The sequence below is a fragment of the Rhinolophus hipposideros genome (assembly GCF_964194185.1).
Source record: "Rhinolophus hipposideros genome assembly, contig: HAP1_SCAFFOLD_73, whole genome shotgun sequence".
Classification (NCBI taxonomy): domain Eukaryota; kingdom Metazoa; phylum Chordata; class Mammalia; order Chiroptera; family Rhinolophidae; genus Rhinolophus; species Rhinolophus hipposideros.
The window spans coordinates 22,084-166,262 of record NW_027669463.1 but is presented as its reverse complement, the minus strand read 5'-3'; the positions used below and the strand labels follow the sequence as shown (position 1 = coordinate 166,262).

General features: G+C 42.5%; 2 protein-coding genes across 2 annotated transcripts; both read right to left on the bottom strand.

Annotated features, from left to right (window-relative positions):
- Positions 1–24,585: 24,585 nt before the first annotated feature.
- On the bottom strand, positions 24,586–63,818 carry LOC308495583 (ankyrin repeat domain-containing protein 26-like; the record flags this gene model as incomplete). The annotated part of the gene is made up of 12 exons (XM_081080552.1): positions 62,610–63,818; positions 60,772–60,948; positions 60,075–60,108; positions 57,471–57,543; positions 52,652–52,736; positions 52,263–52,324; positions 36,001–36,073; positions 32,928–32,998; positions 31,618–31,755; positions 29,268–30,197; positions 27,779–27,928; positions 24,586–24,684 (listed from the first exon to the last, which is right to left on the bottom strand). The coding sequence occupies exons 1-12, from the start codon at positions 62,635–62,637 to the stop codon at positions 24,586–24,588; spliced, it is 1,920 nt and encodes a 639-aa protein (XP_080936678.1). The 5' UTR covers positions 62,638–63,818.
- On the bottom strand, positions 62,975–108,279 carry LOC308495584 (uncharacterized protein). The gene is made up of 9 exons (XM_081080553.1): positions 107,884–108,279; positions 104,335–104,449; positions 104,000–104,173; positions 98,787–98,893; positions 97,335–97,472; positions 94,921–94,991; positions 86,514–86,547; positions 83,995–84,067; positions 62,975–65,193 (listed from the first exon to the last, which is right to left on the bottom strand). The coding sequence occupies exons 1-9, from the start codon at positions 108,132–108,134 to the stop codon at positions 65,026–65,028; spliced, it is 1,131 nt and encodes a 376-aa protein (XP_080936679.1). The 5' UTR covers positions 108,135–108,279; the 3' UTR covers positions 62,975–65,025.
- Positions 108,280–144,179: the final 35,900 nt, after the last annotated feature.

Genomic DNA, 144,179 nt, shown 5'->3' with positions numbered 1-144,179 from the left:
TGTAAACCAAAAATGGAGAGAGATGCAAATGTCCTGAACTAACTAACATTTTAAAAGTAATTTATTCACTAACATCATTTTCCAAAATTATACTATTTAGTAAGCTTTCATTTCCTATCAATCTCGGGAATCTGCCTGGATAAAAATTATACTTCGATAGATGAATGGATAAAGAAGTTGTGGTACATATACACAATGGAATACTATTCGGCGTTAAGGAAAGATGATATAGGAGCATTTGTGACAACATGGATGGATCTCGAGAGAATAATGCTAAGTGAAATAAGTCAGACAGAAAAAGCAGAGAACCCTATGATTTCACAGATATGTGGTATATAAACCAAAAAGAACAAGACAAACAAATGAGAAACAAAAACTCATAGACACAGACAATAATTTAGTGGTTACCAGAGGGTAAGGGGGTGGGGGGTGGGTGATGAGGGTAAAGGGGATCAAATATATGGTGATGGAAGGAGAACTGACTCTGGGTGGTGAACACACAATGGGATTTATAGACGATGTAATACAGAATTGTACACCTGAAATCTATGTAAATTTACTAACAATTGTCACCCCAATAAAATTAGTAAAAAAAAAAACCATTTATTATCAAAGAAATTATCAATAAATTGGACTATATTATAAAAAAAAATTATACTTTAGAGGCAAATTAATGAGCTCGATTGATTTTCTCTGACTTTGTTTACACTTACTTGTTTAGTTTGTTTTCCGCTGCTGTTCTAAGTTTTAATTCCTCTAGGTAGAGGTGTTTACATTCTTCGAATTCTATTTTACGAGAAGTTTCCACTTTGGAGAGTTCAGATTCCAGACGTTTAATTCTGAGTTCCATGTCACTTACGGAAGCGCCATCATGGACATTTAACGGGTGTAGGTTTTTTTGAGATGCTGCTGGTTCCTAAAGCCAACAGAAAGGATACATTTTAAAAATAATTATAAACTGAATAATTACAGTCTATTTGTATTCTTTAGTATAAGTCAATGATTTGGAGGGCAATTTAAATGTAAAAAAAGCTGATGTTTAAAATATTTGTCATCAATACAGAATGAAATAAATCTGAATCATGAAAATACTTTGAATCATCTCATTTGACTATTCCAATAAGAGAATCAATATTAAATTTTAAAAATTGAACAATATGACTTAATAATCTAAGAATATGGTGCATTTTATTTTCCTTATTTCCTAATAGTCTTGTTTTATATCAATTGGTCTTACAAATCAAATGATTTTGCAGAAAGAACAAATCTCAAAGATCAACTGAGTGACAATAATGATGGGAACTGAAATATTTAAAAGGAGAAGCAAATACCACCTTAGTTCCAGAAATGTAAAAAAAATAAAATAAAAACAACTGCCATGAAGGGGAGTAGAAGAATCACATACACTATGCATATCGAAAACGTAATTTGCAGCAAAATGAATTAAGGCGTGTTAAAAATCAATGAATTAACCTGCAAAAATAGATTTGAAAAAATTTTTCTACTACATCCTGTCTTGCTCAATCTTCAATATCCCAGAATTTACTGTGGTCTGCTTCACTCTTTTCTACCACATTCGTGACTATATGAATTTTGAGGTTTAATAATTTTTATCTCCACTCTTTTTATTCTCTACTTTTTCACATGACTTTTGTACTCCTTTCATAGATAATAACTCCTGTTTAAGATTGATTTTCTTCAACAAAACATAAATATCTTTTTATAAAAAAACTTTTTAAAACAAATTTTTTTTTTATAATTGGGGAACAGTGTTTTTTCCAGGACCCATCAGCTCCCTGTCAAGTAACAGTTTCCAATCTAGTTGTGGGATGCGCAGCTCAGCTCCAAGTCAAATTGTTCTCTTCAATCTACTAGTTATGGAGGGTACAGTTCACAGACCCATGCAGGAATCGAACAGGCAACCTTGGTGTTATGAGCACTGCGCTCTAACCACTGAACCAACTGGCCGGCCGCTCACTGGGGGCTCAGCTCCAAGCTCCAGCCATTGTTTTCAACCTAGTTGTGGAGGGTGTAGCTAACTGGACCATGTGGGAATCGAACCAGCAACCTTGGTTAGCAAGGATTGGAACCAGCACGATGCTCTAACCATGGAGCCAACTGGCCACCCCACAGATGGAGACATTCTGAAGATGCAGTTTCCAGTTTTGCTTTGAGAGCATCATTGTGAATGAGTAAGATAGTATGATTTGGTTACGAAGGAAGTTGACTGAGAATAGTCTAACCCCAAACCAGTATCAATTTGTGAAATAAACTCAGTTGCCATAAAACGTCATCGATACTGTAGTAGATCCTTAGAATGTGGAAACTTGAATTACTCAGAATGAAGAACAAAGAGAAAAGCACCAGGAGACTCAAAAATGTATCCTTTATTGTCATCGACTTTGCCACACAACATCTGTACTTGATTTTCTACGATTTCCTGAATGATTGGTTCATGTTTTTCTTCTATAAAATGACTGTAAGTCACCTCTGAGTTGATAGTCTCTCACCTGTTCCCCATTTTAACTCTCGATAATTTCTTACGAAGTTGTAGGGAGTTACAAGTAACTCATCTTGAGATAGTTAGGCCTCCGTCAGCTACAAATGTTTCATGGTAATTTGAATTGCTTTCAAGAAGAAATGATTCCCAAGGTTAAGGAGAAATCACATCTCACACTGTGAATGTTTAGTGAGATGATCGCTACATTTTTTTCAACAACAAAAATGTGTCTTAATTCGATAATGCTATCTTGTAATCCTCTCTTTCCACAATATACAAGAACATCCTAAACAGCAATAATAACAACAACAAATCTGCTGGGATTTCAGTGATACTGAGTTGGGTAGAACTACTTTCCTGTAGATACAATGCTTATTTGGTAAGATGAGGAGAGTGGATGGATGTAGTGTTTTTAAAACATGGCTACAAATTCTTGACATTTCTCCATGAAATTCCCTCCCTTTTAATATGTGCTTGCCTTAAAAAGTAACTGGATTCTAGTGCATGGAATAGGGCAGAACTGCTGTGAGAATGCTATGCCTGCGGCAGAAAATGTGATACAGCTTCCATCTGACTTTCTCTCGGGAAGCTCGCCCTGAGAACCCAGCCAGCATGTTGTGCAGATGAAGAAGCCCAGGACACACAGTGAGGCCTCCTACAGATGTTCGCGCTGAGACAGCCCCAGTGGGCGTCCCGGCCAAAACCCCGCTTCAACTGCTACACGTGTGTGTAACAGCCTTTAGATGATTCTCATTCGCAGCTTCATGGCAACGCAGCTGATGCCAAGTGGAACAGAAATGAGCTAGTCTCACTGAGCTTCACTCAACTGCATCACTGGTGAACAAAACAGATGCTGTTTTGAGCCACTAGCTTTTGAGTTGGTTTCTTGAGCAGCAATGAACAACTGGCATTGATACTGATATTCAAAATGGTGTGAGGCCACAAAGAAAAGCAATCTAAAACCTGTAGGAGTGCCTTTCCACCAGGAGGTAGATGGAACCCGAAAGGATGTGGAGAAGAATGAGAACGACACCCACAAGAGCCTCCAAGAGACGGTTATTGGGGGCTTGCGGGCCCCTAAAGGGGCTGGCCACAAAGACTTCTCAGCTAGTGAAGAAAATGAGTCTGAAATCCGGATAAAAGGGGACTCTTGCTGTGAAGTAACCAAGTAAAATCCATGAGATACATGAGCTAACGAAAGACTGTGAACTGTAAAGGAACCAGGACTTATTGTGTTCAAATGTGTTTCCCATTTACAGCCTCTCCCACATGCCCTGTTGTCAAATCATGCTAAAATGAAGAAATGGCTTCTGAGTGAAGATCAAATTCGCTGTGCTCCCAGGAAGACATGATCTACGGATGAGGACAAGACTGTAAAGCCTTCCTCAAGACTTCGAAAGTGTTAAGGTGGGGCCTTAAATTCCTGGAAGGCTCTTCAGAGGAAAAGAATTTTAAAGGCATGGTCCTACAACAGCTACAGGAAGCCCAAGAGCTTATCTCAAAACGATGTATGACGGTGGCTTTTCTGATGGCACGAACCCCAATAAACTCTCACGCAACTCCAAGTTTTTAGGATAATCAAGTAGCAAAAAACCACCTTGTTACCTTGGACTAATAAAAACCAAGAGAGTGAAAAATAAGAGGAGGCCTGTGGGTCTTAGACATTTGGGTGGAGGAATGACGCTGAGGGAAGAGCTGCAAGCACAGGTCATTTCTTATGAAAAGGACAGAACAAAGAGCTCACAGGGGACAGCAAAGGGCCATGGAGAAGCATTGGCATGATTAGGACTAAGTCCTAATCAAAGAATGGACAGCACACATCAGGCTGTATTTCAGAATTGCTATGGACTAACGTGCCTTCCAGTTTCTATTTCTGCAGGGGAAACTTCAGCAGTCGAGCAGAATGTTGGGTGTGTGGGTGGTAGATAACTTGTCTTCCTTTCTCATGTTTTCATATTGAAAGGAATTGTCCTCAAGGGGCTTTATCCTAGAAACCAAAACCCAGGCCCTTCATCCCCATTTGCACCAGACTAAGATGGTAAAATCTTAGTTTCGAACCTGAGCCTGATGCCATTAAATTGAGACTTGTGGCGAGTATTGTGTAGGGATGAGTGTATTTTCCATGTGGGGAGAATATAAAAAATTGTGGCCAGTGGACAGATCAAGGTGGTTTTTAAATGTGTCCGTAAATTTTGAAATATTCATTGCATAAAACCACTAGAATATGGGTCAACATTAGTGACTGGCTCCTAATGAACAGAATATGTTGAAAGACATTCCGTGTGAATTCCAAGACTCCTTCACAAAGGGCAACACAACTCCTGTTGGTTATGTCTCTGAGGATCTGAACCTTGGAATCCAGCCCCGTGTTGTGGGGAGGCTCGGGCCACAATGCGAGCCGGGTGTTCAGGTGTAGGTGTTCCTGCTGTCTGCCGCAAACAAATCTTTTACTTGTTTCTGATTGATTAATTACTTCCTGAATTTAACAGCTGTACTCTTGAAATGTTTTCTTTGGATGGGATGAAATATTTATTCCATTAATTATATGTGAAGCTAAAGATACAACTATGCATCTCAATGTGTTTCTGAGAATGTAGGATCTATGCCAAGAACAAGATTGGCACCAGTGTTTCAGAAAAGAACCGGGTCAAACAGAATCTACTTTTCAATTGCAAGATGATGGATTAGAGAGATTTCTAAAGAGGAAAGCAGATGGTCCAGGTTTCATCTTCTCCTTCCTAGACAGTGAAATCTATGGAAGAGGCTATGGATTAGGAGATAGACAAAATGAAGAAAGTTGTCCACCAAGTATCAGATCCTATTACCGACATTTGATGGAAATGGGAGTGAAAGGGAGGCACTGGGTTAAAGATTAATGTTTTGAATGAAGAAAACAAAAGAAATGAGTCGACTTTGTAAGCCTAATATCCCATCATGTCATAAGGTCACCAAGGTCTGCGGGCCGCAGGCTCCATCTAGAAGCAAAACATCTCCACAGAAGTGGAATTAAAGATATTCCCCTACATTGACATTTCATTATTCCATAAGGCATCTGGTAATATGCAAGATGACTGGGGAAGCGTTCTCATAACATTTGATTTGGTAATGGCGTAAGGACAGATCTATAGATCAATAAATTGGAAAAGATGATCCAAAAATTAACCCTCATATATACAGTCAAGTGATTTTTGACAAGGGTGCCGAAAAATCCAGTTGGGCATGAACAGTCTTTTGAACTAACGATACTGGGTCAACTGGATATCCACATGCAAAAGAAAAATTAAACCTCTACATCATACCATATATAAAATTATTTCAAAAGGTAAAACCAAAACTATAAAAGCTTTGAAGAAGCTTCATGTCTTCATGACTGGAGTTGGCAATTGTGTCTTAGATATGACAGTACCAAACAAAAGTAGATAACTGGACTTCATTAAAATAAAAAATAAAAAACTTTATGCTTTAAAGGACACCATTGAAAAACTGAAAAGGCAAGCTAATGAAAGGGAGAAATATTTGAAAATCCTATATCTGATAAGCGATTTGTATCTAGAATATATAAAGAATTCTTACAATTCAACAAGAAAAAGACGAACCCATTTTAATGGGCAATGGAATTGAATCATCAGTTCTTCAAAGAAGTTATACAAATGGACAATAAGTATGTGAAAAGATAGCTCAGCATCATTAGTCATCAGAAAATACATCAAAACCACAATATGGAGCAGAGAGTTCACTAGTGGTTCCCTAGGGCTAGGAAGAGTGGGAAGGGCAGACTGGCACACAGTGAAGGCTAACAGTACACAGATACTTTCCAGCGTGATGAAAATGTTGTAAAACTGATTGTGATGATGACTGCGTAAAGCTTTGAATACACTAAAAGCCACTGCACTGCATACTTTAAATGAGTGAACTGTATGCTATGTTCATTACATCTCATTGAAGCTGTTACGAAAGAAAGGAAGGAAGGAAGGAAGGAAGGAAGAACGGAAGGAAGGAAGGAAGGAAGGAAGGAAGGAAGGAAGGAAGGAAGGAAGGAAGAGCAGTGCTGGAACCACCAGAGACCAGTAGCAGCAGCAGAAATACTTCTCCAGCCTCCACCCACAGCACAGTGCTACCAGGGCCACAGGGAACCAGGTGGGCTCAGTGGACTCAAGACAGGCTCTCCCTGACCACCCCCTTCCCCTGTTCCCTCCCACGGTGCTGGTGCCCAGAGTCCCTGGTGATCTGGATACAGCAGCAACACCCATCACCCTGGTCACCCAGGCCAGCACTCCCACACTCACAGCTAAGCCCCCACACCTGGACCCCCCAGGCTCAGGTAGCACCAGTGAGAGACAACAGAAACTGTGCTATTGCATCAGCTACTGAAAAGCAAAACAGAGACGTCTAATTATCTAGCTGCTGAATTGCTCGAATCAAAATGTACATAAATTAGAAAGTGTTCACTATTTCAAATGAGCCTGCAGAAGAACAAGCTATCCAGCAGCATGAACAACCAAGGTGACATGGTAACACTGAGAGAAGATGACACTTCTCCAGAAACCAAGTCAAAGTCATGAAGATTGTGATCTCTGTGACCGAGATTTCAAAACAGCAGTCATGAAGAATCTCAATGAGATACAAGAAAACTCACAAGGCAGTTCAACGAGTTCAGGAGTAAAATTAACGAACAGAAGGAGTACTTTATCTAAGATATGAAAACTATAAAAAAGGTCCAAACAGAAATCCTGGAGCTGAATGAAGAACTTAAGAAATGAGATCAAAAATGGACATTTTAATAACAATATTACACAAAGAAAACAAGTTGCTATTAAAGATGCCATATCATTGCCACCTCAGTCATCAATTATTCAAGTGATGCCAAAATGTAGATATTGGAGTATTACGCAGCCATAAAGAAAAAAGAAATCTTACCATCTGCAACAACATGGATGGATCTAGAGAACATTATGTTAAGCGAAATAAGTCAGAAAGAGAAAGACAAGTACCATATGATCTCACTTATATGCGGAATGTAAAGAAAAGAATAAGTGAATGAACTAATCAGAAACAGTTCTGGGGACAAAGAGGAAAAAGCTGAAGGTTGTTAGATGGGTGGGGGGGGTGGGGATAAGGGGGAAGGTGAGGAGATTAGAAAACAGTCGGTAACCACAAAATGGCCTCAGGGTTTTTGAAAAATAATTTCGGGAACGTAATCAATAATGTTGTAAAGATTTTGTAGGGTATCTGATGGACACAGGTCCCATCTGGGAGACCACCTCAGGGAAGATGTAGATGCTTGATCAATGTACTACTGTACACCCAAAGCGGAACAATAATGAATGCCAACTATAATTTTATATATATAATGTGAAGGCTCAGTGCAAGGTCGGAGGGATAGTGAAAGGGGAAATGGGGGAGGGGGGGTTCACAGTGTGAGGGATATAAATGATGAACGTCTAAGTATTACCTTGTCTTGTGCACCTGAAACTAATTAAATTAAATTCTAGAGCTACAACTTCCATTTCTTTTTAATCTCCTTAAATCTCCATTTAAAAGAAAAGATGTACAGATATAAGTGAACTTCATTTTAAAAATTCAAATATTTGCTCAATTTACCTCTTTAGAAAATGTACTGTTGCTTAGCAAGATATTTTATTTTATTATTACTTTTTAAGCAAAACAGTTTAACTCATCAAAATAAAAAATGCTATAAGTAAAATAGAAATTAAGGATGTACTATTATGTACAAAGAGAACAACTTTTAACTTAGAAAGAACAAATTAATCTTTTCAGTGTTACAAGTTTGCAGAATTCATAACAAGGATTTACCTCGGTTTCATGGAAATAAGAAACATCAACATATAGTGAGTGAATGTCAATCATTCACTTACGCTTAGGGGTGGCAAAACTGGGCTGTAGGACAACTAAAATTGTTATAAACCATCGCCAAATTAAAACCAATGCAGAAGTAAGCCAAAGCATCTCAAAGCATACCATTCGTTGTTAGGCAATAACATTTCATTTGTAAAATCTAATTGAAAAGCAGCTTTTCCAGAAATTTAAAATGTGTCAGTCAATTACATTTATTGAATACAGTTAATGACAGTTAGCTCTTAAAACATGGGAGATGCAGGGACTTACAAAAGATTGTAAAATTTCTGTCTCCTTCCTACATTAGCACACATAATTATGCCTTTCACATTGTGTGCATTAGTCAATGAAACAACTCAGAATCTCACCAAGTTAAGAACAAGAATTATATCGGACAACTGAAACCCAAAGGAAAGAAGATAACTAACCTTCATGAAGTAGGTGAACGTGTCATTATTATTAGAAGTCTGTGGGGTTGACCTAGGAATCACTGACTGTTCTCTTGGAGCGAGATTTCCTCGAGGTAGGAACCCATCACTTATCCTTCCAATACAAGGTGGCAGCAGGACAGGCCTCCCAGGAGCGCGGCTGAGTAAAGTGTTCCGTGGTGTCTTCATGAGAAGCTGGGTTCTCATCTCTGCCAGCGTATCATTAGCACTGTGAAGATTGTAAGAACAAAGGCTTAGTATTTTATTTTTCCTGAATGACTTGCATTTTTTTCAAGTTGCCATAATAAATAGTAAATAAATTTCCCATTAAACAGCATTTTAACATTGAAAATGCGTCAGGGCAGACCTACCATGCACAAGGATAGCTTTCAAATTATCCTAAACAAGCACATGTGTTTCTATGGGGATGCCAGACTAAGAAGAAATTCAAAGTAGGGAGGGGAGGACACGGGCTATCAGTGACATCCACGGCTTCACAGATAATACTTGCTGCCTTCTGCAATGGCTGAACCAATAAGATTCTTGAGGATTGCCATGAGACATACATAGCAAACGAGTTTAGAATTTTTTAAAAATCCCACCAAGATATTTTCAAGCCTTTGCAGTCACCGCCCTTGTGTAATGCGCTCATTACCCTGAGGACTGAGGTGTCATGTAGAACAACAGCCTCTGGGGGAGAAGGAGGGAGCCTGGTTGGTGATCCTACTGAATGAAACCTCTCCGCAGGCATGTAGCTTAGAATATAACACTGTGACCAAGGCGCTGGGCGTGGGCTCTGCCCTTTCTGTCTTCCACACACCCCCTCAGGCTCACCACATTATCTTTTTAGCCACTTCTTGGGTTATACTACCCTCACCCCTACGTTGTTAACCCTCTGCTATATTTCACAAATATGCCTTTGTGGACATCAGAAAGACTAGAAAGAAGAGCTTGTCTGAAAGCGACCTCTAGAGATAATAACACAGAGCACAATGGAGACAGTACATGTACCAAGTGCCAGAATATGCAGAGTACTTAACCCTTTGGGTTTAAGTTGTTATCTTATAATAAATAGTTACCTCATTAAAAACTATTTAGGGGAATTCTGACAAGCAATTTTATAATAAATAGCGTTGTCTAAATCATAAAGCTTCAAAAACACTTTGCTTAAAGACTGGTAGATCAGATTAACTCTATGAAAACCGCGAGAAGGAAAAATACAATCATGTAAAACCAAAAATGGAGAGAGATGCAAATGTCCTGAACTAACTAACATTTTAAAAGTAATTTATTCACTAACATCATTTTCCAAAATTATACTATTTAGTAAGCTTTCATTTCCTATCAATCTCAGGAATCTGCCTGGACAAAAATTATACTTTAGAGGCAAATTAATGAGCTCGATTGATTTTCTCTGACTCTGGACTTACTTGTTTAGTTTGTTTTCCAATGATGTTATAAGTTTTAATTCTTCTAGGTAGAGGTGTTTACATTCTTCCAATTCTATTTTACAAGAAGTTTTCACTTTGAAGAGTTCAGATTCCAGACGTTTAATTCTGAGTTCCATGTCACTTATGGAAGCGCCAACATGGTCATTTAACGGGTGTAGGTTTTTTTGAGATGCTGCTGGTTCCTAAAGCCAACGGAAAGGATACATTTTAAAAATAATTATAAACTGAATAATTACAGTCTATTTGTATTCTTTAGTTTTAAGTCAATGATTTGGACGGCAATTTAAATGTGAAAAAAGCTGAAGTTTAAAATATTTATCATCAATACGGAATAAAATAAATCTGAATCATGAAAATATTTTGAATCATCTCATCTAACTATTCCAATAAGAGAATCAATATTAAATTTTAAAAATTGAACAATATGACTGAATATGACCAGCACGATGCTCTAACCATGGAGCCAACTGGCCACCCCACAGATGGAGACATTCTGAAGATGCAGTTTCCAGTTTTGCTTTGAGAGCATCATTCTGAATGAGTAAGATAGTATGATTTCGTTACGAAGGAAGTTGACTGAGAATAGTCTAACCCCAAACCAGTATCAACTTGTGAAATAAACTCAGTTGCCATAAAATGTCATCGATACTGTAGTAGATCCTTAGATTGTGGAAACTTGAATTACTCAGAATGAAGAACAAAGAGAAAAGCACCAGGAGACTCAAAAATGTATCCTTTATTGTCATCGACTTTGCCACACAACATCTGTACTTGATTTTCTACGATTTCCTGAATGATTGGTTCATGTTTTTCTTCTATAAAATGACTGTAAGTCACCTCTGAGTTGATAGTCTCTCACCTGTTCCCCATTTTAACTCTCCATAATTTCTTACGAAGTTGTAGGGAGTTACAAGTAACTCATCTTGAGATAGTTAGGCCTCCGTCAGCTACAAAAGTTTCATGGTAATTTGAATTGCTTTCAAGAAGAAATGATTCCCAAGGTTAAGGAGAAATCACATCTCACACTGTGAATGTTTAGTGAGATGATCGCTACATTTTTTTCAACAACAAAAAAGTGTCTTAATTCGATAATGCTATCTTGTAATCCTCTCTTTCCACAATATACAAGAACATCCTAAACAGCAATAATAACAACAAATCTGCTGGGATTGCAGTGATACTGAGTTGGGTAGAACTACTTTCCTGTAGATACAATGCTTATTTGGTAAGATGAGGAGAGTGGATGGATGTAGTGTTTTTAAAACATGGCTACAAATTCTTGACATTTCTCCATGAAATTTCCTCCCTTTTAATATGTGCTGGCCTTAGGAAGTAACTGGATTCTAGTGCATGGAATAGGGCAGAACTGCTGTGAGAATGCTATGCCTGCGGCAGAAAATGTGATACAGCTTCCATCTGACTTTCTCTCGGGAAGCTCGCCCTGAGAACCCAGCCAGCATGTTGTGCAGATGAAGAAGCCCAGGACACACAGTGAGGCCTCCTACAGATGTTCGCGCTGAGACGGCCCCAGTGGGCGTCCCGGCCAAAACCCCGCTTCAACTGCTACACGTGTGTGTAACAGCCTTTAGATGATTCTCATTCGCAGCTTCATGGCAACGCAGCTGATGCCAAGTGGAACAGAAATAAGCTAGTCTCACTGAGCTTCACTCAACTGCATTACTGATGAACAAAACAGATGCTGTTTTGAGCCACTAGCTTTTGAGTTGGTTTCTTGAGCAGCAATGAACAATTGGCATTGATACTGATATTCAAAATGCTGTGAGGCCACAAAGAAAAGCAATCTAAAACCTGTAGGAGTGCCTTTCCACCAGGAGGTAGGTGGAACCCGAAAGGATGTGGAGAAGAATGAGAACGACACCCACAAGAGCCTCCAAGAGACGGTTATTGGGGGCTTGCGGGCCCCTAAAGAGGCTGGCCACAAAGACTTCTCAGCTAGTGAAGAAAATGGGTCTGACATCCGGATGAAAGGGGACTCTTGCTGTGAAGTAACCAAGTAAAATCCATGAGATACATGAGCTAACGAAAGACTTTGAACTGTAAAGGAACCAGGACTTATTGTGTTCAAATGTGTTTCCCATTTACAGCCTCTCCCACATGCCCTGTTGTCAAATCATGCTAAAATAAAGAAATGGCTTCTGAGTGAAGATCAAATTCGCTGTGCTCCCAGGAAGACATGATCTACGGATGAGGACAAGACTGTAAAGCCTTCCTCAAGACTTCGAAAGTGTTAAGGTGGGGCCTTAAATTCCTGGAAGGCTCTTCAGAGGAAAAGAATTTTAAAGGCATGGTCCTACAACAGCTACAGGAAGCCCAAGAGCTTATCTCAAAACAATGTATGACGGTGGCTTTTCTAATGGCACGAACCCCAATAAACTCTCACGCAACTCCAAGTTTTTAGGATAATCAAGTAGCAAAAAACCACCTTGTTACCTTGGACTAATAAAAACCAAGAGAGTGAAAAATAAGAGGAGGCCTGTGGGTCTTAGGCATTTGGGTGGAGGAATGACGCTGAGGGAAGAGCTGCAAGCACAGGTCATTTCTTATGAAAAGGACAGAACAAAGAGCTCACAGGGGACAGCAAAGGGCCATGGAGAAGCATTGGCATGATTAGGACTAAGTCCTAATCAAAGAACGGACAGCACACATCAGGCTGTATTTCAGAATTGCTATGGACCAACGTGCCTTCCACTTTCTATTTCTGCAGGGGAAACTTCAGCAGTCGAGCAGAATGTTGGGTGTGTGGGTGGTAGATAACTTGTCTCTTCCTTTCTCATGTTTTCATATTGAAAGGAATTGTCCTCAAGGGGCTTTATCCTAGAAACGAAAACCCAGGCCCTTCATCCCCATTTGCACCAGACTAAGATGGTAAAATCTTAGATTCGGACCTGAGCCTGACGCCATTAAATTGAGACTTGTGGCGAGTATTGTGTAGGGATGAGTGTATTTTCCATGTGGGGGGAATATAAAAAATTGTGGCCAGTGGAAAGATCAAGGTGGTTTTTAAATGTGTCAGTAAATTTTGAAATATTCATTGCATAAAACCACTAGAATATGGGTCAACATTAGTGACTTGCTCCTAATGAACAGAATATGTTGAAAGACATTCCGTGTGAATTCCAAGACTCCTTCACAAAGGGCAACACAGCTCCTGTTGGTTATGTCTCTGAGGATCTGAACCTTGGAATCCAGCCCCGTGTTGTGGGGAGGCTCGGGCCACAATGCGAGCCGGGTGTTCAGGTGTAGGTGTTCCTGCCGTCTGCTCCAGCTAGAGAGCCGACCAACAGTAGGCACCAACTACCGGATACATTGCTGTACAAACTTTCAAATGATTCCAGCCTCCAGCCATCGAGCTGCCCCAATTGGAGCTGAGGGGAACGGAGACAGATGGCCCTGGCCACACTCTTCTTAAGTATGGATCTGTGAGTCAAATAACTGTTGTTTATTTCAACCACTCCATTGGAGAGTTAAGGAAAAAATAGGCACACCTTCTGGATTAAAAAAAGAGATAATAGTAAAAGTAACTTTTAAGTTATTAATTACAGATATCTTCTTTTATTGCACTTTGCTGTATTGTATTTTGCAACTATGTTTTACAAATTGAAAGCTTTGGACAATCATGCATTTAGCAAGTGTATGAATACCACTTTTCCGACAAAGTAGGATTACGTTTGGCAGTTTAGCAATGAAGTACTTTTTAATTAAGGTATGTACACTGTTTATTTAGACATAATGTTACCACACACTTAATAGACTACAGACTAGTGTAAAATAAATTTATATGCACAATTCTTGTGATTCACTTTATTGGGTTACTAGTGTATTGCTGTGGTTGGAACCAAATCTGCAATATCTCCGAGGTATGCCTTTAGTCTCCTTTATAGTGGAATCTAAGTAATGTGGAGATTGACTTATTAATGACACACAATGCTAAAGAGAAGAAGCAGTGAATACAAGAAAGGCATAAGAAGTTTCTCAAGGGTTCCCTTCAATGACAGCTAGGCAGGTAGGCATCTTTAGAAGCTTCCCTCAACGTACAGGATTAGGAAGACTGGCAAGGAGACATATGATTTCTAGTATGATAGTTGTAAAACTAGAAATAGCCAGTTAATAACCAAAATCAAACCTTTTTCCTGATTTCCATTCCCTAAAATTCTAAAAGAGATAGGCAGCTTTCAATATTTATTCATCAATCTAGTACTCAATCTTCACTTCCTTTTCCTCGCTGAGGAAATGGAGTGCAGTATGGAATCATTTTTAATCTCAGTAGTAAAACAATCATAGTGTCCTCTGGCACTATTTAAATACAATCTCTCCTTTACCGTACTTCAAGCTTGTTTGTATGGGAAGGGAAGACCATGTCTTCTGTATCTTATACCGAAATGCTTCTCCGTATCACACAAAAAGGCTTTGACATTTCATAATTCACATCACGAATCTATTATTTGTTTCTGATTAATTACTTCCTGAATTTTAACAGCTGTACTCTTGAAATGTTTTCTTTGGATGGGATGAAATATTTATTCCATTAATTATATATGAAGCTAAAGGTACAACTATGCATCTCAATGTGTTTCTGAGAATGTAGGATCTATGCCAAGAACAAGATTGGCACCAGTGTTTCAGAAAAGAACCGGGTCAAACAGAATCTACTTTTCAATTGCAAGATGATGGATTAGAGAGATTTCTAAGAAGGAAAGCAGATGGTCCAGGTTTCATCTTCTCCTTCCTAGACAGTGAAATCTATGGAAGAGGCTATGGATTAGGAGATAGACAAAATGAAGAAAGTTGTCCACCAAGTATCAGATCCTATTACCGACATTTGATGGAAATGGGAGTGAAAGGGAGGCACTGGGTTAAAGATTAATGTTTTGAATGAAGAAAACAAAAGAAATGAGTCGACTTTGTAAGCCTAATATCCCATCATGTCATAAGGTCACCAAGGTCTGCGGGCCACAGGCTCCATCCAGAAGCAAAACATCTCCACAGAAGTGGAATTAAAGGTAGTCCCCTACATTGACATTTTATTATTCCATAAGGCATCTGGTAATATGCAAGATGACTGGGGAAGTGTTCTCATAACATTTGATTTGGTAATGGCGTAAGGACAGATCTATAGATCAATGAATCAAAATTAAGGATCCGAAAATTAACCTCATATGTAGAGCCGAGTGATTTTTGACAAGGGTGCTAAAAAATCCAATTGGATGTGAATAGTCTTTTGAGCAAATGATACTGGGTCAACTGGATATCCACATGCAAAAGAAAAAATTAGAGCTCTACATCATACCAGATATAAAAATTATCTCAAAATGTAAAAGCTAAAATTATAAAAGCTTAGAAGAAAGCATAGGTATATGTCTTCATGAAAGAGTTCGTAATTGAGTGTTTAAAAAAATAGATTAACTGGACTCCATTAAAATAAAATGTTTCTGTGCTTTAAAGGATACCATTGAAAGACTAAAAAGGCAAGCTAATGAAAGGGAGAAATATTTGAAAATCCTATATCTCATAAGCGATTTGTATCCAGGATATATAAAGAACTCTTACAATTCAACAAGAAAGAGACAGTGCAATTTTAAAAGGGCAAAGGAATCGAAACAACAGTTTTTCAAAGAAGTTATACAAATGGATAATAAGCATGGGAAAAGATTGCTCAGCATCATTAGTCATCAGAAAAAACTACATCAAAACCACAATATGGAGCAGCGAGTTCACTAGTGGTTCCCTAGGGCTAAGAAGAGTGGGAAGGGCAGACTGGCACACGGTGAAGGCTAACAGCACACAGATACTTTCCAGGGTGATGAAAATGTTGTAAAACTGATTGTGATGATGACTGCATAAAGCTTTGAATACACTAAAAGTCACTGCACTGCATACTTTAAATGATGGAACTGCATGCTATGTTCATTATATCTCAATGAAGATTGGAGCCAGTGCTTTGGGGTCATGCAACGGTGTCCTTCTTGGCTTTAGATCACTAGCCAGGGTTGAGACATAGGAGTGGTAACAGTATGCCCTTTTATAGAAAAATGATATAGAAAATAAGCTATATTTTTCACTGCTTGAGTCTGTACAATTAAGAGAGAAATCAATATTGTACTGCTCAAAGCATTGAGTGGTTTATATTTCCCCAAATTAAGTGATTTCTGGGTCCCAAACGGATTACAAATTACCTTCTGTTTTAACCTAGTCATCTGAATAGCCATTTCAGATTGATTGGGTTCTAAATCTCCAAGGAAACTAACCTGTCCATTTTGACTGTCATGTAGCATCCTTGTATTCTGAAAGAGGGTCTTCAGTCTGCAGAATTGTAGAAAACGAGTAAGTCAAATTCTTTAAGAGTAAATGTTTAGTAATTATTTAAAGAGATGATATGTCTATCATACAAAATAAACAAATCTATAAATTATGATCCTCTCCTATTTGTTCCAGTATAAGAGTTTGAAAGCATACTAATTAAATTATAATCTTAGGTAAGTAACATAAAACAATTGTGATACATATGATACAGACTTCATATTGTAAAAATGTAAGGCTCTTATAATTAAAGTATTATTAATATCCACTTAAGATTGTTAGTATCAAACATATTAAATATCAGCTATAAACCAGAGATTAGTATCCAAGGTGAAGAAGAAAAGTATAATATATGTGGATGTTTTGAAAAGACACCAAAATACCATTCGGTGCCTACTGACCACAGTCTACCAGAAGAAAAGAAAGTACGTACCAACAAGAGATCATTCAAAATAGAAAGAGAAATCGGAAAGAAAAATCTGAAGTCTGAGTGGAGGGGAAAGGAAAGGGGCAGGGCTTTAGAAGAAAGGAAATTGGAGAGATAATGTGTCACAGTCTCTTCGAGTCTGTTTTACGAAGAGATCTTTGCTAGCACAAAGTTAACAAAATGAGAAGAATACAAAACAATGCAGAGAAAGACAGTGACATGGGAGAAAAAACACTGAGGAGAATCAGAGAAAAAACTTCATTCAGTAAGCAGCAAGTAAACAGAAAGCAAGCCACGTGCGGGCTTCCCAGACGTTGGGAAAGATTCCATTATTATCTGAGTGAGATGATTACTCATCTCATTCTTTTTTAAGTCATACATATGGTTTGGTATGTATGACATATTTTATAACTGAAAAAAAAGTAGAAAGAACATAGAAGCCAAATCAATAACAATTCTGATGTTGTTAAACAATACCACAGATAGGTTTTTAGACATTAAACTGTTAGAATGCTGAAGGGAAGAACACTACCAAAAGAAGGAAAGATCACCAAAGAGAGCACAGACATCCTGCAGAAATAAAGATTCAAGGGAGACCAGGAAGAGTGCAGTTGACAGTATATGCAAAAGACACGGTCATTATAGTTTTAGGAATCATTCAAGAGTAGGTATAATATTTTGGCATTCACACAAGTTTGTGCTGTGAGTTTCTGATGTAAATTCGTAAGTAGGATAACTTGTTTAATTATGAAAATTACAGGTATGAAATACATTTGTACTTAGGTTTTCATAAAGTAAGAATTATAATGAAATAGTAATTAATGGTTGACATGATCTGAAATATTAAAACCTTACCTGGTAACCTCTGTCTCTAATTCATCATTTTTCTTCTTTTGTTGATTCATATTATATTGCAGAGATTCTAACTTCTCATAGTACTTTAATTGTTCCTTTTCATCCTCAGACTTTGAAAAACATTTTTAAAGAAAGTTAATTTTAAAAATCTAGAGACTCACTCTTCTTTCTTTAAAATATGATTCCTCATGAGCTCATGAGTAATATGTGTACACAGGTGTATAAAATGTAGTTGTAGACCTGATGCCAATAAGGACAGAGTTCAAAAACAATGACATTTCTTAAAGCAGCTGAAATGGATTTTACAGTGTCATCATTGGTTTCCTGGAATTTAAATTGCCAAACTTTCTTAAAAACAGAGGCTTTTACATGTAAAAATACTAAGTGTTAAAGAATAGATTTAAATAGTGGTTCTCTTTACATTTTAGTTTCAAGAAATGCTCCCAGAGACATTTTCATCAACATTTCAAGATTTTACAGGGTTTATGGAATCACATTTTCGTATGATAATCTTTGAAAACTTCCTGTGCAGTCCCCCTTACATTGTGATAATCTGACATGAGCATCAGATGAAGACTCTCATTCTCTGTAAGCGTTCTTCCATAGGTTTCAATTTCTCCTTTTCTAGTAAATATTTTTCTCTTTAAAGTTTATCTTCTCTATATTATGTAAAAACATAACTTTTTCTTGATTCCTGTAACTTTTTCTGTCATCCTGTTTTTCTCCTTAGACTCTAACCCTCTTTAATATGTGGTCTCATCCCCAGGTCCATATTTTCGCCACTTAATCTCTTCTTTTACATGAGAGCCTGACTTTCTGTCCTTATAATTGCGCGAAAACATTTTTCAGGGTCATCTCTTTTAGTCCTTGTCCTGCTTTACTTCTCAGCAGCAACTGATAAGGATGCCCACACCCTTTCTATAGTCTTCTCAGCCCAACTCATCTCTAAACAGCAGTCCTGGTGGTCAGGCCTTGACCCTTTTCTCTTCCTCTTTTTAAATGCTCTCAGTTCCTTACATCCCAGTGCTTCAAACCACATTCCCTCATCTACAGTGGCAGCCTTGACCCCTTTACTGAGGTCATCTGTACTTTCCTTTTTCCCCTGGAGCTCCTCATAGACAGTGTCCCTCAACCACACACTCATACACCATGACTTGCTGTGGATCAGCTCATCTGGTACATTTCATGGGGATTCTTATCACTGTGACTGTGAACATAGCGTTATTTTCAGATCTTGGCAGCTCCTCACCCTTAGGATGTTGACCAGCATACTTTGTCCTGTTTTTCTCTCAGAATGCATACGTTTTTCATAAGGTTCACATTATCTACTATTCGCCTTTCCATTTTTGTTTGCTCTATTGAATAACTTCCTATTCCTTGGGACCTGACCTGACCTATGGAAGTGTTCTGAAATTCCTTTCGCAAGTACACTCCACCATCTTGTTTGAAGGCTTAAGTCAGTTGGAGCTATCCTTTCTTCCCAGTCCAGATGCTTCCTCTCACATTGTGTGAATCAAATATCTTAACCCAGGTACTATCTCACCTGGGGGGCTATTGATCGAATTCGTTGAAACCTGTCGTAATTAAACTTTTGATTTACAGGGTAGACCTTATGGTGGCTGATAATTCTGTCGAGATCCTAATTACTTCCCCTAGGAACCTATCGTCCCTCATTATTTTGGTATAAGCTTCATCAGTTTTGGGTGTGCTTACAAATTTTTCAATTTTTTGACATTCAATATTATTTTATATTAATTTTAGGTGTACAGCATAGTGGTTAGAATTTAAGTAATTTAACAAATTGATTCCCCTGACTCATCCAGTACCCACCTGGCACTATACATAGTTATTGTCATAGTATTAACTATATTCCCTATGCTTTACATTACATCCCCGTGACTATTTAGTAACTACCAATTTGTACTTTTTAACCCCTTCACCTTTTCCACCCTGCTCCTAACTCCTCTCCCACCTATCACCCTAAATTACCTAGTACTCATCTGATGCCATGTGTTGTTATTGCAATATCATTAATACATTCCTTGTACTATACCCTGGATCCCCATGACTACTTTGTAACAACCAATTTGTACTTTTTAATCTCTCCCCTTTTAACCCACTTCACAAACCCCCTTCCAGCTGGCAACCAACAAAATGTTCTTTGTATGTATGAACTTTTTTCTGTTTGTTTGTTCTGTTCTTCAATTCCACTTAGAAGCACAGTCACAGTGCATCTTTCTCGGTCTGACACACTCCACTCAGCACTGTACCCTCCAGGTCCATCCACACCGCCACAGATGGCCAGAGCCCATTTCCTTCTGTGGCCAAGCAATATTCCATTGCATACATGTATCATCTCTTCTTTATCCATTCATCCATTGATAGGCTGCATGCCCATCTTGGCCATTGTAAAGAATCCTGCAGTGAACATATTGATGTACACATCGCCTCGAATTGGCATTTTTCGGTTTCTTTGGATAAATTCTCTGAAGTGGGATATCTGGGTCATTCTTCAACTCTTGTGATAGCCTTTGTTTAAAAGTCTATATTGTGTGATACAAGTATTGCTCCCTCGGCTTTTTAAATTTTATTTTGTTTTCATGAAATATCCCTTTATTTTCAGTCTCTGTGTCTTTTGATCTGAAGCAAGTCTGTTGTAGGGAGCATATGTAAGGATCTTATTTTCTTATCCTTTCAGCCACCCTGTGTTTTGATTGGAGAATTTAATCTATTTACACATAAAGTAATTGTGCATAGATATGTAGTTACTGCTATTTTATGATTGATATTTTTGTTCTTCCTTTTTTGTTACTTTTAAAGAAGTCCCTCTAATATTCCTTGTAATACTGGTTTGGTACTGATGAACTCCTTCAGTTTTTTTTTTTTTTTCCTCCAGAAAGCTCTTGATCTGTCCTATGATACTAAATTATAGCTTTGCTGGGTAAAGAAATCTTAGTTGTAGGCATGTCTTTCATCACTTTGAATATTTTGTGCCAATCCCTTCTGGCCTACAAAGTTGCTCTTGAGAAATCACCTGCTAGTCTTATGGGTGCTCCTTTACAGGTTACTAACCGCTTTTTTCTTGCTGTTTTAAAAAGTCTTTATTTGCCTATAAACTTTGGCATTTAATTATGACGTATCTTGGTATGGGCCTGTTTGGGCTCATCTTCTTTGAAATTCTGGGCTTATATGTCCATTTCCTTTACCAAGTTAGGGAAGTTCTCAGTCATTATCAAGTACATTTCGAATTCCTTCATTTCTTCTTCTCGTAGTACCCCATATGATAATGTTGGTATGCTTGACATTCTCAGAGGTCCCTTAAACTGTCCTCATATTTTGGATTCTTTTTGCTGTTCTGACTGGGTATTCTCTGCTACCGTATCTTCTAAATCACTCATTCGATTCTCTGCTTCATCTAGTCAGTTTTCATTCCCTCTAAGACATTCGCTTTTTCAGTTATTTTATTCTTTACTTATGACTGGTTCATTTTTATGTTTTCTATCTTCATTTTTATGTTTCCTATGTCTTAGTGGAAGTTCTTCTTGAGGTCCCTGAGCATCCTAATAACCAGTGTTTTGAACTCTGCATCTGATAGATTGCTTGTCTCTATCTTGCTCAGTATTTTTCTGGCGGTTTCTTCTGTTCTTTTAGTTGGCATGTTTCTTTGACTCCCCATGTTGGCTCCCTCCTTCTGAATGTTTCTGTGTATGAGGTAGGACTGCTGTGTCTCCCAGGCCTATCTGAGTGGCCTTATATAGTAGGTGTCCTGTGGGGCCGTGCGGCACAGCCTCCTTGTTACCCAGAGCCGGGGGCGGCAGCTCTGCCCCTTGTGTGAGTTCTCTGTGCTCTCCTGTTGTAGTGCAGCCTTGGCTGCTGTTTGCATGTCAATGGGAGGGATTGATGCTCAGACTGTGTGGTTGTGAGGACTGACCACGACTACAGTGGAGGAGCTGTTTTTGCAGGGGCTGCCCCTATAGAGCAGGATTTGCTTTAGCAGGGCACTGGTGTCTGCCCTGTGTACACTTTGGTTGTGTCTTTCTGGGAGGCACCAGAGCGGTGATGCTCCTGCTCTGTCCAAAGATGGCCACCAGGTATGTCAGCCCTAGGGACTCCTAGAAGTGGCCCACCCCCAGGCCTAGTTCAGCCGCAGCCTATGTCCTGCAGAGGGCCACCTAGCTTGACCACAAAGCAGGATGCAGATGGCGCCACCTGCACCGGCTTTGGAGGTGCCTCAAGAGTTCCAGTTATGAACCATAGCCAGCTTCCATTAGTGCCATCTTGGGTCTACACAGCAAGAAGTAAAGGACAGCTGAGGCCACATAACGCTTGTTTAGGTTTTGTGAACCTTTGAGAGATTTTAGGCAAGTCTGCAGCATGAGCCAAGACAGGATGTTTTTTTTTTTGGAAAAGTCACTGGAAGAAGCTTGGGTTGGCTCTCAAGTTAGGTGGGGCAGGTTCTCAGGGAATCACCAGGGTGGGTGGACAGTGTTAGCCAGGTTGATGTAGACTCAAGAGATGGAGGCCGTCTATGTCTCACACTGCAACAGGTGATGGATCAGTACAGAAACAATGGATTCCACAAGCACCTCTGTGTGGGAAGAAGCTCCCCTCCAGCCATCACCCTAAAGGCAAAAAACTTAGTTCCTCCCCTTATATCCCTGAACTACTGCCCAGTGTTAGAGTTCAGGGCAAATGAATCTGTCAGTTAGTAAGCCCATTCCAAGCCCTATAAAAGAATCAACTGGGACTCTAGCCACCCTTTTCATCTCACCCAACCAGAATGACCAGTGGTTTCCACAGCCAGAAGCTATGGGGACATCTCTCTCTAGCATTGGAATCCTGGGCTAGGATGCCTGGTGTGGAGCTGGGACGTCTCACACCCCTAGTGGACCTCGACAAGCAAGATATCCCTCTAGACTTCTGACAGTCGCACAAGGGTCTGGCATCAGCTCGTTCTGTTTTTCTGCTCCTCCTACCAGTCTCGAGGTGACTTCTTCTGTATGTCCCTAGAGGTAGGACGACTTTGGTTGAGCTAGACTTCAGGTGATGCTCAGTGATGATTGTTCTGTAGTTTAGTTGTAATTTTGATGTGGTCGTGAGAGGAGGCAAGCATGGCATTTACCTACTCTGCTATCTTGACCACAAATCCCCAATTTTTCAATTTTTGATGCCTTAATATAATAGATTTCTCTATAAAGCTGTGATGTGACAACTCATGGAACTCACATTCATGTAAGACTCCTTATCAACACATTATCATGTCACTCATATGAAAAGTATGTTAGCAACATAATGTGACTTAATTGACAAGAAGTCTAGACAAAAATTTTTTTTCAAAGTTTCTTTGGCCACAAGAAGGACCATCAGAACAATCTTCTGTTTCCCTTGATGGGCATGACTGTCTAATGAAATTGCTTAGACCTGGCTACTGTGACTGAAAGACACCAGCTGGAAGGTACATCTATGTCATTGGTCCACCTCAGGGGTCACAATGCGATCTTATGATGAGAAATCCTAGGGAGCCTCTCCTACAGAGGACAGGAGGATGGCAGAGGAATGTTGCTCTGCTTAGGAAAGATAGTGACACGTTTTTCACTGTCCATCAGGAAATTGTCATCCTGGATGACACATCAATCTTTTCTGACATCGAACTGTTCAATCTTTAAAAGCGTATGATTAACTCAAGTGAGTGGAAAAAGATTAGTTTCTAAACTTGCAAAGCTAGAAGCACTATGTTACTATGTAAGGACTTGATTGGGCATTCATTTCTACTTTTACACTGGCATCTCTTTTCTTTTTCAAAATCCAACAAGGAGAAAAGTATATTCTTTTCAGGAAACATTTGCCTAATGACCCAGTATTCGTTAATGATGAAGAAAACAAATTAGAACATTAAAAGTAATTCATTCTCCAAATCTCACTAAAGGGTTTAGATTTCAAGGGAAATTTAGAATTCTGGATCAAATCATTACTCAAATGCCTGGACTCAAACAGATATTTGTAGTCCGATGTTTGTGGCAGCATAAATAGCAATAGCCAACAGTTGGAAAAACCCAAATGTTGGACAAACGAAAGGATAATTGAAACATGGTGTATGTCAAATGTTGCCTTTAGACTATCACAATCTTTTTCTATAAAAATCTTACTACAAAAATCATTAATTTTATGAACTGAGATTTCTTTCTCTGTGGAGAGGAATTACGTTACTCCCAGCAAGTAGTATCAACATGAATACAGTACTTTTATTAATGAGACTGTTCTTATTGTCTAAAATATCCTTATATGGTACTATGACAGACATAGAAATTCCTTTGCAGTATGACAGAAATGAAGAGATTCACTTACCAAACTTGTACCTGACAGGTGCCTGTGAAGTTGTTCGATTATGCCCATTAGCTTTTGAATTATCAGTATTAGGTCAGTATTTTCAGCTTCAAGCCTAAAGTGAATATTTTGACATAATTATTCTCACACATTGACTTTAAAGCATACCACATAATCACTGAACAAATATCTATGGTGCAACTACATAAAATCTTACAATTTGAAAAGCGCATGATTTGGCAATTGTGCTATTTTTCTAGTTGTGAATTTTGCATAATGTGCAAAATTAGAGATAATGTACACAAATTATTCTTTTCAAGGTAGCTCAAAGCTGACATTTTGACCCAGCTTCACACTCATGTGTTTATTGTTATAACTGATCTAATGGTCATACTACACTACACATCTGCTTTATAAATACTCAAGTTATTTTCTGTGCTGCTTTAACTTATACTTTTGCACGTGATCTTGCATCTTCTCAGTGCATCGTGCATCCTCTGGATGTCGAGCTCCTGCTTCTTGCAGCTAAAATAAAGAAAAAGTTATGTTTACTGATGATCTATGACATCTGACAATTAAGTTCGCAAACCTGTTGCAATGATGTTGCTCCCCTTTTTTTATATATATGTGAGGGACTGTTCATTATGAATTTCTACCAACTGGACACACAGTTAACCAAGTTTACTCTTTGGAATTGCTTAAAAGATTGTGTGAAAAAGTTAAGACGACCTGAACTTTTAGCCAACGACTCATTGCTCTTGCATCACGACAATGCACCAGCTCACAGGGCACTGTGTCTGAGGGAGTTTTTAGCCTGTAAACAAATAACTGTATTGCAATACCCTCCCTACTCACCTGATCTGGTCCCCAGTGACTAAATATGTCATTATCCAAAGATAAAGAAAATATGGAAAGGAAGACTATTTGATGACATTCAGGACATCAAGGGTAATATGATGACAGCAATGATGGCCATTCCAGAAAAAGAGTTCCAGAAATGCTTTGAACTGTGAACTAGGCGGTGGCATTGGTGCAGAGCTTCCCAAAGGGAGCTTTGTGACCGCAGTGATAGTCAGCAACGAGGTATGGAGCACTTTTTCTTGAATGAGTTCTCACAATTATCATACCTTGTGGTACAAATACCCAAGAAATCAAACATACTGTATTCCAAGCATCCCATCAACTCTAATTTTAAATATTCACATAAGTGAATTACCAGGCTAGTCCAGTGATTATGAAAGTTAACAGGCTACTCTTGGGGGCAGTCAGATAGTCATGGAATAGTTTGAGGGGCAGTAACTAAATAAGAGCCCAAATGCCTGGGTTTTTATCCCAAGTCCACCAGTTATTAGCTGGGTGACCTTGAGCAAAATACTTAAATTTTTTGGGTCTCAGTTTCTTCATGTATAAAATGAGACAATAGTGGCATCTACCTCACTGGGATATTGGGAAGATTAAATTAGGGAACATATGTAATAGAAAAGGACATGGCACACAGTAAAATCAAAGGGTTTGCAGTTAGCATTATTGTTGCTGTATTTTAGGTTCTAATAAAATTTGATATTTTACACAGATGGGATGCGAATGGAAGTGGTCTCTTACACCAGTTACACTGAAATCATTCATCAAACTATCAGCAATGTCAAAAAATGGGGAGCATTAAGCCCAGAATATAACCCCAGTACTAAAATCCTTTTACCAATTCCAAGAGCCAACAGTACATTTTCTCTGCTTGTAATAATGTATACGTTCCTATGTACACTCAGTGTAGTCCATAATGAGTATGGACTACAATGCAAATACCACCTCCTGGATTGAGCATACAATTTATATGACCGTGAGAGGCAGGGTAAAGCCACTGATATGGAAATAACGGACTCTAGTGCTAAAGCCAACTTTCCAAATCAATTCCTTCCCAGCAACTGGTTCTGTGGGGATGTGTCAGAACTCAGAGGAGCAGATGGAAGCAGCACGCTCTGGCAGATCAGAAAAGCCGTCCTCCGAGCTGTAGTTAGAATGTGCTATCGACCTGTACACCCTGGCTGGCTGCAGACAGGAAGGGCTGGCTCCCTTTTATTTTAGTTTTTTATTTTTATGGACAGGGGGAACATGAGCATTTCACTGAACAATTTTCTATTGGAGATGTGCTTTCAGTTTTATATATAATTGTGAGAAATATTTTCAGAATAAAAGTTTAATTATATCAATGTCTCCAAGGGGAAGTATTGGTTTGGTATAAAATATTTAATTTTATCCTAACAACTGTTGAAGAAAACATTTTCAATTTATGCAAGGATAGGTGCCATCACATCAAATACTATTTCCCCTTAGACAAACTTATACTTAGAAAGACAGAATTCTCTCTCATGAAAAATTGAAACTATGTCAAATTTAGGGCTTGATTGCTCTGCACAGACTATCCGACAAGTGCTGAGGAACACGGGTTCAATGAGAGTTCAAACAGTCAGAGAAAGCTTCATGGAGAGGCCAGATTGGGAGCCAGAAATCCGGGGGCAGGGAAATCAAAACACTGGCTCCCACCATAACTTGTAAACTCGTGTTCATAGCAGAATTATTAACAGCCAAAAAGTGGAAACAACACAAAGTTCCATCAGCTGATGAATGGGTAAGTATTTTGTCCACAAGGTGAAGCAACATTGGGCAATAGGAAGAAATAGCTCACAACTGATGTGTGCTACAACACGGTGGAACCCTGGAAACGTGATGTTACGTGAAAGAAGCGAGTCACAAGGGACCTCACATCGTGTGATTCCATTTACATGAAATATCCAAAGTAGGCAAATCTACAGAGACAGAAAGTAGATTGGTGGTTGCCTGAGGCTGGGAGAGACAGGAAGATAGGGTGACAGCTAAGGGATGTGGGGTTTCTTTTGGGGGTAATGGAAATGTTCTATAATTGTGGTGATAGTTCCACATCTCTCTGAATGTAACAAGAGATATTGAATTGTATATTTTAAATGGTGAAATATGATATGGGGATTGCATCCCAATGAAGATTAAAAAACACACAAATATAGTGAATCTGGATTATTTTCTTAATTCTCTATTGTGGGTGTGCATACTATAATGATCAACATATTTCTACACTTTTACAATATTTCAAAAATGAAAACAAAATGAAGGAAATGCCTACTTCAACTGGTTTGTATACTGAACTTTCTGTACAAGTTAGTTTGAAGTCCATGAAATATATACCAATGCTGTAACCATTTACAAAAGTGATGATAAGAAATAAGACAAATTTCTGAATCGTTCTAGTAAGCATTATCTTCTGATTTTAAATGGCTGCTTCATCCTGGTAATGGAGATATCACTACAAAATATTGTTTAGTAGGAAGAAAGTCTCTCGATTTCTATGAGGAATGCTGCCTATTTCTCAACGTTACCAAGGGTATAGATATAAGAAAAAACATACGTTGCAAATAGCAGGATGGAAGCCAGAGTTTAAGGAAGAAGTGCATTATAAAGATAATAAAATTATAATAAATTAATTACACCGAAAACACAAAAGAAAGCTGCCCTTGAAAATCAGGGTCTTAAAACACTTTATATTAATCAACTATAGATGAACTGTTGACAGGTTACATTTCACACATACCTGACTCCTGATATGCTCTAATGTCTTGAAATCCTGTGTCTCAGCTTCTGAATTCATACGGTAACGTGATCTATCCTCCAGTGAAGCCTCTGACATAGACAGTTTTTTTGTGGAGTCAGGTAGCTCTTGTTGAAATCGTCTCCCAAGCATCTAGAAAGATGATTCTGTTAGTGATCTTATAATCACATCTATTAAATTATGTTAAAATTTGCTAACTCTAACATATTAATATAATATGTAACTCGAAAAAGATCACCCCATGCATCAGTTCACCTTGTTTTCTTCTTTTGGACACAATTCTGTCTACTGAATCTGGGTAAGACACAGAAGGTGTTATCCTGCTGCCCACTCACTATTACGAAGGTTACTTGAACAACAGATTCAGCCCCACTCTCCACTTCCCCTGATGAAGCCGCAGAGCTTAACAATCTACTGACATCTCAAGGGGAAATTGGTATGTCGGTGGGACTAGCGGTCGTCAAGTATACATTGTGGAATGTTTTCCCCCTTTTTTTATCACAGGCTTAAATTGACTTCACAGGTCCTCACATATGCAGTCCACTGCTCACAACCTTCCAACAGATTCCTGTATCTTAGAAGAAAAGCAAACTCATTCCAGTGGTCTTCATGGCCTGGACCTCCCTTCCTGCTACACATGAATCCTGCCTCCCCTCACTCGTCTGAAAATGGAGACCCAGTGCCAAATTAATAAATCAGAGACTGCTAAATTCTCTTTGAAATGGACAAACTTATGTCCAAATGATAGTAAATGGGCCTTGCGATGAGAAAAATGAATTTGTAAAAATATTCAAGGACAATTATAGATAGCAATGGGAAGATTAAATCAAGTAGAGTTTTGATAAAACTCCTCACATTTGTCCCAAATTATGATTTAATGAAAAATTAGCTGCCTTTAAAGAGGTCACAGGTCCTAAGAATACATTATTTGAGACTGAAATAGTTCCAATTTATATCAAATTGACATGAATAAAAACAAAATTATACCAACTAAAATGTGGAAGAAACTACTGAGGGAAAGGGACAGCATCTACACTTCAGTTCATGTGGGAAATCTAGAATTAACTCTCTAGGTAATCCACTTAATTGAACCTCTATCTCTAAAAACTCAGTTTGCATAGGAGCATTTCCATTTATCTGCTTCATAATGGTATTACAATGTGGTAACAGAAAGATGAAAATTATTATTGTAGCAGTATAAGACTAAATCATTCATATCAATATGTATCTAATAACAATTTATACCTTAAAATTTCATAGTCAACACAATGCCTTTACTCAAAGTAAAGCACCTCACAGGTCTAAGTTTTGTTTGCTGGATACAATGTATGCTTTTAAGCTGTTAGAGCAAATACATTTGTAATCTATATATTTTTAATATTCTGCTAGATTCAACATTTAGCCATCATCAAATATTTGAACATTGAATTTTCTTTCAGGAAATGTGAAAACTATCTTTCTGGATACTTACCTCTCTTTCTGATTTATCGTTTTCATACTGGCACATTCTTCCTTTCAAGTGATTCAATTTGCTGACTAACTCCTTAGGGCTCTCTTTCACCACTGGATCTTGTTTTTCACATTCAGCTTGACGCACTGTTCTAAGCCCCTGAAGCTGCTCTTCAATATTCATTCCTGACTTTTCATTATTGTCACTTTTGTGGAATGCATCATCCAGTTGCCTTCGAAGAAGCATGTTTCCACTCTGTAGGTCAGATCTTTCCTCCTTTAGGGATTCCAGCTTTCCAGTATACGGGTTCAATTTTTCTGGTTCCCTTTGATTCATGTGTTCAATTTCCTCCTCTTGACACTGAGTTTGGTTTAGGTCTTTCAGTACAGGTTCAGAAACCAATGTCCTTTCTCTGACATCATATCTTGCGTGAGGGAGCTCAGTGTCTAAGCTATTGGATTTACTTCCAGCTTTAGGAAGTTGCTGAGAATGAATCTCACTGTTTTCTTTTAGGTTACACATAGCAAACCCGATGTTGTCCACGAAATGCAAGCATTTATCTCTTAATTCCTGGAAAGAATTTTGTAGGGGTCTTAATTGCTTACTAAACTCATGATGATGGTCGGATTCCGCTTCTGTTTTCAATCTTTCTTTGCTTTGTCTTTCATTCTCCAGTTGAGAGTTCAGCATTGTATTCTCAGCTGTTGGGACATTAAGCTGTCTGTTATATTCAAATACTGTTTCTGTTAGCGTTTCGTCATTCTGTTTTATTGTCTTTTGAAGACGGTCCTTCTTTTCTTTTACATTTGCAGTGTCCTCAAAGTATTTTTTTTCCATTTCCTGCTTCTGAGTTATGAGTGTGTCCCTTTGTAGTCTTAGTATGGCGATTTCATCCTGCAACACGTGATTTTCATGCAACATGTCTTTTGCTTTTTCGTAACTCTCAGAATCCTAAGTAAAACAAAGGAGACTTGTAGCTAGCACTCAATGAAATGACATATCATGATATCCTCTGAAATTAAAGAAGAACCTAAGTGTTTATATAATGAAAAGGTTGCAGTACGTGGATATCCCACTGTAAAAATACAATGCTGAATCCAAACCTCCAACTTTATACGAGCATAAATTCCCCAAAGTTAAAAAAATAATAATATAAGATGCTGAATCCATGAAAGTGAAAAAGAGAATTTTAAAATCATCAGAGAATTTTAAGAGTCTCAGAACTGGAAAGGCAGCAAACCCAGAAGGCATCAAATAGAAGATTAAGAAGTCTGACTACATTTTAAAATAGAGGTCACCGTGTGAATATACACCTATCCCACAGTAAGAGTATTCACTCTGCATACATTTGGACTGATTACATTTCCTAGAATTTTTTTTCCCAAGAATACTCAAAAGATATTCTACTTTTCTAATATTTTCAGAGTCAGTTGTAAGATGAAATCTACTAATCACTGATAAATCTAGGCATTACGCTAAGCACTTCTTTATACATCAATGAACTCTTCGTTATCACAATTTCAAATAGAATGATTACAAAGATGAGCAAGTTCAGGATTTTTTCCCAGGACTTTGGACTCTACAATAGGGTGCTTGCTGCTCTTCTAGTGTAAATATATAAATTCAAAAGAAGCCTTAGATTTCAAAAAAAACTCAGGGTAAATAGGCTAAAAATTATAGAGCTCTTCTTAGAAAATAGAAAATTATTGTTAGAAAATATTTGCTGCTGCTTAAGTGTTGTTTCCTTTTCATAATGTTTAAAGGAGAAATAAATGAGAAATAGGGGAAAACACACTGACTTCTTTGAATAAAACACTCACCAATAAATTATCACTAAGTATGCATCATGGCATACAATTTTCTTCAAAAGTTCCTAGCACTGAAATAGGACTCTACTTGGAACAAATTGTTCCTTTTCTCAAAAGTAGGAGAATGAGATCTAAAAGATGGTCTCTGCACTGGCTATACTTCTACTCCTTAAAAACAGCGGAAGTGAAAACTGACCTCTCTACTAATACAGCAAGGGGATGAAATCACTGCCTCAAATTGAAACTTCTGTTATTAGTAACAATAGTTTTGAGATTGTAGAAAGCTCATCGATCCCTGTAAAAAGTATTGAAAACCTCCCCTTTAGATGACACATTGGGAACGTCACTACTTGACTGTTGGACATAAAAGGATTTCAATCAAGAATATCATTTATTGCAATGGACCAAAAATGTCACTCTCCCTAAAATACACACACACACACACACACACACACACACACACACACACACACTTTTAAAATCCTCTACAATTCCCATATGTACAACATTGGTTTTTAAAATATGTACATACACACATATTTGAAAATGACTAAACAAAATACCTCAGAATTCATTTTCTTAAGATTTATTTCTGTCTCCTTTTGTTGTTGAAGGCAATTGGTCAGAACTGTGTCATGTAATATTTTGTTGTCCTGTTCTCGGGAAAGTGGCCTCTGAGTGTTGTTTTCCTCTTGTACAACCTAGAGAATCGAATATGAACAAAGAAAAATTAGAATATAACTAAAATTTAACTGTTAAAAATCTTAATCTACGTTTACTTACTCCCAAATTATCGGACTTTAATTAGAAAGTGAAAAATAACTTGCCTTAGTCTAAATTAGAAGAAAAACATGAATCCGCAAAACTAATTTTGTCACTGTTTGAACTAAACAATTGGTTATATGTTAAATCCACCCAAAAAATGAAACAGTAGATGATTTTTAATGTCACAGAGGCTTTCTCATTTAAAATAGTTCACCTCACCATGTCTTAAATAGTGAGCCCCTACAGTGAATTTAAGAATATCTTTTAAAGATTAATAACTGGAGAATAGGCAAACTTTAATTAGAAGCCCACATCATTAACATCAATCAGTAAGAGAAGTAAATTCCTAAATATTAATTCACATTATACACTATGAGTGTTACACATCGTGTTATACATTGATATAATTATCTGTTGCATCCAATTCTAACTTATTCAATACCCACTAGTAAGAGCAGACAAAAAATTAAATCATATTTACTGATTTCCTACACTGAAAGAAAAGATATTAGAAAGTTACTGTTTGTGTCCTAACAACCAAAGGTCCCATCCTGAGAAGATGTGATTCTCTTAAAAAGCAGTTGAGTTGAGTGCATGACCCCATTCTCTCCCTGAATGTAGACGCAGAGTCCATTACACAGAGGTCACAAGGAAGAATCCATCTCTAACCTTGGCCTTAGTGACCAGCCATACGGAACTGCACATTTTGAACCCCTGAAAATCATGACTCCTTTCACGTGAGCCTGAATCAGTGGCCATCATTTTTACATGGTTCATAATTTCAACTGTCTCATCATGTGATTCAGTATTTGATGTTACTTTCTTTTTTATTTAAGGGAGTTATAAAAATTAAAGGAGCAAACAACATTCAGGACTTTATTATTATTTTTTTTGCCTCAATCCAAAGATAAAGTTGAGCTATGAATATCTATAGATTCTAACAACATTTTAAGTTTTGTAACTAGTTCAAATGTTATAAATATCATTCAGTTATGACCTTTTGACTCTAAAAGGCTAGCATGGAAGGTAATTTCAATTGGACTCTATTATATTATTAAAGCACAGAAAACCATATTATACTAGAAATTTAAAATTAAATTTCACATACATGTGTGTAGTTCTTTTCGTTTCCATCAAGCCTCGCTTGTCCTTCCTCTGATGTCATTCCTAGGTGTTGTCCTGCTGACAAATCTATGTATTAGTTAAAACGAACTACTTAGAACAATTAGATAAAAGCTATAATCTTTATAAATACAGAAAATAACATCTTATCAACTGAGACTTCAAATTAAGCGTCATCTTTTCCTGAATATTTACTTTACTTAAGAAATACTTCTAATTAGCTAACACTTCTAATTAGCTAACAAACCATTTGGGAAATATGAGATGTCACAAAGTGAAAGGCATACAAACATGTCAAAAATTCATCCACAAATTCATTCAATGAACATCGATAGAAAAACAATCAGAAAAAAACCCTACAATTTAGAAATGCAGTACAAACACATCGAGTTGCACTATATACTCTGTTCTCTACCTCGTAATATACCTTTTGAACAACACCCTAAGATTCAACTGCAATGTCATTCATTGTTTCCGGAATGACTTACTTCTGATGCATTTATCAGTGTACACCCTTCCTTATATCTGAAATGTTTTCCTCTACTATTCTGAAAATTTCTTTTCACCTTTGAGGATTCAGCACTGGGGTTTAAGGAAGAAGACAGAGAAGAGGAGACAGACTGCGGACACAGCTGAGATTCCCATCACTGCTGGGAAAGTCAATTCTAAAATATATAAAGCCATAGAAAATCCAAGAAATATTTGATTGTTGGTTTCGGAAGGTGCTTTTTCATTTACAATACATACAGTTTTAACTGATACTTTTGAATTCAGAATATAAAACTAAAGCTAAGAAACTATGTTTTGTTTCACTAGGCAACCTTTAGATCTTTATGAAGTTTTCCCATCTGGTCCTAATGTTCTAAGTATAATTCTGCTGCCCACTCCCCAGAGTATGCTAAATACTAGCCTAAAGGAAATCACGCTTTCACCTCATTCTCTTTCTTATTTCCATATGTTATTGTGGTTCAGGAAGAATGCCAATGTCTTGCTAAAAGTCATTCTGTTTGGCTGTTAAGTTCCATAAACAGAGTAAACATGAAGTAGATTTTGCCACAAAATGACTATTGGAAAGTCAGAACTACGATCAACCTACATAGAGGTGGGCTAGAGTTGAACACTTTCTGTTTCTTTATTTCCTTCTTTGCTTTCTCTGTTTTCTGGTAGCTGTGATTCACTCAAGTCATGGAGCCTATAATTACATAACAGAAACACACCTACAATCTGAGTCTCTAGTTTATCTATTACGGTCATCTGTCCAAACTCTGTGGATGCTGACAGAGTTTTGCTCATGGAGTGTGATGCAAATGGCCTTTTATCACCAACTTTCCAATCCCTGCATCTTTGACCAGTTTCATGATTGGAGGTCAAAGAAGTAGAATCCCAATCTGAATTCTGGGATTAAGTTTTCATTTATCAGGATGTAAAAATAACACAAAGTTGACTATCTTGTAAAACTTCCTTTTTCAGAGAAGCAGTCACACGTCCTCTTTTCCCCCAAACACACTATTCCTTCAGAATACATTTTATTTTAGGTGTCCTACACTTGCCATTTACATAGGTAAGTTTAATTAACTATTGTCACGCAGCAATTTCTATTACATAATGTGTTTCCAATTAAATATTTCCTTCTTAATAGTTAAGATGGTGCAGGGTATGCTTTTTTTTGTTACTGTCAAAAGTTATGTGTAACCACTTAAGTTTAAATATGCATGACAAACATGGGTTTACAAAAACTTTTAATGAATCGTACTACTTCAAATAAGAAACTATTTATTATAAGAAAATGGTCTTTTCTAAATGCTCCAATATCTTCAGAATTCGTTTTTAAACCTTAGATAAATAGATATTCATATGACAAATTACAGTCCTGGGCGACCTTATTGTTTCCAAGGAAAAATGGGATCAAACTGGGTCCCCATGAGCTCCAAAGAGTACAGGGCACCATGAGACAGAAAACAAATACATAACAAAACATTTTCCTTTTGCTTTTTAAACACAATCTCAGCTTAAATCTATGAGACAAGTGAAAGAAAACCACAACAACTGTAGAAGTGAAGCTTTAAAGCCTCTTTTATCACTTCACATCCAGGAAGCCCGTACATCATTTAAAACGGTGGTTTCCAATGTCATGTGAGAATCCGTGAAGTCCCAAGGTCTGTCAGTCGAGGGGCCCGAAAAGGTCAAAGCTATTTTCACAGAAAGACTGAATGTCATTTGCCATTTTCACTCTCATTCTCTTCTAAGTGTACAGTAGAGTTTTCCACAGCCGTGATATCACAGCTCTGATGGTGACATCATAGCTCTATGGTTACTGGGTCGTAGCTCCAATGGCTCACGCAATGCATGACTGTGTGTGCTCGTATTTTAAATTGTTCAGTTTTTATTTCTAATATTGTAACTTTCTATGGAGACTACCGACTTAAAAATATTCTTTGGAATTCTCAATAATTTTTAATAGCATAAAAGCATCCCAAGGCACAAAAGCTTCAGAATGCCTTTTTTCAAAGATTGTGTCTACCAAATATTCATTATCATTAATTACTTCTCCCATTTTTAATAATCGAAGACACCATAGGCGCACGTACACACATAGCCAGTGTCTGCTCAGCAGAACATCTGGTTGGCTTAAGACCATCAGTGTCACAACACTAAGAGGAAGTAAAGTTAAAACACAAATGACATGGTAGCAACTGAGGCTTACTTGGGTAAACGTCAAAATTCAAATGACCATTTGAAACGCTGGAAGTATCTTCCAGTTTGATTATTAACCTCTGAGAACCCCTATTAAGTACAGGGGTTCCAAACTGGGACATTTAGGATATCGAAACAAGAGGAGAAACATTTTAGTGAAGTCACCCTTTTAAAATCTTGTTTTCTTATTCCTGTCGATGTCTTTTTTCTCAAACATCGATACCAACAATGACATCACGTTGTTTATGTGAAATACTTCAATTAAATTTGTAACAAAGGAAAGTAAGTCTGAATAGAAGACTGTGAGCACGTCAAATGTCCTTGCGTACTCCTTCCCAAAATTAAATTGGTATTACACAGTGTACCTGGTCTGAAGGGTTGCACATCGTCCATTCCTACAGCTCTGTTAGGAACAGGATCTTCCACTTCAATGCTCGGCTGAAGGGGTTAGGAAACAAGATGATTAGTAATTAATGGACACTTCACACCATCTCTAGTTAATAATTCAGGATGAAAATGTTAAAGTTATCACCTCCAAGAAAAGGATTTTTTGAAAAATATGTGTTTAAGCATATATTAGGTTCGTGCAAACGTAATTGCAGATTTGCAATTTTTTTTAACCTTTTAAACCTCAATTACTTTCACAACAACCTAATACTTTGATAAGTGTACTTGATATAACTGTTAAATATTTCTAATGACAGATTTGTTTTTTAGTGTTAAAACAAGATACTTGCTTGACATGGTAAGAACCCTTGGTGTATGTCCAGTTGAGTTTAGACAGAACATTTTAGAACCTACTTCATCTATGTCAACAAGAGCTAGGAAAAACCGAACTCTTATTGGACAAAAAATTTGATAGAAAAACATGATTGAACCAAGTGGCAAAGAGATAAGAAAAACTTTTCATTAAATTGTGTTTCAATAAATGATAGGGAAAATGTTATATATAGTTATGCAACTTTTCAAAAAAGTATAATAATTTCTAATCAGGGAAAAATAAGAACATTTATTTATTATAGTCATCTGAAATGTACCAGACACTTACTATGCACATTTTATTTCTTTTCCACCCAAAACAACAAATATGAAAACAGTTTGATGATGGTTACCCCACTTCCTGCTTGGTGGCCATTCCAAGACATTAGAATGAAATGATGAACAGATGTGATCCATTGTTGTCTCTGCCCAGCAGGTTTTGCTCCTAGATCTTCACATGACTGGCTCCTTCTCATGCTTCACTTGGCCGTTTTTGTCACCCTCAGAAAGATCTTTCCTGACCACCGAAACTGCACTCCCACTCCTATTCCAACTACAACCGTGCCCCCCCCCATGACAATATTCTCTAACCCAGCATTCTCCATTCTCTTTAAATGACCCAGATATAGTGACTTACAATGGACTGTTCATTTGTTTTTCTGCTCCTACAGCTACAGCTGAACCCCTGAACTTCCCCATTCAGTGTCTAACTGCCCAGCACAAAGCTGGTATCTAACTAGAAATTTACTCAAGGTGAAACACTGAGCTCGCACCAACAGAGCCTCAAGTACCGAAACACTACACATCTACAGGGTATCGCCTATCACAGTCTCCTGAAGTTTAGCATCCCCCAGATTAGAAATCCACATGCCCCTTCTAACTTTTCCACTCTATTCTTGACACTACTGCCATTTGATTGTCCTTCAGGTTTACAGAAAGTGTCCTCACCATTTAGTAAGTCACTACGGCCCACTGTGATCATTGATTTTATATTTCTATAGCTCCCTTTACACTTCGCAAAGTGTTTTCACATTTGTTACCACATTAGTTCATTCCACATACTGAAAGGTAGGCATAAGTACCATTACGACAAATGAGGTCACTGACATCCGACAGGTTAAAAAGAAGTTTCCCCAAGATCCCACAGCTAGTAAGTGACCGATCCAGGATTCTAGTGTGTTCTTATCGTCAAACACAGTGCCTACACCAGTAGGCTGCAGTTGCCTATATCAGAGGATCACACCTTTCTTATATCTTTCAACAGCTGTCATCTCACATTGGCTCATCATTACATTGTACTTCTAGTACTACGAGTACGGTCGCCATCAAGTTACTCAATGCTTGCTATTTTAACTGAACACGACAGTTGTTACATATTAAAGCAGCACTCAGCCAAATTGTTGTTAGTGTAATCCAACATATTATTAGTATTCACCAGGCTTTTCCTACTGTAGAAAATGTCCTTGCGGACCTATTTGACAATACAAATATAATGATACTTTGATATCCCAGACATTATGTTTCCTAGTTCCAAGTTACAAACAAACCCTACTATCCAAATTCTTTCTGAATTTCATTAGGATATTTACACATCCACAAAAACCACAAAGTCATGCATTTGGGCATAGTTCGAACTGGAATAACTTTAATTTTTAGGTAAAGTTAACTTCACAACCCAAACCGATTCCTTATGACTTGGAAGCCTACGTGTTTTATACTATTCCCAGGATTCTGTAGCTATTGAGTTACCCATCCAGGATTCCATTCTGTTCTTTCCTCAAACACAGTGTCTAGACCAGTAGGCTGCAGTTGCCTGTATCAGAAGATCACACCTTTCTTATCTCTTTCCACAGCTGTCACCTCGCATCAGCTCATCATTACTTTGTACTTCTATTACTACAAGTATGGTTGCCATCAAGACACTCAATGCATGCTATTTTAACTGAACAAGACAGTTGTCCTGTATTAAAACAGCGCTCAGCTGATTACTGTTAGTATAATCCTACGTATTATTACTATTCACTATGGTCTTTTTTCATTGGAACGGTTTCTTGCAGATCTATTCGACATTACAAATATAATAATACTTTGATGTCCCAGGCATTATCTTTTCAAGTTCCAAATTATTAAAAAATAAACACCCTACAATCCAAAATCTTTCTTTCTGACTCATTAGGACATTTGCGCATCTACAAAAACCACAGAGTCATGCATTTGGGCATAGGTTGACCGGGAATAATTCTTTAGCTTTTAGGTGAACTTAACTTCACAACCCAAACTGATTCCTTATGACTTGGAAGCCTTAGTGTTTTATGCTATTCCACACTGACTTTCTTAAGTGACACTTGCAAGTTAGCAGAATTGTACTACGCTGTCTTATTATATTACGCACATAGCTAGTTTATTCATTATAGGATAAACCATAAAAAATGATTTGTATGAGGAAATGCAGAGGCGAGAAAGTAAAGTCAAAGCATACCTTTTTCATTTTAACATCACTCAATGGTGATATTTAAAATAGTAATGATAATAATAATAGTGTAAGACAGTACCTCAGAATCCCAAGGTGATTCTTCATCTTCATCTTGTCCTAATCCTAATGATGACTTTATAACTATAAAATGTAGTCACAGGTACATTAATGTGAACATATATTACTATGCATTTTAAGTACACATTCAGTCGTGCTTATTTCCATAAAAGTAATAGCAGAAAAGAATTCAGGGGAACGAAGCATTTGCAAGAAGAAGCAGTTGTTAGTAGTGGGGATACTTTTGCCCAAAAGATAGGAAAAAATGCTTAAAAGAAATGAATATCACATTTGGATCGACACATGTTAGATTTCTTTATAGCAGAGCTTAAGCTAGAAAGAATTCATAGATAGTCACTAAATTACCACTTATATTATTCTGGTGTGCTCCATCAACACAAGTCAAATTACCATTGTTTGCTTGGTCTTGTGGAGCACTTTCAATAATATCCACACGATTTTCTCTTTTTCGAATGGCTGGCTTGGTTGCTTCTTTCTATTAAAAAAAGAAAGAAAAAAGAAAAGAAAAACCCAACTTCAGAAAACATCCTATTCATTTACTCATTGACTCACTCACTCAGTCCATCCGTAGGTAAGACAAGAAAACTTTACTGTAGCCGTCATAGGCACAGACCCAGGGGAAGCTGGAAATAGAAATGAAACATTTTGTCCTACATTCTAGTAGGAGTATAATACATGAAAAATAACAACAGAAAAGTACCGCTCTCCACTTCGACACCTGACGTGAATAAAGTATAGTAAGGGCACAAAAGAGACGACAATCCGTTGTATAAGGGAAGCTCAGCAGATACTGCAAAGATAGGGCTGCATCTTGAAAGTTATACAAGGTGCTGAGGGAAGGCATGAAGGGGATTCCAGAAGGGCAGCAGGAGCAAAAGCCGGAGGTGTGAAACAACATATTGTAAGTGAGGGCAGCAAAGGAATGAGGTAAGCCTGGAACTCTGAGAAAGGGATGGAGAGACAACTGCAGAATCAGAACCAAATCAAAGAAGGCACATGTTATGCTAGCAGATGAATTCTACCCTCACGTAATGGGGAGTCACTCAGGAAGCAGAGGTGTTGCATCATCACAATTCTAGTTTACAACAGCCACTCGGGCTGCAATTTATGATATTGAGGACTTCCGTTTCTTTCTAGGATCCTATCCATCAGCCTGTCTTGTGTCACAGCATAGCCTCTCCCCGGTGCCTCCAAACCCACAAAGGCAGCTGCCAACAATAGGTCACTTTGTAGCTTCCCCTAGGTGGCTCCTGGTTGGGCACAACAGCAGCTGACTTGGGCCTGCCCCACAGCCCCTCCCAAGAGGCCCCAAATCCAACACACCTGGGGATCAGTTTCAGCAACACCAGAACATCACCAAAATAGCTCCATAATGACACGCCCAATCCATGGACTGAGCAGACACGGGAGCCCTGCTACAGCCGATCTCACTCTGTGGGGTCAGCCCACACACAGGGGTTCATCTACTGTAGTCACAGCCAGTCGTCCTGAGGGTCAATTCCACACCCAGATGTGCCAACAGCAATAAGGCTCAAGTACAACAGGAGGGCACACACCACCCACACGAGCTTCTGGAGCACCCGGCTCAGGTGACCGGGGAGACTGTACCACTGGGCCCCACACGACACCTGGTATGTAAGGCAATACTGTCAAGACGAGGAGAATTAGCAGATCTACAGAATACAGAGAAACAAACACAGAGAGGCAGTGAAAAAAGGAGAGAAAGAAACATTTCTCTAATGAAAGAACAGGATAAAACTCTAGAAAAAGAGGTAAACCAAACGGAGACAAGCAATATACCAGATACAGAGTTCAAAATACTGATTATAGGGATGCTAGATGAAATTAGGGGAAGAATAGACAAAGTAAGTAAAACTTCAACGGAGAGACAGCAAACATAAAAAGGACACAGAAATCGTTTAAAAAAAGTCTGAAATGAAAAATACAATATCTGAAATGAATAATTTATAGATGGAATCAGCACCACATTTGGTGAAGCAGAGGTTCAATAGTGATTTGGTAGACAAGGTAGCACAAACACCCAATCAGAACAGAGAAAAAATGAATATAAAAATATAAATAAAACAGAAAGTGCTTTAAGGGATGTCTGAGACAATATCAGGTGTAACAACATACGTAAGGCTATCTAAAGGAGAAGAGAGAGAGAGAGCAGGAATTGAAAACCTATTGGAATACACAATGATGGAAACCTTTCCTAACCTGGAGAAGGAGATAGACACACAAGCGTAGGAAACACAAAGAGTTCCAAACAAAATGAACCCAAACAGGTCCACACCAAAACATATCATAATTAAAATTCCAAAGGGTTAGGACATGGAGAGAATATTAAAACCATCAAGAGAAAAGTAGTTAGTCACGTACAATGGAGATCTCATAAGACTGTCAGGTGATCTCTCAAGAGAAAATTTGCAGGTCAGAAGAGATTGGCAAGAAATATTGAAAGTGATGAAAAGCAATAATCTACAACCAAGATTACTATTACTGCATCCGGCCAGGCTCTCATTTCGAATCAAAGGAGAGGTAAAGACTTGCCAGAGAAAAAGATGATGGCATCAGCACCAACAAACCAGTATCAAGAAATGTGAAACGAGGACTTGAAAAAAGAAGTAGAAGTAGAAAGAGGAAGAGGAGGAGGAGGAGGAAGAGGAGGAGGAGGAGGAGGAGGAGGAGGAGGAGAAATATGAATAATAAAATGGCAATAATTACATACGTATAAAAATTACTTTAAATGTAAATAGGTTAAATGTTTCAGTCAAGACATAAGGTGGCAGAATGGATAGGACTACAAGAGCCATATATATGACATCAAACTCAAAAATTTTTGCACAGTAATAGAAACCATCAACAAAATGAAAACACAACCAGATGAATGGGAGAAGGTATCCAAAACACATAAGGAACTCATAAAACGTAACACCAAAAGACAATGCAATTACAAAATGAGAAGAGTACTTGAATAGACTTTTCTCCAAAGAGGTCACACAGATAGCCAAGAGACATACGAAAACACGCTCAGTGCCACTAATCATCAGAGCGATGCAAATTAAAAGCACAATGAGCTACCACCTCACACCTGTCAGAATGGCCGTCATCAATAAATCAACAAACAACCAATGTTGATGAGGATGTGAAGGGAAGCCCCGTGCACTGTTGGTGGGACTGCAAATCTGACCAGACACAATGGAAAACAATATGGAAGCTCCTCAAAAATTTGAAAATAGAACTACCAGGTGGCATAGCAATCCCACTTCTGAGTTTTTCTCCGCAGAAATCCCAAACACTGATTTGAAACATGTATGCATCTGTATGGTTATATTTACATAATTTACAATACTCCAGATAAAGAAATAACTGAAGTATCCATCGTAGTGGATAAAGAAGAAGTGGTACATATACACAACAACATACTACTTGGCTGTAAACAAAGAACAAAATCTTACCATTTGCGACAATGTGCGTGGACCTAGAGGGTATTATTCGAAGTGAAAAAAGTCAGATAGAGAAAGGCAAACACCACATGATTTCACCTATTGGTGATATGTAAAAAAAAAATAAATGAACATAGAAAAAAGAAACAAACTCATAGGTGCAGAGAACTAACTGATCGTTGCTCAGAGGGAAGAGTATTGGGGAACAAACTGAAAAGGTTAAAGGGTTAAGAAGTACAAATTGGCAGTTATAAAATAGTCATGTAGATGTCAAGTACAGCACAAAGATATAGTAAATAACACTGTAATAACTAAGTATGGTGTCAGGTATACCACACTAATCAGGGTACCACTTTACACATTATAGAAATGCCTAACTACTATGCTGTACACCTGAGGCTGACATCATTGAATGTCAACTATAACAGAAATGAAAAATTTTACATTTAAACTAAAAACTTTCTGAAATTTGATATTTTATTATGTAGTTTTTAAGAATCTCTGCTTTTCACCAGAGTAAAGAAAGGATCCTGTCTTTTGCAGACACGGCTCCTTTCTTTACTTTGGTCAATGCATCATGGTCAATGGGCATAAAATCTCACGGACATGTTTTTATAGGGAGCAGCTAAGAGCATCATCAGCTTTGGAGCCAAGTGGATTTTGCATCAAACCCTCAAACTTCTCCCTGGCTACTGCAAGACATGCTGCCTAGATTGCCTTGGACTCCATTTCCTTATCTCTGAACATGAGGATTCCCTTCCTTGACAAAGCTATTCTGAGGATTAAATCAGATCATGCTTGTTACAGAATAGGTACAGAACAAGTGTTGATTTTACTATGGAGTATTTCAGCATATCAGTTAAATGAAAATCTGTGTCGCTCTTGCTTATACGGGCACAGGGGCCCACGCATCAAAAACCATGTAATCAAACACGCCATTAAAACACTAAACTTGAAAAAAAAAAAAAGAATCTCTGCTTTTCAAATTGGTTATTATTTTATACAAAACATATACTCTTCAATTAGATAAAGACATTTAAAATATTCACAATGCAATGATTTAGAACATAGTGGAATCCCTTTGTAATATGGGTTTTGAGATAGACAACATGAATTCTAAACTTTCAAAACTTCTACTATTATTTTAAGTCTAAATGATGAACCTGGTATACCGGAAACTAATATAAAATAATATGGAATGTCCACGGGATGTAAGTGAAAAAATAATGGAGAAAACACTCCCTCCTAACAAGTATACCATACCAACATACATAGCGTAAAAAAATAAAACTATATGTCATATGCTATATAGTTTTAAAACTGAAAGGTATCAGGAAGAATTCATGACTGTTACAATGAGTACCTGATCCATTAAAGATTCCATTTAGGCACGAGTATGATAAAAGTCAGGCTGGTATAACGTAAAAGTCACATTAAGAATCCTTACCTTTAACCAAATTGCATATCTCCGTCACTGTGGGAAAACTCCCTATAGAATTTTACTATCACAATACATTTCCCAGACCCTTCTTTTCTCAGCTCCCAACTTCGATACTTACTAAAGTTAAAAGAACAACAACAAAACAACGAAGCATCAAATGGTCATATGTTATCAAATGGTTCACCTTGACCAATTTTCCATAACAAACATAAAACAATGATAGGTGGAGCACTACTAAATTTTACAACTCGGCGCTACACAAAACTAAATTAAGAGCACAACAGTTAATTTCACACAGGAGCCTTTTACCTTGGTACCAACATCGAAGAGTCCATCGTCTGACGTAGACCATGAATCATCACTGCCAGGTTTCCAGGAAAGACTTCCGGGGAAAGATACACAACAGACACAAGTGAGTTCATTTCTTTACAAAGGCAGCAACAACAACAACAAAAGGAGTACAATTCAGCTATCTGCATATGAAATGAAGTTTCTTGATACGATTAAAATTTAGATGATGTTCTAGAAAAGCTATCAGTTATCTATTGCTGCCTCCACCACTCCCAACTCGTGCAATATTTAATGAAGATACACTCTAAGTTTCCATAACAAAAAACGACAGCAAACATGTTGGCAACACCTGAGAGTACCTTGTTTTCACCAAAGTCCTGAAGGCTGAATTGAAAACGCAATTAATAGCTGACAATAGGAACCTGAACTGGGACAAAAGCAATGACCTAAATCAAGATAGAATGATACACTGAGCCTTCTCCACGGTCTGTCCCTGGTTCAAAGATTAATCTGTGTGGGTCAAAAACGGCAGTCTTGCTTCTTTAACATAGAAAGCAGTTACTAAACTTATCCCATTCCTTGTTTTCACTCAAAAACACTACAGTGAGGTCCCTGAAATGCATGAAATGTTTGCAACTTACATGTACAAAAGTCAAAGAACAAATATGTACGTTGTTAGCCTCCCCACTCCCAGATCACTTGTCCGCAAAGCTTCCTGGCAATCTCCAACCTTGAAAACTTCAGCCTACGAAGGCATAGACTCCTGAAACAAGGTTGGGCTCAAATGACCCACAGTAGGAGTTCTCTATTTCCCTGTTCCTGGAAAACAAGCTAAATGGAGCCTCAGTCATCCACTCCCAACACAGGCACGTTACCACCTACCCAACTCCATTACTGGTTTCACAATCAGTCCTCCCTCTGCCCAACCCTCCATCTCCATGGGAAGGACATCAGCGCGTTGGGCAAAGAGGTAGAGGTGACAAGACACCTGCCGTGGTGTCTTGTGCTGATCTATGTAGTTCAGCAATCTCCAGTGCCTTTGGACTCAAGGGGACCCCCTCTGTAATTTCGGGTGCAGGTGGATGATACCACATTCCTACTTGCTATAAAGAGAATGTTTCCAGAGGCTCAAAGGTTTAATATGTTTTCATACAAACCTTAAATTTTGCTGGTTCCTCCAATTCAACAAACAAAACAGCAGCAACCTGTTCAGGCAGGACGCCCTTGAGCCCCTTATTTTAATCTGCTTTTTTAGACAACTACCAACATCCTGTGTCCTTCCTTCCTGTAATTTCTCTTTACCTTGTCATACCCTAACATTCTGATCTCTTTTCCCTCATCTGATCTCTATCTAATCTCTGCTCTAAGAGCCTTATTCCTATCCCAACCTGTGTTGTTCCTCTTGAAACGTGGATTCCCCTGCTAATTCCATTCTTAGCCTCTTCCATTGCATTCACTAGACCTTTCCATAATTAAAACACTCACCCAAAGGATGATAAAGAAGGAAGTGTACTGGGCTTAGAAACCTATACTAATCTCATTTCATCACTCACTGTACTCAAAGAAGTCACTTCAATCTCTTACAGTTCAAACTCCTCATGTGATCAACCACTTGACCAAAACATTAATGGCAGCATGAAATACTAGGGGGTGTTTTGAATAATTAATTGATAACATTCATTCAACACCTGGAATTCTATGTACTTTTGATTCTGTCAAGAAAAATGGAGAATACTTAGCTGGCAGAAGTGGAAAAAAATAACACAACAACAGCAACAAAACTACCCCGAGTAAAGCAGAGAAAAAGGTAAAAAATCAAGAAAAGTCATGGAAGAAGGAAGAAAGACTCTGGAAAAAGAGAAAAAACTTCCTAGAACAAGGTAAAGGTATTAGCCAGAAGGAAAACACAGTCTGAGGAGTCAGTAAGTAGAGAAGTCAATTAGAAATATCCTCTCAATTTGTGCTGAATTAGCACAACAGTCTATACATAGATGATCTTCACTTACAGAACAACAATTCGTCCCAAGAAGGGTACATCGCATTATACCTGAAAACATTTATCTGATTAGGTCTTGCTTATGTACAACCTGTGGTTCTGTGGCCACAGCGAACTGACATCTGCCCTCAACACTGATGGTGAAAACAAGGTTCTCGTGACTGCTGCAATTGTCAAGTACATTAAGACAAAAGCTTGGGCTAACTGGGCTTGATAGGAAACTTCTAAATCAGCATTAAGGCATCACTAAACGGGACTCTCTGAGGCCACCTGACGTGCACCTGAATCTTGAATCCAGACCTGTCCAGGCACTTCTCAGTACAGGCTGAGGGACAAGAGAACGGACTTGGGAAGCCAAGCAGGCTGAAGGTCACATCACGGGTTAGCCACTTGGTAACTATGGAACCAAGTGTCAATTAATCCACCTCCTGGAACCACACTCCTCTAATGAATAAAAACAGCCGAACAGCACAGCTACTTTGCAAATCAACTGTGCCGATGACCTGGGATAACCAATGGTAGGCACATAGTATAGGGTCTAGCCCAGAGCAGAACACTCATTAAAGCTTACTGGCTTCTCTCCGCAGTCTCTTAGTTAACATGCAATTTTAGAAATCCATAAAATCCTACCTGCTTGCAGGGTCGCATTGAGAACACTCATCCACTGTTAAAAGAAAAAAAATTCAAATACATTGTAAATACACAATAGAAAAACACAGAACTTTGAAAGCGTCAGATTCAAGTGATGTAAAAATATTTGTTTGGGAACACCCCTGAAGACTATAGTAGAGTGAATGTTACTGATACAACTGGTGGGCAATTAATACATGAAGAACTTTTACTTCCTCTGCTGTATATCTGTGTGTGTGTGTGTATATATTTATATTTATATATTTATATACATACACATATACACAGATATATATATATATATATATATATATATATATATATATATATATATATATATATATACATATATACATATGTACCTATATATGTGTGCATGTATGCATATATACTCCCCAGGGTACGTGAAATACTAGTCTAAATGGATTCACCCTTTCTCCTTATTCCCTTTCTTATTTCCTTATGTTACTCTGATTGAGGAAGAATGCCAATGTCTTGCTAAAACTTATTCCATTTGGCTGTGAGTTGCGTAAACATAAAGCAGATTTTGCTACAAAATGACTATAGGAAATTCATAACTACGATCAACCTACACAGAGGTGGGCTAGGGTTGAACTCTTTCTGTTTTTTTTTATTTCCTTCTTTGCTTTCTCTGTTTTCTTGTAGCTGTGATTCACACAATTCATGGAGGGAAGAATTATGTAAGAGGAACACACCTACAACCTGCGTCTTTCGTTTGTCTATTACGGGCATCTGTCCAAACTCTGTGGGTGCTGACAGAGGTCTCATTGAGTGTGTGGCAAATGGCCTTTTATCACCAAATTTCGAATCCCCGGATATTTGACAAGTTCCATGATTGAAAGTCAAAGAAGTAGAATCCCAGCTGGAAAAATCTGAAAATAAAATTTTCGTTTATGAGGAGGTAAAAATAACACAAAGTTGACCATATTGTAAAACTTCCTTCTTCAGAGAAGCAGTCCCACGTCCTCCTTTCTCCCAAACACTCTACTCCTTCAGAGCTCATTTTATTTTAGGTGTCCTATACTTGCCATTCACGTAAGTTAAGTTGAATTAACTATTGTCACTCAGCAATTTCTGTTATATAATGTGGTTCCAATTAAAGCTTTTCTTCTTATTACTTAACATGGTGCTGTGTGTGACATTTTTTGTCATTATCAAAAGTTATGTCTAACCGCTTATCTTAATTTTAAATATGTGTGACAAACATGGATTTAAAAAACTTTCATTGAATGGTACAATTCCAAATAAGAAACTACTTATTACAAGAAAATGGTCTTTTCTAAATGCCCCAATATCTTCAGAATTCATTTTTAAGCCTTAGATAAACAGATATTCACATGACAAATTACAGTCCTGGGCGACCTTATTGTTTACAAAGAAAAATGGGATCAAACGAGGTCCCCATGAGCTCCAAAGAGTACAGGGTACCATGAGACAGAAAATGAATATATAACAAAAGTATTTTCCTTTTGTTTTTTTAAACAATATTCTCAGCTTAAAACTTTTTAAGACAAGTGAAAGAAAAACACAATTGTAGAAGTGAAGCTTTAAAGCCTCTTTTATCACTTCACATCCAGGAAGCCCGTACATCATTTAAAACGGTGGTTTCCAATGTCATGTGAGAATCCGTGAAGTCCCAAGGTCTGTCAGTCGAGGGGCCCGAAAAGGTCAAAGCTATTTTCACAGAAAGACTGAATGTCATTTGCCATTTTCACTCTCATTCTCTTCTAAGTGTACAGTAGAGCTTTCCACAGCCGTGATATCACAGCTCTGATGGTGACATCATAGCTCTATGGTTACTGGGTCGTAGCTCCAATGGCTCACGGAATGCATGACAGTGTGTGCTCGTATTTTAAATTGTTCAGTTTTTATTTCTAATATTGTAACTATCTATGGAGACTACCGACTTAAAAATATTCTTTGGAATTCTCAATAATTTTTAATAGCATAAAAGCATCCCAAGGCACAAAAGCTTCAGAATTCCTTTTTTCAAAGATTGTGTCTACCAAATATTCATTATCATTAATTACTTCTCCCATTTTTAATAATCGAAGACACCATAGGCGCACGTACACACATAGCCAGTGTCTGCTCAGCAGAACATCTGGTTGGCTTAAGACCATCAGTGTCACAACACTAAGAGGAAGTAAAGTTAAAACACAAATGACATGGTAGCAACTGAGGCTTACTTGGGTAAACGTCAAAATTCAAATGACCATTTGAAACGCTGGAAGTATCTTCCAGTTTGATTATTAACCTCTGAGAACCCCTATTAAGTACAGGGGTTCCAAACTGGGACATTTAGGATATCGAAACAAGAGGAGAAACATTTTAGTGAAGTCACCCTTTTAAAATCTTGTTTTCTTATTCCTGTCGATGTCTTTTTTCTCAAACATCGATACCAACAATGACATCACGTTGTTTATGTGAAATACTTCAATTAAATTTGTAACAAAGGAAAGTAAGTCTGAATAGAAGACTGTGAGCACGTCAAATGTCCTTGCGTACTCCTTCCCAAAATTAAATTGGTATTACACAGTGTACCTGGTCTGAAGGGTTGCACATCGTCCATTCCTACAGCTCTGTTAGGAACAGGATCTTCCACTTCAATGCTCGGCTGAAGGGGTTAGGAAACAAGATGATTAGTAATTAATGGACACTTCACACCATCTCTAGTTAATAATTCAGGATGAAAATGTTAAAGTTATCACCTCCAAGAAAAGGATTTTTTGAAAAATATGTGTTTAAGCATATATTAGGTTCGTGCAAACGTAATTGCAGATTTGCAATTTTTTTTAACCTTTTAAACCTCAATTACTTTCACAACAACCTAATACTTTGATAAGTGTACTTGATATAACTGTTAAATATTTCTAATGACAGATTTGTTTTTTAGTGTTAAAACAAGATACTTGCTTGACATGGTAAGAACCCTTGGTGTATGTCCAGTTGAGTTTAGACAGAACATTTTAGAACCTACTTCATCTATGTCAACAAGAGCTAGGAAAAACCGAACTCTTATTGGACAAAAAATTTGATAGAAAAACATGATTGAACCAAGTGGCAAAGAGATAAGAAAAACTTTTCATTAAATTGTGTTTCAATAAATGATAGGAAAAATGTTATATATAGTTATGCAACTTTTCAAAAAAGTATAATAATTTCTAATCAGGGAAAAATAAGAACATTTATTTATTATAGTCATCTGAAATGTACCAGACACTTACTATGCACATTTTATTTCTTTTCCACCCAAAACAACAAATATGAAAACAGTTTGATGATGGTTACCCCACTTCCTGCTTGGTGGCCATTCCAAGACATTAGAATGAAATGATGAACAGATGTGATCCATTGTTGTTCATGCCCAGCAGGTTTTGCTCCTAGATCTTCACATGACTGGCTCCTTCTCATGCTTCACTTGGCCGTTTTTGTCACCCTCAGAAAGATCTTTCCTGACCACCGAAACTGCACTCCCACTCCTATTCCAACTACAACCATGCCCCCCCCATGACAATATTCTCTAACCCAGCATTCTCCATTCTCTTTAAATGACCCAGATATAGTGACTTACAATGGACTGTTGTTCACTTGTTTTTCTGCTCCTACAGCTACAGCTGAACCCCTGAACTTCCCTATTCATTGTCTAACTGCCCAGCACAAAGCTGGTATCTAACTAGAAATTTACTCAAGGTGAAACACTGAGCTCGCACCAACAGAGCCTCAAGTACCGAAACACTACACATCTACAGGGTATCGCCTATCACAGTCTCCTGAAGTTTAGCATCCCCCAGATTAGAAATTCACATGCTTCTGACTTTTCCACTCTGTTCTTAACACTACTGCCATTTGATTGTCCTTCAGGTTTACAGAAAGTGTCCTCACCATTTAGTAAGTCACTACGGCCCACTGTGATCATTGATTTTATATTTCTATAGCTCCCTTTACACTTCACAAAGTGTTTTCACATTTGTTACCACATTAGTTCATTCCACATACTGAAAGGTAGGCATAAGTACCATTACGACAAATGAGGTCACTGACATCCGACAGGTTAAAAAGAAGTTTCCCCAAGATCCCACAGCTAGTAAGTGACCGATCCAGGATTCTAGTGTGTTCTTATCGTCAAACACAGTGCCTACACCAGTAGGCTGCAGTTGCCTATATCAGAGGATCACACCTTTCTTATATCTTTCAACAGCTGTCATCTCACATTGGCTCATCATTACATTGTACTTCTAGTACTACGAGTACGGTCGCCATCAAGTTACTCAATGCTTCCTATTTTAACTGAACACGACAGTTGTTACATATTAAAGCAGCACTCAGCCAAATTGTTGTTAGTGTAATCCAACATATTATTAGTATTCACCAGGCTTTTCCTACTGTAGAAAATGTCCTTGCGGACCTATTTGACAATACAAATATAATGATACTTTGATATCCCAGACATTATGTTTCCTAGTTCCAAGTTACAAACAAACCCTACTATCCAAATTCTTTCTGAATTTCATTAGGATATTTACACATCCACAAAAACCACAAAGTCATGCATTTGGGCATAGTTCGAACTGGAATAACTTTAATTTTTAGGTAAAGTTAACTTCACAACCCAAACCGGTTCCTTATGACTTGGAAGCCTACGTGTTTTATACTATTCCCAAGATTCTGTAGCTATTGAGTTACCCATCCAGGATTCCATTCTGTTCTTTCCTCAAACACAGTGTCTAGACCAGTAGGCTGCAGTTGCCTGTATCAGAAGATCACACCTTTCTTATCTCTTTCCACAGCTGTCACCTCGCATCAGCTCATCATTACTTTGTACTTCTATTACTACAAGTATGGTTGCCATCAAGACACTCAATGCATGCTATTTTAACTGAACAAGACAGTTGTCCTGTATTAAAACAGCGCTCAGCTGATTACTGTTAGTATAATCCTACGTATTATTACTATTCACTATGGTCTTTTTTCATTGGAACGGTTTCTTGCAGATCTATTCGACATTACAAATATAATAATACTTTGATGTCCCAGGCATTATCTTTTCAAGTTCCAAATTATTAAAAAAAAAACACCCTACAAACCAATTTCTTTCTTTCTGACTCATTAGGACATTTGCACATCTACAAAAACCACAGAGTCATGCATTTGGGCATAGGTTGACTGGGAATAATTCTTTAGCTTTTAGGTGAACTTAACTTCACAACCCAAACTGATTCCTTATGACTTGGAAGCCTTAGTGTTTTATGCTTTTCCACACTGACTTCCTTAAGTGACACTTGCAAGTTAGCAGAATTGTACTACGCTGTCTTATTATATTACGCACATAGCTAGTTTATTCATTATAGGATAAACCATAAAAAATGATTTGTATGAGGAAATGCAGAGGCGAGAAAGTAAAGTCAAAGCATACCTTTTTCATTTTAACATCACTCAATGGTGATATTTAAAATAGTAATGATAATAATAATAGTGTAAGACAGTACCTCAGAATCCCAAGGTGATTCTTCATCTTCATCTTGTCCTAATCCTAATGATGACTTTATAACTATAAAATGTAGTCACAGGTACATTAATGTGAACATATATTACTATGCATTTTAAGTACACATTCAGTCGTGCTTATTTCCATAAAAGTAATAGCAGAAAAGAATTCAGGGGAACGAAGCATTTGCAAGAAGAAGCAGCTGTTAGTAGTGGGGATACTTTTGCCCAAAAGATAGGAAAAAATGCTTAAAAGAAATGAATATCACATTTGGATCGACACATGTTAGATTTCTTTATAGCAGAGCTTAAGCTAGAAAGAATTCATAGATAGTCACTAAATTACCACTTATATTATTCTGGTGTGCTCCATCAACACAAGTCAAATTACCATTGTTTGCTTGGTCTTGTGGAGCACTTTCAATAATATCCACACGATTTTCTCTTTTTCGAATTGCTGGCTTGGTTGCTTCTTTCTATTAAAAAAAGAAAGAAAAAAAAGAAAAGAAAAACCCAACTTCAGAAAACATCCTATTCATTTACTCATTGACTCACTCACTCAGTCAATCCGTAGGTAAGACAAGAAAACTTTACTGTAGCCGTCATAGCCAGACCCAGGGGAAGCTGGAAATAGAAATGAAACATTTTGTCCTACATTCTAGTAGGAGTAGAGATATTATAATACATGAAAAATAACAACAGAAAAGTACCGCTCTCCACTTCCACACCTGAAGTGAATAAAGTATAGTAAGGGCACAAAAGAGACGACAATCCGTTTTATCAGGGAAGCTCAGCAGATACTGCAAAGATAGGGCTGCATCTTGAAAGTTATACAAGGTGCTGAGGGAAGGCATGAAGGGGATTCCACAAGGGCAGCAGGAGCAAAAGCCTGAGGTGTGAAACAACATGTTGTAAGTGAGGGCAGCAAAGGAATGAGGTAAGCCTGGAACTCTGAGAATGGGATAGAGACAACTGCAGAATCAGAACCAAATCAAAGAAGGCACATGTCATGCTAGCAGATGAATTCTACCCTCACGTAATGGGGAGTCACTCAGGAAGCAGAGGTGTTGCATCTTCACAATTCTAGTTTACAACAGCCACTCGGGCTGCAATTTATGATATTGAGGACTTCCGTTTCTTTCTAGGATCCTATCCATCAGCCTGTCTTGTGTCACAGCATAGCCTCTCCCCGGTGCCTCCAAAACCACAAAGGCAGCTGCCAACAATAGGTCACTTTGTAGCTTCCCCTAGGTGGCTCCCGGTTGGGCACAAGCAGCAGCTGGCTTGGGCCTGCCCCACAGCCCCTCCCAAGAGGCCCCAAATCCAACACACCTGGGGATCAGTTTCAGCAACACCAGAACATCACCAAAATAGCTCCATAATGACACGCCCAAGCCATGGACTGAGCAGACACCGGAGCCCTGCTACAGCCGATCTCACTCTGTGGGGTCAGCCCACACACAGGGGTTCATCTACTGTAGTCACAGCCAGTCGTCCTGAGGGTCAATTCCACACCCAGATGTGCCAACAGCAATAAGGCTCAAGTACAACAGGAGGGCACACACCACCCACACGAGCTTCTGGAGCACCCGGCTCAGGTGACCGGGGAGACTGTACCACTGGGCCCCACACGACACCTGGTATGTAAGGCAATACTGTCAAGACGAGGAGAATTAGCAGATCTACAGAATACAGGAAAACAAACACAGAGAGGCAGTGAAAAAAGAAGAGAGAAAGAAACATTTCTCTAATGAAAGAACAGGATAAAACTCTAGAAAAAGAGGTAAACCAAACGGAGACAAGCAATATACCAGATACAGAGTTCAAAATACTGGTTATAGGGATGCCAGATGAAATTAGGGGAAGAATAGACAAAGTAAGTAAAACTTCAACGGAGAGACAGCAAACATAAAAAGGACATAGAAATCGTTTAAAAAAAGTCTGAAATGAAAAATACAATATCTGAAATGAATAATTTATAGATGGAATCAGCACCACATTTGGTGAAGCAGAGGTTCAATAGTGATTTGGTAGACAAGGTAGCACAAACACCCAATCAGAACAGAAAAAAAATGAATATAAATAAAAATAAATAAATAAAACAGAAAGTGCTTTAAGGGATGTCTGGGACAATATCAGGTGTAACAACATCCGTAAGGCTATCTAAAGGAGAAGAGAGAGAGAGAGCAGGAATTGAAAACCTATTGGAATACACAATGATGGAAACCTTTCCTAACCTGGAGAAGGAGATAGACACACAAGCGTAGGAAACACAAAGAGTTCCAAACAAAATGAACCCAAACAGGTCCACACCAAAACATATCATAATTAAAATTCCAAAGGGTTAGGACATGGAGAGAATATTAAAACCATCAAGAGAAAAGTAGTTAGTCACGTACAGTGGAGATCTCATAAGACTGTCAGGTGATCTCTCAAGAGAAAATTTGCAGGTCAGAAGAGATTGGCAAGAAATATTGAAAGTGATGAAAAGCAATAATCTACAACCAAGATTACTATTACTGCATCCGGCCAGGCTCTCATTTCGAATCAAAGGAGAGGTAAAGACTTGCCAGAGAAAAAGATGATTGCATCAGCACCAACAAACCAGTATCAAGAAATGTGAAACGAGGACTTGAAAAAAGAAGTAGAAGTAGAAAGAGGAAGAGGAGGAGGAAGAGGAGGAGGAGGAGGAGGAGGAGGAGGAGGAGGAGGAGGAGAAGAAATATGAATAATAAAATGGCAATAATTACATACGTATAAAAATTACTTTAAATGTAAATAGGTTAAATGTTTCAGTCAAGACATAAGGTGGCAGAATGGATAGGACTACAAGAGCCATATATATGACATCAAACTCAAAAATTTTTGCACAGTAATAGAAACCATCAACAAAATGAAAACACGACCAGATGAATGGGAGAAGATATCCAAAACACATAAGGAACTCATAACACCACTCGTAACACCAAAAGACAATGCAATTACAAAATGAGAAGAGTACTTGAATAGACTTTTCTCCAAAGAGGTCACACAGATAGCCAAGAGACATACGAAAACATGCTCAGTGCCACTAATCATCAGAGCGATGCAAATTAAAAGCACAATGAGCTACCACCTCACACCTGTCCGAATGGCCGTCATCAATAAATCAACAAACAACCAATGTTGATGAGGATGTGAAGGGAAGCCCCGTGCACTGTTGGTGGGACTGCAAATCTGACCAGACACAATGGAAAACAATATGGAAGCTCCTCAAAAATTTGAAAACAGAACTACCAGGTGGCATAGCAATCCCACTTCTGGGTTTTTCTCCGCAGAAATCCCAAACACTGATTTGAAACATGTATGCATCTGTATGGTTATATTTACATAATTTACAATACTCCAGATAAAGAAATAACTGAAGTATCCATCGTAGTGGATAAAGAAGAAGTGGTACATATACACAACAACATACTACTTGGCTGTAAACAAAGAACAAAATCTTACCATTTGCGACAATGTGCGTGGACCTAGAGGGTATTATTCGAAGTGAAAAAAGTCAGATAGAGAAAGGCAAACACCACATGATTTCACCTATTGGTGATATGTAAAAAAAAATAAATGAACATAGAAAAAAGAAACAAACTCATAGGTGCAGAGAACTAACTGATCGTTGCTCAGAGGGAAGAGTATCGGGGAACAAACTGAAAAGGTTAAAGGGTTAAGAAGTACAAATTGGCAGTTATAAAATAGTCATGTAGATGTCAAGTACAGCACAAAGATATAGTAAATAACACTGTAATAACTAAGTATGGTGTCAGGTATACCACACTAATCAGGGTACCACTTTACACATTATAGAAATGCCTAACCACTATGCTGTACACCTGAGGCTGACATCATTGAATGTCAACTGTAACAGAAATGAAAAATTTTACATTTAAACTAAAAACTTTCTGAAATTTGATATTTTATTATGTAGTTTTTAAGAATCACTGCTTTTCACCAGAGTAAAGAAAGGATCCTGTCTTTTGCAGACACGGCTCCTTTCTTTACTTTGGTCAATGCATCATGGTCAATGGGCATAAAATCTCACGGACATGTTTTTATAGGGAGCAGCTAAGAGCATCATCAGCTTTGGAGCCAAGTGGATTTTGCATCAAAACCTGGCTACTGCAAGACATGCTGCCTAGATTGCCTTGGACTCCATTTCCTTATCTCTGAACATGAGGATTCCCTTCCTTGACAAAGCTATTCTGAGGATTAAATCAGATCATGCTTGTTACAGAATAGGTACAGAACAAGTGTTGATTTGACTATGGAGTATTTCAGCATATCAGTTAAATGAAAATCTGTGTCGCTCTTGCTTATACGGGCGCAGGGGCCCACGCATCAAAAACCATGTAATCAAACACGCCATTAAAACACTAAACTTGAAAAAAAAAAGAATCTCTGCTTTTCAAATTGGTTATTATTTTATACAAAACATATACTCTTCAATTAGATAAAGACATTTAAAATATTCACAATGCAATGATTTAGAACATAGTGGAATCCCTTTGTAATATGGGTTTTGAGATAGACAACATGAATTCTAAACTTTCAAAACTTCTACTATTATTTTAAGTCTAAATGATGAACCTGGTATATGGGAAACTAATATAAAATAATATGGAATGTCCACGGGATGTAAGTGAAAAAATAATGGAGAAAACACTCCCTCCTAACAAGTATACCCTACCAACATACAAAGCGTAAAAAAATAAAACTATATGTCATATGCTATATAGTTTTAAAACTGAAAGGTATCAGGAAGAATTCATGACTGTTACAATGAGTACCTGATCCATTAAAGATTTCATTTCGGGACGAGTATGATAAAAGTCAGGCTGGTATAACGTAAAAGTCACATTAAGAATCCTTACCTTTAACCAAATTGCATATCTCCGTCACTGTGGGAAAACTCCCTATAGAATTTTACTATCACTATACATTTCCCAGACCCTTCTTCTTTCAGCTCCCAACTTCGATACTTACTAAAGTTAAAAGAACAACAACAAAACAACGAAGCATCAAATGGTCATATGTTATCAAATGGTTCACCTTGACCAATTTTCCATAACAAACATAAAACAATGATAGGTGGAGCACTACTAAATTTTACAACTCGGCGCTACACAAAACTATATTAAGAGCACAACAGTTAATTTCACACAGGAGCCTTTTACCTTGGTACCAACATCGAAGAGTCCATCGTCTGACGTAGACCATGAATCATCACTGCCAGGTTTCCAGGAAAGACTTCCGGGGAAAGATACACAACAGACACAAGTGAGTTCATTTCTTTACAAAGGCAGCAACAACAACAACAAAAAAAGTACAATTCAGCTATCTGCATATGAAATGAAGTTTCTTGATATGATTAAAATTTAGAGGATGTTCTAGAAAAGCTATCAGTTATCTATTGCTGCCTCCACCACTCCCAACTCGTGCAATATTTAATGAAGAGACACTCTAAGTTTCCATAACAAAGAATGACAGCAAACATGTTGGCAACACCTGAGAGTACCTTGTTTTCACCAAAAGTCCTGAAGGCTGAATTGAAATTGCAATTAATAGCTGACAATAGGAACCTGAACTGGGACAAAAGCAATGACCTAAATCAAGGTAGAACGATACACTGAGCCTTCTCCACGGTCTGTCCCTGGTTCAAAGATTAATCTGTGTGGGTCAAAAACGGCAGTCTTGCTTCTTTAACATAGAAAGCAGTTACTAAACTTACCCCATTCCTTGTTTTCACTCAAAAACACTACAGTGAGGTCTCTGAAATGCATGAAATGTTTGCAACTTACATGTACAAAAGTCAAAGAACAAATATGTACGTTGTTAGCCTCCCCACTCCCAGATCACTTGTCCGCAAAGCTTCCTGGCAATCTCCAACCTTGAAAACTTCAGCCTACGAAGGCATAGACTCCTGAAACAAGGTTGGGCTCAAATGACCCACAGTAGGAGTTCTCTATTTCCCTGTTCCTGGAAAACAAGCTAAATGGAGCCTCAGTCATCCACTCCCAACAGAGGCATGTTACCACCTATCCAACTCCATTACTGGTTTCACAATCAGTCCTCCCTCTGCCCAACCCTCCATCTCCATGGGAAGGACATCAGCGCGTTGGGCAAAGAGGTAGAGGTGACTAGACACCTGCCGTGGGCCATAGATCTATGTAGTTCAGCAATCTCCAGTGCCTTTGGACTCAAGGGGACCCCCTCTGTAATTTCGGGTGCAGGTGGATGATACCACATTCCTACTTGCTATAAAGAGAATGTTTCCAGAGGCTCAAAGGTTTAATATGTTTTCATACAAACCTTAAATTTTGCTGGTTCCTCCAATTCAACAAACAAAACAGCAGCAACCTGTTCAGGCAGGACGCCCTTGAGCCCCTTATTTTAATCTGCTTTTTTAGACAACTACCAACATCCTGTGTCCTTCCTTCCTGTAATTTCTCTTTACCTTGTCATACCCTCCCATTCTGATCTCTTTTCCCTCATCTGATCTCTATCTAATCTCTGCTCTAAGAGCCTTATTCCTATCCCAACCTGTGTTGTTCCTCTTGAAATGTAGATTCCCCTGCTAATTCCATTCTTAGCCTCTTCCATTGCATTCACTAGAGCTTTCCATAATTAAAACACTCACCCAAAGGATGATAAAGAAGGAAGTGTACTGGGCTTAGAAACCTATACTAATCTCATTTCATCACTCACTGTACTCAAAGAAGTCACTTCAATCTCTTACAGTTCAAACTCCTCATGTGATCAACCACTTGACCAAAACATTAATGGCAGCATGAAGTACTAGGGGGTGTTTTGAATAATTAATTGATAACATTCATTCAACACCTGGAATTCTATGTACTTTTGATTCTGTCAAGAAAAATGGAGAATACTTAGCTGGCAGAAGTGGAAAAAAATAACACAACAACAGCAACAAAACTACCCCGAGTAAAGCAGAGAAAAAGGTAAAAAATCAAGAAAAGTCATGGAAGAAGGAAGAAAGACTCTGGAAAAAGAGAAAAAACTTCCTAGAACAAGGTAAAGGTATTAGCCAGAAGGAAAACACAGTCTGAGGAGTCAGTAAGTAGAGAAGTCAATTAGAAATATCCTCTCAATTTGTGCTGAATTAGCACAACAGTCTATACATAGATGATCTTCACTTACAGAACAACAATTCGTCCCAAGAAGGGTACATCGCATTATACCTGAAAACATTTATCTGATTAGGTCTTGCTTATGTACAACCTGTGGTTCTGTGGCCACAGCGAACTGACATCTGCCCTCAACACTGATGGTGAAAACAAGGTTCTCGTGACTGCTGCAATTGTCAAGTACATTAAGACAAAAGCTTGGGCTAACTGGGCTTGATAGGAAACTTCTAAATCAGCATTAAGGCATCACTAAACGGGACTCTCTGAGGCCACCTGACGTGCACCTGAATCTTGAATCCAGACCTGTCCAGGCACTTCTCAGTACAGGCTGAGGGACAAGAGAACGGACTTGGGAAGCCAAGCAGGCTGAAGGTCACATCACGGGTCAGCCACTTGGTAACTATGGAACCAAGTGTCAATTAATCCACCTCCTGGAACCACACTCCTCTAATGAATAAAAACGGCCGAACAGCACAGCTACTTTGCAAATCTACTGTGCCGACGACCTGGGATAACCAATGTTAGGCACATAGTATAGGGTCTAGCCCAGAGCAGAACACTCATTAAAGCTTACTGGCTTCTCTCCGCAGTCTCTTAGTTAACATGCAATTTTAGAAATCCATAAAATCCTACCTGCTTGCAGGGTCGCATTGAGAACACTCATCCACTGTTAAAAGAAAAAAAATTCAAATACATTGTAAATACACAATAGAAAAACACAGAACTTTGAAAGCGTCAGATTCAAGTGATGTAAAAATATTTGTTTGGGAACACCCCTGAAGACTATAGTAGAGTGAATGTTACTGATACAACTGGTGGGCAATTAATACATGAAGATCTTTTACTTCCTCTGCTGTATATCTGTGTGTGTGTGTGTGTGTGTATATTTATATTTATATATTTATATACATACACATATACACAGATATATATATATATATATATATATATATATATACACATATATACATATGTACCTATATATGTGTGCATGTATGCATATATACTCCCCAGGGTACGTGAAATACTAGTCTAAATGGATTCACCCTTTCTCCTTATTCCCTTTCTTATTTCCTTATGTTACTCTGATTGAGGAAGAATGCCAATGTCTTGCTAAAACTTATTCCATTTGGCTGTGAGTTGCGTAAACATAAAGCAGATTTTGCTACAAAATGACTATAGGAAATTCATAACTACGATCAACCTACACAGAGGTGGGCTAGGGTTGAACTCTTTCTGTTTTTTTTATTTCCTTCTTTGCTTTCTCTGTTTTCTTGTAGCTGTGATTCACACAATTCATGGAGGGAAGAATTATGTAAGAGGAACACACCTACAACCTGCGTCTTTCGTTTGTCTATTACGGGCATCTGTCCAAACTCTGTGGGTGCTGACAGAGGTCTCATTGAGTGTGTGGCAAATGGCCTTTTATCACCAAATTTCGAATCCCCGGATATTTGACAAGTTCCATGATTGAAAGTCAAAGAAGTAGAATCCCAGCTGGAAAAATCTGAAAATAAAATTTTCGTTTATGAGGAGGTAAAAATAACACAAAGTTGACCATATTGTAAAACTTCCTTCTTCAGAGAAGCAGTCCCACGTCCTCCTTTCTCCCAAACACTCTACTCCTTCAGAGCTCATTTTATTTTAGGTGTCCTATACTTGCCATTCACGTAAGTTAAGTTGAATTAACTATTGTCACTCAGCAATTTCTGTTATATAATGTGGTTCCAATTAAAGCTTTTCTTCTTATTACTTAACATGGTGCTGTGTGTGACATTTTTTGTCATTATCAAAAGTTATGTCTAACCGCTTATCTTAATTTTAAATATGTGTGACAAACATGGATTTAAAAAACTTTCATTGAATGGTACAATTCCAAATAAGAAACTACTTATTACAAGAAAATGGTCTTTTCTAAATACCCCAATATCTTCAGAATTCATTTTTAAGCCTTAGATAAACAGATATTCACATGACAAATTACAGTCCTGGGCGACCTTATTGTTTACAAGGAAAAATGGGATCAAACGAGGTCCCCATGAGCTCCAAAGAGTACAGGGTACCATGAGACAGAAAATGAATATATAACAAAAGTATTTTCCTTTTGTTTTTTTAAACAATATTCTCAGCTTAAAACTTTTTAAGACAAGTGAAAGAAAAACACAATTGTAGAAGTGAAGCTTTAAAGCCTCTTTTATCACTTCACATCCAGGAAGCCCGTACATCATTTAAAACGGTGGTTTCCAATGTCATGTGAGAATCCGTGAAGTCCCAAGGTCTGTCAGTCGAGGGGCCCGAAAAGGTCAAAGCTATTTTCACAGAAAGACTGAATGTCATTTGCCATTTTCACTCTCATTCTCTTCTAAGTGTACAGTAGAGCTTTCCACAGCCGTGATATCACAGCTCTGATGGTGACATCATAGCTCTATGGTTACTGGGTCGTAGCTCCAATGGCTCACGGAATGCATGACTGTGTGTGCTCCTATTTTAAATTGTTCAGTTTTTATTTCCAATATTGTAACTATCTATGGAGACTACCGACTTAAAAATATTCTTTGGAATTCTCAATAATTTTTAATAGCATAAAAGCATCCCAAGGCACAAAAGCTTCAGAATTGTTATTTTCAAAGATTGTGTCTACCAAATATTCATTACCATTAATTACTTCTCCCATTTTTAATAATCGAAGACACCATAGGCGCACGTACACACATAGCCAGTGTCTGCTCAGCAGAACATCTGGTTTTAAGACCATCAGTGTTACAACACTAAGAGGAAGTAAAGTTAAAAAGAATTGTCATGGTAGCAACTGGAGATTACTTGGGTAAATGTTAAAATTCAAATGACCATTTGAAAACGCTGGAAAAATCTTCCAGTGTGATCATTGGTAACCCGTATTAAGTACAGGGATTCCAAACTGGGACATTTAGGGTATCGAACAAACGGAGAACTATCTTAGTGAAGTCACCGTTTTAAAATCTCATTTTCTTATTCCTGTGAATACCTTTTCATCAAACACCGATACTAACAATGACATCACGTTATTTATGTCAAATCCTTCCATTAAATTTGTAACAAAAAAAAAGGAATGAGGAAGAGAAGACTGCAAGCATGTCACATGTCCTTGCGTACTCCTTCCCAAAATTAAATTGGTATTACAAAGTGTACCTGGTCTGAAGGGTTGCACATCGTCCATTCCTATAGGTTTGTACGGAACAGGATCTTCCACTTCAATGCTCGGCTGAAGGGGTTAGGAAACAACATGATTAGTAACTAATGGACACTTCATGCAATCTCTAGTTAACAATTCAGGATAACAATATTAATGTTATAATCTCCAAGAAAAGGACTTTTTGAAAAATATGTATTTAAGCAAATATTAGTTTGGTACAAGTGATAGTGCAGTTTGTGCAATTTTTTTTAAACGTTGTAAACCGCAATTACTCTTGCACCGAACTAATACCTTGAAAAGTGTATTTCCTATAACTTGAAATATTTCTAATGATACATTCTTTTTGTTTGTTTGTTTTTTTAGTGTTAAAACAAGATACTTGCTTGACATGGTAAGAAACCTTGGTGTATGTCCTGTTGAGTGTAAACAGAACATTTTAGAACCTACTTCATCTAGGTCAACAAGAGCTTGGAAAAACCAAACTCTTATTTGATAAAAATTTTGATAGGAAAAATGATTAAATAGAATGACAAAGTTGTAAGAAAAGCTTTTTGTTAAATTATATTTAAATAAACAATAGGAAAAACATTATATATAGTTATGCAACTTTTCAAAAAAGTTTAATAAATTCTAATCAGGAAAAGATAAGAACATTTATTTACTAACCATCTCAAATATACCGGGCATCTGCCATGCACAGTTTATTTCTTTTCCACACAAACAACAAATATAAAAATGGTTTGATGCTGGTTAGCCCTCTTCCTGCTTCCTGACCATTCCAAGACACTAGAATAAAATGATGAACCCACACGATCCATTGCTGTCCCTGCCCAGCAGGTTTCGCTCCTAGACCTTCAAATGACTGGCTCCTTCTCATGCTTCACGTGGCAGTATCCCACACAGACATTTACTTCAGGTCAAAACACTGAGCTCACACCAACAGAGCCTCAAGTACCGAAACACTACACATCAACAGGGTATCGCCTATCACAGTCTCCTGAAGTTTAGCATCCCCCAGATTAGAAATCCACATGCCCCTTCTAACTTTTCCACTCTATTCTTGACACTACTGCCATTTGATTGTCCTTCAGGTTTACAAAAAGTGTCCCCACCATTTGGTAAGTCACTACCGCCCACTGTGATCATTGATTTTACATTTCTATAGCTCCCTTTACACTTCGCAAAGTGTTTTCACATTTGTTACCACATTAGTTCATTTCACACCCTGAAAGGTAGGCATAAGTACCTTTATGATGAATGAGGTCACTGACATCCAACAGATTAAAAAGAAGTTTCCCCCAGATCCCACAGCTAGTAAGTGACCTATCCAGGGTTCTAGTGTGTTCTTATCTTCAAACACAGTGTCTACACCAGTAGGCAGCAGTTGCCTATATCAGAAGATCACACTCCTCCTCTCTCTTTTCACAGCTGTCATCTCACATTGGCTCATCATTACTTTGTACTTCTATTACTACAAGCATGGTTGCCATCAAGATACTCAATGCATGCTATTTTAACTGAACAGGGCAGTTGTTGTGTATTAAAGCAGCACTCGGCCGATTGTTGTTAGTATGATCCTACATAGTATTACTATTAACAATGCTCTTCCTTCCCTGGAAAAGTTCCTTGCAGATCTATTGCAGAATACAAATACAATAATACTTGCATATAGCAGGCATTATCTTTTCAAGTTCCAAGGTATAAAAAACCCTAAATTCCAAATTCTTTCTTTCTGAATCTCATTAGGACATTTACACAACCATAAAAACCACAGAATCATGCATTTGGACATACTTCAAGCTGGAATAATGCTTTAGCTTTTAGGTGAACTTAACTTCAGAACCCAACTGATTCCTTATGACTTGGAAGCCTTCTTGTTTTATACTATTCTACACCGACCGCCTTAAGTGAACCTTGCAAGTTAGCAGAATTGTACTACGCTGTCTCATTATATTAAGCACATATGTATTTTATTAATTATAGGCTAAACCATAAGAAAATAATTTAGGTGGGGAAATGCAGAGGTGAGAAAGTATAGTCAAAGCATACCTTTTACGTTTTAACATCACTGAATGGTGATATTTAAAATAATAATGATAAAAAATGACAGTACCTCAGAATCCCAACATGATTTCACAGCTCCTTTTCCGAATCTTAATGCTGATATTTTAACTATAAAATGTAGTCACAGAACATTAATATGAACATATATCACTACGAATTTTAAATACACATTCAAAAATATTTCCATAAAAGTAATAGCAGAAAAGAATTTCGGGGGGCCGAAGCATTTGCAAGAAGAAGCAGTTGTTAGTAGTGGGGATACTTTTGCAAAAAAGATAGGAAGAAATGCTTATAAGAAATGAAAATCACAGTTGGATCTACACGTGTTAGATTTGTGTATAGCAGCACTTAAGCTAGAAAGAATTCATAGATAGTCACTAAATTATCACTTGTATTATTTTGGTATGCTCCATCAACACAAGTCAAGATATCAGTTTTTGTTTGCTCTTGTGGAGCACTTTCAATAATATCCACACCATTTTCTCTTTTTCCAGTTGCCGGCTTGGTTGCTTCTTTCTATTAAAAAAAAGAAAAGAAAAACCCAACTTCAGCAAACATCATATTCATTTACTCGTTCACTCGCTCACTCAGTCCTTCTGTCAGTAAGACAACAAACCGCTATCGTAGCCATCGAATCATAGGCATAGACCCAGGGGAAGCTGGAAATAGAAATGAAAGATTTTGTCCTATATTCTAGTAGGGGTCGATATATTACAATTCGTGAAAACAATCAGAAAGGAAAGTACCACTCTCCAGTTCTACACCTCAGATGAAGAAAGTAGAGTACGGGCACAAAAGAAACAACAATCAGTTGTACCAGATGCTGCAAAAATAGGGCAGCATCTTGAAAGACATACGAGGTACTGAGGGAAACCATGAAGGAGAGTCCAGAAAGGGCAGCGGGCGCAAAAGCCTGCGTATAAAATAACATATTGTAGGTGAGGGCAGAAGAAGAATGGGGTTAGCCTGGAACTCTGAGAAAGGGATGGAGAGACAACTGCAGAATCAGAACCAAATCAAAGAAGGCGCATGTCATGCTAGCAGATGAATTCTACACTCACGTAATGGGGAGTCACTCAGGAAGCAGAGGTGTTGCATCATCACAATTCTAGTTTACAACAGCCACTCGGGCTGCAATTTATGATATTGAGGACTTCCGTTTCTTTCTAGGATCCTATCCATCAGCCTGTCTTGCTTCACAACATAGCGCCTCGCAGGTGCCTACAAACTCACAAACGCAGCTATCCATAGCAGGTCACTTTGTAGCTTCCCCTAGGTGGCTCCCGGTTGGGCACAAGCAGCAGCTGACCTGGGCCTGCCCCACAGCCCCTCCCAAGAGGCCCCAAATCCAACACACCTTGGACCAGCTTCAAGTGACACCAGAACATCACCAAATTAGCTTCACAAATGACACGCCCAAGCCATGGACTGAGCAGACACCGGAGCCCTGCTACAGCCGATCTCACTCTGTGGGGTCAGCCCACACACAAAGGTTCATCTACTGTAGTCACAGCCAGTCGTCCTGAGGGTCAATTCCACACCCAGATGTGCCAACAGCAATAAGGCTCAAGTACAACAGGAGGGCACACACCACCCACACGAGCTTCTGGAGCACCCGGCTCAGGTGACCGGGGAGACTGTACCACTGGGCCCCATGCGACACCTGGTATGTAAGGCAATACTGTCAAGATGAGGAGAATTAGCAATCTACAGAATACAGAGAAACAACAATAAAGATGCAGTGAAAAAAGAAGACAGAAAGAAACATTTCTCTAACGAAAGACCAGGAAAAAACTCTAGAGAAAGAACTAAACACAAGAACTAATGGACACAAGCTATCTACCAGACACAGAGTTCAAAATACTACTTCTAAGGACGCTCAGTGAACTTTGGGGAAAAATAGATAAACGTTGTAACACTTCAACCGAGACAGCAAACATAAAAAATGGACATGGAAATCATTAACAAAACTCAACTATGAAAAATACAACATCTGAAAAGAGTAATTAATAGATGGAATCGGCACCAGATTTGGTTGAGGCAGACGTTCAAATCAGTGATTTGGAAGACAAGATAGCAGAAAACACACAATCAGAACAGAAGAAAAAGATATGAAAAATGATTATGAGTAAAAAAAAAAGAGAGAGAGAATACTTTAAGGGACTTCTGGGACAAGATAAAGTGTAACAGAACTCGTAGGGCTATCAAAAGGAGAAGAGAGAGACAGAAAGGAATTGAAAACCTATTTGAGTAAATAATGACGGAAATCTTCCCTAACGTGTTGAAGGAAACACAAGTGTAGGAAACACAGAGAGTTCCAAACAAAATAAAGTCAAACAGGCCCACACCAAGACATACCAGAATTAAAACGCCAAAAGGTAAAGACACAGAGAGAATATTAAAACCAGCAAGAGAAAAGCAGTTAGTTATATACAAGGGAGCTCGCATAAGACTGTCAGGTGATCTCTCAAAAGTAAATCTGAAGGCCAGAGGAATGGGCAAGAAATATAGAAATGTGATGAAACGCAATAATTTACAACCAAGAGCACTGTATCCGGCAAGGCTCTCATTTAGAATCAAACGAGAGGTAAAGAGCTTGCCAGAGAAAAAGGAGGTGATGCAGTTCAGCCCCAGGAAACCACTATTACAAGAAATGTAAAACCACGACTAGAAAAAAAAGGAGGAGGAGAAGTAGGAGGAGGAGGAGGAAGAGAAGGAGGAGAAGACGGAAAAAGAGCAGGAGGAAGAGCAGGAGGAGGAGAAGAAAAGTGAATAATAAAATGCCAATAACTATGTACCTACAAATAATTACTTTAAATGTAAATAGATTAAATGCTCCAGAAAGGACATAAGGTAGCTGAATGGTTAAGAATGCAAGACCCATATACACGACAATCAAACTACAAAATTTCTGCACAGCAAAGGAAACCAACAACAACATGAAGTCACGAGCGGGTGAATGGAGAAGATATTTGCCAATGATATATTTGATAAAGGGTTGACATCCAAAACATATAAGGAACTCATAAACCTTAACACCAAAAGACAAACAATGCGATTACAAAATGAGAAGAGTACCTGAATAGACTTTTCTCCAAAGAGGTCACACAGATAGCCAAGAAACATACGAAAACATGCTCCGTGTCACTAATCATCAGAGCAATGCAAATTAAAAACACAATGAGCTACCACCTCACAACTGTCAGAATGGCCATCATCCATGAATCAACAAGCAACAAGTGTTGTTGAGGATGTGAAGAAAAGAGTCCTTGTGCACTGTTGGTGAGACTGCAAATCCAAGCAGACAATGGAAAACAATATGGAAGTTCCTCAAAAATTTAGAAATAGAAGTACCATGTGGCACAGCAGTCCCTCTTCTGGGTTTTCCTCCACAGAAACACAAAACACTAATTTGAAAAGCAATATGCATTTCTATGGTTGTTGCCGCATTATTTTCAATAGTCCAGATAAGAAAGTAACCAAAGGATCCATCATCTTGGATAAAGAAGAAGTGGGACATATATATAACAAAATACTACTTGTCTGTAATAAACAATAAGTACTTATCGTTTGTGACATGTGTGGGCCTAGAGGGTATTATTCTAAGTGATAAAAGTCAGATAGAGAAAGACAAATACCACCTGATTTCACGTATTGGTGATATGCAAAAAATAAAAAATAAATGAACATAGAAAAGAGAAACAAACTTATAGATGCAGAGAACTAACTGATCGTTGCCCGGTTCGAGAATTGTTGGGGGAATGCTTGAAATGGAAAAAGGATTAAGAAGTACAAAGTGGCAGTTATAAAATAGTCATGAAGATGTCAAGCACAGCACAGAGAATACAGTAAATAACATTGTAATAACTAAGTACGGTGTCAGGGATACCACACTAATCGGGGTACCAGTTTACACATTATATAAATGCCTACCCACTATGCTGTATACTTGAGGCTGACATCATGGAATGTCAACTATAACAGAAATGAAAAATTTTACATTTAAGAAGCGAAACTAAAAACCTTCTGAAATTTGACATTTTAGTATATGGTTTAAGAACCTCTGCTTCTAAAATTAGTTATTATTTTAAGCAAAACATGTACTCTTCAATTAGATGAAGACAGTTAAATATATTCATAATGTAATGATTGAGGACATAGTGGAATCCCTTTGTAATATGGGTTTTGAGATAGAGAACTTGAGTTCTAAATTTTCAAAGTTTCTATTATTTTAGTCTAAATGATGAACCCAGAATACCTGAAACTAATATAAAATAATATTGAATGTCAACTGAATATAACTTAAAAAAAGAAAAAAAAAACATAGAGAAAACACTCACGCCTACCAACTATGTGATACCAAAATACAAAGTGTAATAAAATAAAAACTATATATTACATGCTACATAGTTTTAAAAACTGAAATGTATCAGGAAGATTTCATGACTATTACAATAAGTAAATGAATCCATTACAGATTTCACGTAGGCACGAGTATTATAAAAGACCCACTGATGTAATGTAAAAGTCACATTAAGATTCCTTACCCTTAACCAAATTGCATAGCTCCATCACTGTGGGAAACCTCCCAATAAAATTTAACTATCACTATGTATTTCCCAGCCCCTTCTTTTTTTCAGTCACCATGTTCAATACTTCCTAAAGTTAAGGGGAAAAAAGAAAGAGTGATGTCGTGAAAATGGCAGTGTGAGGTGTGCCTCTTGAAATCTTCCCTGGAATTTACAACAAGTTGAACAACTATCACTCCACAAAGGACTCCCTGTGCAGCAGACCGGCTAGACTAAGGGGCGTACTACTGCAATAGCCTACAGGTGGACAAATTGCTCGAGCGGTGGAGGAGAGAAGGGAGAAGTGCGGAGACGGGGCCATGCAGGCTCAGGACCCAGACCTAGCTTAGTGCTCCGAGCTCCCTGAGTCCCGGAACTAGTACAGCTACAGAAGAGGAAAGAACTCGTGCTACTAGGGCTCCGCTTATGGCCCACAGGGCTGAGAGGACAGCATATAACACAGCTGAACCCAACGTTAATGGCAGAGACCTCAGAGCAAAGACTGAGGGAAGAAGGATGAAAACAGTGGTAAGCCCTCACTGCAGAGTAAAGAATGGAAGACTCAGACACTGAGACTAGCTGCCCCCTCCCAACCCTCCCAGAGCTCGACCCGCCCCCACCTGCCCAGTGCTAGAAGCAGAACAGTAGCAGTGTCAGATCAAAAGAACAGAATATTTGCAGTTCTGAGAACTGTGGTCTGCAGTCAAGGACTCACAGCCCAAGTACTTCCAGCAAAGAGGAGGGAGCTGTGGAAGCAGGACCCGCTGAGGTGGTTGTCACCACCATTGCTCTGGGCCATCTCTCACAACCCACCGGTGCCACCCCTGTCCCCACCTATCTGGGTGGACCCCTGCAGGAATAAACAGAACTGCTGAAATGCAGGGGCTCTGAATCTGGTGCAGGAAGAGCTTTGGAACTTCAGAAGTTCTCCGCATTTCCCCACGGAGGCAGGGCCTTGTGACCCCAGCGAACTGTTCACAGAGGAGACGCCCGCCTTCCAGGGAATCCCACCACTGTGTGAGAAGCCGGAATAGCGCACAGAAAACATAACACTACAGTGTGAGACAGAACAAACGGCTGCAGTCGCACAGAAAATAAAACATTATCCCAAAACCTACTGGAAAGCAAAAGAAAGACCTCTTTCTATCAACCTGTTGCACAACCCACTCCTATAGATGTCTAGGAAGAGAAATAATAAATCATCAATTGCCATGAATAGCCATGGCAACAACACAGCTCAGAAAGAAATTGAAAAGTCTCCAGAAAATAAACTTAAAGATATGGAAATATGTGACTTAAATGACAGAGAATTCAAGATTACAGTTCTGAAAAAACTCAATGAGATGCAAGAAAACACAGACAGGCAGTTTAATGAATTCAGAAACATAATCAAGAACAAAATGAGTATTTTACAAAAGAGACTGAAATTTTAAAAAAGAACCAAATAGAATTTCTGGAGATTAAGAAATCAAAAGAAATGACAAATGAAACAGCCAGTTTAGGTCGTAGAGTTGACCAGATGGAGGAAAGAATCGGTGACATCGAAGCTAGAAATCTGGAAATCACAGGGATGGAAGAAGAAAGAGACTTGAGACTTAAAAGAAATGAAAGAACTCTACAAGAACTTTCTGACTCCATCAGAAAGAGCAATATAAGAATAATGGGCATACCAGAAGGGGAAGAAAGAGAGAAGGGAACAGAGAATATATGCGAACAAGTAGTCGATAAGAACTTCCCAAACTTATGGAAAGAACTGGATCCTTAAATCCAACAAACAAATGGAACACCTAATTATCTCAACCCCAACAGGCCTTCTCCAAGGCACATTATATTGAAGCTGTCAAAAATCAATGACAAAGAAAGAATCCTCAAGGCAGCCAGGGAAAAGAAGATGGTAACCTACAAAGGAAAGCCCATTAGATTGTCATCAGATTTCTTTAGCAGAAACTCTACGAGGCAGGAGGGAGTGGAACCAAATATTCAAACTATTGAAAGAGAGAAATGATGAGCCAAGAATAATATATCCAGCAAAAACATCTTTTAGATATGAAGGAGAAATAAAGACCTTTCCAGACATACAGAAGCTGAGAGAATTTTCTAATACACGACCTACACTACAAGAAATGCTGAAGGAGGCTATTCGACCACCATCAACAGGGACAATTTGTGGCAACCAAAACATAAAAGTGGGGAGAGTAAAGGTCTGAACCGGAAAATGGGAATGGAGAAAGTAAGCATGCTGAAGAAAATGGAATACTCTAAATATCAAACTTTCTTTTACATAAACTTAATGGTAACCACTCAAAAAAAATCCAGAACTGAAATACATAATGTAATAAAAGAAGAAACAGAGGGAAAAATCATAGAATACCACCACATAGAAATAAGAGACAACAACGAAAAGGCAAAGAAACAATGGAGACACAGTCTTACCAGAAAAGAAAAGATAGAATGATAGGAAATCCTCACATATCAATAATCACCCCAAATGTAAATGGATTGAACTCACCAATAGAAAGGCACAGAGTAGCTGATTGGATCAAAAAACGAAACCCAACCATATGCTGCCTCCAAGAGGCACATCTCAGCTACAAGGACAAACATAGACTCAACGTGAAAGGATGGAAATTGACACTCCAAGCAAATGGTATCCAGAGAAAGTCAGGTGTAACCATACTGATTGATATCAGATGAAACAGACTTCAGGATAAAAAAGGTAACAAGAGACAAAGATGGACATTTCATAGTGATGAAGGGGACTATACAACAAGAAGACATAACAGTCATCAATATTTCTGCCCCCAATCAGGGAGCACCAAGATATACCAAGAAACTACTAACAGAACTAAAGGGAGAAATTGACCAAAACACAATTATACTAGGGGACTTAAATACATCATTGACAGCTATGGATAGATCATTCAAACAAAATAAATAAATAAATAGCAGCCCTAAATGACACATTAGATGAACTAGACATAATTGACATTTATAGAGCACTTCATCCTAAAACATCAGACTAAACATTCTTTTCGAGTGTACATGGAACATTCTCAAAGATAAATCATCTATTGGGACATAAAACTAGCCTCAGCAAATTTAAGAAGACTGAAATCATACCAAACATATTCTCTGATCACAAGGCTTTGAAATTGGATATCAACTGCAAAAAGAAAGCAGGAAAAACCACTAATACATAGAGATTAAACAACATACTTTTAAAGAACGACCTGGTCAAAGAAGAAATAAGAGGATAGATCAAAAGATACACAGAAGAGTGACATCATAGGAATGGCAGCAGCGAAGAGTGACATCATAGGAATGGCAGCAGCGAAGAGTGACATCATAGGAATGGCAGCACTCTTCTATGTATCTTTTGATCTATCCTCTTATTTCTTCTTTGACCAGGTCAATGGACTCTGCTCATCACACAGAAAAGGTAAGAGACTCGTTCGAGGATTACTTGAAGGTGGGCAAATTGGGCGAGCAGGGGAAGACAGAAGGGGGCGGAGTGGCGACCTCAGCCCGCATCTGCGGCTGTGGAGACACAGAGGATCCCAGGACAGAACAGAGACCACAAGAGCCAAGACATAGGCTCTTTCCCTGCATCCCACAGCTGATCTCTCCTGCCAAGAGAGCAGCATATCCAGCATTTGAGGCAGTCACCTCAGCTGAGACCTCCAGCTGGGCCCTAGGTCGGACAAAGGACATGATCAACACACCTGGGCCCCTCCGCCCACTCTCCCAATCCTACCCCTGCCTTTCCAGAGACTCACGCTGGCCCCTGAGCTGAAGAGCAGTGTCAGTTTACAGAGGAGTCAGAGCACTCAGGATCTGGGAGGACCCGGTTTGCAGCTCTGACTCAGGGAAGAGGCTGGGAAGAGTGTGACGCTACTGGGTTGGGAGAGAGAAGACTCCTCCATCTCCAGCTCTCACCTTTTCTGGCCTGCCTAGGGCAGGGCAATTACAACTGCGGAGGCACTCCCAGGGATCAGCAGTAGGCGGCAGACGCAGCTCTGGGCTTTCATCAACTCAGAAATCTCCTGCCCTCCACACACACATAGGGAAGAAGTACCCTAAGACTCAGGAGACCTGGGCACAGGGCTGGCTGTGTTACTCTCAGTGCGCATATGTGCAGGCAAGAGAGGAAAATGCACTGACTTTGTAAAAACTGACATCCAGAATTTATGGCACCACACATCTAAAACTGCCGTCCCAGGGTCACTCTGGGCACCAGGTGAGCGTCTCTGCCTGCCCAAGACGCAGAGGACTCTTTGGTACAGGAGAGGACAACCTGGAGATTACTTGGTAGGCTTAAGCAAAGACTGACGCTGCTTTTTTTGTTTTGTTTTGTTTGTGTATTTTTGATATTTTTGCCGGTGTTGAGTGTGGGTTATCAGTTGTTTTTACATGGGTGTATTTGTTTTTTCTTTGCTGTTGGTGTTGCTGTTGTGCTGGGTGATTTGCTTTGTTCTGAAATTGCTCTATACCAGGGCCCAGCTCAAGAGGCACAAGATTCAAAACACCCTGAGGCCGACTCCAGACCAAGTTAGAGTATTATCGGGTTTGACCTACAAGTGACACACCCAGAAGGAATTCTCTACAGGCACAAGAGCCCATAGGGGCCAAGCCTCATGTGAGCAGTCAACCCTCACTCAGCAGAACTACCACTGTGGGCAGAGCCAAGATTCACAACTAGGCAGCCTAGGAGTCAATCCCACCTACTGACCAGCCAAAAGCAATTAAAGATCAACTTTAACAGGACAATATACACAAAACGAGAGTCACCTTTGGTGCACACGCAGAGGAGAAGAAGGAAGTCATGCAAGTCAAATATAAAGGACGCATACTACGTAAGATAACCAATAAAAACAAAGACCCATAAGGGACCTACCTAATACATCAAAGCAAACACAGAGAGTCAGCCAGAATGGGGAAACAAAGAAACATGTCCCAAATAAAAGAACAGAAGAAACCTCCAGAATTGGAACCAAATGAAATACAGGTAACCAACCTGTCAGAGACAGAGTTCAGAACACTGATGATAAGAATACTGAAGGGGTTTAGTGACGACATAAAGAAGGATGGAGAAATCATAATGAACAACCAGTTAGAACTAAGGAATACAATAACTGAAATAAAGAACCCATTTGAAGGAATTACAGCAGGCTAGATGAAGCAGAGGATCGAATCAGCGACATGAAGACAAGTCAGCAGAGATCACCCACATGGAACAACAAAAAGAAAAAAGAGTAAAAAACAACGAAAATGGCTTAAGAGTCCTCTGGGATAACATCAAGCGCAACAACATGCGCATCACAGGAATACCAGAAGGTGAAGAAAGGAAGCAAGGGATCGAGAACATATTTGAAGTTATAATGTCTGAAAACTTCCCTAACCTGGTGAAGGAAACCGACGTATAACTCCAGGAAGTGCAGAGAGTTCCAACCAGGATAAACCCAAACAGGCCCACACCAAGACACATTACAGTTAACACAGTAAAGATTAAAGACAAAGACAGAATCCTAAAAGCAGCAAGAGAAAGATAGCAAGTTAAATACAAGGGAACTCCTGTAAGACTATCAAATGACTTTTCTACAGAAACATTGCAGGCCAGGAGGGAGGGGCAGGAGGTACTCACAATGATGAAAAACAAGGGCCTACAACCTAGATTGCTTTATCCAGCAAGGCTATCATTTAAAATTGAAGGAGAGATAAAGAGCTTCCCAGAAAAGAATAAGCTAAAGGAATTTATTACCACTAAGGCAGCATCGCAGGAAATATTAAAAGGGCTTCTGTAAACAGAAGAAAGATGAAAACAATCTAACGACAAATTTAAAAATGGCAATAACTATGTACCTATCAATAATCACTTTAAATGCAAACGGATTATATGCTCCAATCAAGAGACATAGGGTGGCTGAGTGGATAAGAAAGCAAGACCCTTGTATATGCTGTATACAAGAGACTCACCTCAGATCAAAAGACACACACAGGCTGAAAGTGACGGCTTGGAGTAAGATATTTCATGCAAACAGAAATGAGAAAAAAGCTGGAGTTGCAATACTTATATCTGACAAAATAGACTTTAAACTGAAGAATATATTAAAAGACAAAGATGGGCACTATACATAATAAAGGAATTGGTCCGACAAGAGTACATAACCCTAGTAAACATCTATGCACCCAACATAGGAGCACCTAAATATATAAAACAGATATTTACTGACATAGTGACAGAACTCAACAGTAATATTATCATAGTAGGGGACTTCAACACACCTCTGACAAGGGACAGGTATTCCAGACAGAAAATCAATATGGAAACAATGGCCTTAAATGACACATTGGACCATTTGTATTTAATCAACATTTTCAGAGAATTTCACCCCAAAGCTGCAGAATACACGTTCTTCTCAAGCACACACGGGACATTTTCCAAGGTACACCACGTGTTAGGCCAGAAAACAAGTCTTGATTAATGTAAGAAAATTGAAATCATACCAATTGTCTTCTCTGACCACAGCGCTATAAAATCAGAAATCAACTACAGGAAAAAAACTGGAAGACAGACAAATTCATGGAGCCTGAATAACATGTTACTAAATAACGAATGGATCAACAATGAGATCAAGGAAGAAATCAAAACATGTCTCGAGACAAATGAAAATCAAACCATGACAAACCAAATCTATGGGATGCAGCGAAAACAGTCCTAGGAGGGAAATTCACAGCATTGCAGGCCTACCTAAAGAAACAAAAAAATCACTAATCAACAGTTTATTTTCACACTTAAGGGATCAGGACAAAGAACAGCAAAATAACCGCAAAGGGAGTACAAAGAGGGACATAATAAAGGTCAGAGCGGAAATAAATGAAATAGAAACCAGAAAAACAATAAAAAACATCAATGAATCCAAGAGTTGTTTTTTAGACAAAATAAACAAAGTCAACAAACCTTTAGCCAGACTTATCAAAAAGAGAGAGAGAGAGGACCCAAATTAATAAAATCAGAAATGAAAGAGGAGAAGTGACAACAGACACCACAGAAATACAAAAATATTTAAGAAATTACTATCAGCATCTATATGCCAACAAATTAGACAATCTGGAAGAAATGGAAAATTTTCTAGAAGCATACATCCTTCCAAGGCTAACTCAAGAAGAAACGGAAAACCTGAATAGACTGATTACCACCAGGGAAGTTGAATCAGTAATCAACAAGTTCCCAACAAACAAAAGTGCTGGACCAGATGGCTTTACAGGTGAATTTTACAAAACATTCAAAAAAGAATTATCACCTATTCTCCTCAAGCTATTCCAAAAAATTCAGAAGGAGGGAAGGCTCCCAAAACCTTTTTACGAGGCCACTATCACTCTGATCCCCAAATCAGACAAAGACACTACAAAAAACACACAAACAAACAAAAAACTATAGGCCTGTATCTCTAAAGAACATAGATGCAAAAACCCTCAACAAAATATTACTGAACACAATTATGCAATACATTAAAAAAATCATACACTATGATCAAGGGGGATTCATTCCTGGTATGCAAGGGTGGTTCAACATCCGCAAATCAATTAACATGATACACCACATTAACAAAATAAAAAATAAAAATCATATGATCATATCAATTAGATGCAGAAAAAGCATTGGACAAAATCCAGCAGCCATTTATGATAAAAACTCTTAAGAAAATGGGAATAGAGAGACCATATCTCAACATAATAGAGACCATATATGATAAACCCACAGCTAACATCACACTCAACGGGGAAAAGCTAAAATAGTCCCCTTAAGATCAGGAACAAGGCAAGGTTTCCCACTTTCTCCACTTCTATTCAACATAGTGCTGGAACTTCTAGCCACAGCAATCAGACGAGAAAAATAAATAAAAGGCATCCAAATTGGTAAGGAGGAAGTAAAATAGTTATTATATGCAGATGACATGATACTATATAGAGAGAACCCTAAAGACTCCACCAAAAAACCATTAGAACTGATAAATGTATTTAGTAAAGTAGCAGGATACAAAATTAATATTCAGAAATCAGTTGCATGTGTATATACCAATAATAAAGTATCAGGAGAAATTAAGAAAAGAATCCCATTTACAATTGCTTCAAAGACTATAAAATACCTGGGAATAAATTTAATGAAAGAAGTAAAACATCTATACTCAGAAAATTATAAGACACTGAAGAAAGAAATTAAAGAGGATACAAATAGATGGAAGCACATAATATGCTCATGGATAAGAAGAATTAATAGAGTGAAAATGTCCATACTGCCTAAGGCAACATACGAATTCAACGCAATTTCTATCATATTACCAAGGATGGTTTTCACAAGAATAGAACGTATAATCCTGAAATTTATATGGAACCATAAAAGATCCTGGTTGGCCTCGGCAATCTTGAGAAATAGGAATAAAGTGGGAGGTATAACGATACCTGACATCAAATTATACTACAAGGCTACAGTAATCAAAACACCACGATACTGGTATAAAAACAGATACATTGATCAATGGAACACAATAGAGAGCCCAGCAATAAATCCATGCCTATATTGTCATTCAATCTATGACAATGGAAGCAAGAATTTATGGTGGGGTAAAGACAGTCTATTCAACAAATGGTGTTGGCGAAACCTGGACAGACACATGCAAAAGAATGAAGCTGGACCACTTCCTTACACGATATACAAGAATAAATTCAAAATGCATTAAAGACATAAGTGTAAGATCTGAAACCATAAAATTTCTAGAAGAAAATATAGGAAGAAACTTTATAGACATTACCTGGAGTAAGATTTTTACTGATACATCCTCTCAGCCAAGAGAAGTAAGAGAAAAAATAATCATGTGGGATCACATCAAACTAAAAAGTTTTTTCACAGCAAAGGAAACCATCAATAAAACAAAAAGGGATCCTACTGTATGGGAAAAGATATTTGCCAATGATATATCTGATAAGGGATTAATATCACAAATCTATAAAAAACTTACTCAACTCAACTCCAAAAAAACAAACAACCCAATTAAAAAATGGGCAGAGGACTTGAGGAGACATTTTTCTAAAAAGGACATACAGAAGGCAAGAAGACATATGAAGAAATGCTCAACCTCACTAATCATCAGAGAAATGCAAATAAAAACCACAATGAGATACCACCTCACCCCAGTCAAAATGGCTATCATCAATAAATCAACAAACAACAAATGCGGGCGGGGATGTGGAGAAAAGGGAACGCTAGTGCACTGTTGGTGGGATTGCAGATTAGTGCAGCCACTATGGAAAACAGTATGGAGGTATCTCAGGAATCTGAAGATAGAACTACCCTATGATCCAGTAATCCCACTCCTAGGCATCTACCCGGAGAAATCCAAAGCTCCAATTCAAAAATCTGTATGCACTCCTATGTTTATTGCAGCACTTTACACAATAGCCAAGATACAGAAACAACCGAAATGCCCATCGGTCGATGACTGGATTAAGAAGCTGTGGTACATTTATACAATGGAGTACTACGCAGCCATAAAGAAAAAAGAAATCTTATCATTTGCAACAACATGGATGGATCTAGAGAACATTATGTTAAGTGAAATAAGTCAGAAAGAGAAAGACAAGTACCATATGATCTCACTTATATGCAGAATCTAAAGAAAAGAATATGTGTATGAACTAATCAGAAACAGTTTTGGGGACACAAAAAACCGAGAGTTGTTAGATGGGCAGGGGGGAGGGGGTTGGGGATGGGGGGAAGGGTGAAGGGATTGGGGGGCGGCTGGTGACCACAGGATGGCCTCAGGGTTTTTTGAGAATTACTTTGGGGAACTTATTCAATAGTGTTTGGGGATTTTGTTGGGTGTCCGATGGACATGTGTCCTGTTTGGGAGACCACCTCAGGGATGCTGTGGATGCCTGGTCATGGCATTGTACACCAGAGACTGGACATTAATGAATGCCAACTATAATTTTATGTGTATAATGTGATGGCTCGGTGTGAGGTCGGGGTGGTGGTGGATGGGGGGAGGGGGGTTCACGGTGTGAGGGATGTAAAAATAAAATAAAATAAAATAAAACTATAAAAAAATAAAAAAAAATAAAACAAAAAGGGATCCTACTGAATGGAGAAGATATTTGCCAATGATATATCTGATAAGGGGTTAATATCCCATATTTATAAAATGTCTCAGTCAACTCAACTCCAAAATAACAAACAACCCAATTAAAAAATGTGCAGAGGACATGGAGAGTAATTTTTTTAAAAAGGACATACAGATGGGAAACAGACATATGAAAAAATGCTCAACTTCACTAATCATTAGAGAAATGCAAATAAAAACCGCAATGAGATACAACCTCACCCAAGTCAAAATGGCTTTCATCAACAAATCAACAAACAACAAGTGCTGGCCTGGATGTGGAGAAAAGGGAACGCTTATGCACTGTTGGTGGGATTGCAGATTGGTGCAGCCACTATGGAAAACAGTATGGAGGTATCTCAAAAATCTGAGAATGGAACTACCCTATGACCCAGCAATTCCACTCCTAGGTATCTATCAGGAGAAATCCAAAACTCTAATTCAAAAAAATTTATACACCCCTATCTTTATTGCAGCACTATACACAATAGCCAAAACATGGAAACAACCGAAATGCCCATTGGTAAACGATTGGATTAAGAAACCGTTACAGTTATACAATGGAGTATTTCACAGCCACGAAGAAGAATGAAATCTTACCATGCAACAATATGGATGGACGTAGAGAACATTATATTAAGTGAAATAAGTCAGACAGAGAAAGACAAATACCATATGATCTCATATGGGGAATCTAAAGAAAATAATAAATGAATGAACTAATCAGAAACAGTCTCAAAGACACAGAGGAAAAACTGAGGGTTGCTAGATGAGGGGGTGGGGATAAGGGGGAAAGTCACGGGATCAGAATGAACAGTTGGTAACCACAAGAGTGCCACGGGGATACGAGAGTCAATTTGGGGAATGTAATCAATAATTTCGTAAAGATTTTGTAGGGTATCCAATGGATACTTGTCTCATTAGGGAGACCACCTCAGGGATGATGTAGATGGCTGATCACTGCACTGTACACCTGAAGCTGAATAATGAATGTCAAGTACAATTTACATGTACATATAATACATATACATATTTTATATAAAAATATATATATACATACTATATATATATATCTTATATAAATATATATATTACATATATATTACATATAGTTACAAGAAGCGGAGTACAGCATTAGGAATAGAGACAGTGGAAATGTAATGGCTGTGTGAGATGTCAGAGAGGCAGTGGAGGGGGGAGGGGGTTATGACTGTGTGAGGGATATAAATGATACATGTCTAGCTATTACATTGTTTTGTGCACCGGAAACGAATAAAAGAATGTGAAAAACAGAAAAAAAACAGTAAACTGGAAAGGGAACAATGAAAAGCTTCAAAAAAAAAATAAAAAAACAAAAACTATCTTACAGAAGAAAAAAAAGATACATAGAAACAAAGGAAAATGAAAATACATCCTACCAAAATTTTGGGGATGCAGCGAAAGCAGTTTTAAGAGGGAAATTTATATCATTACAGGCCTATCTCAAGAAATAAGAAAAATCCCAAATAGATAACCTCATCTTTACATCTTATGGAGCTAGAAAAAGAAGAACAAATGAAACTGAATGTCAGCAGCAGAAAGAAAACAATAAAAATCAGAGCAGAACTAAATGAAACAGAGAACAAAAAGAGAATAGAAAAAATTAATGTGACAAAGAGCTGGTTCTTTGAAAAGATTAATACAATTGACAAATCCTTGGTAGACTCAGTAAGATAAAAAAAGACTAATAAAATCAGAAATGAGAAGGGAAGTTATCACGGACGCCACCGAAACACAAAGCATCATCCAGGAATACTATGAGGGACTACATGCCACCAAATTCAATAACCTAGAAGAAATGGACAGGTCCTTGGAAACATATAGCCTTCCTAGGCTGAATCATAAAGAACTGGAAAATCTAAATAGATCGATCACCACTAAGGAAATTGAATCAGTCATCCAAAACCTTCCCAGAAGCAAAAGTCCACGACCAGATGGCTTCACTAGTGAATTCCACCAAATCTACAAAGAGGATATAATACCTGTCCTACTCAAACTCTTCCAAAAAATTGAAGAAGAGACAATACTCCCTAAATCATTTTATGAGGCCAACATTACCGATACCAAAACCTGGTAAGGATAACACAAAAAAAGAAAACTACAGACTATTATCTCTGATGAATGCAGATGCAAAAATCCTAAGAAAAATGCTAACAAATCGAATGCAACAATATGCTAAAAAGATTATTCATCATGACCAAGCAGATTCATCCCAGGTGCACAAGGATGGCTCAACATTCAGAAATCCATCAATGTGATTCATCCCATAAACAAAATAAAGGACAAAAATCATATGATTATATCAATTGATGCAGAAAAAGCATTTGACAAGATACAACATCCATTTATGATTGGATCACTTAATAAAATAGGTATAGAAGTAAAATACTTGAACATAATAAAGGGCATATATGACAAACCCTCAGCTAATCTCATAATTCATGATGAAAAACTGAAGCCCTTTTCTCTACGTTCAGGAACACCGCAGGGCTGTCCCCTATCACCTCTGCTTTTAAGCATAGTGTTGGAAGTCCTCGCCAGAGCAATCAGGCAAGACAAATAAGTAAAAGGCATCCAAATTGGGAATGAAGAAATTAAATTGTCACTCTTTGCAGATGACATGATGCTATATATAGAAAACCCTAAAACTCCACCAAAAAGCCATTGAAAACAATCGACAAATACAGTAAAGTTGCCGGCTACAAAATCAATGTACAAAAGTCCATTGTATTCCTATATACTAACAATGAAATCTCAGAAAAAGAAAGCAAAAGAACAATTCCTTTTGCAATTGCAAGAAAAAGTATAAAACACCTAGGATTAAACTTAACCAAGGATGTGAAGGATTTATACGCTGAAAACTATAAGACATTTTTAAAAGAAATTGAAGAAGACACAAAGAAATGGATAGACATTCCATGCTCATGGATTGGAACAAGCTACATAGTTAAAATGCCCGTATTACCAAAACAATATACAGATTTAATGCAATCTCCATCAAAATCCCAATAGCACATTTTAAAAAATAGAACAAAAAAATCATCAGATTTGTATCGAACCACAAAAGACATCAACAGCCAAAGGAATCCTAAGCAAAAAGAACAATGCTGGAGGTATCACACTCCCTGACTTTAGCTTGTACTAAAGGGCAATAATAATCAAAACAACATGGTATGGGCAGAAAAACAGACACATAGACCAATGGAATAGAATTGAGATCCCAGAAATAAACCCACATAAATATGGACAGACAATTTTTGACAAAGAAGCAAAAAGCATACAATGGAGAAAAGACAGCTCCTTCGATAAATGGTGCTGGTAGAATTGGAAAACCACATGCAAAAGAATGAAACAGGGCTGAAATCTGTCACCGTGTACCAAAATTAATTCAAAATGGATCAAAGACTTAAGCATAAAACCTGAAATAATAAACTGCATAGAAGAAAACATAGTTACTAAACTTATGGACCTTGGGTTCAAAGAGCATTTTATGAATTTTATGACTCCAAAGGCAATGGAAGTAAATGCTAAAATAAATGAATGGGACTATATGAAACTTAAAAGCTTCTGCACAGCAAAAGAAACCATCGATAAAATAAAGAGACAACCAACTGAATGGGTGAAAAAGTTTGCAAACAGTGCCTCCGATAAGGGGCTAATATCCAAAATATACAAGGAACTCATGCAACTCAACACACAAAAAAACAAACAACCCAATTGAAAAATGGGCAGAGGACCTGAAGAGACATTTCTCCAAAGAGGACTTACAAATGGCAAATAGACATATGAAAAAATGCTCCACATTACTAATCATCAGAGAAATGCAAATAAAAACCACAATGAGATATCACCTCACCCCATTCAGAATGGCTATCATCAACAAGACAAATAGTAACAAGTGTTGGAGAGGCTGTGGAGAAAAAGGAACCCTCATACACTGTTGGGGGGAATGCTGGCTGGTGCAGCCGCTATGGAAGGCAGTGTGGAGGTTCCTCAAGAAATTACAAATAGAATTACCACATGACCCAGCAATCTCTCTCCTGGGTATCTACTCAAATAATCTGAAAACTTTGAATCATAAAGACAAGTGTGCTCCAATGTTCATTGCAGCTTTACTTACGGTGGGTAAGACAACGGAAACAACCAAAACGTCCTTCGATAGATGAATGGATAAAGAAGTTGTGGTACATATAAATAATGGAATAGTATTCGGTGGTAAGTAAAGATGAAATAGGACTATTGCTAAATGGGGTCTAATGGGGTGATGGAAAGAGAACTGGCTGGCTGGTGACCACACAATGTGAGATATAGATAATATATTACAGAATTGTACACCTGAAATCCATGTCACTTTATTAACAATTGCACCCCAATAAACTTTAATTTAAAGGAAAAAAACCCTCAAGTGGTGATATATTATAAAATGGTTCACAGTGACACATTTTCCATTACAAACATAAAACAATGGTAGGGGGAACACTATTAAATTTTACAAGTGCTACACAAAACTAAATTCAGAGTAAAAAAGTTAATTTCACACAGGAGCCTTTTACCTTGGTACCAACATCCAAGAGTCCATCGTCTGATATAGCCCGTGAATCATTCCTGCCAGGTTTCCAGGAAAGACTTTAGGGTAAAAATACACAACAAAAACAGTGAGTGCATTCCTTTACAAAAACAACAAACACAAAGGGAGCAAAATTCAGCTATCTGCATAGGAAATGAAGTTTCTTGATATGATTAAAATTTAGACGATGTTCTAGAAAAGCTATCAGTTATCTATTGCTGCCTCCACCACTCCCAACTCGTGCAATATTTAATGAAGAGACACTCTAAGTTTCCATAACAAAGAATGACAGCAAACATGTTGGCAACACCTGAGAGTACCTTGTTTTCACCAAAAGTCCTGAAGGCTGAATTGAAAACGCAATTAATAGCTGACAATAGGAACGTGAACTGGGACAAAAGCAATGACCTAAATCAAGGTAGAACGATACACTAACCCTTCTCCATGGTCTGTCCCTGGTTCAAAGATTAATCTGTGTGGGTCAAAAACGGCAGTCTTGCTTCTTTAACATAGAAAGCAGTTACTAAACTTACCCCATTCCTTGTTTTCACTCAAAAACACTACAGTGAGGTCCCTGAAATGCATGAAATGTTTGCAGCTTACATGTACAAAAGTCAAAGAACAAATATGTACGTTGTTAGCCTCCCCACTCCCAGATCACTTGTCCGCACAGCTTGCTGGCAATCTCCAAACTTGAAAACTTCAGCCTACGAAGGCATAGACTCCTGAAACAAGGTTGGGCTCAAATGACCCACAGTAGGAGTTCTCTATTTCGCTGTTCCTGGAAAACAAGCTAAATGGAGCCTCAGTCATCCACTCCCAACACAGGCATGTTACCACCTACCCAACTCCATTACTGTTTTCACAGTAATGCCCAACCCTCCATCTCCATGGGAAGGACATCAGCGCGTTGGGCAAAGAGGTGGAGGTGACGAGACACCTGCTGTGGGCCATAGATCTATGTAGTTCAGCAATCTCCAGTGCCTTTGGACTCAAGGGGACCCCCTCTGTAATTCCGGGTGCAGGTGGAAGATACCACATTCCTACTTGCTATAAAGAGAGTGTTTCCAAAGGCTCAAAGGTTTAATATGTTTTCACACAAACCTTAAATTTTCCTGGTTCCTCCAATTCAACAAGCAAAACTACTTAGACAACTACCAACATCCTGTGTCCTTCCTTCCTGTAATTTCTCTTTACCTTGTCATACCCTACCATTCTGATCTCTTTTCCCTCATCTGATGTCTAATCTCTGCTCTAAGAGCCTTATTCCTATCCCAACCTGTGTTGTTCCTATTGAAACGTGGATTCCCCTGCTAATTCCATTCTTAGCCTCTTCCATTGCATTCACTAGACCTTTCCATAATTAAAACACTCACCCAAAGGATGATAAAGAAGGAAGTGTACTGGGCTTAGAAACCTATACTAATCTCATTTCATCACTCACTGTAGTCAAATAAGTCACTTCAATCTCTGGGAGTTCAAACTCCTCATGTGATCAACCACTTGACCAAAACATTAATGGCAGCATGAAGTACTAGGGGTGTTTGCAATAATTAATTGATAACATTCCTTCAACACCTGGAATTCTATGTATTTTTGGTTCTGTCTATAAAAATGGAGAATACTTAGCTGGCAGAAGTGGAAAAAAATAACAGCAACAAAACTACCCCGAGTAAAGCAGAGAAAAAGGTAAAAAATCAAGAAAAGTCATGGAAGAAGGAAGAAAGACTAGAAAAAAAGAAAAAACTTCCTAGAATGAGGGAAGCGTACTAGCTTAAATGGAAACACAGTAATGGGAGTCAGTAAGTAGAAAAATCAATGAAAAATATCCTCTCAATTTGTGCTGAATTAACACAACAGTGTATACATAGATGATCTTCACTTACAGAACAACGATTCGTCCCAAGAAGGGTACATCGCATTATCCCTGAAAACATTTATCTGATTAGGTCTTGCTTATGTACAACCTGTGGTTCTGTGGCCACAGCGAACTGACATCTGCCCTCAACACTGATGGTGAAAACAAGGTTCTCGTGACGGCTGCAATTGTCAAGTACATTAAGACAGAGCTTGGGCTAACTGGGCTTGATAGGAAACTTCTAAATCAGCACTAAGGCATCACTAAACGGGACTCTCTGAGGCCACCTGACTTGTACCTGAATCTTGAATCCAGTCCTGTCCAGGCACTTCTCAGTATAGGCTGAGGGACAAGAGAACGGACTTGGGAAACCAAGCAGGCTGAAGGTCACATCACATGTCAGCCACTTGGTAACTATGGAATCAGGGTTAAATTAATCCACCTCCTGGAACCATACTCCTCTAATGAATAAAAACGGCCGAACGGCACAGCTACTTTGCAAATCTACTGTGCCGACGACCTGGGATAACCAATGTTAGGCACATAGTATAGGGTCTAGCCCAGAGCAGAACACTCATTAAAGCTTACTGGCTTCTCTCCGCAGTCTCTTAGTTAACATGCAATTTTAGAAATCCATAAAATCCTACCTGCTTGCATGGTCGCATTGAGAACACTCATCCACTGTTAAAAGAAAAAAATTCAAATACATTGTAAATACACAATAGAAAAACACAGAACTTTGAAAGCATCAGACTGAAGTGATGAAAAAATATTTCTTTGGGAACACCCCTGAAGACTATAGTAGAGTGAATGTTACTGATACAACTGGTGGGCAATTAATACATGAAGAACTTTTACTTCCTCTCCTATATATATGTGTGTATATATATTCATATTTATATATTCATACATATATACGTACACATATGTATGTACATGCATGTACTTATGCATGTTTGTATGTATTATACATTTATATCTAATGAGAGAAAAATAAACGTGATGTGCAATCATTTGATAGCTACAAGTCAAGTGCTACTTACAATGATTGTAATCCTTACCAAACCCATCGGAGTGAACGAAAATGGTATCAGTAGTAAAATCACTATCATAAACTAACACGGTCCAATTTAAATAGCATGATTTTTCTGCACTTCTGTCATGAAGAGCAGTTAGAAGAGAGTCCACTTGTTTTGCTCTGACACAGTACCGCTGTGCCGCTCTTCAGTCAAGGGTGTTCAGTTTAGGATGAAACACCCTGTCATTAGCAGCTTAGTCAAAGGCAGTCTGCTTTGCAGCACGGCAAAACACAGGAAACAGACTCTTTCTGGCCCTCTCTCCAGTGCAGGATAAGTATGAAAGACTTTGCGATTCCAGTTTTATCAAGTCTAACCCCTGAGACTGTTTCCCTCCATTGCTGGAGAATCTATCCGGCTCACCTCATAGAGCAGGAAGGTCCAAAGAGTTATTGCTGTACAGCAGCGTGTGATGCCATTTTTCTCATCCCTCCCCATAGTGGCAAATGTGTATAGAAATCATGGTTTTTTACCTTGTAAGTCATATGTCATCAAATCCTAAGCCGATGAATAACAGCAAACAAACAAACACCCCCCCCCAAAAAGACAAAGAGGTTATCTTGAATAACTACCTTCAATGACCCTGGAGTTTTAAGTTTTTAAACAGTCAAAAAGATGGCCACTGTATGATTCCAACTATATGATATTCAGAAAAAAACAAAACTATGAAGCAGTAGAAAGACGTGTGGCTTCCGGAGGTTAGGGAGAAGGGAGGGCTGAGGAAACGCCACAGAGGGTATCTAGTAGTGGATCTAGTCTGGGTGAGACTGGAAGGGGGGAGACCTGTCATTATACGTTTGTCAAACCCCACAGATTGGACCACAGCAAGAGTGAACTCTAACGTCAAGTGTGTGCTGTGAGTGGTCATGCTGAGTCAGTGCAGTTCATGGGTCGTCGTGAATGTACCACCCGCGGGCAGGGTGTCAACAGTGAGGGAGGCTCTGTGTGGACGGGGACATGGGTTTTGAGGGAACTTTCTCTACTCTCCACTCAATTTTGCCCTGAACCTAAACCTGCTCTAAAAACGAAGGCTTACTAATTAAAAAAAAAAAAAGTTTTCCACTGAACCTGCTATTACCAGATATGAACACATTAATGCTATTTTCAAAATACAGTCACCTTGAAAATGAATATAAAGATCCAGTATCAGAATATGATTATTCACCCAACCGAATGAAGCATATGAAAAGCCATAAACAAAGCAAGTGATTTTTGGAATACTTACACAAGAAAATCACTGATAAACGTGACTGAACATCTCGCATTAGCATGCTGAATAGGGATGCCAAGTGAATCAAAATGGAATCGTCCCTGTACTTACAGGACAACTTTGATTCTCATTGTAAATCAAAAATCATTGTGCTGATTTTATTCAAAAGCTATATTGAAACATTAATCACACAAAAAGATTGTAATTGCCATGGTTATTGCCATAGTAATGTATGTACAATACCTTTGAAATACTCACGAAAAGGCAAAAAAGTAACCAGCACTGCAATTTTTAATGGATGATACAACCAAAACCAGTACCAAGGCACGTCACCATATTACTTGCTATTAAAATAAAATTTTAAGCTACACCAAAAATTAAGTCATGCCTATAACTGCTGTGCAGAAAAGATTTCATACAGCAGGCCTGACTGCTATCCTTTGAAAGTCCTGCTTGAATGGCTGGCCCTTGGCTGGTATCTGGAAACCTGCATATGGGGAGGGTTCCCACCATTCCCTAACTAAGTGTGGCTCACCGTGCCTGAAATGCTTGTACGAACAAGGTGGTTCATGCTGGACACTCGCTTTCCTTCTGGGAATCAGGAATGTTAGCACCTGCTAGGGGGACGCTGCCTATGTGACTGGCGTGCCATGAAAGCACTCCATGAAGGCACTGAGTCTAATGAGACTCCGGTACCACTAGACAGCATTTCACATGTGGTGCCAGAATTTAACAGTGGGGAATTAAGCACATCCTGCTAACTCCACAGGACATGCGTCTTAGAAACTTGCGCCTGGTTCCCTCCTGTCAGACACTGTCACATACACCTTTTCTCTTTGCTGATTTTGCTCTCACTGTAATAAATCACAGGCATTAGTACAGCTATAGGCTGAGTCTTGTAAAGTGCTCTAGTGAATAACCAAACCTAGGGGTGGTGTTAAGAATCTCTAATAAATGGCATTATATGAAATTTTCATTCTTTGGGTTGATGCTTTCTACATGATTAAGGTCAGAAGGTGATTTTGCAGATTACCTATCATTAAATTTGTTTTTTTTTTATTCTTCTTTTGCAGATTCCTGTAGAGCTAGATATATTTGAATAAAGGCATAAAGAGGATAAATGAAATGATGTCAGAAAATACTGTAAAACAAGCAACCATCCTATTTTAATCAGAATAAAAAATAAAACATCCTAATGACAACATGTTCTATCAGTTCCTATATAGCAAATGAAGAGATCACACTGTCAATTTTCTACAACTAGGTAGGGTTTATGTCCTTTTTATAAGAGTTATGAATCAATCAAGTAACTGGGATAATTACAGAAAAACATATAACTATCACTTGTAGTATAATAATGTACACTGATTATAGAGTTCCTTTGCTTTCTAAACCTCTTTATTGCTTATAAAACTAAAAACATAGCTCTAGTATGAAAAAGCAGTGGTTAACAGAATATGTGAAAAGGAAACAAAAAATTATATCCATGTAGGATGAGTTACCCATGGATATACCAAGAAACTCAACATTCAGAGGAAAAAAACGTGTCTTCCCTATTGACCTGCTGTTCTTCTCTCTCCATCTGATAATGTCCTAGTCACTCTTCTCATGTCCCATTGAAATGCTAGTGCACATTCTGGAAACCTAGGAATCATCTTAGTTTTCTCACTCCCCACTAACTTTTTACATTCAATCATCACTAAATTGTATTAACCATAACACTCTCCAGGCTCTGCTTTATTTTTCCACAGCCACTGCCCTAGTCAAACAGGGGCTCTTAGCAGATGGCTTTCACAGGGGGAAGAAATGAAACACCACCGACTCTTATTGTTGCTTCCTAAATGAATAGGATTTATTTTCAGCAAAACAAATGAGAAAGACATTAGCCAGCAAAGACCAACATGTTAAATTGAATAAATTAACCTTCCTGACTTTTTTTTCTTTCAAAATGGATGGGTGAAAAATATCACAATGGACTGATACTAGTCCAAGGAAGTAAAAGCTTCCTTTGTCTGCCACTTATTTTCATGTGCTTTTCTTCAATCTATCCTCTATGTGAGGGGCCAGCAAACTCCAACCTGCCATCAATTTTTGTAAATAAAGCTTTACTGTAGCACAGTCTTGCCTATTCAGTTGGCCCACGACTGCTTTCACACCATGATGGCAGATTTGAGTAGGTATGACAGAGACCACATGGCCTAAAATCAGGCCCTTTACAGAATAAGCTTGCTGGTCCCTGCTTTATACCACAACCAGAGTGTCCGAATGCCGTCTCATCTTGTTCCTAGTCTGCTCAAAACTCTCCCATGATCCCTGCAGTAACCATTGCTGAGTCCCTGCCCACTTGCCATTTCTTCATCTTCATTCTCACTGGAGAACCACAATGCTGTGTGGATATTTACTGTCCCAATACACAAAGAACATGGCCTCTCTCCAGCTCCACAAAGAAAAATGATTATACTAAGCTAATCACAGTGACTGCTTTACCCCTAACTGCTGTGGGAACCAGCATGTGCTGTACCCTAGCCTGGAAATGTTAAGGGATATACTGGCAGCCTCTCAGTCTTCTTCCTATTTAAAAGAATCACATAGCTGAACATCACCGTTTATCAGGGAAACAGATATCAAAACCACAGAGCAATACCACCTCATTACTCTCAGATGGCTACCATCAAAATGGCACCATATAACAAATGTCGGCAAGGAAGTGGAGGAAAGGAAAAACAGAGCCTGCACTGTTTTTGGATTTGTAAATTGTTATATTCACTGGGGGAAACAGTATGGAGATTCCTCAAAATATCAGAAATAGAACTGCCATGAGATCTTGCAATTCTACTTCTGGGTATTTGTCCAACAAAAAACAAAACAGTAATTTGAAAAGACATCTGCACCTCTATGTTCACTGCAGCAGTATATATAATAGCCAGGATATGGAAGCAACATAGGCGTCCTTCGATAGATGAATGCATAAAGAGGATTTGATATGTGTGTGAGGTGTGTGTGTGTGTGTGTGTGTGTATACAGTAATACTATAACTGATATTAGAATAATTAACTCATCCTTAATATAACTGATATAATAATAACTCATCCATAAAAGATGAAATCTTGCCCTTTGTAACAATGTGGAAGTTCCTAGAGGTATTATGTTAAGTGAAAGAAGACAGAAAAAGACAAATACCTTATGATCTCATTTATATGTGGAACCTAGAAAAGCAAAACAAACAAAACAGAAACAGACCCATAGCTACAAAAAAGCAACTTGATTTTTCCCAGATGAAAGGGAGTTGAAGAGATGAACGAAAAAGAAAGTGAATGAGAAGTACAAACTTCCAGTGATGAAATATCTAAGCCACAGGGATGTAGTTAACAGCACAGGGAAAATATCAATAATATTACAGTCACTTTGAAGGGTGATAGATGCTTACTAGACATATTGTGGTGATAACCTCGCAAGGTATATCAGTGTCAAATCACTATGTTGTACACCTGAACTGATATAATGTGGTATGCCAACTATATACCACAGAAACGCAGTCCTTCAGCCTTTGGATATTGTCCTGTGAGAATATGATGCTTGGAGCCGTTGCTAATTAACCAGCCAGCAAATGAGACTTAAACAAAACACTGACAACCTCACAACTGAAACAGGGACAACAACAGGCAACTCATGGCATCACAGAACCACCAAAACCATCCTGGTGCCTCCTGTTGTAACCACTGTTAATTAGGTCACCTATTACCTGCAGCTAAACTATTCTAACTGATATATTTCCCAAGGCCTACAGGATAAGAGCAACTCCTTTCTCTAGAACTAAAGACTTTCTTAAGCTCGCCTTACCTAGGTGTTCACCACCTTCTCAACCATTCCCACAGCACGCTTTTTATACCATCAAAACTGAACTGCTTGTAAATCCTGCGAAGTTCACTGTGTATCTTAGCCTATGTCTGCAGTTCCTTCTGCCAAACCTGTAATCTTGATTATTGTTTCCCCTGCCCAACACGGTCCTGCCTCTTTATCTGGCCAACTCCCACTCACACTGCATACTTCCCTTAAATCCTACCCAGGTTTTTACAACCGAAATCATCATCATGGACATAAAGTGTCTGGCCCACGAGATCTGACAATTAGGTTCACGAAGTCATCCTAGAAAAAGTGCTGCATACCTCATTGCTGAATATCACTATGGTCACATTCTAAGTACTGCCCTTGGGAAGCTGTGCACCGATGCTAGTGCCTAGTCCACCCTTCAAAGCAATTTTGGAACTCTTTTTCTGGAATGGCCATCAGAGCTGTTGTTGTATTACTCTTGATGTCCCGAATGTCATCAAAATGTCTTTCTTTCAGTATTTCCTTTATCTTCGGGTAAAGAAAGAAGTCATTGGGGACCAGATCAGGTGAGTAGGGTGAGTATATCAATACAGTTATTTGTTTACTGGCTAAACACTCCCTCACAGACAGCGCCGTGTGAGCTGGTGCATTGTCGTGATGCAACAGCCATGAATAGTGGGCCAAAGGTTGAGGTTGTTTTCTTCTAACATTTTCATGCAGTCTTTTCAGAACTTCCAAAAACTAAACATGCTTAACTGTTTGTCCAGTTGGTACAAATTTATAATGAATAATCTCTCTGATATCAAAACAGGTTAGCAAAATTGTTTTGATTCTTGATTTGGACTGGAAGAACTTTTTTGGTCATGGAGAATTGGCTGACGTCCATTGTGCACTTTGATGCTTTATTTTAGAATCGTATTGGTATACCCAGGTTTCATCACCAGTGAAAACACGGCTCAAAACATTGTCTTGCCTCTCCAAAAGGTCTTGGCAACCTTTGACTCTCCTTTGCTTTTGTTCATCGGTGAGCCCCTTTGGATCTATTTTTGCACACACCTTTCTCATGCCAAGATTTTCAGTTAAAATTTTCCTAACTGTTTCTGTATCGATGTTTACTTGGTCTGCTATGCTTCTCACAGTCAGCCAATGATTTTGACTCACAATTCAATGAATTTTTGCAATGTTTTCCTCAGTTCTGGTCAATTCTGGCCACCATGACGTCTCTTCATCAGTGACACAATCTTTCCCCTCAGAAAAATGTTTAATCCATTTGTTCATGGCCGTTTTCTTCATGACATTATCCCCATGAACCTGGACTAACATGTTCCTGATTTCACTTCCACTCTTGCCAAGTTTAACAAGAAATTTAATGTTTGATCATAGCTCTGATTCAAGCTCAGACAGCCTCGCAATGGCACACAAAAACATGCAACAACAACGAGCAAGACACTGCCACTCAGCAAGACACAGCCACACATCAACACAAACACAACTCTGAGACACTGATATACCAAGGTTATGAAACCTTACTGAGCTGTTTGTACAGTGCTGCCAATGTAAGCGCACGGTGGCAAGTTCTCAAACTTAATTGTCAGATCTGATACTACACACCGAATAACAAACAATAATGATAATTATAAGCTCTCAGTGGGCTCTGGCACCTAGTAAGCACTGTGTAAAGTATAATAAATAATAAAAATGACAATAATAAGAACACGCCCTTGGAGGTAGGGACTGTGGTTTTAAAATGCTTGTCTTCTACAACATCAAAATAACACTTAGTGCCTAAAAGACACCTGATGGTTACACAGCAAATGGCTGCAGAGGCAAATAAATAAATAAATGAAAAGATCGCCCTTGAAAATTCTGTTTTAAGAAACCATAGAAATAAACCAGGGACAGCTCTAAAGTCTTAGGGGCACATTAAAGATCAAATTCCGTTTCATCTCTGTGTTTCCTATAACTTGCAAAACCACCGACACAAGTGCTTTGATAGAGGTCTACTAAGTTAAAGGGGTCCTCGGGCATTTCAGATTGCACAGTGCACAAGGTGCCACATTCAGTGAGTAGAATAGCGTTTTTGTCATTGTGAAACTTTTCTGTACTTTTATTATAATCTTTTGAGTCCTAAGTTAGGCTATGGGAACATTTATTATGATTATCTTTTGACTAGTGGCTACAGAGCATATTGTTCTAGAGAAATTACACTGTCATGACAACTATCCAACTAACAGAAGAAAACATCTTCTAATGAGGTCAACATGTCTCACTCTGTTTTGACTTATGAGGAAAAAAGGTGATAATAGTGAGACCTTGTTGGCATATCCACATGGAAAATAACCCATGCTTCTCAACAAGGCACAGCTTTACTGACTTGTATCAGTAGATACGTTTTAAAAACAGTCTCACTGCGATTCCTTCACACTGGCTAAGTTTTGCAGCTCTTATTGTTTGCCATTTGTTTGTGGGACTAGGAAGGTATTGTTGAGTTCCTAGTTTTAGTTACATTATGGTGAGACAAACCACAATGTAATAACAAGAATTCAATCACTACATGTAATCCATTTGCTGTAAAATTTAAACAAATATTTATTTTTACAAGTCCAACTTATTGACCAACTTATAAGGTGATTATAGAAGCAACATACAACATACTAATTTAAAAATCATTTTTCTTATTTACATAAATATCATATGGGATTGTAGGGGTCATGACTAGATAAATGAGTTTCTTTTCTCTCAGATTTTAAATTACCTACAATTAACTTTTATAATAATTCTGAATACTAGACTATGAAGAAAGACATTAACTAACAAAGAAAAAATATACATGCAATATACACATTTTTTTAACAGCTCTTTCAATAGCAAAACTTTCTTAGTCTTACTGTATGTCTGGTAGGACCACAAAGAATACTTCACCATTAAGAGTCTTACCTCGACTGTTACTGTCAGAAGACGTTTTACATCTCCTTTCCTTTTTATAATCAGAAATTAGTTGGGCGTTGCTATGTATAAAAGAGGTGAGAATATTACTGTTTTAATACTGACAGGAAAACATTTATCAAAACATGGAATTCTTAGAGTATTTCAGGTAATGTCTGAGCTAATATAAAAACTTGAATTATCCCATACGCTTCAATTTTGTAAGTTCTAAAGACAAACAAATAAAGAAACAAAAACTCATAGACACAGACAACAGTTCAGTGGTTGTCAGAGAGTAAGTGGAAGAGGGGATAGTAGAAAAGGGTAAAGGGGGTCAAACATATGGTGACAGAAGGAGAACTGACTCTGGGTGGTCAACACACAATGTGATATATAGACAATATATTAAAGAATTGTACGTTTGAAACCTATGTAATTTTACCCCTATTGTCACCCCTATGTCACCCCTATAAATTTAAGTTAAACCCCTATGTCACCCCTGTAAATTTAAGTTAAAAAAACCCATAGTAAGTTGCACAAAATGTTTCTTAAGCATGTGATTAAAGAAGACAAAAGAGCAAGGTGAACCAGTCATGCTGAGGGCAGCATAGTTCAGTCAGTTAATTAGAATTAGCAGGGGCGAGAGTTGAGAACTCAGAAATCCTAGTTCTATAGCCCACAAGATCCGTTTTCGGGGAAGTCACCGCTGTTAGGCTCAGAGCTTTCCTCTACAAACCAAGCATCTCACTGCCTTATTTTACAGGTTGTCAGAGGATCAAATAGGTAATACAGCAAAATGGTAAGGCAATGGAATAAGTATTTTTGAGCTTTAGTTTTTGAAATTATTTTGGAATTCCAAATAAACCTAATGTGTGCTTTTCATAGGTTCTATTTAACATTCAAATGTTGCAGTTTACAGAAAATGTTTTTAATTTTGGTTATCAGCTACTCTCTTTGTGGTTTGTAATTCAGTACATCTCAGCTATTATGTAATTTGTAATTAAATGCGTTTAGAAATATGTTACCTCAATAAGGTAGATAACATAACTGCCCCTATTATCGTAGCTAATCACACCAGTGGCAGAAAAGTCACAGAAGTCAAGACCTGGCTTGGACTACTTCCGTCTCATGTCTACCTCCTGAAACTCTGACCTCTCAGATCTTTCTAACCTTCCTAGGCATCCCCAGTTGACTTGGAAGATAGAACACATGCACACTCATGAGGCGTGGAAGGGGTGCAGCTATTCTAACACCAAGTAACCTCCTTTAGATCCAGAGCTTTCTGTTTACTGGCTTCCGTGTCAGGCAAAACTTTAAATACTCTGAAACCTGAGGGAGAGTCAAGTCACTGGCCAGATTTTCATTATTTTGGAAAACAGATCACTGAGCCTCATCTTAACTAAGGAATCACAGGCAACTTAGTGTCTACTACTCTGGGAAAGGCGTATGGGACCTTCCAGGACCTAAGGAAAGATACTCCATGGGATAGCAAGTGGCCTTGGGGTACAGATCTGGTAACAGGAGAAAGGAAAGTCTGATCTTTTCCTGCAGCATTACTGGCACCTCTCTGACAGCTCAGAAAGTTCCAACTAACATGTGCCGGCAGAAGACACAACAAGACACTCAAAAGGGTAAGTCATTATGAGGTTTGGGCTAAGATGTGGGCCCCGCATAGTTTTTCAGTGTTGGGGAAGGCTGTGTGTGGCTAAAGCTAGAAGTCCAGACTCCCGGGACAGGGAGCTGGTGCTCTGGAATAGGAGCTAAGGATGTAAGCGAGCATCTGCATGTCAAGTTAAAAATATCGCCACTTTGAAGTCCAAGTGTGGAAAACCATGGACACAGAGGACTCGGGATCAGCAAGGGAACCTTGGAGCATAGGGAGTCATGACGACAGGACCGTTTCTATAGCAACCGTGCAGCAACACAATCGATGGAAACCAATGAATGACCAGAATGACCTTCCTTCCCTCTCCATCTAACTTGTGAAAGAGGATGGTCCCCCTTGGACTTAGGGAACACTCTGGCTTCTTGAAAAATTCAAGAGGGGAGCATAGCCAATAGCCTCCAGAAAATAGAGAATTTCCTGCTAAACTGTACAATTTACACCCCCAAATAACTAGTTGGAAAAGTCAGAGAAGAGACATTATTGGTACCTGAAACACAGGGGTTATGCTTGGAATGAAATGGAGAACGTGGGGATCCCTAAAGATAAAGGTCTTCAAAGTTCTGGGATAAGGAATCTGTCCCTTCGCTACGTCTCACACGTCTGACTGTTTGTTTTCTGGCTGAGGATGTCTACTAACTCACTGCCATCCCCCCCCTGCCTGACCCCAGTTAGGACGTCTCACCTGTTCCCTAAGAAGTAACAGTGAAAGTGTCTGGAAGCCCAGTTTGTTGATAACTACCATTTCAATGTACACACTTACTCCGTCAAACCCTTAGATAAAGCATATTCTTCAGCAGTCCTTCCAATGTCATCTTGAGCAAAGACATCTGCACCTGCCTGAAGCAGAAGCCGGACTGTATTTGAGGACTTATTCTTTGCAGCAAGCATGAGGGCTGTTCTGAAATAACGGAGAGACAACTTCACCCTTAGGAACTTAAATTACGTAAACAGCAACATTGAGAGACTTTACCAAGTTCAATATATTGCTTATCTGTATAGAATTGACCATTTACATGCTTAAGTGTTCATCTTTGTAAATTATGTCCAAATTGTGTCTAAAATGAAGGGACATAAAAACAACAACAAAAAAAAAGCCTCTTGCTCCACTTGGGTATTACCTAGAAGGTGCTAATTTAAAGTTCTCTAATAGACAAGTAACTCTGCTGAGGTCACTTATCTGAAGTAGGTGAAGATTTCAATAAAGAATTTCCCATTTCTTCCTTAGTCTTATATATGGTACATCCAAAGTCAGCTAGAAGTCAGGCAAGTTAAAGCTACTTGGCAGGCTCAAAACAATAATATTAGTACTAATTCTAGTAAACATTGTCATCATTGAGTTAACGGTGCTCATAAGCATGTGCTGGGCACTGAATCACATGCCAGGTCAAGACACACGACCATACTTGAAGGAGATATTATTTCCCTCGTTTCCACATCGGGAAACATGTTTGGTGATGACAGTAATGTTCCCATGGTCACACACGTGACACATAGGAAAGCTGAGCATTGAAGCCAGTCTTGAGTGAACTGAAAGCCCATCTCTTTTTTAATCACCCATCCATGACTTGTTTCATTAAAGAAGAAGTTTATTCAGTTAATGCTGTCTTTCTCCCTTCTACCCATACCAATTAAAAATGATAAAAAAAACCATCAAAATAGACTAGAAACGAAAAAGGATAAAAACTGAGGAATATCTGGTAGTAGTAATACACAGTCACTTAGGGCAAACCCTATAACATCAGTATTCCTTGAAGAAAACAATTTAAAGCAGTCATCCAAACAACAAAATCAACTCCTATTTACGTTTAACGTGCATCTTTTAAGGAAACCTGAATACACAGTAGAGGTTAAAAAAAACTGTCAGAGAGACTAAATCCAATATTGTATCATAAACTAAGTTAGAGTCCATACTATACAAAACTAGTAAAGTTACTGTGAAAACCCTTTAGCTAATATAATACCATGTGACCAAAAACTGCAATGACAAATGACATCAGTCGATATCATAAATGAATATGAATCCTGTAGGCTACGGTTCTTCCTGTTCACCAGGCAGAATAATTGCTTTTCTACCTAACTGACGATGTGCTGATATTTTTCACTTTGAAATTATAGGTTAATCCTCTTCTTCTTAATTTAATCTTTCTGACTTGAGTAACTGTTACCGCTCTAAAACAGTTCTAAGTTAAAAAAAAAGAACAAACAAATGTACCTTTTCCACTTATCAACTGCATGTATGTTTGCATGTCTCTCGAGTAAAAATTCCACCATTTTCCAGCGGTCCTTATACACAGCAAATAAAAGTGGTGTAAAATCAAACTGTAAAACAGAGAAAACAATTTATAGCTTAAAAAGCTAGATAGTTCTAAATTGAATTTGAAAACTCATAAAAGATCCTCTAAACTTGAACATACACTAGAGAAAGTAAATAAAAAGTAGCCCTCTGTGTTGTCATCTGCTGCTCCTTCCCTTTAAAATATCCTCCTCCTTCCTCTCTAACAGATGGACTTCCACCTCATTCTCCAGAACTCCCTTCAAACACTGACAGTCCTGGTGCCAAGAACTTTGCTCCCATCACAATCTCTATCGCACTATACTGCAGTTATTTTATCGTTCCCCACCTGAACCCAGAGCTTTCTGAGGGCAGGGGCTATTCTTCATCCCTGTATCTCCAAGTTCGAAAACATAGACGTAAATGCTTTAAGTCGTTTTATTGAATTGATAACCTAAATAATTATTTCTGGGGTAGAGTTTGTTACATTATATTCCAAAGAATATGTACTTTAGCAGAAATTAATTACTGTGCCCCACTAGGAATATTCCAGAAAGATCACCGGTATTTGAGAAATATAAAACTGTGCTTTATATGGCTATTACTAAAGAAGTGTTTCAGGTCGCTTAATCCCGATTTGACAATACTTTTCTGTGGCAAACATTAACATCTGAAGTATCATAGAATTTCAGGGATACAGTTTGGAGAGCTTTCCAACAGAAGTGAAGGTTTTCTGCAGTTTATACAAACTTGCTTGCTTCTCTTCTATCCATGTTCTCAGGATCCCAGATGTCAACTTCAGGCTCTCCTGCTCCAAAAGGGTCACTAAGGAAATGGACTCTAAATTAAAAAGAGTTAGGCTTCAAATGACCTTTGATTGCTTATCACTAAATGGTCCATGGGTTTTCTCCCATTATAAGACGATGGGATTTTATCTTGGCTGTTGGTAAGCTCAATGTGAAATTTTATTCTCAGTTGCAAGGATAATCTTGGGACCCCAATGCCTATCTACTTTTTGAAAAAATCTGTTTTTTATTCTGTTTCTATTTTAATTGCTACTTAAAATTATTTTATAGCTCAGGCAAAATATAACTCCGAAATAAAACATCATGGCTTATCAGTTAACGTTTTAATACTGATCTATATGGATGATTTTTAGCATCATGAAAGTGACTAAATCACTTGCATTTTTAAGGAACCACGTTGAGGAGGATGATAGAATACTGCCTGGACTATGCATAACATCTACAACTATAACCATCATTGACCTCATAAGACTTAAAGACATTTCAATGGGTATGATTATTTATAGGACGTATAATGATAAAGGAAGTGTTTTGTTTTTTGTTTTTTTTTAAAAGAAAAACAACTTAGGAATTCTAGCTTGAAAAACTCAGTCTCATTCTAAGGTGATTAATACAGAATACGTATAATAAATCAATATAGACTGTCTTGAAAATCTTGAAGCGTTTATCAAAATATTCTATAAAACAGGAATCGCACACTCCAGTGCTTACGGAGGCAAAGAAGGTGACCCAAGTAAGTGAAGAAGCCAGGTGGGGACAGTAGCACACTAGGGAACACATGTCTCATATAAGAGGCGCAGCCTCGCCACAGGACACCCATCTGTAGTCAGGGCTCAAGGGGACCAGGCTTGATTCTTTAGGAGAAGCTTGACATCCTTATTTCTTCATGAGTCTCCAAAACTTTCGATGTTCACTCAACATATGGAGGTAAACTAAACATATCAAGGAGCCATAATTAGTCCGTGGCCCACTTGGGATGTTTTATCTGCTGTTTCCAAACGTTTGTGTATAATGTGAATATTTGTATGTAAAATCTTTCTGTTTTTTAGTATCATATGCTTCATTAAAAAACTGGGCCCCAACATGCAATAAAACTGTCATTTAGACTCATTACACCCACTTCAAGAATTTTTCCCATTCTTATTCAAACCATAATCTATTTGTATTCATTTTTCAGATTGTTAATCCAATGGACAATTACATTATAGGACTGCTGACACTAAATTATTGACACTTCCCATCTGTATTGCTACTAACTTCATGGGATTTCATGTTTAAACCTACCATCGTGATTATGCCACGGCTCTATGAATTTCACAGACATACTGAGAGAATTTATCACACACTTTCGATCATTGCAGCATCATTTACGGTGGCCAAGGAGTGGAGACAACCAAACTGTCCTTCAACAGATGATTGGATAAAAAAGATGTGGTATGCATACACAATGGCATACTACTCTGCCATAGAAAAAATAAAATGCTGCCCTTTGGGACAACACGGATGGACCATGACATTATTATGCTATGCAACACAAATCGGACAGAAAAAGTCGAGGACCATCCGACTTCACTCATATGAGGGATATTAAACTGAAAGCAACAGACGAACAAGACAAGGAAACAAAAACTGATAGACACAGACAACAGTTCAGTGGTGACCAGAACGTAAGGGGGGGACGGTGGATAGTAGAGAAGGGTAAGGGGGGGTCAAACATACAGTGAAGGCAGGAGAACTGACTCTGGATGGTGAGCACATACTATGACATACAGATGACGCATTATAGAAATGTACACTTGAAACCCATTTAAATACAATAACCATTGTCATCCCAATAAATTTAATTAAAAACAAAGAAAAGAAAACTGGAGATTTACAGAACAACAGGCAAAAAAAGTAGGTTCACAATTTCCTATTACTGCAGGAAAACCCTGCGTGCAGTAAGCATTTGTTGATCTAACAACCTGAGCACAAACAAACATGCAAAACTCTTAAAGGGCCCGATTCTATGCATTAGGAGACCACCCATCAGCAAATTTCTAAAGATTCTCTGAGCACCAGTGAATGACTGATGGCTGAAAGGAAAAAGGTTTTCTTCTTTAAGCCAGCAGGTACCGCCAATGATATTTCCTTCCACTTCTCGAGCCCAGAGGTACAGACAGTTCAAAAGTCAGGCGAAGAGTGTTGGGAAGGAGAGAGCTGAAGGAGAATCACCTCTCACACTCCACCTCTTCTAGAGATTTCTTAAGTATTTGAGATCTGCGAATTGATACATTGCACTAGTAGTTCTTAACCAAGAGTTGTATCAGAATCTCAGGGAGATATTTCTAAACAACACATGTCCAGGCCTTATTAGCTTTCCATAGTCAAAACCTTCAGGAAGAGCCTAGCTTGTAAATGGTTTCCAAGTTCCTAGGGTGACTGTGATTCGCCAGCAGAATTCTAGCCGAGAAGTAGTCCGGGAGACGATCCCTTCGGTCTCTTCTCTAGCCTAAGTCACCAATTTCCTCTGACATTGACGATTAGGCCAAATAAAAGTGGAAGAGACATGTCACTTATGAAAACCACACTTAATTTCCTGGGTAGGAGTGGAAACGGGATTAACAATTAAAATGCAACTTGATTTCATTATTGCTAAACCCCTTACTTCTCATGGGACAGTCTACATTTCACAGCAGAGTTTAGACTCTTCCCTAGGTGGCTCTTTCTGCCAGAACAGATGACATGTCACTTAATTGTCTGTCCTTCCCTCCTTTCCCACTTAATTGCCGCCTGTTCACTGCAATCTGGTGGATTCGGAGCCTTCCCAGATGTGGTCTCAGGGAAGTTTAAAACTCACTAACTCTCTCTCAAAACTAAGGATTATTATCCCCCAAAACTGAAGAGGACCTTGACTAAGCACATAAACTGAAGAAAAACAAAAATAAAAAGCCTCTTTTTATTAATTAAACTTATTGGGGTGACACTGGTTAGTAAAATTACGTTGGTTACAAGTGTCATTTCTATGATACAGCATCTGTATGTCGCATTGTGTGCTCACCACCAGAGTCAGTTCTCCTTCCACCACCATATGTTTGACCCCTTTTTCCTCATCTATCTCCCCTCCCCCCTTTACCCTCTGGCAAATATTGAACTGCTGTCTGTGTCCATGAGGTTTTGAAAAACCTCTTCTTGTTATTTCCCTTCAATAGCCAAATTTCCAAATTGCCCTGCATATTTCTGATGGTTATTTCCTTTCCCTTTCCTTTTTCCCTCTTAGGCTTTAGCCAATGAGTACTAAATAGCTTTATATAAATCGTTTGTTTATAAAAAAAAAAAAAATTGTCAACAGCGGGAAGATTTCTATGATATTGTAAAATGCTTTTTTGTTTGTTTGAGTTTTAAGGTAAAGCCAATTTCAAAGGCAAATTTTGCCTTCCTACATTGTTTTGCATTAATTGGAAAACAACTCGGACGTGAAAAAACACTTAAAAAAGGAAGTGTTGCCTGTAACAAGTTTTGTTTTCACACGTAATTTGTCGTAAGTGCATAAAAGAGAGCTGTGCCCTCTACTGCTACTTTAGAGGTATCATCACGTAAAGTAAAATTTTAGAAAATTAAGTTCCAACTGTTTGCATTCAGGGAACGCTTGAGCTTCCAAAAATGTAAAATTGACCCTTCCTCTGTCAACCAAGGGCATTCCTGCTGGGGTTGCAGTGGCGAGCAGTGATGTACGTCCAGGAACAAAAAGGGGTGAACGCGTCCCCATCACCTGCTCCCTCTGTACACCTAAAACCTGCCCAGCACCTCCACAAGGCTGAGCAGGAGCCCCACTCCGAGGTGGAGACCTCAAGGGGGGCCGTGGCTGGCAGAGTGGCTAGGAACGCAGGTGGATGCCCTTGCTGGATGTCCAAACGTGACTGGCCTTCCTGCCCTAATCTTCAGAATCCCCGAGGCCTGGGGTGCTCAGGGCCAGTGTCCTGCTGCTTCCCCTCCCTACCTGCACACCCCCAGCTCCCTGGCGGGACCCAGGCTCCACTCCTCCTCCCACCCACCCCCAGGAACACCCATCTCTTAGGCCCTGCCCTGCAGCAGCCACCCCCACATACTTCCCTCCCCCGGGGTCTTCAGTCCTTGGTGTGAGTGAACCTGGCACCGACTCCTAAGCAGTAACAGGACTCTTACAGGACAGAACTGGGCCCTTTCTGTGGCCACCCCATTTCCCCTTCCTGACTTGGCTTTGGACTTGTTTCTATGGCGACAGGGCCAGGTGTACAGCATGCTGTATATATCGACTAGAAATAAAATGCTTGTGGCTGAAACACATGTATTACAAATATTGTGTAAATACAGTCTGTGGATCTATACCTCATTGGTTGCTTCCATGTCTGCCTGGTGTTGCAGCAGCAGTTCAGCTATCGCGGTGTTGTGCCCCATGGCCGCGTAGTGGAGAGCCGTGTTGTCACGGAAGTCCTTCACATGTGGATCCGCTCCATGCTGTAGTAGGATTGTTGCACACTCCTCTTCCTGGCACTCCACGGCCTGTCAGGATACGTCATTAAATGAACGGTAAATTATGGGAATTCAAAGTAAGCATTCCACAAGTTTCCACAATTAGTTATAGTTGATTGAAACTATTTCATTTTTATTCTAAATAGTTAAATAAAATCCATCTCCTGTTGACAGACCTGGCTACCACATACCTTTATTAGAGCTGTCTTGTTTCTGTTGTCACCGAAATTCATCTGGCATTTTTTCTCTGCTAGAAGAGTCACCACTTCCTCATGGCCAAAGGCGCAGGCCAAATGGAGAGCAGTCCTATGAGGGTGAGAGGACATTTAGGACATTACAGGGCACTGTCTCAAACATGCAGCTCTGCACGCAATTGTAAACATGACGCGCCACTCCAATGCCTTCAGAACCAACATGGAGTTTTCTTCTGCACAAAGTACAATATTCACGAGCTCTTGTTACTCGCCACACTAAGGACAGAGCAGCCTATGTGACTACAGAGAGCATGCCCTGGGGAATCAGCTCAACTCGGGTCTGATCCTAATTTAACTCGACCACTTATTAGCTGTCCCTTAGCCTTTGTGTGCCTCCATTTCCTCATCAACAAAATGGGGATAAAAACTGTAGTTAACATCACAGGACACTGTTGTGGGCTTACATGGGAATCTATGCAAAGTGTTTACTTAGGTTCCTAGCACAAAACACACAGCTCAATAACTCTTTGGTAATATTATCAGAATCATTACCATCACTACTACTTTAAAAGACAACATTTCAATTAAGTAAAATGATATCATTCCACCTACTTTGCAGCTGTGTTTTAAGGATTAAGAAAGAACACTGTATTTCAGTGATTCTAAGATGCTTCTTTTCTCATATTTTAACACCTCTGACTCTGGAAGGCAATGTATAATTCAGAATGCCTTGAAAGTATAGTTGGAGCATTTAAATAATTTCTTACTGGTATTTACAAGAACGGGCATCCTACCACCCTAACGTGAAGTGAAATAATGGAAACACACCAGACCTTCCTCCGTAGTTCTCATCATAAGTTGGCATCTAAATAAATGTTCATTCTTAAGAGCATCATGGGGAAAGAGGACTAACATCACCAAGAAATTCTTGTTTTGATTTTCAAGAAACCTGAAGCCAAAAGAGACTCAGCATTCAAGTGACTAGGGATGGCTCCTTTCATTGACTGTTTTGATTCATAGATTACATGAAAATCGGATGATTTCCAGTGATCGATACTCGTATTTAATACTATTGTACACTAGCTAAACAGCAAGTTTGGTCACTGTTCACAATGTCCTAACTGGAGAAATCCTTTTGTTTGAAACGAGGGAGGAAAAGCTTCAATGGATATTAGGTACTAATACTTCCATTTACAATTTTTCATTTCGCTCCTACTGGGCAACATAAAGTTTTTAAGGATGAAGAGGGCCTGAGAGATAGATTCTGAGAGTCCCGAGTAGACTGTGTCTGCTCCATAACAGGTATTCAGTGTATATCTGATGAATAAATGCATTGAAAGAAGGGATAACTACAGCTGGAGAGTTCAATGTTTTTAAACAAAATGTTTATAGTAATGCAGTACTTCTGCAATAGTAATAATCACTTATATGTGCTATTTTTGATTTCCATAAAGACAGAACCAAAATGATGAATCAAAAATCATTTAATATTATAGGTAGTGAAGCTCTATATAATAAAAAAATAAGTGTGTACAGAAATATAGATACATGAACTTCTACCAGCACAGATAAAAAGACTGCCTTTACTTTTGAAGAGGCTAAAAGTTGCCAGAAAATACCAATCTTTAAAAAAAAAATTTGGACATAGAAGTGAGAAATTGTTTTAATCTGTACAAGATGCATATTCCTGGGAATAATGAAATATTACCTGGGATTACTTTATTAATAACAAGCTGTTACTAGAATTCCTGTATATGTTCAGTGTAGAGATCAGATTTTTTAAAAAAGAAAATGTCACAGTACAAACACTCAGATATCAAGTTTGCACATATTTTTGGCTAAAATAACATCATAGTCTGTGTGTGTCTATATAATCAAAGGAATGCTTTCTCCTTTTCCAATCTACCAAAGTACATCTTTGCATGTAAACATGTATGTATTATCCATACCACCTTCAATGGTCTCAGGTAATTCCACCCTACAGACGCACTGCAATTTATTTACGAAATCCGCTGATGTGAATTTTTCACAAGACATTGATATTGTAAGCAGTGCTGAGAAAAGCAAATTGTATGTGATTTATCTAATTATTTCATAAAGATATTTTAGTGCTTGAAATTGATGGGTAAAGGGAATATACATTTTTAAATGTGGTACTTATCACCAAACTGCCTCTTTGAAAAGTCAGAAGCAACTTAAATTTGAAGCAGCTGTACAAGTACCATGGTTCCTCATCTTCTCAACCTTTGAGGATGGAAAAGAAGTTTTCATTTCTTTTGCAACTTTAATTCCTTTTTTTTTTTTACCTAGGACACTAAGTATTGGTCACTTATAGATACACAGAAAGAACTTGGTCAAATTCAAAATTCGACTGCTTTTTTTCTGTTGATTTCAGACACTTCTCTATAAAACAAAGATACACTTTTCCCTGATATGTGTATGCTGTACATAATTTACAAGTACCTTTTCTTGTGCTTTGTTAGTATTATTATCTGATATACAGAGACTATTGATTTCTTATATTGCTCAACCAACCTTCTGAACTCTTGGTTTTTTTGAAGTCTTCGCCAACATAAAAAAATGTATAAATAGGAATTTCTGTTTTCTTCTGGTACTTTCCTCATTTCGTGTATTTATAGTTTTTAATCTACAGTACATCTGGATCTTATTTTTGTGATATGAAAATCTAACGAATTTTCTCCAAATACTTAACAGGTATTTTTCCATCATTCATGAGTAATTCATATTTTCTACTAACCCTAAATGTCATCACTATGAAGCTCTAACATCCTGCATATATTAGGGTGTTTGGGCATTTTCTGCTATATTCCAATCATTTATCTCTCTTTTCAGCTCTTAGTAAAGAAATTGTGGCAATACAGCACCCGTTGACACCTAGAAGGGCAAATCTTCGTCTACTATACAGAATGATTCTTAATTTTATCACTACAATCAAAGAGCATGTGCAACCCAAAACTTTTAAAACCCTGAGAGTTTAGTTGGCTTATGGAAAACTGATAACTAGAGGAAGAGCACACACGGTGAGAAAACGAGTCTTCCTAGCCAAGACCACAGGCATCTTCCACTGGAAGCTTCCCTTCTAAGGCCCCTCAATAAACACCATACATACATGGGTGGACACTGATGTAAAACGGATACTGGGTTTTAGCTGAAGAACTTTTAGCCCACAAGTCGCTCTATTATGGGAATTAGTTTTCTCATTACGGACTTTTCTATAGTGTTTAACAATGTGGTCTAAAACTGTGCACATCAAAAGTAAAATGCTGCATATACTTCTTTTCATTTCTATTACTGATATTTAGTTAAATTGGTTTAACATTGTCAGTAAAGTGCTTTATAAGGGGAATTATGAGTGACGGGACCTTGAGAGTTTGTCCTGGTGCTCACCACGTGGGCCTGGGCCCTGGCCCCCAGGTAAGGGCCCCGCCCAGGCTGCGCTCCTCCCGGGGAGCCCGGCAGGTGGGCCCCTCTCCCAGGCCCCCGCCGCCTCCGGCCCGTGCCCAGCGGCCCCCCAGGCCCGCTCACCTCTTCTGCCGGTCTCTGTCGTTCAGTCTCTCTGGATGGAGCGAGAGCAGCTTCTGCACTCCGGCCACGTCGCCCCTGGAGGCAGCTCTGTGGATTTTTTGGAGATCTTTGTCTCGGATGCAGTACCCGGACTCCGAGGTGACCCCACCTCCGGTCTCAGGCTGCCAGCCACCACCATCGCTCTGGGGTCTCCTTCGGAAACCCAAGCCGGACCTGACCTTCAGAATCCCTAAGCCAATGAACCTCCTCATGGCCAAGCCACGGGCTTCAGAACCTCCTCCGCACTTCTCACGCCTGTTTTCTCCGCGCCCAGCCAACAGTAGCCTCTAGAGCAGCCAACTCCAGTCGCCACAGTATCCCCGCAGGACAGCAAGGCGGTTTGGAATCTCTCTGCCCAGAACGGCCGTCGCCAAGCAACGGTGCACGGGGCAGAGGCCGAGGGCTGCGCATGCGCACAGAGCCCCGTGGCCAAGGTCAAGGGCACCCGGAGCCCACGTGCAAGGCCCAGGCGCCTCAAGCTTCAGAGGTGGCCTGTGGGCAGCGCTGAGTTCCATTCGGACCTCGGTGGGCGCTGGCCCAGGCTTCTGCTGGGTCGTCTGAGCAAAATGAAATAGGAAATTTCATTTCCTGAATTAAGAAAGCAGATATGTAACAGGCAGAGAACTTGGGGGAAGCAAAAACCATAAATGAGAGAAGAAAAAATACCTTTATGTACCCTAAAACTGAAATGTATTAATTTCGATTTATAAAACACAAAAGCATTTAAAAGCTTGATTTCCCAGAGAAAACTCTTGTATTTTTTTTCTTTTTTTTGGGGTGAAAATTGCTTTAATCAAGATATTTCACTGAATTATAAAAATATGATACTTTGTGTTTTTGATTTTTGGAGCCTAACCTTTTTTGTAGGAGCTCTTGTTTCGCATAACACGGCAGTTTTAGGGCCCTGGCAGCCGTGCCGCACGGGGGCCACCTGTGCACCACACGTCACAGGGGTGTGGCCTGCCTCTGAGGCCTCCGTGGCGCGGTTCTCCCGTGGGGATCCCGCTGACAGCGACAGCACCTCCGAGGGTGCCCTTCGCGGGCCTGTTACCTCCAATGACCGCGGAGCCATGTCCGTCCGCTCTGACCCAGGGCTCGCCCCCATCTATCGGTCCAGAACGACCTACAGTAGAAAAAGGCAGAACGACAGGGGGGGTGGAAAGGCGGACTTTTGAAAATCCACAAACAGTTGAAAGCAGACAATCGCAGCCATAGAAATGAACAAGAGCCGAGGCACTGAGACTGGAAAGGGCAGAGAAGGGGAAGGCGGACCCACAGAGGACTTCGGGGAGCCTCCGGACGCAGAGCGGCTGGCAGGCCGCGGGCGGAGGGCCACGCACCTGCGCCACCTGCGGGCGGCCGGGTCGCCGCGCGCGCCGGGGCTCCGGGCCCCGCCCCCGGGGCACAGCGGGACGCGGCCACCTGTCCGCGGACGGCGACTGGGCCCGGGCGGCCGGGGAGCAGCGCCGCCTTCAGCGGGGTGGCGGGGCCGAAGCGCACGGCGGAGAGGCAGCCGGTGAAGCCCCGCGCGCCGGCTCGCAGCGTGTCCGGGTCCGCGCCGGGGGGCTCTGCGGGCGCAAGAAGAGGGCACACACGTGAGGCGGGGCCGCGGGCGGGGCCGCGGGCAGGGACCTCTCTGCGAAGCCTGGGCGCGGCCTTCCTCGGGAGACGCGACAGGGCCCCCTGTGGCCTCGGCCGAGGACCCGCGGGACGGCCTGCCCGCCGCCAACTGCACTTTCCCCAGCGGCGTTCACCGTGACAAACCAATGAAATCCCCCGCCACTTCCGTTTTCAAATGATCATTAGAGTGGGCAACCTAAATGAGCAAACTAAACAGAAACAGTCTCAGAGATATAGAGGAAAAACCGAGGGTTGCCAGATGCTGGGGGGTGGGGGTGGGGGAGAAGCCGAGGGGACCAGAAAGTGCAAATCAGTAGCCACAACATTGCCACGGGGATACATACGAAAGACACTTTGGGGAATGTAATCAACAATGCCGTGAAAACCCTGCAAGCGTCAGACGGGCACCCGTCCCATCAGACAGACCGCCCCACGGACGGTGTAGACGCCCGACCCCTGCAGTGTACACCCGAGGCTGAACAATACTGAATGTCAACCACAATTTAACACATATATAGCCACAGGATGTGGAGTACAGCATAGGGAATAGTCAGTGGTACTGTAACAGCTATGAACACTGCCACAGGGGTAGTACATTGGGGGCTTATCACTTTGTGAGGGAAACTCTTGTATTTTGAAACGTTTTATTTTCAACCTCAATATCTATCACCTTAGACCCAAAAATCTTCTTTAAAAATTGGAGTATCCTTTGTACTTATCTGCTTTTTGAATAAGGCCTGTGAAACTAGAAATCTCTTTCTCTTTTCAGTATATATGTTAAGAAAGAAAGGAAATTTGCTGTTTTGCCTCAGGATTTCACCAATTTATTCAGTCTAGAATGGCCAAAAAAGATCCACATTTCCAATCCTTTCTTTAGTTGGTATTATATTCACTTGTCAATTTGTGACAACTGGACCAGTATTATTATAGCCGGTTTGATTTTCAAACACCTTTTTAAAAACCCACCTTAAATTTGTCACTTAAATCCTTCAGTTGTCTTTCCAAAGGTGAGTTTGCATTAAGTTAATCAGTTCATAACTAACCACACTACTGACTGTTCATTTTTTGGCAGTGTCTACACACTTGTCTGTACAATTATTTTGCCAATATTTGAGTATTTAATCATTTTTTGTCATTATAAAACTGAGTGGGAAATATAAAAATGAATTTACCAACACCCAGAAGCACAGATCATACAGACATAATACAATTATTAAACTTAGACATGATTAGGCATTCTGAGAAACATCCCGTACCCCCTTCTTAGTCCCCTTCCCTCCCGCAAGCCCTCTGCCAGCAGCCTTTCCTCCAGCCCCCAACGCCCAAGCCCCGGTCTGTCTGCAGGCTCAGGCCTGCCTAGGCCTTGGGCGGCTTTCTCCAGCCAAGGACGTCCTTGGCACCTCGGGACCCAGCCCAGGGGACGACTATCGCTCTGCCTGCACCTGGGCCCCGAGACAGAGACTCGGGGTGTCGCCGGACACCGGACCAAGGGGAAGGCCACCCGCCCCACCCCACCGGAAAGATCTGTCTCCGCTGGACAGCACCGCGACCCCTCCCCGCCCCCCTTTCATCTCCCAGGAGCGCCAGGCGCCCGACCTTCCCGCCTGCCTCGGTGGCCCCGCCCCCAGCACCAAAAGAGCTGGACAAAACGGCGAAAATAGGGAGCGCACGTGCCCTCGGGTTCCAGGAGAGACCACCACAGGGAAAAGCAGGCAGGCGGGCATGCACACAACCCACACAAGGAGGGTGTCTGGGACTGCTCCTCTCCTCCCGCATTCGGGACCCCGGGGCTCGGAGCCCGGCTGCAATCCGCGGACCCTGGAGGCCTGCCCCGGGGTCCCACGGTGACTGACAGCGCCCGGGCACTGCATCCGCAACGGAGCCCAGCCCCGGGCCCCACGGCACTCCTGTGGGGAAGCTGCCACTTCAACACAGCCTCAGTGCCTCTGTCCCAGTCGGTGTCCCATCCTGTGCGTCTATCTCCCCTCCTCTCCAACTCCCAACTCCTGTCTGTCTGTCTTCTGCCTCCTCCAGGGAAGTGGTAGAGGCCTCGTGGAGCCACAGATGGCGCTAATGGGCCTCGCTGCGGGCAAGGAGTAAAAGGAAGTCCACCCAGGCGACGTTTGCAGGAGGCGGGGAGCAGTCGAGAGGCGGGGCCCTGGGGAAGCCGGCCAGCGGGGAGATGCTCCGAATGGGAGCAGCCCGGCAGCCTGGTTCGCGCTCACCATGCAGGGCGGTCCGCCGATCTTGTGGCGCCAGGAGCCTACTCCCAGCGTCTATGGCCACAGCGGCTTGAACGCGCCCGATCTCCTCTGATCTGGGAAGCGGAGCAGGGTCGGGCCTGGTTAGTACTTGGATGGGGTCCGCCCCGGAATACCGCGTGCCCTAGGCTTTGGCCCGCCACTCCTTTTGCGGCCGCCCCGCCCCTCGTCCTTCGGGAGTGGCCCAGCCCGCCTAATAAACCCACGCCAGGGGTGGCGCTTGAGAGGCTGGAGGGTTAGGGGGAGAGGAATGGGTGGCGCCACACAGCACTACAATCTCGCTGCATCGGCCCCACGCCAGGCCCTTCGGCCCGGGCTCCCCCCCTCCCCGCACCCCCTTCTTAGTCCCCTTCCCTCCCGCAAGCCCTCTGCCAGCAGCCTTTCGTCCCGCCCCCAACGCCCAAGCCCCGGTGTGTCTGCAGGCGCAGGCCTGCTTAGGCCTTGGGCGGCTCTCTCCATCCAAGGACGTTCTTGGCACCTCGGGACACAGCCCAGGGGACGACTATCTCTCTGCCTGCACCTGGGCCCCGAGACAGAGACTCGGGGTGTCGCGGGACACCGGACCAAGGGGAAGGCCACCCGCCCCACCCCACCGGAAAGATCTGTCTCCGCTGGACAGCACCGCGACCCCTCCCCGCCCCCCTTTCATCTCCCAGGAGCGCCAGGCGCCCTCCCTTCCCGCCTGCCTCGGTGGCCCCGCCCCCAGCACCAAAAGAGCTGGACAAAACGGCGAAAATAGGGAGCGCACGTGCCCTCGGGTTCCAGGAGAGACCACCACAGGGAAAAGCAGGCAGGCGGGCATGCACACAACCCACACAAGGAGGGTGCCTGGGACTGCTCCTCTCCTCCCGCATGCGGGACCCCGGGGCTCGGAGCCCGGCGGCAATCCGCGGACCCTGGAGGCCTGCCCCGGGGTCCCACGGTGACTGACAGCGCCCGGGCACTGCATCCGTAACGGAGCCCAGCCCCAGGCACCACGGCACTCCTGTGGGGAAGCTGCCACTTCAACTCAGCCTCAGTGCCTCTGTCCCAGTCGGTGTCTCATCCTGTGCGTCCGTCTCCCCTCCTCCCCAACTCCCAACACCTGTCTGTCTGTCTTCTGCCACCTCCAGGGAAGTGGTAGCGGCCCCGTGGAGCCACAGATGGCGCTAAGGGGCCGCGCTGCGGGCAAGGAGTAAAAGGAAGTCCACCCAGGCGACGTTTGCAGGAGGCGGGGAGCAGTCGAGAGGCGGGGCCCTGGCGGAGCCGGCCAGCGGGGAGATGCTCCGAATGGGAGCAGCCCGGCAGCCTGGTTCGCGCTCACCATGCAGGGCGGTCCGCCGATCTTGTGGTGCCAGGAGCCTACTCCCAGCGTCTATGGCCACAGCGGCTTGAACGCGCCCGATCTCCTCTGATCTGGGAAGCGAAGCAGGGTCGGGCCTGGTTAGTACTTGGATGGGGTCCGCCCCGGAATACCGCGTGCCCTAGGCTTTGGCCCGCCACTCCTTTTGCGGCCGCCCCGCCTCTCGTCCTTCGGGAGTGGCCCAGCCCGCCTAATAAACCCACGCCAGGGGTGGCGCTTGAGAGGCTGGAGGGTTAGGGGGAGAGGAATGGGTGGCGCCACACAGCACTACAATCTCGCTGCATGGGCCCCACTCCAGGCCCTTCGGCCCGGGCTCCCCCCCTCCACGCACCCCCGTCTTAGTCCCCTTCCCTCCCGCAAGCCCTCTGCCAGCAGCCTTTCGTCCCACCCCAACGCCCAAGCCAAGGTCTGTCGGCAGGCGCAGGCCTGCCTAGGCCTTGGGCGGCTTTCTCCAGCCAAGGACGTGCTTGGCACCTCGGGACCCAGCCCAGGGGACGACTATCGCTCTGCCTGCACCTGGGCCCCGAGTCAGAGACTCGGGATGTCGCCGGACACCGGACCAAGGGGAAGGCCACCCGCCCCACCCCACCGGAAAGATCTGTCTCCGCTGGACAGCACCGCGACCCCTCCCCGCCCCCCTTTCATCTCCCAGGAGCGCCAGGCGCCCTCCCTTCCCGCCTGCCTCGGTGGCCCCGCCCCCAGCACCAAAAGAGCTGGACAAAACGGCGAAAATAGGGAGCGCACGTGCCCTCGGGTTCCAGGAGAGACCACCACAGGGAAAAGCAGGCAGGCGGGCATGCACACAACCCACACCAGGAGGGTGCCTGGGGCTGCCCCTCTCCTCCCGCATGCGGGACCCCGGGCGGGCTCGGAGCCCGGCGGCAATCCCCGGACCCTGGAGGCCTGCCCCGGGATCCCACGGTGACTGACAGCGCCCGGGCACTGCATCCGCAACGGAGCCCAGCCCCGGCCACCACGGCACTCCTGTGGGGAAGCTGCCACTTCAACTCAGCCTCAGTGCCTCTGTCCCAGTCGGTGTCCCATCCTGTGCGTCTATCTCCCCTCCTCTCCAACTCCCAACTCCTGTCTGTCTGTCTTCTGCCTCCTCCAGGGAAGTGGTAGAGGCCTCGTGGAGCCACAGATGGCGCTAATGGGCCTCGCTGCGGGCAAGGAGTAAAAGGAAGTCCACCCAGGCGACGTTTGCAGGAGGCGGGGAGCAGTCGAGAGGCGGGGCCCTGGGGAAGCCGGCCAGCGGGGAGATGCTCCGAATGGGAGCAGCCCGGCAGCCTGGTTCGCGCTCACCATGCAGGGCGGTCCGCCGATCTTGTGGCGCCAGGAGCCTACTCCCAGCGTCTATGGCCACAGCGGCTTGAACGCGCCCGATCTCCTCTGATCTGGGAAGCGGAGCAGGGTCGGGCCTGGTTAGTACTTGGATGGGGTCCGCCCCGGAATACCGCGTGCCCTAGGCTTTGGCCCGCCACTCCTTTTGCGGCCGCCCCGCCCCTCGTCCTTCGGGAGTGGCCCAGCCCGCCTAATAAACCCACGCCAGGGGTGGCGCTTGAGAGGCTGGAGGGTTAGGGGGAGAGGAATGGGTGGCGCCACACAGCACTACAATCTCGCTGCATCGGCCCCACGCCAGGCCCTTCGGCCCGGGCTCCCCCCCTCCCCGCACCCCCTTCTTAGTCCCCTTCCCTCCCGCAAGCCCTCTGCCAGCAGCCTTTGGTCCCACCCCAACGCCCAAGCCCCTGTCTGCCTGCAGGCGCAGGCCTGCCTAGGCCTTGGGCGGCTTTCTCCAGCCAATGACGTGCTTGGCACCTCGGGACCCAGCCCAGGGGACGACTATCGCTCTGCCTGCACCTGGGCCCCGAGACAGAGACTCGGGGTGTCGCCGGACACCGGACCAAGGGGAAGGCCACCCGCCCCACCCCACCGGAAAGATCTGTCTCCGCTGGACAGCACCGCGACCCCTCCCCGCCCCCCTTTCATCTCCCAGGAGCGCCAGGCGCCCTCCCTTCCCGCCTGCCTCGGTGGCCCCGCCACCAGCACCAAAAGAGCTGGACAAAAGGGCGAAAATAGGGAGCGCACGTGCCCTCGGGTTCCAGGAGAGTCCACCACAGGGAAAAGCAGGCAGGCGGGCATGCTCACAACCCACACAAGGAGGGTGTCTAAGACTGCTCCTCTCCTCCCGCATGCGGGACCCCGGGCGGGCTCGGAGCCCGGCGGCAATCCGCGGACCCTGGAGGCCTGTCCCGGGATCCCACGGTGACTGACAGCGCCCGGGCACTGCATCCGCAACGGAGCCCAGCCCCGGGCACCACGGCACTCCTGTGGGGAAGCTGCCACTTCAACTCAGCCTCAGAGCGTCTGTCCCAGTCGGTCTCCCATCCAGTGCGTCCATCCCCCCTCCTCCCCAACTCCCAACCCCTGTCTGTCTGTCTTCTGCCACCTCCAGGGAAGTGGTAGCGGCCCCGTGGAGCCACAGATCGCGCTAAGGGGCCGCGCTGCGGGCAAGGAGTAAAAGGAAGTCTACCCAGGCGACATTTGGAGGAGGCGGGGAGCAGTCGGGAGGCGGGGCCCTGGCGGAGCCGGCCAGCGGGGAGATGCTCCGGATGGGAGCAGCCCGGCAGCCTGGTTCGCGCTCACCATACAGGGCGGTCCGCCGATCTTGTGGCGCCAGGAGCCTACTCCCAGCGTCTATGGCCACAGCGGCTTGAACGCGCCAGATCTCCTCTGATCTGGGAAGCGGAGCAGGGTCGGGCCTGGTTAGTACGTGGATGGGGTCCGCCCCGGAATACCGGGTGCCCTAGGCTTTGGCCCGCCACTCCTTTTGCGGCCGCCCCGCCCCTCGTCCTTCGGGAGTGGCCCAGCGCGCCTAATAAACCCACGCCAGGGGTGTCGCTTGGGAGGCTGGAGGGTTAGGGGGAGAGGAATGGGTGGCGCCACACAGCACTACAATCTCGCTGCATCGGACCCACGCCAGGCCCTTCGGCCCGGGCTCCCCCCCTCCCCGCACCCCCTTCTTAGTCCCCTTCCCTCCCGCAAGCCCTCTGCCAGCAGCCTTTGGTCCCACCCCAACGCCCAAGCACCTGTCTGCCTGCAGGCGCAGGCCTGCCTAGGCCTTGGGCGGCTTTCTCCAGCCAAGGACGTGCTTGGCACCTCGGGACCCAGCCCAGGGGACGACTATCGCTCTGCCTGCACCTGGGCCCCGAGACAGAGACTCGGGGTGTCGCCGGACACCGGACCAAGGGGAAGGCCACCCGCCCCACCCCACCGGAAAGATCTGTCTCCGCTGGACAGCACCGCGACCCCTCCCCGCCCCCCTTTCATCTCCCAGGAGCGCCAGGCGCCCTCCCTTCCCGCCTGCCTCGGTGGCCCCGCCCCCAGCACCAAAAGAGCTGGACAAAACGGCGAAAATAGGGAGCGCACGTGCCCTCGGGTTCCAGGAGAGACCACCACAGGGAAAAGCAGGCAGGCGGGCATGCACACAAACCACAGAAGGAGGGTGTCTGGGACTGCTCCTCTCCTCCCGCATTCGGGACCCCGGGGCTCGGAGCCCGGCTGCAATCCGCGGACCCTGGAGGCCTGCCCCGGGGTCCCACGGTGACTGACAGCGCCCGAGCACTGCATCCGCAACGGAGCCCAGCCCCAGGCACCACGGCACTCCTGTGGGGAAGCTGCCACTTCAACTCAGCCTCAGAGCGTCTGTCCCAGTCGGTGTCCCATCCTGTGCGTCCGTCCCCCCTCCTACCCAACTCCCAACACCTGTCTGTCTGTCTTCTGCCACCTCGAGGGAAGGGATAGCGGCCCCGTGGAGCCACAGATGGCGCTAAGGGGCCTCGCTGCTGGCAAGGAGTAAAAGAAAGTCCACCCAGGCGACATTTGGAGGAGGCGGGGAGCAGGCGGGAGGCGGGGCCCTGGCGGAGCCGGCCAGCGGGGAGATGCTCCGGATGGGAGCAGCCCGGCAGCCTGGTTCGCGCTCACCATACAGGGTGGTCCGCCGATCTTGTGGCGCCAGGAGCCTGCTCCCAGCGTCTATGGCCACAGCGGCTTGAACGCGCCCGATCTCCTCTGATCTGGGAAGCGAAGCAGGGTCGGGCCTGGTTAGTACGTGGATGGGGTCCGCCCCGGAATACCGGGTGCCCTAGGCTTTGGCCCGCCACTCCTTTGGCGGCCGCCCTGTCCCTAGTCCTTAGGGAGTGGCCCAGCGCGCCTAATAAACTCACGCCAGGGGTGGCGCTTGGGAGGCTGGAGGGTTAGGGGGAGAGGAATGGGTGGCGCCACACAGCACTACAATCTCCTGCATGGGCCCCAGGCCACGCCCTTCGGCCCGGGCTCCCCCGCCCTCCGGCACCACGTTCTTAGTCCCCTTCCCTCCCTCAAGCCCTCTGCCAGCAGCCTTTCGTCCCGCCCCCAACGCCCAAGCCCCGGTGTGTCTGCAGGCACAGGCCTGCTTAGGCCTTGGGCGGCTCTCTCCAGCCAAGGACGGCCTTGGCACTTCGGGACCCAGCCCAGGGGACGACTATCGCTCTGCCTGCACCTGGGCCCCGAGACAGAGACTCGGGGTGTCGCCGGACACCGGACCAAGGGGAAGGCCACCCGCCCCACCCCACCGGAAAGATCTGTCTCCGCTGGACAGCACCGCGACCCCTCCCCGCCCCCCTTTCATCTCCCAGGAGCGCCAGGCGCCCTCCCTTCCCGCCGGCCTCGGTGGCCCCGCCCCCAGCACCAAAAGAGCTGGACAAAACGGCGAAAATAGGGAGCGCACGTGCCCTCGGGTTCCAGGAGAGACCACCACAGGGAAAAGCAGGCAGGCGGGCATGCACACAACCCACACAAGGAGGGTGTCTGGGACTGCTCCTCTCCTCCCGCATTCGGGACCCCGGGGCTCGGAGCCGGCTGCAATCCGCGGACCCTGGAGCACCGGACAGCGCCCGGGCACTGCATCCGCAACGGAGCCCAGCCCCGGGCACCACCGCACTCCGGTGGGGAAGCTGCCACTTCAACTCAGCCTCAGTGCCTCTGTCCCAGTCGGTGTCCCATCCTGTGCGTCCGTCTCCCCTCCTCTCCAACTCCCAACCCCTGTCTGTCTGTCTTCTGCCTCCTCCAGGGAAGTGGTAGAGGCCCCGTGGAGCCACAGATGGCGCTAAGGGGCCTCGCTGCTGGCAAGGAGTAAAAGAAAGTCCACCCAGGCGACATTTGGAGGAGGCGGGGAGCAGGCGGGAGGCGGGGTCCTGGCGGAGCCGGCCAGCGGGGAGATGCTCCGGATGGGAGCAGCCCGGCAGCCTGGTTCGCGCTCACCATACAGGGCGGTCCGCCGATCTTGTGGCGCCGGGAGCCTACTCCCAGCGTCTATGGCCACAGCGGCTTGAACGCGCCCGATCTCCTCTGATCTGGGAAGCGAAGCAGTGTCGGGCCTGGTTAGTACTTGGATGGCGTCCGCCCCGGAATACCGGGTGCCCTAGGCTTTGGCCCGCCACTCCTTTGGCGGCCGCCCCGCCCCTCGTCCTTCGGGAGTGGCCCAGCGCGCCTAATAAACCCACGCCAGGGGTGTCGCTTGGGAGGCTGGAGGGTTAGGGGGAGAGGAATGGGTGGCGCCACACAGCACTACAATCTCGCTGCATCGGACCCACGCCAGGCCCTTCGGCCCGGGCTCCCCCCCTCCCCGCACCCCCTTCTTAGTCCCCTTCCCTCCCGCAAGCCCTCTGCCAGCAGCCTTTGGTCCCACCCCAACGCCCAAGCACCTGTCTGCCTGCAGGCGCAGGCCTGCCTAGGCCTTGGGCGGCTTTCTCCAGCCAAGGACGTGCTTGGCACCTCGGGACCCAGCCCAGGGGACGACTATCGCTCTGCCTGCACCTGGGCCCCGAGACAGAGACTCGGGGTGTCGCCGGACACCGGACCAAGGGGAAGGCCACCCGCCCCACCCCACCGGAAAGATCTGTCTCCGCTGGACAGCACCGCGACCCCTCCCCGCCCCCCTTTCATCTCCCAGGAGCGCCAGGCGCCCTCCCTTCCCGCCTGCCTCGGTGGCCCCGCCCCCAGCACCAAAAGAGCTGGACAAAACGGCGAAAATAGGGAGCGCACGTGCCCTCGGGTTCCAGGAGAGACCACCACAGGGAAAAGCAGGCAGGCGGGCATGCACACAACCCACACCAGGAGGGTGCCTGGGACTGCCCCTCTCCTCCCGCATGCGGGACCCCGGGCGGGCTCGGAGCCCGGCGGCAATCCCCGGACCCTGGAGGCCTGCCCCGGGATCCCACGGTGACTGACAGCGCCCGGGCACTGCATCCGCAACAGAGCCCAGCCCCAGGCACCACGGCACTCCTGTGGGGAAGCTGCCACTTCAACTCAGCCTCAGAGCGTCTGTCCCAGTCGGTGTCCCATCCTGTGCGTCCGTCCCCCCTCCTCCCCAACTCCCAACACCTGTCTGTCTGTCTTCTGCCTCCTCCAGGGAAGTGGTAGAGGCCCCGTGGAGCCACAGATGGCGCTAAGGGGCCGCGCTGCGGGCAAGGAGTAAAAGGAAGTCCACCTAGGCAACGTTTGCAGGAGGCGGGGAGCAGTCGAGAGGCGGGGCCCTGGCGGAGCCGGCCAGCGGGGAGATGCTCCGGATGGGAGCAGCCCGGCAGCCTGGTTCGCGCTCACCATACAGGGCGGTCCGCCGATCTTGTGGCGCCAGGAGCCTGCTCCCAGCGTCTATGGCCACAGCGGCTTGAACGCGCCAGATCTCCTCTGATCTGGGAAGCGAAGCAGGGTCGGGCCTGGTTAATACTTGGATGGGGTCCGCCCCGGAATACCGGGTGCCCTAGGCTTTGGCCCGCCACTCCTTTTGCGGCCGCCCCGCCCCTCGTCCTTCGGGAGTGGCCCAGCCCGCCTAATAAACCCACGCCAGGGGTGGCGCTTGAGAGGCTGGAGGGTTAGGGGGAGAGGAATGGGTGGCGCCACACAGCACTACAATCTCGCTGCATCGGCCCCACTCCAGGCCCTTCGGCCCGGGCTCCCCCCCTCCCCGCACCCCCTTCTTAGTCCCCTTCCCTCCCGCAAGCCCTCTGCCAGCAGCCTTTCGTCCCACCCCAACGCCCAAGCACCTGTCTGCCTGCAGGCGCAGGCCTGCCTAGGCCTTGGGCGGCTTTCTCCAGCCAAGGACGTCCTTGGCACCTCGGGACCCAGCCCAGGGGACGACTATCGCTCTGCCTGCACCTGGGCCCCGACACAGAGACTCGGGGTGTCGCCGGACACAGGACCAAGGAAAAGGCCACCCGCCCCACCCCACCGGAAAGATCTGTCTCCGCTGGACAGCACCGCGACCCCTCCCCGCCCCCCTTTCATCTCCCAGGAGCGACAGGCGCCCTCCCTTCCCTCCTGCCTCGGTGGCCCCGTCCCCAGCACCAAAAGAGCTGGACAAAACGGCGAAAATAGGGAGCGCACGTGCCCTCGGGTTCCAGGAGAGACCACCACAGGGAAAAGCAGGCAGGCGGGCATGCACACAACCCACACAAGGAGGGTGTCTGGGACTGCTCCTCTCCTCCCGCATTCGGGACCCCGGGGATCGGAGCCCGGCTGCAATCCGCGGACCCTGGAAGCCTGCCCCGGGGTCCCACGGTGACTGACAGCGCCCGGGCACTGCATCCGTAACGGAACCCAGCCCCGGGCACCACGGCACTCCGGTGGGGAAGCTGCCACTTCAACTCAGCCTCAGAGCGTCTGTCCCAGTCCGTGTCCCATCCAGTGCGTCCGTCCCCCCTCCTCCCCAACTCCCAACCCCTGTCTGTCTGTCTTCTGCCACCTCCAGGGAAGTGGTAGCGGCCCCGTGGAGCCACCTATGGCGCTAAGGGGCCTCGCTGCGGGCAAGGAGTAAAAGGAAGTCCACCCAGGCGACATTTGGAGGAGGCGGGGAGCAGGCGGGAGGCGGGGCCCTGGCGGAGCCGGCCAGTGGGGAGATGCTCCGGATGGGAGCAGCCCGGCAGCCTGGTTCGTGCTCACCATACAGGGCGGTCCGCCGATCTTGTGGCGCCAGGAGCCTGCTCCCAGCGTCTATGGCCACAGCGGCTTGAACGCGCCTGATCTCCTCTGATCTGGGAAGCGAAGCAGGGTCGGGCCTGGTTAGTACGTGGATGGGGTCCGCCCCGGAATAATGGGTGCCCTAAGCTTTGGCCCGCCACTCCTTTGGCGGCCGCCCTGTCCCTAGTCCTTAGGGAGTGGCCCAGCGCGCCTAATAAACCCACGCCAGGGGTGGCGCTTGGGAGGCTGGAGGGTTAGGGGGAGAGGAATGGGTGGCGCCACACAGCACTACAATCTCGCTGCATGGGCCCCAGGCCACGCCCTTCGGCCCGGGCTCCCCCGCCCTCCGGCACCCCCTTCTTAGTCCCCTTCCCTCCCGCAAGCCCTCTGCCAGCAGCCTTTGGTCCCACCCCAACGCCCAAGCCCCTGTCTGCCTGCAGGCGCAGCCTGCCTAGGCCTTGGGCGGCTTTCTCCAGCCAAGGACGTGCTTGGCACCTCGGGACCCAGCCCAGGGGACGACTATCGCTCTGCCTGCACCTGGGCCCCGAGACAGAGAGTCGGGGTGTCGCCGGACACCGGACCAAGGGGAAGGCCACCCGCCCCACCCCACCGGAAAGATCTGTCTCCGCTGGACAGCACCGCGACCCCTCCCCGCCCCCCTTTCATCTCCCAGGAGCGCCAGGCGCCCTCCCTTCCCGCCTGCCTCGGTGGCCCCGCCACCAGCACCAAAAGAGCTGGACAAAAGGGCGAAAATAGGGAGCGCACGTGCCCTCGGGTTCCAGGAGAGTCCACCACAGGGAAAAGCAGGCAGGCGGGCATGCTCACAACCCACACAAGGAGGGTGTCTAAGACTGCTCCTCTCCTCCCGCATGCGGGACCTCGGGCGGGCTCGGAGCCCGGCGGCAATCCGCGGACCCTGGAGGCCTGTCCCGGGATCCCACGGTGACTGACAGCGCCCGGGCACTGCATCCGCAACGGAGCCCAGCCCCGGGCACCACGGCACTCCTGTGGGGAAGCTGCCACTTCAACTCAGCCTCAGAGCGTCTGTCCCAGTCGGTGTCCCATCCAGTGCGTCCATCCCCCCTCCTCCCCAACTCCCAACCCCTGTCTGTCTGTCTTCTGCCACCTCCAGGGAAGTGGTAGCGGCCCCGTGGAGCCACAGATGGCGCTAAGGGGCCGCGCTGCGGGCAAGGAGTAAAAGGAAGTCCACCCAGGCGAAATTTGGAGGAGGCGGGGAGCAGTCGGGAGGCGGGGCCCTGGCGGAGCCGGCCAGCGGGGAGATGCTCTGGATGGGAGCAGCCTGGCAGCCTGGTTCGCGCTCACCATACAGGGCGGTCCGCCGATCTTGTGGCGCCAGGAGCCTACTCCCAGCGTCTATGGCCACAGCGGCTTGAACGCGCCAGATCTCCTCTGATCTGGGAAGCGGAGCAGGGTCGGGCCTGGTTAGTACGTGGATGGGGTCCGCCCCGGAATACCGGGTGCCCTAGGCTTTGGCCCGCCACTCCTTTTGCGGCCGCCCCGCCCCTCGTCCTTCGGGAGTGGCCCAGCCCGCCTAATAAACCCACGCCAGGGGTGGCGCTTGGGAGGCTGGAGGGTTAGGGGGAGAGGAATGGGTGGCGCCACACAGCACTACAATCTCGCTGCATCAGCCCCAGGTCGGCCCTTAGGCCCGGGCTCCCCCGCCCCCCCGCACACCGTTCTTAGTCCCCTTCCCTCCCGCAAGCACTCTGCCAGCAGACTTTCGTCCCACCCCAATGCCCAAGCCCAGGTCTGTCTCCAGGCGCAGGCCTGCCTCGGACTTGGGCGGCTCTCTCCAGCCAAGGACGTGCTTGGCACCTCGGGACACAGCCCAGGGGACGACTATCGCTCTGCCTGCACCTGGGCCCCGAGACAGAGACTCGGGGTGTCGCCGGACACCGGACCAAGGGGAAGGCCACCCGCCCCACCCCACCGGAAAGATCTGTCTCCGCTGGACAGCACCGCGACCCCTCCCCGCCCCCCTTTCATCTCCCAGGAGCGCCAGGCGCCCTCCCTTCCCGCCTGCCTCGGTGGCCCCGCCCCCAACACCAAAAGAGCTGGACAAAACTGCGAAAATAGGGAGCGCACGTGCCCTCGGGTTCCAGGAGAGACCACCACAGGGAAAAGCAGGCAGGCGGGCATGCACACAACCCACACAAGGAGGGTGTCTGGGACTGCTCCTCTCCTCCCGCATTCGGGACCCCGGGGCTCGGAGCCCGGCTGCAATCCGCGGACCCTGGAGGCCTGCCCCGGTATCCCACGGTGACTGACATCGCCGGGGCACTGCATCCGCAACGGAGCCCAGCCCCGGGCACCACCGCACTCCGGTGGGGAAGCTGCCACTTCAACTCAGCCTCAGAGCGTCTGTCCCAGTCGGTGTCCCATCCAGTGCGTCCGTCCCCCCTCCTCCCCAACTCCCAACCCCTGTCTGTCTGTCTTCTGCCACCTCCTGGGAAGTGGTAGCGGTCCCGTGGAGCCACCTATGGCGCTAAGGGGCCTCGCTGCGGGCAACGAGTAAAAGGAAATCCACCCAGGCGACGTTTGCAGGAGGCGGGGAGCAGGCGGGAGGCGGGGCCCTGGCGGAGCCGGCCAGTGGGGAGATGCTCCGGATGGGAGCAGCCCGGCAGCCTGGTACGCGCTCACCATACAGGGCGGTCCGCCGATCTTGTGGCGCCGGGAGCCTACTCCCAGCGTCTATGGCCACAGCGGCTTGAACGCGCCCGATCTCCTCTGATCTGGGAAGCGAAGCAGTGTCGGGCCTGGTTAGTACTTGGATGGGGTCCGCCCCGGAATACCGGGTGCCCTAGGCTTTGGCCCGCCACTCCTTTGGCGGCCGCCCCGCCCCTCGTCCTTCGGGAGTGGCACAGCGCGCCTAATAAACCCACGCCAGGGGTGTCGCTTGGGAGGCTGGCGGGTTAGGGGGAGAGGAATGGGTGGCGCCACACAGCACTACAATCTCGCTGCATGGGACCCACGCCAGGCCCTTCGGCCCGGGCTCCCCCCCTCCCCGCACCCCCTTCTTAGTCCCCTTCCCTCCCGCAAGCCCTCTGCCAGCAGCCTTTGGTCCCACCCCAACGCCCAAGCACCTGTCTGCCTGCAGGCGCAGGCCTGCCTAGGCCTTGGGCAGCTTTCTCCAGCCAAGGACGTGCTTGGCACCTCGGGACCCAGCCCAGGGGACGACTATCGCTCTGCCTGCACCTGGGCCCCGAGACAGAGACTCGGGGTGTCGCCGGACACCGGACCAAGGGGAAGGCCACCCGCCCCACCCCACCGGAAAGATCTGTCTCCGCTGGACAGCACCGCGACCCCTCCCCGCTCCCCTTTCATCTCCCAGGAGCTCCAGGCGCCCTCCCTTCCCGCCTGCCTCGGTGGCCCCGCCCCCAGCACCAAAAGAGCTGGACAAAACGGCGAAAATAGGGAGCGCACGTGCCCTCGGGTTCCAGGAGAGACCACCACAGGGAAAAGCAGGCAGGCGGGCATGCACACAAACCACAGAAGGAGGGTGTCTGGGACTGCTCCTCTCCTCCCGCATTCAGGACCCCGGGGCTCGGAGCCCGGCTGCAATCCGCGGACCCTGGAGGCCTGCCCCGGGATCCCACGGTGACTGACAGCGCCCGGGCACTGCATCCGCAACGGAGCCCAGCCCCAGGCACCACGGCACTCCTGTGGGGAAGCTGCCACTTCAACTCAGTCTCAGTGCCTCTGTCCCAGTCGGTGTCCCATCCTGTGCGTCCGTCTCCCACCTCCCCAACTCCCAAGACCTGTCTGTCTGTCTTCTGCCACCTCCAGGGAAGTGGTAGCGGCCCCGTGGAGCCACAGATGGCGCTAAGGGGCCGCGCTGCGGGCAAGGAGTAAAAGGAAGTCCACCCAGGCGACGTTTGCAGGAGGCGGGGAGCAGTCGAGAGGCGGGGCCCTGGCGGAGCCGGCCAGCGGGGAGATGCTCCGGATGGGAGCAGCCTGGCAGCCTGGTTCGCGCTCACCATACAGGGCGGTCCGCCGATCTTGTGGCGCCAGGAGCCTGCTCCCAGCGTCTATGGCCACAGCGGCTTGAACGCGCCAGATCTCCTCTGATCTGGGAAGCGAAGCAGGGTCGGGCCTGGTTAATACTTGGATGGGGTCCGCCCCGGAATACCGGGTGCCCTAGGCTTTGGCCCGCCACTCCTTTTGCGGCCGCCCCGCCCCTCGTCCTTCGGGAGTGGCCCAGCCCGCCTAATAAACCCACGCCAGGGGTGGCGCTTGAGAGGCTGGAGGGTTAGGGGGAGAGGAATGGGTGGCGCCACACAGCACTACAATCTCGCTGCATCGGCCCCAGGCCACGCCCTTCGGCCCGGGCTCCCCGGCCCTCCGGCACCCCCTTCTTAGTCCCCTTCCCTCCCGCAAGCCCTCTGCCAGCAGCCTTTCGTCCCACCCCAACGCCCAAGCCCCGGTCTGTCTGCAGGCACAGGCCTGCCTAGGCCTTGGGCGGCTTTCTCCAGCCAAGGACGTGCTTGGCACCTCGGGACCCAGCCCAGGGGACGACTATCGCTCTGCCTGCACCTGGGCCCCGAGACAGAGACTCGGGGTGTCGCCGGACACCGGACCAAGGGGAAGGCCACCCGCCCCACACCACCGGAAAGATCTGTCTCCGCTGGACAGCACCGCGACCCCTCCCCGCCCCCCTTTCATCTCCCAGGAGCACCAGGCGCCCTCCCTTCCCGCCTGCCTCGGTGGCCCCGCCCCCAGCACCAAAAGAGCTGGACAAAACGGCGAAAATAGGGAGCACACGTGCCCTCGGGTTCCAGGAGAGACCACCACAGGGAAAAGCAGGCAGGCGGGCATGCACACAACCCACACAAGGAGGGTGTCTGGGACTGCTCCTCTCCTCCCGCATTCGGGACCCCGGGGCTCGGAGCCCGGCTGCAATCCGCGGACCCTGGAGGCCTGCCCCGGGGTCCCACGGTGACTGACAGCGCCCGGGCACTGCATCCGTAACGGAGCCTAGCCCCGGGCACAACGGCACTCCTGTGGGGAAGCTGCCACTTCAACTCATCCTCAGTGCCTCTGTCCCAGTCGGTGTCCAATCCAGTGCGTCCGTCCCCCCTCCTCCCCAACTCCCAACCCCTGTCTGTCTGTCTTCTGCCACCTCCAGGGAAGTGGTAGCGGCCCCGTGGAGCCACAGATGGCGCTAAGGGGCCTCGCTGCGGGCAAGGAGTAAAAGGCAGTCCACCCAGGCGACGTTTGCAGGAGGCGGGGAGCAGGCGGGAGGCGGGGCCCTGGCGGAGCCGGCCAGCGGGAGATGCTCCGGATGGGAGCAGCCCGGCAGCCTGGTTCGCGCTCACCACGCAGGCCGGTCCGCTGTGCTTGTGGCGCCTGGAGCCTGCTGCCAGCGTCTATGGCCACAGCAGTTTGAATGCGCCCGATGTCCTCTGATCTCGGAAGCTAAGCAGGGTCGGGCCTGGTTAGTACTTGGATGGGGGACCGCCCAGGAATACTAGGTGCTTTCGGCTTCGGCCCGCCACTACTTTTGCGGCTGCCTGGGCCCTCGTCCTTCGGGAGTGGCCCAGCCCGCCTAATAAACCCACGCCAGGGGTGGTGCTGTGGGGGCTGGAGGACAGGGGGAGAGGAATGGGTGGCGCCACACGGCACTACAATCTCGCTGCCCCGGCCCCACGCAGCTTGTCAATTGCTGCACAAACAATTAGCTGGGATTCTTTGAAAGATTCCTGTTGAATTTGTTGATTAGGTTGTGTAAGGCTTGAGGCGAGATAGTGAAGCTAAGAGAGTCAGGCAGCTTGAGAAAAGTGAGGGCTTTATTCTGCGCTCCCAGGCAAGGTTCAGCGGTCCGCAGATGGGGCTGGTGAAGTCGCTCCCAGGGCAGAGGAGGGAGGCAGATATGCGATTTGGGGGAGGGGGTTGGCTGAGTGAGGTGGCAGATGAGCAAGCCTGCACCCCCAGTGCAGATAGGGCCCCAGTGGCTGTGTCTGGAGTTGTTTATTGCACCAAGGTCTGCTGCCTCTTCTGGGAAATGCCAGGGGCCCCAGTTTCCATCATGCGAGGAGGGGTCTGACTTGGCAGAGGGGTATGACTTTGCTCCCTGCCTTTTTGACCATGCCCGTATCTGACCTAATAGGTTGAGGAATATGGCCATGTTAACAGTGTTCAGACCAAAATCGTGGAATATTTTCCCAATTAGGTTGTCTTTAATTTATTTCCATCAGTTTTGCAGTTTTTAGAGAATAAGTTTGGCTCTTATTTTGTTAAATATATTCCTAAGTATTCTATTATTTTTGATGCTGTTGCAAATTGAGTTGAAGTATACAGAAATGCAACTGGTTTTTATATATTGATCTTGAATCCTGCAAATCTGCTGACTTATACATGCAAATACAGCTGGGCCTTGTTCAGAGTTGTTTCCTTATAATTTGCATGAGTTGTGGCAGGAATGCACCTCTTGTTTATAGCAGTCAGCCTGTGGTAAAATTGGTTTCCTTATATGTGGTTTCACTTAAAGCGTAAAACTTACCCATGATGTTAAGTGAGGACTTACTGTAGTTCTTAAGCGGAATTCTCATAATGTCGTATACTACAGGTTATGTAATCTGTGAAGAGAGAGCATTTTGCTTCTGTCTTTCCAATATGAATGGCTTTTATTTCCATGTCTTACCTAATTGCTCTGGATAAAATATTCAGTACAATATTGAATAGAACTGGCCACAGTTGTCATCCTTTCGAGTTCACTGTCTTAGGAAGAAAGCATCCAGGCTTTCACTCTTAAATATTATGCAAGTTATAGCTGTTCTATAGATGCTCTTTTCAGGTTTAGAGAATTATCTCACATGCTTAGTTGGTTGAGGTATTTTTTTTTTGTTGTTGTTGATTGTTTTTGTTTTTTGTTTGTTTTGTTTTTCATGAAAAGGCATTGAATTTTGTTAAATGCTTTTACTGAAGTTGTAGCAATGATCATGATAGTGTTTTTTGTTTAATTAATATGATGTGTTACATTAAGTGATGTTTGAGTTTTAAATCAACTTTGTATTTCAGGGATATCTCACATGGTCATGGAATATGCTTTTTTTCTGTATTTTGCTGAATATGATTTGCTAGTATTTTGCTGAGGATTTTTACATCCACTTTCATAAGAAATATTAGCCTTTAGGTATATTTTCTTTTGATGTGTTTAGTTTGGAATCAGTGTAACACTGGTCTCATAAAATGAGTTGAGATACGTTCCCTCGTCTACCTTTTGGAATAGTTTGTGAAGAATTGGCATTAATTCTTTAACCTTTGGTAGAATTCAGTAGTGAGAACTTCTGGGCATTTCTTTGTGACTCATTTTTCGTTACCTATTCATATCTTTACTTAATCGGTTTATTTCTTCTTGAGTCAACTTTGTTAGTTTGTGTCTGTCTAGGAATTATTATTTCATCAAGTTATCTTATTTGTTGGTGTACAGTTTTTCATAGTATTCCTTTATTATCTTTTTATTTCTGTAAGGTAATGCCCCCTTTTTGGATTATGATTCTGGAATTGAGTCTTCTCTCTTTTTCTCTTGATCAATATAGCTAAATGTTTATCAATTTTGCTGACATTTTTATTGATTTTTCTCTATTATTTTTCTCTTCTCTCTTACACTAATTTCTGCCCTAATATATATTATTTCCTTCACAATTTCTTTAGGTTTAGTTTGTTCCTCTCTTTTCAGCATTTGAGGATGAAAGGTTAGATTATTGACTTGAGATATTTCTTTTTCTTAATATACATATTTTATAGCTGTATATTTTCCTCTAAGTACTGTTTTAGATGCATCAGAAAACTTTATTTATTTTGTCTTTATTTTTATTCATTTCAAAATATTTTTTATTTTTAGGATTTGTGATTTATATTTTGACCGATTAGTATATATTAGTGTGTTGTTCTGCTGCTAGTTCTGCTTTTATTCCATATTGTCAGAAAACATAATTTGTGTTATTTCTTTTCTTTTAAATTTATTTTAATTTTTTTATGGCCTAGCACAATGTCTATCCTAGAGAATGTTCCTTGGGTACCTGAAATGAATGTCTAACCTGCTATTGATGTATTGCTATTGTTATTGGCTTATTTGCGTGTTCAGTACATGTTTACATTACTTTCCTGAAGCCTATTTTTCCTCCCCCACTGTTAAGCCTCTATTGTTACTCCCCAAGGAGGTGCAGCTTTGCATGTAACTACAGTCACCATAGGATGACAATGGTTTTGGTCGTGAATTTTTGATCTCTGAACTCGAACCCGAACTCGAACTCAAACGTGGACAATCCGAACCTGTAGGAAACCGTGCTGAAGTGCTAGCAGGTGTTGCTTTGTGAAATGTTGAACCTTTGACTTCCTTGAGTGGTTTGTGCCCCCAGCAAGGCAAAACTTGCTACTCTGAGAACACAGAACCAGACAAGGTCAGGAAGTGTGGAGCTGGACAAAAAACAAGCCCTTGTGTATCCAAACATTGTAACTACTAGATTGCAGACAGTTCTGTTACTTTTTGATGCCCAGAGGATACAAGCTGCAAAAATAAACTTGGGCTGAGGCATTCTACTTAGAACTCCAGCAGTCTACTTAGAACTGCGGCAGTCTACTTAGAATTGCCTGCCCTCCCGATCCCATCTTTGTCTCTCTTCTTTTCTCTCAATCCTCACTCCCCACTTCAGGGACTGTTCCTCTCGTGGGCAGGCACCGACAAGTGGCGCCCGAACAGGGACCTGAATACTGGGGATAAAGTGAAGGACACCGCACGGAGCTGAGACGCGTCGCATAAGGTAAGGGGTACGGTGAGATACCACGGTCAGGAGTAAAAAATCATGGGAAGGGTAACAGCAGAATGTCTTTTACTCAAATGTTAAAAAGTGTGCTAAACGGACTGGACCCCCAGGATGAGGAGGGCCTAGATGGGGAGGGGCCAGTGAGGGTGGTAGACGGTGCAGTGACAAGACAGCAGAGTGGGACTGAGAAGATGGCAGAGGGGCCGGACGAGGCCCGAGGCCACCGTCCCGGGCGGGGCGAAGGTGGAGGAGACCAAGAGCCCGTCACTTCTCTGACGGGCCCTCCTGCCGCCACCCCGCATCCCTGGGACGAGCCGCGGGCCTCGCCTCCACGACGGCCACCGCCGAGGAGTGGGAGCCACAGTGCGAGCCTGTGAAGCGCGGGGATGCGATATCCAGCTCCGGAACAGGGCTGCCCGAGCCGGCGGGCTGCGAGACGCTGGAGGCCAGAGGCCACGGCGCCGCGGGAGAAACCCGCGCAGCTGAGCACCCGCGAGGACTCCCGGCAGGTGCACGCGTGGTTGTGGCAGTCTTATTGCGGCCACTCACCTGGCACAGCGGCCTGGCCGCCTTCCCAGCTTACTGTGGCCCCGCAACAATGCTATGGGGCGCTGCCGCAGTTGGTCCCCCACCAGGGAAATCCATTCAGGAACTCTTCCCAGCAACCCCAGGCAGCGCAGGATTGGACCTCAGTAGCGCCGCCTACACAGTACTAACACCTGAGATGGGAATGCGAGCTATTCCTACAGGGGTCTTTGGGCCTCTGCCTCCACAGACTGTGGGACTCATCCTAGGAAGGAGTAGTATTACCATGAAAGGGATATTGGTTGCTCCGGGAGTTGTGGATATGGATTATACAGGAGAGATCAAGATTATGACACATTCGCCTGGAGGCATTTCAGTGATCGATAAGGGCCCACGCACAGCACACTCATTGTTAATTCCACATGTCAAACCGGGTAAAACAGCAGGCCGTAAATCCCGAGGCGACGCGGGCCTTGGTTCATCAGATGCTTATTGGGTCCAGGCCATTCACCACCAGGCCAGAATTACCACTATCCATTAATGGCCGTTCCTTCATGGGCCTTTTAGACACGGGGGCCGATGTCTCTGTTTTAACTGCAGATCAGTGGCCTAGCCACTGGCCAAAGCAGCAAACAGTAACCCAGTTACAAGGCATAGGACAATCTCAGTCACCACAACAGAGCAGTGATATATTGTTGTGGAAAGTTCAAGAGGGACATGAAGGATCCTTTCAACCATACATAGTGGCAGGATTGCCTGTCAATCTATGGGGCAGACATGTCATGAGTCAGATGGGAGGTTACCTGTACAGCCCTAATCAACAGGTCACTAAGATGATGTTCAATCAAGGACTTCTGCCTAGAGATGGCTTAGGTCCTTCTGCACAAGGAAGAAAAGAGCCTATCTTTCCCTCGCCCTTACCACAAAGAGCTGGCTTGGGATATTTTTAACGGGGGTCACTACTCCTCCTGTACCCCATGCAGATGCTATCACTTGGAAAAGCGATGCACCTGTTTGGGTAGAACAGTGGCCCCTATCATCAGAAAAGATACAGGCTGCAAGGTTGCTGGTACAGGAGCAACTTGATAAGGGACATATAGCACTTTCTAACTCTCCATGGAACTCTCCATATTTGTAATTAAGAAAAAATCAGGTAAATGGAGGTTGTTATAAGATTTGAGAAAAATAAATGAGACTATGGAGCTCACGGGGGCTTTACAACCGGGATTGCCTAATCCTTCTGCTATACCCAAAAACACATATAAGAGAATCCTGGCTTTAAAGGATTGTTTTTATACCATACCATTGTGCACCAAGGACTGTAAAAGGTTTGCTTCAACTAACTTACAAGAACCTATGAAGAGATATCAATGGCTGGTGCTGCCTCAAGGTATGGCTAATAGCCCTACTCTATGTCAAAAATGTGTGGCAGCAGCGTTAGAGTCTACCCCGTCTCCCCACATACAATCCTTAATCACACTCTGTTCTAAATTTTTTAAACCTGGATGCGCGTGACAGATCTGCCGCAGATCGCTTGTGGCATCCTAACACTAAACAAGATTATGCCCAAGTGAGATGGCGGGATCCACTTACTAACCAATGGCGTGGGCGGGACCCAGTCCTAATCTGGGGACGAGGGCATGTTTGTGTTTATTCACAGGACATTGGAGGTGCGCGGTGGCTGCCTGAGAGGTTGGTGCGGGTTGCTGATGAGCGTCTTCGAGATCCTGCTGGTTGCGCAGATGCCTCAGCATACTGGGCATATGTTCCTGACCCTCCCGTGCTACACCCCACTGTGTGGAACGGGCCTGAAGTCATTGTTGGGACAAATGACACTAGGCTGTTAGGACATCCATTCGCTCCTGCCGTCCTACAAGCTGTTGGATTCAATCATAGAGGCTTGGGCATAGGACTCCCCATATGCTTCGTGAAGAATGTCAACGTTACTGGATGTTTCCATGTGGGCAGCCAGACAATTCACTGAGACAACCAAGGACAGACTGTCACATCCCATCAGCCAGCAGGATGGAAAAACATCAGGGATAATGTTTTTATCCCTCCACCACAAGCCCATGAACCTTGCGGTGAGGAGAACAGGAAAAACAACGGATCCATCCTTTGGAGACAATGTTATAAAGAACCCTGGGAATATAGTGTCCCTGGGTTTAATCAAGCTGTTATAGATGGTCCGGAGGCCATGACACAGGTGCTGATATCCAACAAGGGACTAAGGCTGGAGTGGTTGTGAGATTATGGTATACCTCCCGGCCCCATCGACATATTTGGAAACTAGTGGGAGCATTGGATACAATGACTGTGAATATGGACGAGGGACGAGGCAAGGCAGAAGGCAATGCCACTGCTTGTGTCAAGGCTCAGTATGTGCTTATGATTGGTAATTCTAACATCACCCCTATTGACGGGGTCCAGTTTAATGTATCTTGTTGTGGGGACAAAACCCCAAAAATCAGTTTCCAGGCTCTCGGCCTCACATAGAAAGGTGCTGGCTCGGGTAGTAAATGGCCATCAACTGTGATCAGATGCCAGCAGCTGTGGCTAGTTGGCCTTCAGCTGTAACCCGTAGGCCATTGGCCACTAATATAACGGCTGTGGCTACGCTAGCAGGAAAAAGGAATGGGGGCTAGCAAGAAGATGGTGGCTGGCAAGCGCGGACTGCTGTTAGGCAGATTATGTAGATCCTGCTTCCTGTGTCTCCAGCCCAGCCGCCAGCGAGAATATATTGGTTTGACTCCCCTATCTATGGCTCCGTGGGTGTTCCTTTTTGGACTTACCGTGTCCTGCGTTCTTGGGTGGGGAGTGGGAGCTGAGACCCTGCACGACAAATGGCGCAGCGAGCAGGGTCCCCTGCATGACACTTGTATACAGTGTATCCTAAGTAATAGCATCACTTGGTCAAATGACAAAAGTAGAGCTGTAGTTCTCCATTGACCATCTTTCATTTTGGTACCTGTTAACATTTCAGGTCCTTGGTACTCGGACCTCAGAGGAGAATTCCCCTCCTTTCTAGCTCTGTTCCATTTGCTACTGCCTTTTGTAATAATGTTTGTTGGTGTTCCTCTATTCATGTGGTTTACTCCGTTGCTCAGAAAGGTAATACTCAAGGGCTACATCGATCTCCAAACAAAGGTTCATGAGTTGAGATTATCTGCCCAGGTCCACCGTGTCATTGACACCCGTGTATAAAGCCCCTACAATGGGTCGGCAGCCAAAGATTGGTAAGGATTTGGTAAGAATGTACATAACCTAAGACAGGAACCGTTCGCTAGAGGGATGGTCTCCTATGACGGGTAAATGGACATATCTGTACCAACCACCTAAGCCAGGCGCAACCCTTGTGTTAATTTTATATATAAAAGGGGGACCTGTGGGAAACCGTGCTGAAGTGCTAGCAGGTGTTGTTTTGTGAAATGTTGAACCTTTGACTTCCTTGAGTGGTTTGTGCTCCCAGCAAGGCAAAACTTGCTACTCTGAGAACACAGAACCAGACAAGGTCAGGAAGTGTGGAGCTGGCCAAAAAACACACCCTTGTGTATTATCTTTATTGTAACTACTAGATTGCAGACAGTTCTGTTACTTTTTGATGCCCAGAGTATGTAAGCTGCAAAAATAAACTTAGGCTGAGGCATTCTACTTAGAACTGCAGCAGTCTACTTAGAATTGCCTGCCCTCCCGATCCCATCTTTGTCTCTCTTCTTTTTTCTCAATCCTCACTCCCCACTGCAGGGACTGTTCGTCTTGTCGGCAGGCACCGACAGTTAGTGTAGCCACAGCAGTTATATTAGTGGCCAGTGGCTCACTGGTTACAGCTGACGGCCAACTAGCCACAGCTGACGGCCATCCAACCACAGTTGATGGCCATCTACTACCTGAGCCAGCACCCCTCCACGTGAGGCGAGAGCCTGGAAACTGCTCTCTGGGGCTCTGTCCCCACAACATATGATACAAAAATATTTTCCTGTAATAAGGATTTCACATGCCATATATTTTGGGATACAATTAACATGTTGTTTAAACAGCCCAGTAAATACACTTGGACTATTTATATTTTAGAGCTTATACTTTTTTTTCACATTGTGGACAATTTCTAGTTTTATATTCTCAAGTAGATCATTAATAGGTGATGGAGGAAATTTTCGATTGCATTCAGATTCAAATTCAGCTGCACCTGGAAAGAAAAAACAGAATTATGTTCTTTAAAATACAACTAAGTATAAGTGTTAAGAAGAATGAGAAAACCTCTAGATGAGGCCACAGCTCACAACAGGAGATCATATTCAATACAGTTTGCCCACGGCTGCACACTGACTTGACTGCTATTGTGGCCAAGTATCAGAGCTTCTGGTTGTCTCATCCTTCATTCATTTATAAACAAGGTCGTACGACAAGCACTGAAGTTACAAGATGAAGATGACACGGTCCAGCCCTGACCCATCATCTACTATAAGCTGAAGGAACAGATGAACAGGCAATTTCCATTCAGAGGCCCCTATACCATACAAATGCACAACAGGACGCGAGTGGGACCCACAGAAGGGACATCCCAGTATTGATTGTCTGCTCTCTGGTGGAGGTGACATGGACGTTGATGCCTGAAGGACAAGGACAGAGGATGCCAGAGAGAGGGAAGACGCAGATGCGAAGACTAGTGTGGGGGAGAACACTACGGAACGAGAAGTAGTCTGGTTTAGCTAGATGCTAGAGCAAAGGGGCAAACGAGGGTTGGTAGCAAGATGTAGGCTGAGATGTTTGGTGAGAACTACATTGATTTGGGTGTTTTCATTCCATGCAAAGCAATGTGGAGTTTCTCCTGAGGGTACATGGTAAACTAATGACAAAGTAAATGACTGGAGATTTAAATGTCACCCATCAGGTGACAGCTACAGTGTTTCCTCCAAAAATAAGACTAACCGGCAATTAAGCCCTAATGCGGCTTTTGGAGCTATAATTAATATAAGACCTGGTCTTATTTTCAGGGAAATATGGTAGCTTGGCCCTCCCAGGAGGTACCGTATTTCCCCGAAAATAAGACCGGGTCTTATATTAATTTTTGCTCCAAAAGACACAGTAGGGCTTATTTTCCAGTTAGGTCTTATTTTCGGGGAAACACCATATATGAACAGTAATTGCCTAAGTATCACTAGATAAGTCTGGTTATTGGGCCTCATATCACTGGCAAAAACATGAGAAGTTGATGAAGCCCCGTTTTCAAAGTGCAGGTGGACAGTTCTATAGGGATGGCAGAAGAAAGGAAGGGGACAGGCCAGAAATAAAAAGAGATACATAGACTCTTGAGATATTACTCATATGACCTTGTCTTCACTATGAATGTTTATGCTTTCACCTTTTTTATTTGCTATGCCCAAGAAAATATTTAATGTAGTACGTATTATCAGAACATGGAAAGGGATGCCATTTACTATTTACATTTTATTCCAGAAATCAGTGATATCTAACTTGAATTAATACATTTTGGCAACATACCGTCTTTCTGTTGTTCTCTAGTTATTTTTTCGTGGTACTCCTGCAACTGAAATAAATCAAATCTTATTATAGCATTTAAGGTAAACAAGAGACTTCATTTTAGAAATGATATATATCTTATGAAATGTGCTCTTTAAATAATACCTTTAGAGACCAGACTTAACGTATGGATTATATAAATACAAAAAAGTTAAAAAATGAATAACATAAATTACTGGTTGTTTTGATTTTACATAATAGAGACCATCTATATGAGATGCTATTTAGATTAATCTGACCAACAGTGCAATTGATATTGGTCTACCTAAGATACATAATCTCAAAAGGCGTGACGTTTGATTTGTTTGGTATAAAGAAGTTTAAACAAATTAAGTCATATTTTACACTGAATGCATTACTTTGCAATTTTTAGAAAAATTGTCCTTTATAAATGTTTCTTGTTTTTTGTTTTTACTTTAATGGACTTTTCCTTAAAATGAGCTTTCCATTCTTGCACTTCTAGAAAAGTAATCTTAAGGTGTATTCTAGGCTATTCATTTTTCGGCATAGAACCTTAAAGACATAAAATGATGAAAGTGGTACTGTGACGTCATGTGGAAATTCTACTGACAGAAACAATAACCAAAACGATTTTGCCATCTATGACTGAAACATTACTGTATTCGTAGACAGAAAGATTTCCGAAAAGCTGCTTGAATAAAGTATGACCTAGAGCCAGTTTTCAAATTTACTTTCTCATTTATGACTTTGTAGAGTTAGAAACAAAAAATAATATATAATTCTTTAAATGTGACTTTGTTCCTTAGAAATCAGGTCCAATTTTCGAAACACTCAAGTAGGTGTAGTTATAGTCTATTTAATTATGAAATATTCCCACATGGGAATATTTCAAACTATATTACAAGTGACCCAGTCTAGAGTGGTCTTACTTAAACCTTTCTTCTGAAAGCTATACTCTCACAAAATGTCCAAAGCAGTGCTTAAAATAACATCCAGAATCTAATAGACACTGTGGTGACAACAATGTGACACCCAATCCCTGTACAAATTTAGGGGGGAAGACAAATTTGTTAGCCATCATGTTTTCCAATATTTGCATAACACTTTTTTTTGTGAATGGCTTGATAGACAGGGTTTATAACGTGAATAATGTGACAACAACATCACCAGACAGGCCGTGTAAAATCAATAACTAAATACCATAGGAAGGGAGAGGACTTTCATGAAACAGTTTTAAGTTATTGTTAATCAACAATATAAAATGTAAATCACATTTTTACACAATTTGAATTAATGAACTACCAATGTAGCATTATTATTATTTTCCCCCAAAACAGCTCTTTTCCTAAATATTTACTTCATCACTTTCTACCGAGTTTCCCCGAAAATAAGATGTAGCTGGATCATCAGCTCTAATGCGACTTTTGGAGCAAAAATTAATATAAGACCCGGTCTTATTTTAACATAATATAAGAACGGGTCTTATGCAATATACAATAATATTAGACCAGGTCTTATACTAATTTTTGCTCCAAAAGACACATTAGAGCTTTTGGTCCAGCTGTGTCTTATTTTCGGGGAAACACAGTATGTTTATTTCTAGGTGAGGAGTGTGTTTAGATGGTGGAAGTAGCTTGAAGTCCAACATTAATAAGGACAACACATCTGCAGTCTTATTTATACTTTTCTATTTATCATATATATAGAAAAATGAGAAAATTATACACACAAAAAATGTATCAGCAAACTTTAATTCAAAGGATTTCAACTAGAAGGATTTTCTCATTACTGGCAGTTCTCACTAGACTACGTCTCGGAGAAAGCTCAGGTTCCACTGGGGACACCCACGGGATAGCACCGCTTAGGAGTCTGCATCCCTCCTTCAGCTAGGTAGCTCTACACATCTCTGCTTTGGTTTGTTTTGTGTTAATTGGGGACTACTGAGGAACAGTTTTCTTTTCCAGGATGTCAAATTGTTCTCTTTTTCAATCTAGTTGTGGATGGTGCATGTCACTTGCCAATGTGGGACTTGAACCGGTTACCTTGGTGTTATGGGCACCTCGCTCCAACCACTGAGCCAACAGGCTCCCCACCAGCAGCCCAATTCCAAGCTCAACCCATTGCTTCTCACGGGTCTATGTGGGAATCGAACTGTCAACCTTGGTGTTATGAGCACAGTGCTCCAACCACTGGGCCAACCGGCTGCCCACCATGGTTCATCTCCAAGTTCAAGCCATTGTTTTCAATCTAGCGGTGGAGGGTGCAGTTCACTGGCTCATGTGGGAATCGAACCCACAACCTTGTTGTTAAGAACTTGCACTCTAACCAACTGAGGCATGTGGCCACCCTTGGTCTCTGTTTTTATATACCGTGTTTCCCCGAAAATAAGACCTAGCTAGACAATCAGCTCTAATGCATTTTGGAACAAAAATTAATTAAGACCCAGTCTTATTTTACTATGATATAAGACCGCGTATGATATATGATATGATGTGACGTGATGTGACCGGATCTTACATTAATTTTTGTTCCAAAAGACACATTAGATCTGCTTGTCCGGCTAGGTCTTATTTTTGGGTAAACACAGTCATTAAACAAAACAAATTTTCTCAAAGAACGGTACTATTCTTTGATAAAAAGAATATTTTTTAGGTCTGAAAGTCACTGATTTAGTGAAAGTCCCTAATTTTGCATAAGAGGCAACCAAGACTCACAGAGATTATATAGGTCACCTGAGGTCACCAAACCAAGGAGCTGCGGGCCAGGAATGGGATAAGTCTCCCTACTGAGGCGAGCGTGCTATGCCAGCTACTACCTCATATTCCGGAAAATTCCATCAATTTCTGAGTACAACTCAAAGAAAATGAATATGTAAAACTTTGTCATGTAGCTCAATAATGTTAAAGCATGAGAAACAAAATAGTAGCTTTCTAACTCAAGTATTAGCTTTAAAGTCATTAATAAAAATAAAGACAGATTAATATCACAAGTCCTATTAACAGAAGTCAAACACACTCAATTTATAAAGCATAAACATTTCTAAACACAGAAAAGGGAACTTGAAGGAAAAAATCATGAGTTAAAGAAAGCAAACTCAAGTTGAGGAAATTCTTCCTTAAAATGACTTGTCTTTTCCTCAGAATCAAATTTGGCTGACCAATATAAACCAACACAGGTATTATTCATGGTGGGGGTTAAGTATAGCGAAATGGGAAACACAAAACAGATTTCTCTTTACCATCTAGTGCACTTGTGTCCAACCTCACATCATCACAACTGCATCATCAGTCTTTCCAGTGTTCCCTAGTGATTTGGGACACTTATCTCTGGATCTTGACAGAGTGGGGCTTTTCCATCTCTTATTCAGCCTTGCATGATTGGGCAACCCAACGCCTCACAAGGGAACAACGTTGGCCTTGGAATGAGGGCATTGACTTTAACATAAACAATTTTCCAATTTATGAGGAAATACTGAAAACTAAACACCTCTTTCCTACCAAAAAATAATTAAAGGAAAAATGTCCACAAGCATATTCTCTCTCATTGCTCCTGCCTTTACACTCTTTCATCTTCTGATTTCTGTGGTGAAACCACTGAGAACATTTTAATTGTGCATCATGCTTAAGAATTTACAGAAGCGTTGGCCATTCACTTTCTTTTTGTACCCAGTCCTTCCTCCAGGTTCACCTCTTTGAAGGACTTGGACTCCATTTAGCCGAAGGGCTGTCCGAAAATCCTTGGCTTTGTTCTCCTATGATTTATTAAGGGGAAGCTAAATGAAAACACAAGGTTGGAGCCCCATTTAGCACAGGCCTGTGCTATGTTTCTCTGCATTAAGAAGGCCACAAAACACCATCAAAACCACAAACCACCCTGCATTGATCAAAATGGATATTCTTTGGAATGATGTAAACATCATGTCAAGAGAGACAACCCGTTTCTATCTCCACGATATCTACAACTCATCGGGCATCTATAGCCCAAGAAAGGATCTTCTGCTCAGCACACTACGATTCCTTAAAAGACCACGCATCTGTAAAAGGGAAGGAGGGTGCACTGGATGTGAAAGGGAGGCAGGATGGAGGAAAGCACAGGGACAGCCCACAGCTGCAGTTCCAGGGGGACAAGGCTGAGCCTGAAGCCCCAGCAAAGGCAGTGGCGGTGGAGGGGACGGGGTGCAGCTCCCACATCACTGCCCAGGGGAGGCTAAGTGGGGCAGCAGCAGCATCCCCCCACCCCTCTCCAGATGCAGCAGTGCTGGCACCACCAGGGACCAGTAGCAACAGCAGAAACAATTCTCCAGTCTCACGACCACACACAGTGCTACCAGTAGACATAGGGAACCAGGTAGCAGCTCAGCGGGCACAAGAACAGGCTCCCCTCAACCACCCACTTCCCCCACCTGAGTGGTGGTGGTGACCAGAGACCCTGGAGACCTGGATGCAGTTGCAACACCCATCTCCCTGGTCACCCAGGCTTGGACTCCCACACCCACAGCTAAGCCCCCGCCCCTGGACCTCCCATACTCAAGGAGCACCTATGGGAGAAAACAGAAACTACACTCTTGTACCATCTACTGAAAACAAAAGAAAGACCCCTAATTATATACCTGTTTAATTGTTCAAATTGAAATGTACCTACATAAGAAAGTATTCACTACTTCAAATGGGCCTGTAGAGGAACAAGCCACTCAGCAGCATGAAGAAGCAAGGTGACATGGTTAACACTGAGAGAAGATGACACTTCTCCAGAAACCAAGTCAAAGTTACGGAAGATTGTGATCTCTGTGACCGAGATTTCAAAACAGCAGTCATGCTCTCTGCTCATCACACAGAACAGCTAAGAGACTTGTAGGAGGATTACTTGAAGGTGGGCAAACTGGGCGAGCAGGGGAAGTGGGAAGGGAGACGTGGCCCGCATCCATGGCTGCGGAGGTGCAGGTGGTCCCAGGACAGAACAGAGACCACAAGAGCCAGGAGGTGGGCTCTTTCCCTGTGTCCCACAGCTCATCTCCCTGCCCAGAGAGCAGCATATCCAGAGTTTGAGGCAGTAACCTCTGCTGAGACCTCCAGCTGGGCCCTAGGTAGGACAAAGGAAGTAAGCACCATACCTGGGCACCTCCCCCGACTCTCCCAATCCTACCCCCACCCTTCCAGAGACTCAAGCTGGCCCCTGAACTGAGGTGTAGTGTCAGATTACAGAGGACCCATAGTGCTCAGGATCTGGGAGGACCCGGTTTGTAGCTACTGTGACCCAGGGAAGAAGCTGGGAAGTGTGTGACACTGCTGGGCTGGGAGAGAGAAGACTCCTCCATCCCCAGTCCCCACCTTCTCTGACCTGCCCAGGGCAGGGCAATTACAACTGTGGAGACATGCCCAGGGGTTAGCAGTAGGCAGCAGTCGCAGCTCTGGGCTTTCAGCAGCTCAGAAATCTCTCACCACACACGCACACATGCACGCACGCACACACACACGGAAGAAGTGACCTAAGACTCAGGAGACCTGGGCACAGGGCTGGTTGTGTTACTCTCAGTGCTCATATGTGCAGACAAGAACAGACATTGCACTGACTTTGTGGAAACTACCATCCAGACCCCATAGCCCCACTCATCTACAACTACCGTCCCAGGGTCACTCTGGGCACCAGGTGACCGGCTCTGCCTAAACAATACACAGAGGACTCTTTGGTACAGCGGACGACGACCTGGAGATTACTTGGTGGGCTTAAGCCAAGACTTGCGCTGCTTTTTTTGTTTTGTTTTGTTTTTGGATCTTTGATATTTTTGTCTGTGTTGAGTGTGGATTGTGGGGAGCCATGATTTCTTGTTTCTCAGGAGTCTTGTGGTCTAGCTTCTAAAACATTATCTCTGCAGAGCACCTGGGGAGCTTGCAAGTTGCAGAGAAATGAGGTGGGAGTTGCCGGTTATCCCAGGACACAGATAACTGATGGCTATCAGGGCAAATGGTAGTCTCTTTCGTATGTTAATTACTTTGGGGAGTCTTGTAGTGACTCTGTAGTTTCTTTGAAGTTAGAAATTTACCTTCTGTGAGGTAATGCGCACATGTGATTGTTAAACTGCAGGTACCCAAAGGGTATATATTGGTGAAGGAAAAATAAATCAGGGCTCCAGCATCCCTGGAGACCGGCCGCATCATCATTTGTGTGTGCCTCTTTCTTTCATTTCCACTCCCCCTTTCAGGTACCTTTCGACTTGTGGCGGCTGGCCCGTCACAGTGGATTATTGGTTGTTTTCACACATGTAGTGTATTTGGTTTTTACTTTGTTGTTGCTGTTGTGTTTGGTGATTGGCTTTGTTCCCAAATTGCCCTAAACCAGGGCGCAGCCCAAGAGTCACAAGATTCAACACCCCCAGACACCAACTCCAGACCCAACCAGAGTATTATTGGGTTTGACCTACAAGTGACACCCCCAGAGGAAATTGTCTACAGGCACAAGAGCCCATAAGGGCCAAGCCTAATTGGAGTGGTGAACCCTCACACAACAGAATACCCTGCGGTGGGCAGAGCCAAGTCTCACAACTAGTCACCCTAGGAGTCAATCCCAACTACTGACCAGCCAAAAGCAATGAAAGTTCAATTTACGCAGGACAATATACACAACACCAGGGTCACCTTTGGAGCACACGCACAGGAGAATAGGGAAGTGGCACAAGTCAAATATAAAGGACACATACTACGTAAGATAACCCAGCAAAAACCAAGAACTCTAGGGGATCTACTTAATCCATTGAAGCAAACACAGAGAGTCAGTCAGAATGGGGACACAAAAAAACATGTCCCAAATAAAAGAACAGAAGATTATTGTAGCCCTGTAGTACAAGCAAAAATCAGGGAGTGTGATACCTCCAGTATTGTTCTTTTTTTAAAAATATTGCTTTGGCTATTCAGGGTCTTTTGTGGTTCCAAACAAATCTGATGATTTTTTGTTCTATTTCTTTAAAAAATGCCATTGGGATTTTTATGGGGATTGCATTAAATCTGTATATGGCTTTGGGTAATATGGCCATTTTAACTATGTTGATTCTTCCAATCCATGAGCACGGAATGTCTTTCCATTTCTTTGTGTCTTCTTCAATTTCTTTCAACTGCATCGAAGAAAACATAGGTACTAAACTTATGGACCTTGGGTTCAAAGAGCATTTTATGAATTTGACTCCAAAGGCAATGGAAGTAAAACCTAAAATAAATGAATGGGATTATATGAAACTGAAAAGCTTCTGCACAGCAAAAGAAACTATTGACAAAATAATGAGGCAACCAACTGAATGGGAGAAGATTTTCGCAAACAGTGCCTCTGATAAGGGGCTAATATCCAAAATATGCAAGGAACTCATGAAACTCAACAACAAAAAAACAAACAACCCAATTGAAAAATGGACAGAGGACCTGAAGAGACATTTCTCCAAAGAGGATATACAAATGGCAAATAGACATATGAAAAAATGCTCAACATTGCTAATCATCAGAGAAATGCAAATGAAAACCACAATGAGATATCACCTCACCCCAGTCAGAATGTCTTTCATCAACAAGACAAATAGTAACAAGTGTTGGAGAGGCTGTGGAGAAAAAGGAACCCTCATACACTGTTGGTGGGAATGCAGAGTGGTGCAGCTGGTATGGAAGGCAGTGTGGAGGTTTCTCAAGAAATTACGAATAGAATTACCATATGACCCAGCAATCGCTCTCCTGGGTATCTACCCAAAAAATCTGAAAGCATTTCTCTATAGAGACAAGTGTACTCCAATGTTCATTGCAGCTTTGTTTACGGTGGCGAAGACATGGAAACAACCTAAATGTCCTTCGATAGATGAATGGATAAAGAAGTTGTGGAATACTATTCGGCATTAAGGAAAGATGATATAGGAGCATTTGTGACAACATGGATGGATCTTGAGAGTATACTGCTAAGTGAAATAAGTCAGACAGAAAAAGCAGAGAACTCTATGATTTCCCTGATATGTGGTATATAAACCAAAAACAACAAAACAACAAGACAAACAAATGAGAAAGAAAAACTCATAGACACAGACAATAATTTAGTGGTTACCAGAGGGTAAGGGGGTGGGGAGTGGGTGATGAAAGTAAAGGGGATCAAATATATGGTGATGGAAGGAGAACTGACTCTGGGTGGTGAACACACAATGGGATTTATAGATGATGTAATAAAGAATTGTACACCTGAAATCTATGTAAATTTACTAAC

What these genes read in the sequence shown, in the direction of transcription:
- LOC308495584 (XM_081080553.1), bottom strand. Translation starts at nt 108,134, where the DNA reads ATGAGGAGGTTCATTGGCTTAGGGATTCTGAAGGTCAGGTCCGGCTTG. An exon ending in GACAGAGACCGGCAGAAGAG is followed by an intron (nt 104,450 to 107,883) that starts GTGAGCGGGCCT and finishes TCACCCTCATAG; the next exon opens with GACTGCTCTCCATTTGGCCT. An exon ending in TTCTGACAGTAACAGTCGAG is followed by an intron (nt 86,548 to 94,920) that starts GTAAGACTCTTA and finishes TTCTTTTAACAG; the next exon opens with TGGATGAGTGTTCTCAATGC.